A 144179-nucleotide genomic window follows, 5' to 3' on the forward strand; every position below is an offset into this window, starting at 1 on the left:
ACGAAACCCGACTTTCTCAAAAGTCGGGTCGAGTGAAATCGGCCGATCCTATAAAAAAGTCGGGGTTGGGGTCGGCCGAAACACGAAACCCAATGCAGTGCAATGGGATACTATGGTTCCCAGGGTCTGAAGGAGAGGAAACTCTCCTTCAGGCCCTGGGATCCATATTTAAGTGTAAAATAAAGAATTAAAATAAAAAATATTGATATACTCACCTCTCCGATGCAGCCTGGACATCGCCGCTGGTAACCGGCATCTTCCGTTCCTAAGAATGGCGCTTGAAAGACCTTTCAATGACGTCACGGCTTGTGATTGGTCGCGGCGGCCCACGTGACCGCTCAGCGACCAATCACAAGCCGTGACGTAATTCTCAGGTCCTAAATTCCTCATTCTAGGAATTTAGGACATGAGAATTACGTCACGGCTTGTGATTGGTCGCTGAGCGGTCACGTGGGCGGCCGCGACCAATCACAAGCCGTGACATCATCGAAAGGTCCTTCACGCGCTCATTCTTAAGAAGGAAGGCTGCCGGAAAGAAGCCGAGGGTGAGTATATTCCTATTAGGTATATACTCACCCTCGGACGCGCCCTGCTTCTTTCCGGCAGCCTTCCTTCTTAAGAATGAGCGCGTGAAGGACCTTTCGATGACGTCACGGCTTGTGATTGGTCGCGGCCGCCCACGTGACCGCTCAGCGACCAATCACAAGTCGTGATGTGATTCTCATGTTCTAAATTCATAGAATGAGGAATTTAGGACCTGAGATTTACGTCACGGCTTGTGATTGGTCGCTGAGCGGTCACGTGGGCCGCCGCGACCAATCACAAGCCGTGACATCATCGAAAGGTCTTTCAAGCGCCATTCTTAGGAACGGAAGATGCCGGTTACCAGCGGCGATTTCCAGGCTGCGTCGGAGAGGTGAGTATATCAATATTTTTTATTTTCATTCTTTATTTTACACTTAAATGTGGATTCCGATACCGATTTCCGATATCGCAAACATATCGGAACTCGGTATCGGAATTCCGATATCAGATTCAGAAGATCGCCGACCTCATGACCGACCCCACACAGGGGTCGGGTCGGGTTTCATGAAACCCGACTTTGCCAAAAGTCGGCAACTTCTGAAAATGGCCGACCCGTTTCGCTCAACCCTAGTCCTAACTTTAACCTCACATCATCTGAAGTATATACAGTACATATACATAATTTTTTTTTTTTTTTTAATCCAGACACAAACTGTCAAGAACCTGATTATGGAATACACATAGATCCACATGTGCAAGTACAGAGAGGTCTATGTGCTCATGTTCCCTGCTCATTTACTGTGCCCACAAATATAAGACTAAGTACAAATACCATTGGATCCTGGTACAGTTCACGGACAGGTCAGCTTGTGGCTGCCCAAGGAGATTCTACACATTACACAAATGGACATTTTGACCTGATTGGGAATGTAACCAGAGGAGACTGTTCGTTGTACATACAAGAACCACTGAGTACAGATGAGGGTGTGTATTTTTTCATAATTTTCATAATCGAGGATCCTGAGATAAAGTTCACCTATACAAACATCCAGCCTTATGTGCAGGTAACAGGTGAGTGAGACAATAACATAAGTGTTGACCAAAGACATCCTCTTCAACCTTTCACCATTTCTCATCTTTTCAATCCATTTAAAAAGTAAAGATGATGAATAAAACTTCTCTTTTATTTCCAATATTTTAATACACATTTATACCAATAAAGGTTTATATCAAATTAACTGAGGAAAAACCGAAAATATTGTTTACAGGTAAAGACAAGTAATGTGGTGTGGCTGGGATTGGGATTAGTGATGAGCGAGTGTGCTCGTTACTCGAGTTTTCCGAGCATGCTTGGGTTTTCTCTGAGTTTCTTAGACGTGCTCGTAGGTTATGTTTGTGTCTCCGCAGCTGCATGATTTGCGGCTGCTAGGCATGTGGGAATTCCAAAACAAACAGGCCATCCCTTCATGCATTTAGGCTGTCAAGCAGCCGCAAATCATGCAGCTGCGGCGACTCAAACAATCTACGAGCACGCCCAAAATACTCGGCAAACACCCGAGCATGCTCGGAAAACTACGAGCACACTTGCTCATCACTAATTGGGCTATGTCCAACCAGACATTTCATTACTCCTTGATTTTTTTTCAATACCATAGAGCTTGGGCCCTGGTCTATTCCTACACTAAAACTCTACTGTCAGTATAAGGCGAGTTCCCCGAGCTGATGAGGTCAACCCCGCATGTCAATGGTTTCTAATCCCTATTCTAGCGCTCTACTTGCAAACACATATATTTCTTAGTTGGCTAATCGAGGAGAGGTAGTAAAATGCTTGTGCATTAATAATGTTAGTTGTGAAGTACACGGCAGATGATCGCCCAACTTCATAATGTCTCCAGTAACTTGGAACCTTGGTCGAGTTAACTCACGAGAGTTTTTTGATTTATTTCACTTACTTATGTAGCTCCATTCATAGTGTGTTACAGATTACTGACCGTGCGATTTAAGAGTCTCGATGCCACTAGCTAAGGGGAACTCATAACCATAACTCAAGTATAAACATATTTAATATTTTTTTATTTTGTTTTTACCAAAAAGGAGTGTACTACTAGTGTTACGGTAAGTTAAAGAATCAGAATTCATTTGCATGAGTTAAATTAACTAATACATGAAATAGAAAAACTCAACATTAGTGAGTACCTCTACACAGATTGGGATTAAGTACAAAATGTGTAGAGTGCCCAACTCGTCTTCCCACAACTCAACTTTCCGGCCCATAGTCACGATTCCCTGGTTCCCATTACGCATCACTAAGTGCATGTAACATGGGAAAAATCAGACCGCTAACCAGTACGTGGAACCTTTAAGATCAATAGTGTAACCTAAGATCAAGTTATATTACATAAATTATTAAAGATGAGCAAATCTGCCCAAAAATCTAAAATGGAAGTTCACCTGAATTTTTCTCTTCAAATCCAATTAAAAAATGATCATCACCTCTAACAGAATACATGAAATGTGAATAGTTGCCAGCAGCTATCACAGCATTATAAATGAGCTAAAGAGAGCAGCAGACACTGTGTGCCCCAAGGTGTATGGAAACACTGAATATGTGCAATATAATCTGTATTACTGCCCTATAGACTTTACTTGTACGCTCCTCTACTTTAAAATTGCAACAACAAAAATTAAAAGTTGTGGAATTTTTAAAATTGTAGGATGGATAAACATGGTATTGATATGAAAATTATGGGAAAAAAAGAAACAAAATTTAAAAAAAAACTTATTCAGTATGGAGTATGAGCCACATGCAGAAATCCTCACTCATACAGCCTCGGCTGTTAACAGTAAGGTTATTAATGGACATATAAATAATGTTCTGCCCCTGGATGGACTTGAGAAAATCATCAAGATCCACTGCTGGCAGCTTCCATTAAAATTGTCAACCATTAACCAGTTCTTGCATTATTTTGCATTTTTGTAGAGCTCAAAGATAAACCTTTAATCTCTTCTACAAGCCTGGTGGATGGGAAGGAGGTGAGGTTGCATTGTATAAGTCCTGGTAAATGCCGTAATATAACAATACCACATTTTTCATGGAAAGGAGTCACGAATGATTCAACAACGAAGACCTATAAGACAACCTATAAAGTTAGTGGCTTGCAAACCTTCGGTTCTAGGATGACATTCACACCAAGGAAGTCCCACAACAATTCTACATTATTATGTAGAGTGACTTTCAATCAAGGCTTGTACACAGTGGAGAAGCAAACTCTGAATGTCGAATGTAAGTCATACTCGTCACATATCTTCATATCATCCATAATGCCAGGGCTGAAGAGATCATTTAAGTGACTTCTACATGCACTGTAGCTTTTTTTGTCTGGTCTTAAAATTGTTTCCACGAAAATAATCTGTTCAATTGAGATTCATGGTCCAGTTTATTTAATCATGTCATCATCTTAGGATGGATACATTTTTACCCAAGACCACCTCATAATTATGAAAAAGGAAACTGTTACAGCATTTAGAAGATAGTCAGGAAATTGAAAGGAGTGAATTGAATTTAGTCAGAACGTCCCAAAATTTTTCCATTCCGAAAAATCTAAATTTGGGGCAATTTGCTTTGTCTGGATTCATCAAAATTCTAAAATAAAATAATAGCAAAGCAAATAATACTCACTCATCCAGGCCCTCTTGCTGCCCAACCACTGTAAATTCTGCTCTCTGCTATAGTCTTCAACTGTCTTCTCCTTCCATGTACCGGTAGAGTTGGCCCCTCTGTGCTGACTATGCCTCAAAATATCAGGACGTCATCCCAAGACATCATGATATATTTTGCCATGACATCACAGGTGACATCATAAAATGTTGAGGTAAAGTTAGCATGGAGAAGCCAAAGATACCGGGACATGAAGGGAACTGATGACAGAAGACCTGAGCATGCAATGGAGATGAGAGAAGTTGTGTTGCTAGACACATGAGGGCCAGTGAGTATAAATTTTGTTAAAAAATGTTAGCCTACATTTATTATGTTTTGGGTCTGGAGAGTTCTAAGAGCAAAACAAGACATATTGAATACATATGTGATAAATTTGCAGCAGATTGAATATGCTGGCCAAATTCGAGTTGAGCTGCTGAATTAATTTTCAACCCATTTGCTCATCTCTTCCAGGTATATTTTTTTTACAAAGGTTAGACTGAGATGTAAGAGGGAACTCATGCCTGTCTTTCTCACCAAGCAGCAACTTGAAAGGGTTGTCCACCTCCCAAATAACCCCTTCATAAATTCTATTTTCCCAATATAAAATTAAAACACCATATATTCACTTCTTGTATAGGTGCTGTTCCAAAGATGTCTACGCCGAGACTCCCAAGATTTGTGTGACGTGATTATGCCACTAAAGCACTACAGCCAATCTGTGGCCACTAATGGACTAGTGTGCTCTCATTTCCTTTGGACATCCAAGGTTTGTCCAAAAGAAGTAAGACCTCAGCAGCCCATTAGTGGCCACTGACAAGTGGATTGGCAATGTCATATGACATTGGGAGATGCGGTGTCAACATGGCTCCAGTTCGGGAGGTAAGCATTTGGTGCTTTTATTTTACATTGATGATTTCAGAAGGGAAGACTCAATAGGCCCCATACACATCAGAAGGTTGGCCAGACCTTTCAAAATTGGTGGGTTCAGACAATTATTTTTTATCGAGGTCTTTAGGAATTATAACGGCTAAGTGAAGCTGTGGCTCAGGGTTAAGATTAAAGAAAATGCTGCTGTTTAAGAAATCCCTCCCATTGTCCTATACTATGTGGAAAGCAACATATTTTTGCAAATAATAAATTTTACTGACGTCTTTGCTAATATTTTCATGTTTATTTTTTCCTAGATTCTCCATCTATCTATCTAACCAGTGAAGGTAAATTATTATTACATGTTAACAAAAAGTTGAATTTAGAGTCATGTCCGTCTAGGAGAGCCTCAATAAGGAAACAGGGATGTATAACTTCCAATATACAATCCATAAATCAAAGTCAGTATATGGCGGTCATGTAGGAGCGCTGAGGAGGCAGCCCAAAGGATGAAAAACGTGTCGAGTACCGCCGCAGCTCCAGCCGAACACCTCCAAGGGAGGAAGGAAGCAGGATCTGGTGATGGGAATCGGTCACAAGAGCGCTGAAAGGAAACTCTGACACAAGATAGAGTTTAGCCATAACGCATTTCGACGGATGTGCCGTCTTCCTACAATCCATGAACCTTGATAATAACCCAAGTAGAAACTGTAATAGAGGACATTTTGGTTGTTAGCTTATTCTATTAAGAAATACAATAATAAGTTCACTGTATTTGCCAAAGATACCTAAGAATCTGCTATATGTGGATCCAAGCTAGACTTTAGAATTGGACCTGTGCACTGTGATGGGAATGGTAAAGTGGGTGCTCATGGATTTGGCTCCCTCCATTCATGTGTTTGGGAGTTTGGGAAATTGTAGAGGGCATCCGATAGATTTGGCCGATAGATTTGGTTATTGGATAGAGCGGTCTGTATTTACAGATCTCCCAATGAAATGAACTGAGACAACCAAACATGTGCAGCCATCTCTCTATTCCCAGAAGTAGGTACTGGAGTCCAATTTTCGAGATAGATGTGGTCTCAGCAGACAGAAAAGGTAAGAAACTTTGTAGTATATCTTATCAAAGAAATCTGCTTCTTTAACCACTTATGACTAGAGATAAGGTTCGGTTCGCTGAACGTCCCGATATTCGTCGAATAGTTTGACAAACGTACCCAAACCCCATTAAATTGAATGGAAGGCCAAACCAAATGTATATACAGCATGTTAAGGGGTGACAAAAAGATTCCCAAACAGCAAAAATTAGGGTCAGACACCATGAAAAGTGGCTTCAATTGACCCACAGAAGAAATGTGCTAGTGGCACTACAGCAGTCAGACATGGGCCATACATGAGGTATCAGGGTCTGGCCCAGCATTTACAGTTTGGAATTTAAGTTTCAATTAAGACCTGGTAGTTAAGGGAGAGATGTGAGCCTTCTTAGCTGGTTGCCCTGATACCTCATGCAACAGCTATTTTTTTCCCAGCCTCACTCAGATGGCACAAACATCAGTTTCATAGAGTACTATTGGTAGAAAAATGTAATGATAGTAACACAGGTAATTGAGTGAAAGTAAGTGCAGACCTGCTTGTCTGGGATCCCTACAGCTACAGGCAACACTCATGAAGGAGACCCAACTTGGATTTTCCACAATTCAAAAAATTATTGTCACACACTGTCACGATATGGTAAGAAATATCATATAAGTTTAGTTCTCTTGCTAGCCTGCTGTGGGCTAAGCCCCCCTTCTTGGAGTGATTCTGCGGCAGCTTGTGGCTGCAAATACCTGACTTTCAGCTCACAAGCCTGCATTCCCCGCACCAAGGTATTTACGACCGGCATTTCCTGTAGTAGAAAGTGCCCAGCTTTAACTGGATTAGAAACTTCTAGAATCTTGAAAGTCCTTTGTTCTGTTATTGTAAGATATTAGGCAAACTATTTAAGATAGGAGAATGATAAATACATATTTGGAATCTCCCTCGGTGGATCTACGCATCACTCTAAACACGGGCGTCTAACTCCATCAGGTGAAGAAGTAGGGATTGCTCTGTAAATAATAGGACATATTTGATCTCATTAGAAAGCCCACGGTAATCTGAGATGAATGCTGGGTTTGTCACAACTATGATATGTTCAGTAGCGGAATTACAAGTCTTAGAAAGATTTAGCTTATACTTAGTCAGAATGTAGAGAGAGGAGGGTCTGGATAAGCCAGCCTTTCTGTGATGTCACTAGCTGCAGGTTTTAAGTTTGTGGCAGGATCCCCAGCTCATTCTTCTTGTGATTTCCTGAGAGCCCTGAGCACGTCCAATGAGCTGGGACGTATGGTTGCCTGCAATGCAATGATCTGAGAATATGTGAGTGTTATCTTTTCTTCATTTAATCCTTTTATTTTCATAATTACCTTGTACATATTTGCAATTGTCTCATTTGTAACATCTTTGTAAAATATTTTTATAAAGCACTGCCTACATTTTGTGGGGTATATTATTTCATGCCAGTTCTTTCTCCCTGCTCTAAAAACGTATCCTAAGTCTCTTGAAGGGAAATTACGCTACTGTTCTGGGTTAGCTTCGGACCCGTTGAATCGAAGCTGGTGGCAGCTTACCGTGTGCAGGCCGTTGGGTGTTGTAGCGACTGCGGCATTGATAATTATTGTTCCTGCCTGAGTGGGAGTAGTTATCGCATCGCTGCAGCGTGCCCAATAGCCAGTACATAGCAGGCAGCCTTTCTGGCGACTAATTACCCTAGGTGCAGTACCTAGTCTGACCTGACAGAAAGGGGGGCGCCAGAGAGCTGCAAGGTTTAAGGGGAACTGTAAGCGGGATATACACAAATCCCTGCAGTTCATGGTATATTGAACAGCAGTGGGATACCTAAAATAAGCCCCTGCTGTAAACTAAGAGGTCAATAGCCTTGTGTGTATTTTGTTCATCACATTGTGGCAGTGGAGGGATAACCAAGATAAGCCCCTCTGCACATGTGATAGCCGTCTGTTGGCCTAAAGTCACCCCAATCCGTGACCTAATTGTGGCAGTGGTCAGGAATCCCCGTGGATTCCGTGACCAACTGCTGGCCGCGGCTAAGGGATCTTGACAGTCACGGTGTGAATCGTGACAATTGGTGGCAAGGCGGTGGGATATTAGAGCATTAGTAATTTGGTTTGAGCAATCATTCCTCTCACTAAAAACTTGCAGAAAGTTCTTGCGAGAACTCTGCGCAAATAAGTTTGGGATAACGAACTCAGTGCTTATTAGTTGTGAGACAATTGTGTACTGGTAATTATCCCCTCCCTTTCTCTTTGTTTTTCTATCCTATCTTTTATTTGGCAACCATGGTTGTGCTGGGAGAAGCCTTTTATAAGAAGCAGTCCAAGGACACTCTGATGGCCTTGTGCATGTCACAGCAGATTGACTGTACAAACAAAACCAGGGCTCAAATGGTCGCGGAACTGGTGCAATTTGAAGCAGACCAAGCCAGGCCACAGAGCCCAGAGGCCGCAGAAGCCGGCACAAGCGAACATGGTGCTGCAGCAGAGGTCCAACCACTGAATACGGGCCGTACTGGCAACCAAGGGGGCGCAGACCTCCTCCTGCAGCTGGCTCTGCAACAAGGCTCCGCAGATGACCTAGAGAGACGTCTGCAGCTGATCCAGCAATACCAGCGAGCCGAACGGGAGGCTGAGAGAGCCGAGCGCCAAGCCCAGCGAGAACATGAACGGGAGATGCTCCGGCAGGGGGGATGCCTTCCACCGCCCAGAGCCGTGAGCCCAGCAGCACTCAGATACCGAAGCCCCGGCCCGACCACTTTCTTGTTATGGAAAAGGATGGGGACTTGGACACTTTTCTGCGGGCCTTTGAGAAAGCCTGCAGACAGTACCGACTGCCTACAGATGAATGGGCACGATACCTGACACCAGGGCTGAGAGGCAAAGCTCTGGAGGCGTTTGCTGCACTCCCTCAAGAACAAGATGGTGACTATGAGGCCATCAAACAGGCCCTCATAGCCAAGTACCAGCTTACACCCGAGGTGTACCGTAAAAAGTTCCGGACCCTTCAACGTGGCCCACACGACAGTTACAGTGATGTGGTGCATGGACTGGGCACCCACTTTGACCAGTGGACCCAAGGACTGTCAGTGACCACCTTTGCACAGCTGCGAGACCTGATGATCAAAGACCAGTTCTTCCATCTTTGCACAGCTGAGGTGCGACAGTTCGTGATGGACAGAGAACCCAAAGACGTGACGAAAGCAGCGCAGATTGCCGATGCCTATGAGGCCAACTGTAGATCGGAAGTGCGGAAGCCAGTCACCTCCAGCTGGAGAGGGGGTAAGACTGCATCCAAGGCCAGTACCCCTGCCAGCCAACATACCAGAGGTCCTGTCCCCGTGGCCAACAGCACCAGACCTACCACCGAACTTTGCCAGTGTTACCACTGCAGGCAGCCTGGTCATATCAGTCCCCAATGTCCAGCCAAGCAGAAGAACCCCTCATCCAAGGCCCCAGGGCCTAATGCAGCAGTTCTTTTGGTGGGTGGTGTGGCTGGGAGGGGGTGTGATAACGTACAGCATGTCATTGTGGGAGGTCATGTTGCTACAGGCCTCAAGGACACCGGGGCTGAACGAACCCTCATCCGACCTGAACTGGCGGCCCCTGAAGAAATCATTCCGGGGAAAACCCTAACTGTCACTGGGATTGGGGGCATCAGCTGTCCCTTACCGATGGCCCGGGTTTATATTGATTGGGGTGCCGGGAGCGGGGTGAAGGAAGTGGGGCTGTCTGATAATTTGCCCACTGATGTGTTGTTGGGGACTGATTTGGGGAGGTTGGTGGCACACTTCGTCATTGACCCCCCTCCCCAATCTACTAATGAGGGTAAAGTTAACCCTGATGATGATGATGATGATGATGGGAGATCGCATGTGTTACCTGACCATGCTTTATCTTGTAATGTTGCATCTGATAACCATTTTTTCCCTAGGATTGATGGTGAAAATGTTGTACCTGTGCCAACTGAATCTGATAATGATGTTTCTGTGAAAGTTGATGTGTCCATAGGTACAGGAGTGCTCAGCCACGTCGCTCTGCGGAGTGAGACGGCTGAGGAACCCCTAGCAGGGGCAAGTGTCGGTGCTACAGGAAATGGGGAGATACATGGGAACCGTGAGGAAGGTGATGCCATGCAATTGACCAGTGCCACCGAGGAAGGTAACTGGCCCATAAGTAGCAATGCTCGTGAGGTAATGGGGGTGGATGGGGAGGTAGAGCCCATAGCAGCGTCAGCTGATGGGTCTGTAGAAACCCCCGGGGAGACAGCCTATGTAGCTGCTGTCACCCGCAGTCAGAGTGCCCGGAACGCAGATAACTGTCTGCCTCCCGGACCCTCCTCAGTCATCATTATGACTGAACCAGAGGTGAACCCAGAGCAGGTCCCAGAGGGCTCCCGTGGGGAAGGGACCCTGATGTCGCTTCTGGCTTCCCCTAGCCAGGAGTTTCTGGCCGCTCTGCACACAGATGCGAGCCTAGAGAGTTTGAGACAACTCGCCGGGATGCCATTCTCCGAAACTGATAAGGAGAAGGTGTTCTGGGAAGGAGGAAGGTTATACCGGGAGACAGTGCCCGGAAAATTGCAAAAGGAGTGGTTGAGGGAAAGACAGCTGGTCGTCCCGCAGCAATTCCGGGGTGAGTTGTTGCGGATTGCCCATGAGATCCCGCTAGCTGGACACTTGGGGATCAGCAAAACTAAGGCCCGGCTGTCTCAACACTTCTATTGGCCTAAGATGGGGACAGATGTGTCAAACTACTGCCGCTCCTGTGTCACCTGTCAAAGAGTGGGGAAGGCGGGGCCTGCTCTTAAGGCTCCCCTGATCCCTTTGCCAGTGATAGAGGAGCCTTTCCAGAGGATTGCGGTGGACATTGTGGGCCCGCTGGCCGTCTCCAGCAGCTCTGGAAAGCGATATATTCTAACTGTGGTAGACTACGCTACCCGGTACCCAGAGGCAGTAGCTCTGTCATCAACTAGGGCAGATAAGGTGGCGGATGCCCTGTTGGCCATCTTTTCACGTGTAGGATTTCCCAGGGAAATGCTTACTGATCAAGGGACCCAATTTATGTCTCACCTAATGGAGGCTCTCTGTAAGAAAATGCAGGTGAAGCACCTGGTATCGAGTGCGTATCACCCACAGACCAATGGCTTGTGTGAACGCTTCAATGGTACCCTCAAACAGATGCTACACATGCTGGTTGAGACACAAGGGCGCGACTGGGAGCGGTACCTCCCACACCTGCTATTCGCTTACAGAGAGGTTCCGCAGGCCTCGACGGGGTTCTCCCCCTTCGAGCTCCTGTACGGCAGGCGAGTCCAGGGACCCCTTGGGTTGGTAAGAGAATCCTGGGAAGAGGAGCTGGACCCTTCTGAAGTGTCCATAGTGGAGTATGTCATGCGATTCCGTGACAAGATGCAGACCTTGACGCAGTTGGTGCATGACAACATGACGCAGGCTCAAGCTGATCAGAAGCACTGGTACGACCAGAACGCCCGGGAGCGGACCTACCACGTGGGTCAAAAGGTGTGGGTGCTGGTTCCCGTACCAACGGATGAGCTTCAGGCAGCCTGGGAGGGTCCGTACGTCGTTCACCAACAGCTCAACCCGGTCACCTACGTGGTCACGCTTGACCACGCTCGGGGTAGGCGAAAGGCCTTTCACGTCAACATGATGAAGGCTCATCACGAACGTGAACCTTTCATCCTACCGGTCTGCAGCTTACCCGAAGACGGGGAGGAGGACACCCTCCTGGACATGCTGGCCCAAGCCAAGGCCCGTGGGTCCATTGAGGACATGGAGGTAAGCGCCTCGCTAGATGAACCACAGCGGTTGCAGTTGCAAACCACACTGGAACCCTTCCAGGTCGTGTGCTCCAACCGGCCTGGAAGCACTGAGTTAGCCGTCCACGAGGTGGACACCGGGAATCATGCCCCACTACGGCGAACACCCTATCGAATCTCTGACCAGGTGCAGCAGATTATGCGCCAGGAGATGTTACAGCTGGGGGTGATTCGATGGTCAAAGAGCGCATGGGCCTCACCTGTAGTTCTCGTGCCAAAGAAGGACCGGACCACCCGGTTCTGCGTGGACTACAGGGGGCTCAACGCCATTACAGCCTCTGACGCGCACCCAATGCCGCACATCGAGGAGCTGCTTGAGAAGTTAGCTGGCGCAAAATACCTGACAATAATGGATCTGAGTCGCGGATACTGGCAGATTCCCCAGAGCCCCGAGGCGCAGGAGAAGTCTGCCTTTATCACACCCTTTGGACTGTACGAGTCCACGGTCATGCCCTTCAGCATGAAGAATGCCCCTGCCACTTTCCAGCGGATGGTCAATCTCCTGCTTCAGGGACTGGAGAAGTACGCCGTGGCGTACTTAGATGACATTGCCATCTTCAGTCCCTCCTGGGATGAACACCTGCAGCATCTCGAGGAGGTGCTCAGTCGAATTCACCGAGCAGGACTGACTATCAAGCCGGGAAAGTGCCAGATGGGCATGAGGGAGGTCCACTACCTGGGGCACCGGGTAGGCGGAGGCACCCTGAAACCGGAGCCTGACAAAGTGGGCATGATCGTGAACTGGCCCACTCCTGGGACCAAGAAACAGGTGATGTCCTTCCTGGGCACTGCAGGGTACTATAGGCGCTTTGTGCAGCACTATAGTAGCCTGGCAAAACCTTTGATGGACCTCACCAGGAAGAAGCTACCCCACATCCTCAACTGGACAGATGGCTGTGAGGGGGCCTTCCAGGCGTTTAAAACAGCACTGTGCAATGCCCCTGTGTTGAAAGCAGTCGACAGCAGTCAACCGTTCTTGGTACAGACCGACGCCAGCGAGTTTGGCCTTGGTGCTGTGCTCAGCCAGGTTGACTCGGAGGACCAAGAGCACCCCGTGTTGTACCTGAGCCGGAAACTTTTGCAGAGGGAAGTGGCCTACTCCACCATTGAGAAGGAGTGCCTGGCCATAGTCTGGGCCCTGCAGCGCTTGCAGCCCTACTTGTACGGTCGCACCTTCACTGGGGTGACCGACCACGACCCTCTGCGCTGGCTAAGCACCATGTGTGGAACCAATGGCAGGTTGCTACGCTGGAGCCTTGCCCTTCAGCAATTTGACTTCACCATTAAACACAAAGCGGGCAAAGAGTATGGGAATGCAGATGGACTCTCCCGCCAGGGTGAACCCATGGAGGTGCGCCTGGAGGCATACCGAGAGGTTCTGCCGCCATAGCGCACGCCAAAAGGGGGAGGTGTCACGATATGGTATGAAATATCATATAAGTTTAGTTATCTTGCTAGCCTGCTGTGGGCTAAGCCCCCCTTCTTGGAGTGATTCTGCGGCAGCTTGTGGCTGCAAATACCTGACTTTCAGCTCACAAGCCCGCATTCCCCGCACCAAGGTATTTACGACTGGCATTTCCTGTAGTAGAAAGTGCCCAGCTTTAACTGGATTAGAAACTTCTAGAATCTTGAAAGTCCTTTGTTCTGTTATTGAAAGATATTAGGCAAACTATTTAAGATAGGAGAATGATAAATACATATTTGGAATCTCCCTCGGTGGATCTACGCATCACTCTAAACACGGGCGTCTAACTCCATCGGGTGAAGAAGTAGGGATTGCTCTGTAAATAATAGGACATATTTGATCTCATTAGAAAGCCCACGGTAATCTGAGATGAATGCTGGGTTTGTCCTTTTATTTTCATAATTACCTTGTACATATTTGCAATTGTCTCATTTGTAACATCTTTGTAAAATATTTTTATAAAGCACTGCCTACATTTTGTGGGGTATATTATTTCATGCCAGTTCTTTCTCCCTGCTCTAAAAACGTACCCTAAGTCTCTTGAAGGGAAATTACGCTACTGTACTGGGTTAGCTTCGGACCCATTGAATCGAAGCTGGTGGCAGCTTACCGTGTGCAGGCCATTGGGTGTTGTAGCGACTGCGGCATTGATAATTATTGTTCCTGCCTGAGTGGGAGTAGTTATCGCGTCGCTGCAGCGTGCCCAATAGCCAGTACATAGCAGGCAGCCTTTCTGGCGACTAATTACCCTAGGTGCAGTACCTAGTCTGACCTGACAGAAAGGGGGGCGCCAGAGAGCTGCAAGGTTTAAGGGGAACTGTAAGCGGGATATACACAAATCCCTGCAGTTCATGGTATATTGAACAGCAGTGGGATACCTAAAATAAGCCCCTGCTGTAAACTAAGAGGTCAATAGCCTTGTGTGTATTTTGTTCATCACATTGTGGCAGTGGAGGGATAACCAAGATAAGCCCCTCTGCACATGTGATAGCCGTCTGTTGGCCTAAAGTCACCCCAATCTGTGACCTAATTGTGGCAGTGGTCAGGAATCCCCGTGGATTCCGTGACCAACTGCTGGCCGCGGCTAAGGGATCTTGACAGTCACGGTGTGAATCGTGACACACACAACTAATGTAGCATCAATTTCCACAGAGTTGAAACAAACCTTCCACTACAGGAAGCCCACCAGATGGAGACCCAACTTTGAGTCTCCACATTTCTAAAAATTGTTTGTAACATCTGCAGCTGTAGCAACCGCAGGAGCAGAAGCCACGACAGAGGTGTCACAGACTACAATAATTCAAAATCAATGAATGACACTAAAAAGGACACCATCATCTAGTCTGCCCAGTTTGCTACTGGGGTGCAAAAGTAATTGGAAATCCATGACTTTTTCATTTTGATGAAAGTTAGGTGGTCTACCGAATGCTCTTATCCATCAGGACACCACTAGTAGCGCTGACATGCTCCGAGAGAATGCTGGCTGTCGGGAATGACAAAATCTCCAAGACATGACAGGCAATCTCAGGCCACTCTACAATTTTTTAAGAAAAAAATGGAAATTGTTCCACATTTCCCCTGATGGCATTGAAGTTGAGCTTGAGATTCTCCTGTACCATCCTCTCCAGTCATTCACAACATGTTAGACTTGTACTCTGTTCAGATGGTGTATGGGCTGTGTAGCATGGCTAAAGGGTGTGTAGTCGACGGGAGGTATATGCCACATAAGTGTCTTGTTGCTGTAATGTAGCCCGGAGTATTTCTTTGTTGCACATAACCATGTATATATATGTGTTTCAGGACCTGTGGTGATGTCAGACCACATGGCTAATCATGTGATGGGTTACTGGGTGTGGTTAGCTCTATATAAGGCAGGCTAATGCTTAACACAGGAGATATGTGTGGAGGTGCTAGCCTCCAGAGTGTGTTAAGGCACTAGGACTGAGCCTGAAGGACTGGACACTTTGTTTTTCTTTTCTAGAACTAAAGGCTATTTGTTTGCTGTTATTTTGCCATGTGGTTTATGAAGTAATAAACCCTGTGAGCTTTTAAAGGAACGTGCCTCCTGAGTGTCAGCCATCGCACCTGAGTGAGTGAAATCCCTACAACTGGTGGAGAATGCGGGCAGTGTTCCCAGCGGAGACGAAGAGTCTGTTATTGGATGTCCTGGGTCAAGTCTGTTGTAAGCCAGCAAGCATTGTCAGGGAAAATGGAGAATCTGCTGAAACACTTGCTCCAGTCGCAGCAAGAGAGCAACAGGCTGTTGATGCAGCAGATTCAACAGAACCAGCAGGAGCAATGGCAGCAGATGCAACAGAACCAGCAGGAGCAACGGCAGCAGATGCAGCTTCTGGCAACCGCCATCCAGGGCAAGATGAGTGCCCCAACCCCAGGTTTGGCTGATGACACCCACGTCCGGAAGATGGTAAGATGCGCATTGCAGAAAATGACTCCCGGGGATGATGTTGAGGCCTTCCTGACGGTGTTTGAGAGGGTCGCTGAGAGGGAAAAACTTCCGCCAGAGCAGTGGGCAGAGGTACTGGCGCCATACCTGATGGGAGAACCCCAGAAGGCGTATTATGACTTGACCTTGCAGGATGCCAAAGAGTATCACAAATTGAAAGTTGAGATTCTCGCACGTTTGGGGGTGACACTGACTGTCAGGGCACAGCGAGTTCACTGCTGGGCCTATCACCGGGACAAACCGCCTCTCTCCCAAATGTTTGACCTGTTGCACCTGGTCCAGAAATGGCTGCAGCCAGAGTCGTGTACACCTGCACAGATGGTGGAACGAGTGATGATGGATCGGTTTGTGCATTCCCTCCCGAGGTCCATACAGACTTGGGTTGCCCAGGGTGATCCCCAGAATGCCGACGAGCTGATCGGACTGGTTGAGAGATACCAAGGGTTGGAAGGCTCCTCCGGGAGGCAACCCATGCCGTACTGGGGGTCCCAGAAGGGAGCTGAGTCCCAAATAGGGGTGGCGCATCCAAGGTCACAAAGGGCGGGGGAGGTGGTGCCCAAGGTCCCTACGGGTGATATTATTTGTTGGAGGTGCCACGGGCCAGGACATATAGCTGCCCGTTGTTCCCAGACCACTGAGCAGATGGACTGCAGCATGGGACGCCGTTGTTCATACTATGCGTATCCAGCCTGAAGTGTGAACTCTCCACCCAACGAGGGACCTCAAGCGTGTCCCGTAAAGGTGAACGGTCAAGCAGTACCGGCACTGTTAGACTCGGGGAGCCTAGTGACACTGGTGAGGGCCACTTTTCCTCTCCACCTGCTCCCGGGAAAGAAGGTTGGAGTGCGGTGCATACATGGTGATGCAAAGGACTACCCTTTGGCCAGGGTGGACATTGAAACGGCATGTGGCACTGAGTCCTACATAGTCGGCGTCGTGCAGGACTTGTTGCACCCTATAATTATTGGCCGGGATTTCTGTTTGTTTTGGGATTTGTGGGGAAAAGGTTCTAAGCTCCCTAGCAAGAGTAGGGAACCAATGAACCCTGGAAGGGTGTCGCCACACCCGGAGTCAGACAGGTTTCCTTTTTGTGTTCTGGTTGGGGATGAGGAGGAAGTGTCCCCTGCATCTGACCTTCTGGAGTTAGAGGTAACCGGTGAAAATTATGGGACTGCCCAACATAGGGACCCCACTCTGAGGGAAGCCTTTAATAATGTCACAGTTATTGACGGGGTGGTACAGGAGCCGGGGGCAGACACAAGATTTCCCCATTTTCTGATGAGTGGGGAGTTGTTGTACCGGGTCACGAAAATAAGGGAGGAGTTGGTAGAGCAGTTGGTAGTGCCGGGTCCATATAGACGGAAGGTGTTGGACATGGCCCATTCACACATCTTGGGTGGACACCTAGGGGTGGAAAAAATGCAGGAACGGGTTGTGCAGAGGTTCTATTGGCCTGGGTGTCACCAGGAAATAGTGAACTATTGCAGGTCCTGCCCTACATGTCAGCTAACTGCTCCCACTCCTCATTTCCGGAACCCCCTTGTGCCACTGCCCATTATTGAGGTGCCGTTCGAGAGAATTGCCATGGACTTGGTCGGTCCCTTAGTTAAATCAGCCCGGGGCCATCAGTATATACAGTGGGGCAAAAAAGGATTTAGTCAGTCAGCAATAGTGCAAGTTCCACCACTTAAAAAGATGAGAGGTGTCTGTAATTTACATCATAGGTAGACCTCAACTATGGGAGACAAACTGAGACAAAAAAATCCAGAAAATCACATTGTCTGTTTTTTTAGCATTTTATTTGCATATTATGGTGGAAAATAAGTATTTGGTCAGAAACAAACAATCAAGATTTCTGGCTTTCACAGACCTGTAACTTCTTCTTTACGAGTATCCTCTTTCCTCCACTCATTACCTGTAGTAATGGCACCTGTTTAAACTTGTTATCAGTATAAAAAGACACCTGTGCACACCCTCAAACAGTCTGACTCCAAACTCCACTATGGTGAAGACCAAAGAGCTGTCAAAGGACACCAGAAACAAAATTGTAGCCCTGCACCAGGCTGGGAAGACTGAATCTGCAATAGCCAACCAGCTTGGAGTGAAGAAATCAACAGTGGGAGCAATAATTAGAAAATGGAAGACATTCAAGACCACTGATAATCTCCCTCGATCTGGGGCTCCACGCAAAATCCCACCCCATGGGGTCAGAATGATCACAAGAACGGTGAGCAAAAATCCCAGAACCACGCGGGGGGACCTAGTGAATGAACTGCAGAGAGCTGGGACCAATGTAACAAGGCCTACCATAAGTAACACACTACGCCACCATGGACTCAGATCCTGCAGTGCCAGACGTGTCCCACTGCTTAAGCCAGTACATGTCCGGGCCCGTCTGAAGTTTGCTAGAGAGCATTTGGATGATCCAGAGGAGTTTTGGGAGAATGTCCTATGGTCTGATGAAACCAAACTGGAACTGTTTGGTAGAAACACAACTTGTCGTGTTTGGAGGAAAAAGAATACTGAGTTGCATCCATCAAACACCATACCTACTGTAAAGCATGGTGGTGGAAACATCATGCTTTGGGGCTGTTTCTCTGCAAAGGGGCCAGGACGACTGATCCGGGTACATGAAAGAATGAATGGGGCCATGTATCGTGAGATTTTGAGTGCAAACCTCCTTCCATCAGCAAGGGCATTGAAGATGAAACGTGGCTGGGTCTTTCAACATGACAATGATCCAAAGCAAACCCCAGGGCAACGAAGGAGTGGCTTCGTAAGAAGCATTTCAAGGTCCTGGAGTGGCCTAGCCAGTCTCCAGATCTCAACCCTATAGAAAACCTTTGGAGGGAGTTGAAAGTCCATGTTGCCAAGCGAAAAGCCAAAAACATCACTGCTCTAGAGGAGATCTGCATGGAGGAATGGGCCAACATACCAACAACAGTGTGTGGCAACCTTGTGAAGACTTACAGAAAACGTTTGACCTCTGTCATTGCCAACAAAGGATCTATTACAAAGTATTGAGATGAAATTTTGTTTCTGACCAAATACTTATTTTCCACCATAATATGCAAATAAAATGCTAAAAAAACAGACAATGTGATTTTCTGGATTTTTTTGTCTCAGTTTGTCTCCCATAGTTGAGGTCTACCTATGATGTAAATTACAGACGCCTCTCATCTTTTTAAGTGGTGGAACTTGCACTATTGCTGACTGACTAAATACTTTTTTGCCCCACTGTATTAGTCATCCAGGACTATGCCACACGCTATCCTGAGGCAATTCCCCTGAGAAATTCTTCCTCGAAGAATATAGCCCGCGAGTTGGTCCATGTCTTTTCCCGGACAGGTCTGCCGAAGGAGATCCTGACTGACCAGGGGACACCTTTCATGAGCAAGGTGATGAGGGAGTTATGCACAGCCCTGAAAATCTCCCAGTTGAGGACCTCGGTGTACCATCCCCAGTCAGATGGCCTTGTTGAGAGATTTAACAAGACACTGAAGAGCATGCTGAGAAAAGCTATAGAGAAAGACGGTAGAGACTGGGATTGTCTCTTACCCTCTTACCCTCGTCGAGAAGTTATCTCCAAGGAATTAGAGCGTATGTTGAAGCTTGGAGTCATTGAGGAATCCAAGAGCGGTTGGTCGAGCCCAATTGTCCTGGTCCCAAAACCTGATGGAGAGTGGAGGTTTTGCAACGACTATCGGAAGTTGAATGAGGTCTCCAAGTTTGACGCTTATCCCATGCCCCACGTTGATGAGCTCATCGAAAGGCTTGGGCATGCCAGATATATATCCACCTTGGATTTGACAAAGGGGTATTGGCAGATCCCCATGGCACAGGAATCCAAGGAGAAGACGGCCTTTTCGACACCTGATGGATGCTTCCAGTATGTCCGGATGCCGTTTGGCCTACAGGGAGCTCAGGCGACCTTCCAGAGGGCTATGGATAGTCCTTGCACCCCATAAGGCCTACGCTGCTGCGTACCTAGATGATATCGTCATCTTTAGCCCGGACTGGGAGAGTCATCTGGAGAAAGTCCAAGCAGTGTTTGATGCTCTAAGAGAGGCGGGGTTTACAATAAACCCAAAGAAGTGTGCCTTGGGTAAGGAAGAAGCTAAATACCTAGGCTATATAGTGGGTCGTGGAGAAATAAAGCCCCAAATCAGGAAAGTGGAGGCAATCCAAACATGGCCAAAACCACTCTCCAAAAAGCAAGTTAAGGCCTTTCTGGGAATCATGGGATATTACAGGAGGTTCATCCCGAACTTCGCCACAGTGGCTGCGCCTCTGACTGATTTGCTAAAGGGGACAAAATCGGTGATGGTTAAATGGTCCGAAGAGACAGAGTCAGCCTTCCAAGAGTTGAAAGGGGCTCTATGTAAGCAGCCCGTTCTGATGGCCCCAGACTTCAAGAAAGAATTTATTCTTCAGACAGATGCCTCAGATGTTGGGGTAGGAGCAGTCCTTTCCCAAGAGCTACATGGGGAGGAGCATCATGTTCTCTATCTGAGTAGAAAGCTGTCCTCATCTGAGAAGAACTACTCAGTCGTGGAAAAAGAGTGTTTGGCCATAAAGTGGGCGGTGGACACATTACGGTACTATCTGCTGGGTCGTAAATTCAGACTAATATCTGACCATGCCCCAATTAGATGGATGAGGGAAACAAAGGGTAGAAATGCTAGGGTCACCCGTTACTTCTTAGCCCTGCAGGACTTCACTTTCCATGTGGAACATAGGGCCGGAAAGCTGCACGGTAATGCAGATGCCCTATCAAGAATCCCTTGTTTAGTGGGGGAAAGTGCCAAGCCCCACGGCTTTAGGCAGAGGGGGAGGTATGTAGCATGGCTAAAGGGTGTGTAGTCGACGGGAGGTATGTGCCACATAAGTGCCTTGTTGCTGTAATGTAGCCCGGAGTATTTCTTTGTTGCACATAACCATGTATATATATGTGTTTCAGGGCCTGTGGTGATGTCAGACCACATGGCTAATCATGTGATGGGTTACTGGGTGTGGTTAGCTCTATATAAGACAGGCTAATGCTTAACACAGGAGATATGTGTGGAGGTGCTAGCCTCCAGAGTGTGTTAAGGCACTAGGACTGAGCCTGAAGGACTGGACACTTTGCTTTTCTTTTCCTGAACTAAAGGCTATTTGTTTGCTGTTATTTTGCCATGTGGTTTATGAAGTAATAAACCCTGTGAACTTTTAAAGGAACGTGCATCCTGAGTGTCAGCCATCGCACCTGAGTGAGTGAAATCCCTACAGCTGGTATAAAAAAATGTGTGAAATGACTCACAGACATTGCTTATGTCACTTACCCTGCTGCTGCTAATGTTTTAGTGATGTTTTGATATTTCCAGGGTTGGAGGTGTTGGGGGTCGAGTTTCCGTCTCTGCACAGGGGGAATCTCGGGCCATCTCCGCTGCAGTCTCCCATTCTTCTCCTGCCACAGTGGAGCCTGCTCAGCGGAGATGTCGGTCCCAGCGTCTCGCTCAGTCTGACTCTGTACAAAGGGTTACTGCTGCTTTTCCAGCTTCTGCCATTGAAGTCAGTGCTAGGCAGCGGCGAGCAGATGCTTTTGGGACTAAGTCCTGCTTTTCTCCTTCTGAGCATGCCCAGGGTAAGATCTCTCATTTGAGATCGATGGTCACATGCTTGGATACTGCAGCAAAGCCCATTGGTTCTCCAGGAAGGTCCGGAAGGTGCTCAGGCTCTGTGGCAGCCTCTCATTGGTCCTTCTAGGAAGGTCTTGTACTTGCTGCAGCTATATAAGGTTCGCATGGCCGCACGGACATGCGCTAGTATCAATGCATGTTATGAGTTTTGCGCCAATGTGGTCACGCTTGTGTGGATTCAGGGACCCGGCTGAAATAAGCCACTTAGAATACCGGCACCTCCGGTGAGGAGATTGTGTGTATGGTTTCCGGGCCCCGGCTGAAATAAGCCACCTAGAATACCGGCTCCTCCCGTGAGTGAGGAGATTGTATGTTTGCTTCCTTGACTGCTCGACTACAAGCTGCTATCTGCTCAGCAGTTACTGTGTATTCCTGTGGAGTCTAACAGGACAGAGCCCTTTCTTTATAGCGACTCTGTGAAGCAACAGAGATCGCTTCTACCGCCATATAGTGCCGCCGTTTGCCAGCAGCAGGCTCTTTTCCTGCACGGTGGACCCCGGGCTGCGAACGCACCAAATAACATCTCTATATTTACTCGGTGCATTCCGCCAGCCCTAAAAGGAAGTCTATAACTGCGATGCACTCTCTTGGGGAAAACCAATCTGAAGATTTTCTACAAGCATGTTTCGATACTCAAGCATGCGCATGTTCCTTTCCATGGGGAAGCATCTAGCAAAATGTACTCTTGTGCCGTGGATCCAACAAAGTGGAAACCCAATAATCAGGACTAACCCCCAAAAATATGGGCATCATGTTGATGATTGTGCAGCAAAAAGGCGCTCATGTGTCTGGCTCTTCCTTGAGGTCCAAGTCCATGGTGTGTTGGTGGAAGAGTAACACTCAAGGTTGCTACCTCTATCCCCTCCTGACAACCACTGACAACAGAGAGGGGATCATTTTCCACTTCATCTCCTAACCGTTGCCCCTCCATCACTTCTTCCTCCTCCTACTCCTCAATTTGTTCCTTGGCTCCTTCACCTTCACTAACAGTTTATCTGGTACCATGAGCCTCCCTCGATCGCTGTAATCCACCCTCCCATTGAACCCGCCTCTGTGCCTACAGTCCGGTACTCAGAGATATTGTTGTCTTTTCTGCATCCTCCTCTGCTTCCACCTCTTCCTCTGGAACCACCAGGTCCTCACGCAGACTTATCAAAGTGTGGTCCAGCAAGTAGATGACTGGAATAGTAGTTCTGATGACAGCATCGTTAACCATCTTAGTAACCATTTCGAAACTGTGCAGAGGGATTCAAATGTCCTTCATCTGTGCCTACTCTGCAAGCACGATTTGCACCATGTCCGGACAGCGTTGGCCTAGGCTATGTAAAAGGACATACTTCACCAGTGCATGTTGCTGCTGACACAGACACTGCAAGATGTGCAGAGTGGAATTCTACCATGATGGAACATCGTTAATCAAATGGTTAACCGGTAGACTGAGAGACCTATGTAGCGTTGCAAGTCGATGACCTGCAGGGAGGGATCGTCGGAAGGGAGCACATAGTGACCGTGCTTTCTGCAGCTGCACATCCAGGCCGGAATAGTGGCAGAAAAATTGCTGTACCACCAGGTTGAGAAAGTGAGCCATGCAAAGCTCATGTGTGAGGTTACCCTAGTGTAGGGTTGCCACCAGGTTTGTACCGTTATCGCATACAGCGTTCCCTAGCTCCAGGTTCAGTGAAGATAACCATTGCTCTAACTCAGCCTGGACTGGCTGTCCACAACTCTTGAGCTGTGTGACTGCGATCCCCAAGGCATATTATTTTTAACACTGACTGTGGTGAGCCTTGGCTGCACAGTATTGATGTGGGGGATATTCCCCCTGCACTTTTGTAATGCATGTCTCATTAAGAAAGTGGTTGAGGACACAGGTGGAGGTCCTAGAGGAGGTGAAGGACCTAGAAGCAGTGGAGGAAGTGTTTGGGGATTTCAAGACTTGTGAAGAAGCCCTTTGACTACGTGCCCCCACAGCCACCAGAATCATCCAGTCCCCAGTGAGCAAGATGTAATGCCCCTGTCCATGTTTGCTCGTTCAGGTTTCAGTTGTGAAATGCATCCTGGCAGACATAGATTTTTTCAGGGAATGGGTGATGTTGCCTGCAGCATGCTGGTGTAGTGCAGGCACTGCTTTCTTACAGAAATAATGGCTACTTGGCAACTGGTACTGGAGGACTGCGATGGCCATGAACTTTCGGAAACTATCTGTATCCACCAGGCATAAAGGCAACATTTCTGTAGCCAACAGATTGGACATCATGGAGTTCAGGCTCTTAGCTTTGGCATGTGTAGGAGGAAACATTATTTTACTTGACCACATCTGTGGGAATGCAGGCTGGCTGTTGTGCTCAGAGATGGTGGAGTAGGGTGAACAGGACAAACTGTTGGACAGAGAGGTAGGTGCAGGCAGAGATGTTATAGTGGATTGAGAAAGATCTGTTGTCCTAGATGACACAAAAACAGCAGGCATGATCACTTCCATGACAGCTGATGGGCTCTTACTCACCCAGTCTGTAATGGGTAAATAAGTGGAGTTTCTGAGACCAGAGAACTGGGTGAGAACACTTGGCATGGTGATGGATAAAGTAAAAGCAGCAGATGTGGGTGATAGGGAGGCTGGTGGTTGGCGAGGCCCATTATCCAGCATTTTAGCACAGTGAGATTCCTATACTAATGCAACCCTTGCTGTCCCTGTGAACTGCAGACTCATGATGAGTGCTGGCCAGAGCCAGATTTGTGGCTGAGTGATACTGGTTTGATGCTGGAAGATCAATTTCACACAGGATCGGATCCTAGCTAGCTAACAAGTTCATTTTCAGCAGCAGCACTAGCGCAGGAGCAGCCTCTCTGCACTGTGACACTGAGAAAATGGCACCAACAAAACAAGATGTCCGCTTTTATATGGACAGGTGTTATGATCCTGGTGGTAGGATCTCAAACTGACCTGACACATATACCCTGAATATATAGGACAAGTTCTGGGGATGTGGAAGCTATACTGACCGCAATCCTGATCCTATCCAAACACACTAAAGGCAGCTGTGGAGCGTTACCTGAAAACCTAGACGCCTCGTCACAGCCTGAGAAACTGACTACCCCTAGAGAGAAAGCAAAGACCTCATTTGCCTCAGAGAAATATCTCCAAAGTTTTAGATAGCCCCCCACAAATAATAACGGTGAGTTAAGGGGAAAACACAAACGTAGAGATGAAACAGGTTTAGCAAATGAGGCCCGCTAATACTAGATAGGCAGATAATAGATAGGTGTCTGTGCGGTCAGTACAAAAACTATCAAAAATAAACCACGCAGAGAATACACTAACCCCCACGCCGACTCACGATGTGAGGGGCGCACTCTGCACCCCAGAACTAACCAGCAAGCGAAAAATCACATAAAAGCAAGCTGGGCTGAACTCATCATATACTGAGAAACGTTTTCAAGGAAATAATGAGAAAATGAACAAGCAAACTTAGCTTCTCATAGCAGGAGACTGGTCACAAGGAATATTCAGGAGAGCACAGAATCAGGACTGAATACACCGACAGCAGGCGACAAGTAAAGGTCCAGGTGAGTTAAATAGGCCCAGCCCAGCAGGAAATGAAACAGCTGAGCCCAGCCAAGACCAGCCATATCGCTAAAGGCCACCAGAGGGAGCCCAAGAACAAACTCACACAGTACCACTCATGACCACAGGAGGGAGCCCGAGAACGGAATTCACAACAGTACCCCCCCCTTGAGGAGGGGTCACCGAACCCTCACCAGAGCTCCCAGGCCGATCAGGACGAGCCAAATGAAAGGCACGAACCAAATCGGCCGCATGGACATCGGAGGCGACAACCCAGGAATTATCCTCCTGACCATAGCCCTTCCATTTCACTAAGTACTGAAGCCTTCGTCTCGAAATACGAGAATCCAAGATCTTCTCCACCACATACTCCAACTCCCCCTCCACCAAGACCGGAGCAGGAGGATCAACAGAAGGGACCACAGGCACCACATATCTCCGCAACAATGACCTATGGAACACATTATGAATGGCAAACGATGTTGGGAGGTCCAAACGAAAATACACAGGGTTGAGGATTTCCAAAATCTTATAAGGACCGATGAAACGAGGCTTGAACTTAGGAGAGGAAACCTTCATCGGGACATAACGAGAAGACAACCATACCAAATCCCCCACACGAAGTCGGGGACCCACACAGCGACGGCGGTTAGCAAAGCGCTGAGCCTTCTCTTGGGACAAAGTCAAATTGTCCACCACATGGTTCCAAATCTGCTGCAACCTATCCACCACAGAATCCACCCCAGGACAGTCAGAAGACTCAACCTGACCCGAGGAGAAACGAGGATGAAAACCAGAATTGCAAAAGAAAGGTGAAACCAAAGTAGCAGACATTTTTCTAATTTAATAATTTAATAATTTCTAATTTTGGTTACAGACATTACCACAATGAATTTTAAACAAAACAATTCAGATGCAGTTGAAGTTCAGACTTTCAGCTTTCATTTGAGGGTATCCACATTAAAATCGGATGAAGGGTTTAGGAGTTTCAACTCCTTAACATGTGCCACCCTGTTTTTAAAGGGACCAAAAGTAATTGGACAATTGACTCCAAGGCTATTTCATGGGCAGGTGTGGGCAATCCCTTCGTTATGTCATTGTCAATTAAGCAGATAAAGGGCCTGGAGTTGATTTGAGGTGTGGTGTTTGCATTTGGAAGGTTTTGCTGTGAAGTAAACATGCGGTCAAAGGAGCTCTCCTTGCAGGTGAATCAAGCCATCCTTAACCTGTGAAAACAGAAAAAACCCATCCGAGAAATTGCTACAATATTAGGAGTGGCAAAATCTACAGTTTGGTACATCCTGAGAAAGAAAGAAAGCACTGGTGAACTCATCAATGCAAAAAGACCTGGGCGCCCACGGAAGACAACAGTGGTGGATGATCACAGAATAATCTCCATGGTGAGGAGAAATCCATTCACAACAGCCAACCAAGTGAACAACACCCTCCAGGAGGTAGGCGTATCAATATCCAAATCTACCATAAAGAGAAGACTGCATGAAAGTAAATACAGAGGGTTCACTGCACGGTGCAAGCCACTCATAAGCATCAAGAATAAAAAGGCTAGACTGGACTTTGCTAAAAAAACATCTAAAAAAGCCAGCACAGTTCTGGAAGAACATTCTTTGGACAGATGAAACCAAGATCAACCTCTACCAGAATGATGGAAAGAGAAAAGCATGGCAAAGGCGTGGTACAGCTCATGACCCAAAGCATACCACATCATCTGTAAAACACGGCGGAGGCAGTGTGATGGCTTGGGCATGCATGGCTGCCAGTGGCACTGGGTCACTAGTGTTTATTGATGATGTGACACAGGACAGAAGCAGCCGAATGAATTCTGAGGTATTCAGAGCCATACTGTGTGCTCAGATCCAGACAAATGCAGCCAAACTGATTGGTCGTCGTTTCATACTACAGATGGACAATGACCCAAAACATAAAGCCAAAGCAACCCAGGAGTTTATTAAATCAAAGAAGTGGAATATTCTTGAATGGCCAAGTCAGTCACCTGATCTCAACCCAATTGAGCATGCATTTCACTTGTTAAAGACTAAACTTCAGACAGAAAGGCCCACAAACAAACAGCAACTGAAAACCACCGCAGTGAAGGCCTGGCAGAGCATCAAAAAGGAGGAAACACAGCGTCTGGTGATGTCCATGAGTTCAAGACTTCAGGCAGTCATTGCCAACAGAGGGTTTTCAACCAAGTACTAGAAATGAACATTTTATTTAAAATTATTGAATCTGTCCAATTACTTTTGGTCCCTTTAAAAACAGGGTGGCACATGTTAAGGAGTTGAAACTCCTAAACTCTTCATCCAATTTTAATGTGGATACCCTCAAATGAAAGCTGAAAGTCTGAACTTCAACTGCATCTGAATTGTTTTGTTTAAAATTCATTGTGGTAATGTTTATAACCAAAATTGGAAAAATGTTGTCTCTGTCCAAATATATATGGACCTAACTGTATATTGATAGATATAGAGATAATAGATAGATGATAGATAGATAATAGAAAGATAGATAATAGATAGATGATATATAGATAGATGATAGATAGATAGATAGATAGATAGATAGATAGATAGATAGATAGATAGATAAATAGATAGATAGATGAACATTAGAAGAAAACAGACTTAGTTCGTAGAAAAGGTAAGTTCATAGCATGTTAGAGTTGCAAGAGACCTCCAGGGTCATCTGTTATGGTTCTCAATGGCAAGAGAACATAGCCCAGCAAACATAGGTACTAACTCTTGGAAGGATGGAAACTAAACTGACCATGAACTAAACCTGCCGCACAACTAACAGTAGCCGGGTAGCGTTGCCTACGTTTTTATCCCTAGACGCCCAGCGCCGGCCGGAGGACTAACTAATCCTGGCAGAGGAAAATATAGTCCTGGCTCACCTCTAGAGAAATTTCCCCGATAGGCAGACAGAGGCCCCCACATATATTGGCGGTGATTTTAGATGAAATGACAAACGTAGTATGAAAATAGGTTTAGCAAAATTGAGGTCCGCTTACAAGATAGCAGGAAGACAGAAAGGGCACTTTCATGGTCAGCTGAAAACCCTATCAAAATACCATCCAGAAATTACTTTAAGACTCTAGTATTAACTCATAACATCACAGTGGCAATTTCAGATCACAAGAGCTTTCCAGACACAGAAACGAAACTACAGCTGTGAACTGGAACAAAATGCAAAAACAAACGAGGACTAAAGTCCAACTTAGCTGGGAGTTGTCTAGCAGCAGGAACATGCACAGAAAGGCTTCTGATTACAATGTTGACCGGCATGGAAGTGACAGAGGAGCAAGGTTAAATAGCGACTCCCACATCCTGATGGAAACAGGTGAACAGAGGGGATGATGCACACCAGTTCAATTCCACCAGTGGCCACCGGGGGAGCCCAAAATCTAATTTCACAACAGTACCCCCCCCTCAAGAAGGGGGCACCGAACCCTCACCAGAACCACCAGGGCGATCAGGATGAGCCCTATGAAAGGCACGGACCAGATCGGAGGCATGAACATCAGAGGCAGTCACCCAAGAATTATCCTCCTGACCGTATCCCTTCCATCTGACCAGATACTGGAGTTTCCGTCTGGAAACACGGGAGTCCAAGATTTTTTCCACAACGTACTCCAACTCGCCCTCAACCAACACCGGAGCAGGAGGCTCAACGGAAGGCACAACAGGTACCTCATACCTGCGCAACAATGACCGATGAAAAACATTATGAATAGAAAAAGATGCAGGGAGGTCCAAACGGAAGGACACAGGGTTAAGAATCTCCAATATCTTGTACGGGCCGATGAACCGAGGCTTAAACTTAGGAGAAGAAACCCTCATAGGGACAAAACGAGAAGACAACCACACCAAGTCCCCAACACAAAGCCGAGGACCAACCCGACGCCGGCGGTTGGCAAAAAGCTGAGTCTTCTCCTGGGACAACTTCAAATTGTCCACTACCTGCCCCCAAATCTGATGCAACCTCTCCACCACAGCATCCACTCCAGGACAATCCGAAGATTCCACCTGACCAGAAGAAAATCGAGGATGAAACCCCGAATTACAGAAAAAAGGAGACACCAAGGTGGCAGAGCTGGCCCGATTATTGAGGGCAAACTCCGCTAAAGGCAAAAAAGCAACCCAATCATCCTGATCTGCAGACACAAAACACCTCAAATATGTCTCCAAGGTCTGATTCGTCCGCTCGGTCTGGCCATTTGTCTGAGGATGGAAAGCAGACGAGAAAGACAAATCTATGCCCATCCTAGCACAGAATGCTCGCCAAAATCTAGACACGAATTGGGTTCCTCTGTCAGAAACGATATTCTCCGGAATACCATGCAAACGGACCACATTTTGAAAAAACAGAGGAACCAACTCGGAAGAAGAAGGCAACTTAGGCAGGGGAACCAAATGGACCATCTTAGAGAAACGGTCACACACTACCCAGATGACAGACATCTTCTGAGAAACAGGAAGATCCGAAATAAAATCCATCGAGATGTGCGTCCAGGGCCTCTTCGGGATAGGCAAGGGCAACAACAATCCACTAGCCCGAGAACAACAAGGCTTGGCCCGAGCACAAACGTCACAAGACTGCACAAAGCCTCGCACATCTCGAGACAGGGAAGGCCACCAGAAGGACCTTGCCACCAAATCCCTGGTACCAAAGATTCCAGGATGACCTGTCAACGCAGAAGAATGAACCTCAGAAATGACTTTACTGGTCCAATCATCAGGAACAAACAGTCTACCAGGTGGGCAACGATCAGGTCTATCCGCCTGAAACTCCTGCAAGGCCCGCCGCAGGTCTGGAGAAACGGCAGACAATATCACTCCATCCTTAAGGATACCTGTAGGTTCAGAGTTACCAGGGGAGTCAGGCTCAAAACTCCTAGAAAGGGCATCCGCCTTAACATTCTTAGAACCCGGCAGGTAGGACACCACAAAATTAAACCGAGAGAAAAACAATGACCAGCGCGCCTGTCTAGGATTCAGGCGTCTGGCGGACTCAAGATAAATTAGATTTTTGTGGTCAGTCAATACCACCACCTGATGTCTAGCCCCCTCAAGCCAATGACGCCACTCCTCAAAAGCCCACTTCATGGCCAAAAGCTCCCGATTCCCAACATCATAATTCCGCTCGGCGGGCGAAAATTTACGCGAGAAAAAGGCACAAGGTCTCATCACGGAACAATCGGAACTTCTCTGCGACAAAACTGCCCCAGCTCCGATTTCAGAAGCGTCGACCTCAACCTGAAAAGGAAGAGCAACATCAGGCTGACGCAACACAGGGGCGGAAGAAAAGCGGCGCTTAAGCTCCCGAAAGGCCTCCACAGCAGCAGGGGACCAATCAGCAACATCAGCACCCTTCTTAGTCAAATCAGTGAATGGTTTAACAACATCAGAAAAACCAGCAATAAATCGACGATAAAAGTTAGCAAAGCCCAAAAATTTCTGAAGACTCTTAAGAGAAGAGGGTTGCGTCCAATCACAAATAGCCTGAACCTTGACAGGATCCATCTCGATGGAAGAGGGGGAAAAAATATATCCCAAAAAGGAAATCTTTTGAACCCCAAAAACGCACTTAGAACCCTTCACACACAAGGAATTAGACCGCAAAACCTGAAAAACCCTCCTGACCTGCTGGACATGAGAGTCCCAGTCATCCGAAAAAATCAAAATATCATCCAGATACACAATCATAAATTTATCCAAATAATCACGGAAAATGTCATGCATAAAGGACTGAAAGACTGAAGGGGCATTTGAAAGACCAAAAGGCATCACCAAATACTCAAAGTGGCCCTCGGGCGTATTAAATGCGGTCTTCCACTCATCCCCCTGCTTAATTCGCACCAAATTATACGCCCCACGGAGATCTATCTTAGAGAACCACTTGGCCCCCTTTATGCGAGCAAACAAATCAGTCAGCAGTGGCAACGGATATTGATATTTAACCGTGATTTTATTCAAAAGCCGATAATCAATACACGGTCTCAAAGAGCCATCTTTCTTAGCCACAAAGAAAAAACCGGCTCCTAAGGGAGATGACGAAGGACGAATATGTCCCTTTTCCAAGGACTCCTTTATATATTCTCGCATAGCAGCATGTTCAGGCACAGACAGATTAAATAAACGACCCTTAGGGTATTTACTACCCGGAATCAAATCTATGGCACAATCGCACTCCCGGTGCGGAGGTAATGAACCAAGCTTAGGCTCTTCAAAAACGTCACGATATTCAGTCAAGAATTCAGGAATCTCAGAGGGAATAGATGATGAAATGGAAACCACAGGTACGTCCCCATGCGTCCCCTTACATCCCCAGCTTAACACAGACATAGCTTTCCAGTCAAGGACTGGGTTATGAGATTGCAGCCATGGCAATCCAAGCACCAACACATCATGTAGGTTATACAGCACAAGAAAGCGAATAATCTCCTGATGATCCGGATTAATCCGCATAGTTACTTGTGTCCAGTATTGTGGTTTATTACTAGCCAATGGGGTGGAGTCAATCCCCTTCAGGGGTATAGGAGTTTCAAGAGGCTCCAAATCATACCCACAGTGTTTGGCAAAGGACCAATCCATAAGACTCAAAGCGGCGCCAGAGTCGACATAGGCATCCGCGGTAATAGATGATAAAGAACAAATCAGGGTCACAGATAGAATAAACTTAGACTGTAAAGTGCCAATTGAAACAGACTTATCAAGCTTCTTAGTACGCTTAGAGCATGCTGATATAACATGAGTTGAATCACCGCAATAGAAGCACAACCCATTTTTTCGTCTTAAATTCTGCCGTTCACTTCTGGACAGAATTCTATCACATTGCATATTCTCTGGCGTCTTCTCAGTAGACACCGCCAAATGGTGCACAGGTTTGCGCTCCCGCAGACGCCTATCGATCTGGATAGCCATTGTCATGGACTCATTCAGACCCGCAGGCACAGGGAACCCCACCATAACATCCTTAATGGCATCAGAGAGACCCTCTCTGAAATTCGCCGCCAGGGCGCACTCATTCCACTGAGTAAGCACAGCCCATTTACGGAATTTCTGGCAGTATATTTCAGCTTCGTCTTGCCCCTGAGATAGGGACATCAAGGCCTTTTCCGCCTGAAGCTCTAACTGAGGTTCCTCATAAAGCAACCCCAAGGCCAGAAAAAACGCATCCACATTGAGCAACGCAGGATCCCCTGGAGCCAATGCAAAAGCCCAATCCTGAGGGTCGCCCCGGAGCAAGGAAATCACAATCCTGACCTGCTGAGCAGGATCTCCAGCAGAGCGAGATTTCAGGGACAAAAACAACTTGCAATTATTTTTGAAATTTTGAAAGCAAGATCTATTCCCCGAGAAAAATTCAGGCAAAGGAATTCTAGGTTCAGATATAGGAACATGAACAACAAAATCTTGTAAATTTTGAACTTTCGTGGTGAGATTATTCAAACCTGCAGCTAAACTCTGAATATCCATTTTAAACAGGTGAACACAGAGCCATTCCAGGATTAGAAGGAGAGAGAGAGAGAGAAAGGCTGCAATATAGGCAGACTTGCAAGAGATTCAATTACAAGCACACTCAGAACTGAAGGGAAGGAAAAAAAAAAAAAAAATCTTCAGCAGACTTCTCTTTTCTCTCCTTTCTCTGTCAATTAATTTAACCCTTTTTTGGGCCGGTCAAACTGTTATGGTTCTCAATGGCAAGAGAACATAGCCCAGCAAACATAGGTACTAACTCTTGGAAGGATGGAAACTAAACTGACCATGAACTAAACCTGCCGCACAACTAACAGTAGCCGGGTAGCGTTGCCTACGTTTTTATCCCTAGACGCCCAGCGCCGGCCGGAGGACTAACTAATCCTGGCAGAGGAAAATATAGTCCTGGCTCACCTCTAGAGAAATTTCCCCGATAGGCAGACAGAGGCCCCCACATATATTGGCGGTGATTTTAGATGAAATGACAAACGTAGTATGAAAATAGGTTTAGCAAAATTGAGGTCCGCTTACAAGATAGCAGGAAGACAGAAAGGGCACTTTCATGGTCAGCTGAAAACCCTATCAAAATACCATCCAGAAATTACTTTAAGACTCTAGTATTAACTCATAACATCAGAGTGGCAATTTCAGATCACAAGAGCTTTCCAGACACAGAAACGAAACTACAGCTGTGAACTGGAACAAAATGCAAAAACAAACGAGGACTAAAGTCCAACTTAGCTGGGAGTTGTCTAGCAGCAGGAACATGCACAGAAAGGCTTCTGATTACAATGTTGACCGGCATGGAAGTGACAGAGGAGCAAGGTTAAATAGCGACTCCCACATCCTGATGGAAACAGGTGAACAGAGGGGATGATGCACACCAGTTCAATTCCACCAGTGGCCACCGGGGGAGCCCAAAATCTAATTTCACAACAGTCATCGTATCCAACCCCCCGATCAATGCAGGATTCACTAAACCGTCTCAGACAGATGTCTGTCCAGCCTCTGTTTGAAGACTTCCATGGAAAGAGAACTCACCACCTCTCGTGGCAGCCTGTTCCACTCATTGATCACCCTCATTGTCAATTTTTTCAAAATATCTAATCTGTATCTTCTCCCTTTCAGTTTCATTCCATTGCTTCTCGTGTTTGCATGTGTAGATGAGAATAATGATGATCCTTCTACACTGTGACAGCCCTTCAGATATTTGTAGACAGCTATTAAGTCTCCTCTTAGCCTTCTGTTTTGCAGCTAAACATTCCCAGATCCTTTAACCGTTCCTCGAAGAACACAGTTTGCAGTTTGCTCACCATCCTGGTCGCTCTGCTCTTCTCTGAACTTCCTCCTGTTTTTCATTGTCTTTTTTAAAATGTGGAGCAAAGAACTGGACACAGTATTCCAGATGAGTCCTGACCAAGGAGGAGTAGAGGGGGAGAATTACTTCATGTGATCTAGACTCTATGCTTCTGTTAATACATACTAGAACTGTGTTTGCCTTTTTTGTTGCTGCATCACACTGTTGACTCATGTGCAGTCTGTGAAAAATGTATTTAATATCTTTCCCAGGTGTTGTTATCAATGATACAACCGCAGTGATTATGGAGGATGGAGATTCTGTAACTCTTCGGTGCATTGTAGACAGTAACCCGAATGCTTCTGTCACTTGGTATAAAGAAGACATGGTTGTTCATCGCAACATAAGTAACCAGACTGTCACCATTCAACTCATCAGCATTACCGAAAATGATGCCGGGAGATATCAGTGTTCTGCAATGAATAAACATGGGGTCACAAATAGGAGCATTCAAATCATATATCGAAGTAAGTAGGAAATATTTGCCTTACATATGATCAACTTGTAAAAGAGTCAGTTTTGGATGTGAGGCCTTTGATCCTCAAATAAGTTGTCTAATTTTATGTGTTCAGGAGTGCACCACTCCTCTGCTTGATGACTCATTATTTGCCGAGCGGTGATGCTCTTCTGAATAATTAGCAGTTCGGACCATAGGAGACATCTTTAGAGACTATTGAAGCAGGTGAAAAATAGAAAAAAAGTTTTTAAAAAAATAGAAAAAAAATAAATAAAAGTTCAAATCACCCCCACAATCCAAAATGTAAGGTTGAACCATTTATACAAAACACATAAAAGCCCATGTTTACTGCCCTTGGGTATGATTTTGGTTGTATAGTTCACATTTTTATCTGTTCTATATATATCTATTCACATGCAGATGAAGGATCTAAAGCAATTTTCATTCTACAACTAATTGGATTGATCTGCCTACTGGTGCTTGTATTGCTGCTTGCATTTACTCTTTGCAGGTAATGTTTGTTAATAATCCAAATTATTGTGCACTAGTAACCTTTCTATCTATTGTCCAGTTTTTAAAACTCATTTCCATACCCGTTATTATTATTATTATTATACATTTTTATAGGTTTACATGTGAAAGGGGCAGATATAGACAAGCACAATAAGCATGAGCAAAACAAGGCACACACAAGTAGAGAAGGAGAGAGGACCCTGCCCGCGAGGGCTCACAGTCTGCAGGGGATGGGTGAGGATACACTAGGAGAAGGTAGAGTTGGTCATGAGGCGGTTCAGCAGACAAAGGATCGCTGCAGGCTGTAGGCTTGTCAGAAGAGGTGAGTCTTCAGGTTCCTTTTGAAGGTTTCCATGGTAGGTGAGAGCCTGATGTGTTGGGTGTAGAGAGTTCTAGAGTATAGGGGAAGCACGGGAGAAGTCTTGGATGCAGTTGTGAGAGGAAGAGATGAGAGAGGAGTAGAGAAGGAGATCCTGAGAGGATCAAAGGTTGCGTGTGGGTAAGTACCGGGAGACCATGTCACAGATGTATTGAAGAGATAGGTTGTGGATGGCTTTGTATGTCATAGTTAGGGTTTTGAACTGGAACCTCTGGACAATAGGAAGCCAGTGAAGGGCTTAGCATAGGGGAGAGGCTGGGGAATAGCGGGGAGACAGGTGTATTATTTGGGCAGCAGAGTGTAGGATGGATTGGGGTGGTACCAGAGTGCTAGAGGGGAGGCCAGAGAGTAGGAGGTTGCAGTAATCGAGGCAGGAGATGATGAGGGCATGCACTAGTATTTTTGTGGTTTCATGGTCAAGGAATGCGCGGATCCAGAAAATATTTTTTTCAGTTTGAGTCAGCAGGAGGAGGCAAGGGCTTGGATATGGGGCTTATTGGGGTATTATGAGTTGGAGACCAGCTACAAAGAGCGGCACTTGTTCTGGAGGATCTGGCATCTACATACCTTGCATAAATAGCCCAATAATTTATTTATGCATACAGTGTAATACATTGTTTACCCTATGGTGGCACTGCAGGCAAAGTGAACACTTGCTGCCAGGATCCTCTCCAGAAAAGATTTTAGAAATTGTAACTACTGTATAATTGAACTTTCAGCAAAAAATCCCTTTTTTTCTTCTAAACAGCAGTAATAATTGTCACATGTTAACTGTTCTTATAGAAAGATACTGAAGAATTCAAGAAGCATCAAGGTATGTAAACTGCTAAGATAATCAAGACAGCCAACTAAAATTTGACTTGTTTGGGCATGTGAATGTTACAGTGGGTCCCCCGTGTTCATCGCTTGGGAGAAGTCAAAAGTTGTGAAGAAAGAGCAACTCTGCTCTAGCTTTTTTTCAGCCCATCCAACTATTACGTGGTCGGCCCTTTCATGCCATGGTGCAGAGGAAAAGTTGTATTGGATCAAATAGACAAAGTAAGAAAAGTGAAACGATTTTAAGATGACATTTTTAAGACAAAATGGTCAACTATTGGAGTCGTCCCATATGTTTAATTGATGAAAGAAATGGAAATCTGTTAAAATTGTAACACCATTTTAAGCCGCCTCCATGGGCAGGGTGTCTAGTAGATCTCACCTCAATTTGACAGAGTGATTCTATCCAAATCTTGCTGAGAACTGTAGAGGAATGTAAGAATGTCTTCCTCTTCTGTCAAGGGTCGACGCGGGAAACCCCTGTACACTCACAAGAGATGAGATGAAAACACTAAACAGGTTTATTTAAAGGGGGGAAATGGGGAAAGATGCAGGGGGAATAACAAAGAAGAACAAAACAATATGGTACAAGATGTGCTCTGCAGCAAGCCTTAATGTTAAGTATGACACTTCCCCTTAATTGACAGCAGACATATTCCTAACTAATTACACGTAAACCATAAATAGCTGCAACAGTGAAAGCAGCAAAGTCCGACATTAGGGCTCTGTTGGCGCAGATGGTGGCGCGCTTACAGGAACCGTTGGTGCAGGACTTCCATCCTCAATTATTCCTCTGGGTACTGTGTTCTATGGTAACCTAAGAGATGGAAGAGGAGATTCGTAAAGTCCAGTCGTTGGCTCCTTCCACTACTCAAGGATCCAAATTATTTATGCCTGTGTACCTAAGATTGCGGGTGTTACAGGAATTTCATGATTCTGTCTTGAGTGGTTATCCTGTGGTTACTGCTACATGGAAAGCCATTGCTAGATTTTTCTGTTGGCTGTCCATGCATAAGGATATTAATGATTACCTAATGCAGAGACACTGTCTAGGTTTATTTACCATATTGTAAGGTTACATGGGATCATTTTTAACATTGTGTCTGATAGGGGAGTCTAAATTCTGTAGAGATTTTTGTCGTATACTCAGGATTAACTTGTCATTTTACTCTTCTTATCACCCTGAAACCATCAATCAGACAGAGAGGACAAATCAATCTTTAGAACAAATTTTAAGGTGCTTTGTGGCAGATCGGCAGGAGGATTGGTCGTTGTTTTTACCTCTCTGAAATTTTGTTTTTCATCACCATTTTGGTGAGTTTTCTAGTATTAGTTCAAAATGTCTCCTGGGGTGGAGGTCATCATGCAGAGACTTGGGGATCTTGAAGAGAGGTTCAAAAGAATCCACTGGTTTTTTGTTTTTTTTTACAAAATAATGTTAGTAAATTTGGCTTTAACAGCTCAATATTGAAATGAATCTTGGCTCTATATAATAATCCATCTGCTAGAGTGGTTTCCAATAACCACTCATCAGATAATTTTAACATTTCTAATGGCATCAGACAAGGCTGTCCTTTATCCCCTATTCTTTTGGCTCTAATTATGGAGCCATTTGTTGAAAGAGTAAGAAATAATAGCATTAATAATGGGGTGTCTACTAAAATTAGAAACGATAAAATCAGGTTTTTTGCGAACGATGTGATTCTTTCATTGACAAATCCACTATCATCCTTGAGAGAAATTTCTAAAGAAATCGAAGGATTCGCTAAGGACTGATATTATAAGATAAATTTATCTAAATCCAAAATGTTAGACTTAAACAGAGACAATGAGCTAAAACAAATTATTCAGGACGAGTTTGAATACAAATGGGAGGAGCAAACTATCTCATATCTGGGTATCGAAATTACAAGTGATAGAGGTTAACCTAGAAATTGTAGGCTATACAAGAAGATTTATTGAAAATATCTAAACACGAACTTTTATGGTTGGAGAGAAACAAAAGTCACAAAATGTTTGTACTACCCAAATTACTGTACATCTTCAGAGTGAATCATCTGCTAATTAGTAAGGAATGTATTTCTAAGTTTCAAGCTAAATTAACGAGATTTATGTGGAAAAATAAAAATCCACGTGTTTTAAAAGAAGGAAAACAATGGAGGCATGGGAGTGCCGAATATTTCTTCCCATTATTTAAGATCCCTATGGATAATGCCTAATAATTTTTCCAGTTTTCATTATTAAAAAAATATTTTAATAAGAATATCTCATTAAAAACCCTGATCTTTGCTCACTTGTTTGACAATAATTTTCCCACCCCAAGATCTCCGACAAAGACGACAAATATTTACACTATAAAATCCCTGTATAAGTCATTGAAATTTACTACTGTAGGATTCAAAACTGAAATACCAATCGAGATTTTAGATGTAATCATATCCCATTTAAATCTGAAAAACTGGAAAAAGAAAGCCATCATATTAATTTCAGATTTATTTCTAGACAATGACAAAAATCTCTCTACCTTTTATCTCTTGCAAGAAAAAAAATTGAACTTGGTGACATTGATTTTGTACCAAATATGTGTATGTTTGATTTTTTTATTGTTTTATTCTGAATGGGGTTGTAGGGGGGTGATTTGAACTTGTATATTTTTTAATTTTTTAAATATTTTTAAAACATTATTTTTTTACTTTTAGTATGCTTCAATAGTCTACATGGGAGAGTAGAAGCTGCCATAATCCGATCAGCTCTGTCTACTGATGGAACGATATTATTTTGGTTTCAGTGAAACATAACGTTAATTTTAGGGCTAGGGACCTCTGATTTTGAAAGGGGCCCAATGCAGAACTATTCTTATCCATACGACATCTTCTCATGGCGAAAGATGGAGACTTTTTTAAACCACGTTGTGTAGAGCACTCATAAGACATGTGATTAGGTTTCACAAAAGCAAAGCTGACCATCACTCATCCACCTCAATGACTGTTGCCGTCTTTCATTGGCTGATTGAACTGTTAGTTTTATCCGCTCTATTTCCATAGCGTGGGTATTTAGAATTTGGGCAAGTTGTTCCCTTTGCTTTTCAATGATCTTCTAGAGCTATTCCTCTTAATGATTCAGCTTGGGATTTAAGGCAACAGCAGCTAGTTGCTTGATTGTCTGCTCTCTGGCTGCTAGAATAGCTTCCTTCTGTCACACCTACTTACGCAACTGATGGAAGGAACAGTAGATCTTCTCTTCATCACAGCACCTCTGTCACTGCTAAATGGCTTTGAAAGTCAAAGCTCCATGAAGCTATTGTTCCAGATGACACTGGTCAACTTGTCCAGGGTTATGTCTGCCCTCAGATACTATTCTGTGCTTTAGCTTATCCTGTTGATAAAGTAATCAGACAGTTTTTCACTAGAGTCCTGGTAGGTGTAGGAAAGTTTATATAGGAGGTCGGTGGCATCCTCTCTGGATCCAAAACTATTTTTTAAGTCAACCATGTAGTCTTGGTAGGACACCTTTGGATGGCTACACCAAGTAGCTTGTACCACTACAATAGCAAGACCTTTAAGACTCCAAAATTCTGTGTTTATTCAAAACATTGGTGCACTGCCATTCTAAAACCTGCAGAGCAGCATCCCTCCAATTGTCATACCCTTCTTCACTAGGAGGGATGGGAGTGACATCCGAAATTGTTCTCAGATAATGGTAGGCCATTTTCAGGTTCATACTTGTAACCTAAATTCGATAAACAATCTATATTCTTCAAAGTTATCTTATTTTTCTTCCAATGTCTTTTGAGTGCAAGTACTTTTTGTTCCTGCAGACTGAAGGCACATACACAGATCTAAAGATATCGGAGATTACAGAAACATACAATCAATTAAAGGTAACCATGAATGTGTTCTTGGTAACTATTATTTTTCTGGTGATTATACTTCATTTTATTTGCATCTTTTTTTATTATTATTTTTGCATATTTATATGAATTTCTGTTTCATTTTACAGTTTCATGCACACACTGATAATGAAGGATCAGATGCTGGTGTAGCTCATGTTTATGAAAATGTCATCTAGCAACATTTTTAAGAAAATGATAATAAAATCATCTGATTGATACTTTGGGTTTATTGATTTACTTTTGTATGGATAAAAATATTTGCATTGACTGGATGGGATCACCTCTGTTGATTGTCTTATTTTCTTAAATGACTTTCTTAAGGGCTGTTATAAAGCATAAAATGTGTTAAAATCCTGTACTTTCTTGTAAAGGAAGGATGATTCAAAATGCAAAAGAGTCCCTCTTACTTAGGAGAATAAGTCAAATGAAAACTATAGGCAATGGGATGGAAAGGTGGTTCCCAAAGCCAAACTCAAAACTCAAGCAGTAGTGTACTTACTGGACCTATGGTTGTTAGGTGTTGAGTTCACACCTCTGCACAGCAGGAATCTCTGTTGAGGTCTCCCATTCTTCTCCAGCCACAGTTCTCCCATTCTTCTCCAGCCACAGTGGAGCCTGCTCAGCAGAGACGTCGGTCCCAGCGTCTGACTCAGGCTGATACTGGGTGACTGGTTGCTACAGTTCTTCCAGGTTCTGCCTTTGTAGCCAGTACTGGTCAGCGGCGAGCAGACGTCTCTGGGTCTAAGTCCTGCTTTTCCCCTTCTGAGCATGCCCAGGGTAAGACCTCTCATTGGAGGTCGGGGGTCACATGCTCAGATACTGCAGCAGCTCCCTTTGGTCCTCTAGGAAGGTCCTGAAGTTGCTCAGGTATTGTAGCAGCTCCTATTGGTCTTCTAGGAAGGTCCTGAAGTTGCAGCAGCTATAAAAGGTTCGCGTGGTCGCACGGCCATGTGCTAGTATCAAACCAATGTCTATGTGCTCAGCGCCAGTGTGGTCATGTTTGGATGCGGTTAGGGTTTGGCTGAAATAAGCCCCTATAATACCGGCACCTCCGGTGAGGAATTTGTATGAGTGTATTCAGGGCCTTGGCTGAAATAAGCCGCTAGAATACCAGCACCTCAGGTGAGGAGTTGTTTGTCTGTTTTCTCTGACTGCATGACCACAGTTTGCTCTGGTTGGTAGCTGTGTACCTCTGTGAGGTTAACAGGGCACAGCATCTTGTTCCTAGCGACTCTGTGGAGATAACAGAGTTTGCTTATACTGCCATATAGCACCACCATTTGCCAGCAGCAGGTTCCTCTCCTGCACAGTGGACTCCGGGTTGCGAACGCACCTAATAATACATATGTATACTCGGAACATTCTGCCAACCCTAACAATGGTCTTCATGCTCAATGTAAAGTGAGGCACAGACCTTAACCCCTTCCCGACCTGTGACGCCACGTAGGCGTCATGAAAGTCGGTGCCAATCTGACCTGTGACGCCTATGTGGCGTCATGGAGGGATCGCGTCCCAGCAGATCGGGTGAAAGGGTTAACTCCAATTTCACCCGATCTGCAGGGACAGGGGGAGTGGTATTTCAGCCCGGGGGGGGTGGCTTCACCCCCCCGTGGCTATGATCACTCTGATTGGCTGTTGAAAGTGAAACAGCCAATCAGAGCCATTTGTAATATTTCACCTCTGAAAAGTGGTGAAATATTACAATCCAGCAATGGCCGATGCTGCAATACCATCGGCCATGGCTGGAAATTCTGATCTGCCCCCCGCCACCGCCACCGATCTCCTCCCCAGTCCTCCATCCTGTGTTCTGCTCCCCTCCGTCCGCCTGTCCGCTCCCCCATCCTCCTGTCCGCTCCCCCGTGCTCCGATCAAACCTCCCATGCTCCGATCCCCTCCCTCATACTTACCGAGCCTCCTGGTGTCCGTCCGCCATCTCCGTGGGCACCGCCATCTTCCAAAATGGTGGGTGCATGCGCAGTGCGCCTGCCGAATCTGCCGGACGGCAGATTCGTTCCAGGTACATTTTGATCACTGTGATAAATCCTATCACAGTGATCAAAATAAAAAAAATAGTAAATGACCCCCCCTTTATCACCCACATAGGTAGAGACAAAAATAAAATAAAGAAATGATCTTTACTTTTATTTTTCCACTAGGGTAAGGGTTAGAACTAGGGTTAGGGTTAGAACTAGGGTTAGGGATAGGGTTAGGGTTAGGGTTAAGGCTAGGGTAAGAATTAGGGTTAGAATCAGGCTATGTGCACATGGTGCAGATTTGGCTGCGGATCCACAGCGGATTGGCCGCTGGGGATTCGAAGCAGTTTTCCATCAAGTTTACAATACCATGTAAACCTATGGAAAACCAAATCCGCTGTGCCCATGGGGCGGAAAATACCATGCGGAAACATTGCGTTGTATTTTCCGCAGCATGTCAATTTTTTGTGCGGATTCCGCAGCGTTTTACACTTTTCCTCAATAGGAATCCGCAAATGAAATCAGCACAAAAACACTGGAAATCGGCAGGTAAAATGCAGTGCCTTTTACCTGCGGATTTTTAAAAAAATGGTGCCTAAAAATCTCACACGAATCCGCAACGCGGGCATATAGAGATAGGGTTGGAAATAGGGTTAAGATTAGGCTTGTGGTTAGGGTTATGGTTAGGGTTAGGGGTGTGTTAGGGTTAGGGTTGTGGCTAGGGTTGGGATTAGGGTTAGGATTGGGATTAGGGTTAGGATTAGGGTTAGGGTTGGGATTAGGGTTACGGGTGTGTTGGGGTTAGGGTTGTGGTTAGGGGTGTGTTGGGGTTAGGGTTGTGATTAGGGTTATGGCTACAGTTGTGATTAGGGTTAGGGGTGTGTTGGGGTTAGTGTTGGAGTTATAATTGAGGGGTTTCCACTGTTTAGGCACGTCAGGGGTCTCCAAACGCAACATGGCGCCACCATTGATTCCAGCCAATCTTGCGTTCAAAAAGTCAAATGGTGCTCCCTCCCTTCTGAGCCCCAATGTGCGCCTAAACAGTGGTTTACCCCCACATATGGGGTACCAGCATACTCAGGACAAACTGGGCAACAACTATTGGGGTCCAATTTCTCCTGTTACCCTTGCAAAAATAAAAAATTGCTTGCTAAAACATAATTTTTGAGAAAAAAAAATGATTTTTTATTTTCACGGCTCTGCGTTGTAAACTTCTGTGAAGCACTTGGGGGTTCAAAGTGCTCACCACATATCTACATAAGTTCCTTGGGGGGTCTAGTTTCCAAAATGGGGTCACTTGTGGGGAGTTTCTACTGTTTAGGCACATCAGGGCTCTGAAAACGCAACGTGATGCCCGCAGACCATTCCATCAAAGTCTGCATTTCAAAACGTCACTACTTCCCTTCCAAGCCCCGACGTGTGCGTAAACAGTGGTTTACCCCCACATATGGGGTATCAGTGAACTCAGGGCAAACTGGGAAACAAATATTGGGGTCCACTTCTCCTGATACCCTTGTGAAAATAAAAAATTGCTTACTAAAACTTAATTTTTGAGGAAAGAAAAATGATTTCTTATTTTCACGGCTCTGTGTTGTAAACTTCTGTGAAGCACTTGGGGGTTCAAAGTGCTCACCAAATATCTAGATAAGTTCCATGGGGGGTCTAGTTTCGAAAATGGGGTCACTTGTGGGGGGTTTCTACTGTTTAGGCACATCAGGGGCTCTGCAAACGCAACATGATGCCCGCAGACCGTTCTATCAAAGTCTGCATTCGAAAACATCACTACTTCCCTTCCGAGCCCCGACGTGTGCCCAAACAGTGATTCCCCCCACATATGGGGTATGAGCGTACTCAGGACAAACTGGACAACAACTTTTGGGGTCCAATTTCTCCTGTTACTCTTATGAAAATAAAAAATTGCGAGCTAAAAAATAATTTTTGAGGAAAGAAAAATTATTTTTTATATTTATGGCTCTGCATTATAAACTTCTGTGAAGCACTTGGGGGTTTAAAGTGGTCACCGCACATCTAGATTAGTTCCATGGGAGGTCTAGTTTCCAAAATGGGGTCACATGTGGGGGAGCTCCAATGTTTAGGCACACAGGGGCTCTCCAAACACAACATGGTGTCTGCTAACAATTGGAGCTAATTTTTCATTCAAAAAGTCAAATGGCGCTCCTTCCCTTCCGAGCCCTGCCGTTTACCCCCACATATGAGGTATCAGTGTACTCAAGAGAAATTACCCAATAAACTTTGGGATCCATTTTATCCTGTTGCCCATGAGGAAATGAACAAATTGAGGCTAAAATAATTTTTTTGTGAAAAAAAAGTACTTTTTCATTTTTACGGATCAATTTGTGAAGCACCTGGGGGTTCAAAGTGCTCACTATGCATCTAGATAAGTTCCTTGGGGGGTCTAGTTTCTAAACTGGCATTACTTGTGGGGGATCTCTAATATTTAGGTACACAGGGGTTCTCCAAAGGCGACATGGTGTCCGCTAACGATTGGAGCTAATTTTTCATTCAAAAGTCAAATGGCACTCCTTCCCTTCTGAGTCTTGCCGTGTGCACAGTGGTTTGTGACCAAATATGAGGTATCGGTGTACTCAGGCGATATTTCCCAACACATTTTAGGATCCATTTTATCCTGTTGCCCATGTGAAAATGAAAAAATTGAGGCTAAAAGAAATTTTATGTGAAAAAACAGTACTTTTTCATTTTTACAGATCAATTTGTGAAGCACCTGGGGGTTCAAAGTGCTCACTATGCATGCAGATAAGCTCCTTGGGGGGTCTAGTTTACAAAATGGGGTCACTTGTTGGGGAGCTCCAATGTGTAGGCACACAGGGGCTCTCCAAATGCAAAATGGTTTCCGCTAAAGATTGGAGCCAATTTTTCATTGAAAAAGTCAAATGGCGCTCTTTCCCTTCCGAGCCCTGTCGTGCGCCCAAACAGTGGATCCCCCCACATATGGGGTATCAGCGTACTCAGGACAAATTGTACAATAACTTTTGGGGTCCAGTTTCTCTTTTTACCCTTGGGAAAATACATAAATTGTTGCTAAAGTTCATTTTTGTGACTAAAAAGTTAAATGTTCATTTTTTCCTTCCATGTTGCTTCTGCTGCTGTGAAGCACCTGAAGGGTTAATAAACTAAGAAGTTCAAGAGAATGTGGTTTTGAGCACCTTGAGGGGTGTAGTTTTTAGAATGGTGTCACGTTTGGGTATTTTCAGCCATATAGACCCCTCATAGTGACTTCAAATGTGATGTGGTCCCTAAAGAAAATGGTTTTGTAAATTTCGTTGTAAAAATGAGAAATTGTTGGTCAAATTTTAACCCTTATAGCTTCCTAGCAAAAAAAAAATGTGCTTTCAATATTGTGCTGATGTAAAGTAGACATGTGGGTAATGTTATTTATTAACTATTTTTTGTCACATAACTCTCTCGTTTAACAGAATAAAAATTCAAAATTTGAAAATTGCGAAATTTTCAAAATTTTAGCCAAATTTCCATTTTTTTCACAAATAAATGCAAAAATTATTGACCTAAATTTACCAGTAACATGAAGCCCAATATGTCGTGAAAAAACAGTCTCAGAACCGCTAGGATCCTGTTGTGAATTAGACTTTTTTGGCTCCCTCTAGTGGTTACTAGTGATATGACTCTGGGATTTCCTTCCCGCTGTTTGCACCCAGCTGGGTCGTTACTTCAGGGGTGTTGCTATATAAACCTCCTGGAACCTTAGTCCAGTGCCTGGCATCGGTGTTATCAGACACATTCTGTTTGCTCCTGTTTGCTGGTCCTGGTTCGTGCTAAATTAAGCTAAGTCTTGCTTCTTTGTTTTTTGGGTTATTTGTTTGCTATCATTTTTGTCCAGCTTGTACTAAATGTGATTCCTGACCTTGCTGGAAGCTCTAGGGGGCTGGTGTTCTCCCCCCGGGCCGTTAGACGGTTCGGGGGTTCTTGAATTTCCAGTGTGGATATTTTTGATAGGATTTTTTGCTGACCATATAAGTTATCTTTCTATATTCTGCTATTAGCTAGTGGGCCTCTCTTTGCTAAATTCCTAGCTCATTCTTATGTTTGTCTTTTCCTCTTACCTCACCGTTATTATTTGTGGGGGGCTTCTATCCAACTTTTTGGGGTATTTCCTCTGGAGGCAAGAAAGGTCTTTCTTTTCCCTTCTAGGGGTAGTTAGCTCTCCGGCTGGCGCGAGACGTCTAGGATCAACGTAGGAACGTTCCCCGGCTGCTGGTATTTGTGGTGCTAGGATTAGTTATATGGTCAGCCCAGTTACCACTGCCCTATGAGCTGGTTTTCTGTATTTATTGACTTAGCATTATTCCTGAGACCCTCTGCCATTGGGGTCATAACAGTATGCCAGGCCAATATTGAATGTTTAAAGCATTGCAGAAGTGGGATAATAAGAAAGGAAATTCTGAGTTTTTTTTTTTCCTTCCTTCTCTTCCTCCCCTTTACCTTTGAGTGGCGTGTGCTTGCTGCAGACATGAATATGCAGACCTTGATTACAAGTGTTGACCAGCTGGCAGCTCGTGTGCAGGGTATACAAGATTTTGTTACCAGTAGTCCTATGTCTGAACCTAAAATACCTATTCCGGAATTGTTTTCTGGAGATCGATTTAGGTTTAGGAATTTCAAGAATAATTGTAAATTGTTTCTTTCTCTGAGACCCCGTTCATCTGGAGATTCTGCTCAGCAAGTTAAAATTGTTATTTCTTTTTTGCGGGGCGACCCTCAGGATTGGGCTTTCTCGCTAGTGCCAGGAGATCCGGCATTGGCAAATATTGATGCGTTTTTTCTGGCGCTCGGATTGCTTTACGAGGAACCCAATCTTGAAATTCAGGCAGAAAAAGCCTTGCTGGCTATTTCTCAGGGTCAGGATGAAGCTGAAGTGTATTGCCAAAAATTTCGGAAATGGTCCGTGCTTACTCAGTGGAATGAGTGTGCTCTGGCTGCAAATTTCAGAAATGGCCTTTCTGAAGCCATTAAGAATGTGATGGTGGGTTTCCCCATTCCTACAAGTCTGAATGATTCTATGGCGCTTGCTATTCAAATTGACCGGCGTTTGCGGGAGCGCAAAACCGCTAATCCTCTGGTGGTGTTGTCTGAACAAACACCTGATTTAATGCAATGTGATAGAATTCAGACTAGAAATGAACGGAAAAATCATACACGTCAGAATGGGTTGTGTTTTTACTGTGGTGATTCTACACATGTTATATCAGCATGCTCTAAACGCCTAACAAGGGTTGTTAGTCCTGTCGCCATTGGTAATTTGCAACCTAAATTTATTTTGTCTGTGACTTTAATTTGCTCTTTGTCTTCTTACCCTGTTATGGCGTTTGTGGATTCAGGTGCCGCCCTGAGTCTTATGGATATGTCATTTGCCAAGCGCTGTGGTTTTGTTCTTGAACCGTTAGTAAATCCTATTCCTCTTAGAGGTATTGATGCTACGCCATTGGCGGAAAATAAACCACAGTTTTGGACGCAGGTGACCATGTGCATGACTCCTGAACATCGGGAGGTGATTCGTTTTCTTGTTCTGCATAAAATGCATGATTTGGTCGTTTTGGGTCTGCCATGGTTACAGACCCACAATCCAGTCCTGTGGATTGGAAGGCAATGTTTGTGTCAAGTTGGGGCTGTCAGGGAATTCATGCTGATTCCCCGCCGGTGTCTATTGCTTCCTCTACTCCTTCGGAAGTTCCTGAGTATTTGTCTGATTATCAGGATGTATTCAGTGAGTCCAGATCCAGTGCTCTGCTTCCTCATAGGGACTGTGACTGCGCCATAGATTTGATTCCAGGTAGTAAATTTCCTAAGGGAAGATTATTTAATCTGTCAGTACCTGAGCATGCCGCAATGCGTTCATATATCAAGGAGTCTCTGGAGAAGGGGCATATCCGTCCATCCTCTTCCCCTCTTGGTGCGGGATTCTTTTTTGTGGCTAAGGCTGGTTTCACACTTGCGTTTTTATCTGCATGCGTTTTTTAAAAAAAACGCATGTGTGAAAAACGCATGTAAACGCGGTAAAACGCATGCGTTTTTTAGACGCATGCGTTTTTATAGAAAAACACAAGAAAACACAAGAAAACACAAGAAAAAACAAGAAAACCCTAACCCTACCCCTACCCCTAACCCTAACCCTAAACGTGACTGAAATACGTGGCACTGAAATACGTGCAACTGAAATACGTGGTACTTAAATACGTGGCACTTAAATACGTGGCACGTGGCACTTAAATACGTGGCATGTGGCACTTAAATACGTGGCACGTGGCACTTAAATACGTGGCATGTGGCACTTAAATACGTGGCACGTGGCACTTAAATACGTGGCACGTGGCACTTAAATATGTGCCACGTGGCACTTAAATACGTGGCACGTGGCACGTGGCACTTAAATACGTGGCATGTGGCACTTAAATACGTGGCATGTGGCACTTAAATATGTGGCACGTGGCACTTAAATACGTGGCACGTGGCATACGTGGCACTGAAATACGTGATACGTGGCACTTAAATACGTGGCAATATGACTGTCAGAAAATGTTCATTAAACGGTTAGGGGTGAGGTTAGGGGTAGAGTTGGGGTTAGGGTTTGGATCCCTTTATCACCTTGATGGTGGTGGGTGGCTTTTCAGTGTGTTTTCTGGTTTTTTTCTATAAAAACGCATGCGTTTTTAGCGCAAACAAACGCATGTGCTTAAAAACGCATGCGTTTACATAGACAGCAATGCATTTTTTTGCAAAAAAACGCGCAAGAAAATACTGCAGGTAGCATTTTTGAAAATGAACGCATGCAGACAAAAAACGCATGCGTTTGAAAACGCGACCAAACGCATGTGCAAAAAAACGCATGCGTTTTCAATGTTAAATATAGGGAAAAAAACGCATGCGTTTTTTGTGCAAAAAACGCTGCAGACAAAAACGCAAGTGTGAAACCAGCCTAAGAAGGACGGATCTTTGAGACCTTGTATTGACTATCGGCTACTGAATAAAATCACTGTAAAATTTCAGTATCCTTTGCCTCTCGTGTCGGACTTGTTTGCCCGGATTAAGGGTGCCAAGTGGTTCACCAAGATAGATCTTCGTGGTGCATACAACCTTGTGCGCATAAAGCAAGGTGATGAATGGAAGACTGCATTTAATACTCCCGAAGATCATTTTGAGTACTTGGTGATGCCTTTTGGGCTTTCTAATGCTCCCTCAGTATTTCAGTCCTTTATGCATGATATTTTCCGGAAGTATCTGGATAAATTTATGATTGTTTATCTGGACGATATTCTGGTTTTCTCTGAAGATTGGGACTCACATGTGGAGCAGGTCAGGATGGTGTTTCAGGTTTTGCGTGAGAATGCCTTGTTTGTTAAAGGCTCAAAGTGTCTCTTTGGAGTACAGAAAGTTCCCTTTTTGGGGTTTATTTTTTCCCCTTCTGCTGTGGAGATGGACCCAGTCAAGGTCCGAGCTATTCATGAGTGGACTCAACCCACGTCAGTTAAGAGTCTTCAGAAGTTCTTGGGTTTTGCTAACTTCTACCGTCGTTTTATCGCTAATTTTTCTAGTGTTGTTAAACCTTTGACGGATATGACCAAGAAAGGTTCTGATGTTGCTAACTGGGCTCCTGCAGCCATGGAGGCGTTCCAGGAGTTGAAGCGCCGGTTTACTTCGGCGCCTGTTTTGTGCCAGCCTGATGTCTCACTTCCCTTTCAGGTCGAGGTGGATGCTTCTGAGATTGGGGCAGGGGCCGTTTTGTCACAGAGAGGCCCTGGTTGCTCGGTAATGAGACCATGTGCTTTCTTCTCTAGGAAGTTTTCGCCTGCTGAGCGGAATTATGATGTGGGCAATCGGGAATTACTGGCCATGAAGTGGGCATTTGAGGAGTGGCGTCATTGGCTCGAGGGTGCTAAGCATCGTGTGGTGGTCTTGACTGATCACAAAAATTTGATGTATCTCGAGTCTGCTAAACGCTTGAATCCTAGACAGGCCCGCTGGTCATTGTTTTTCTCCCGTTTTGACTTTGTGGTCTCGTATTTACCAGGTTCAAAGAATGTGAAAGCTGTTGCTCTTTCAAGGAGCATTTGTGCCTGACTCTCCTGGAGTCACAGAACCTGTTGGTATTCTTAAAGAAGGAGTTATTTTGTCAGCCATTTCTCCTGATTTGCGACGTGTGTTGCAGAGATTTCAAGCTGGTAGACCTGACTCTTGTCCACCTGACAGACTGTTTGTTCCTGATAAGTGGACCAGCAGAGTCATTTCCGAGGTTCATTCCTCGGTGTTGGCAGGTCATCCGGGAATTTTTGGCTAGGTCATTTTGGTGGCCTTCCTTGTCACGGGATGTACGGTCATTTGTGCAGTCCTGTGGGACTTGTGCTCGAGCTCAGCCTTGCTGTTCCCGTGCCAGCGGGTTGCTCTTGCCCTTGCCTGTCCCAAAGAGGCCTTGGACACATATTTCCATGGATTTCATTTCTGATCTCCCGGTGTCTCGGGGTATGTCTGTCATCTGGGTGGTATGTGATCGCCTTTCAAAAATGGTCCATTTGGTGCCTTTGCCTAAGCTGCCTTCCTCTTCCGATCTGGTTCCTGTGTTCCTTCAGAATGTGGTTCGTTTACACGGCATTCCTGAGAATATTGTGTCTGACAGAGGATCCCAGTTTGTTTCCAGGTTCTGGCGATCCTTTTGTGCTAGGATGGGCATTGATTTATCGTTCTCGTCTGCCTTTCATCCTCAGACTAATGGACAAACTGAGCGAACTAATCAGACTCTGGAAGCTTACTTGAGGTGTTTTGTTTCGGCAGATCAGGATGATTGGGTGACCTTCTTGCCGTTGGCTGAGTTTGCCCTAAATAATCGGGCTAGTTCCGCTACTTTGGTTTCGCCATTTTTCTGCAACTCTGGTTTCCATCCTCGTTTTTCCTCGGGACATGTGGAGCCTTCTGACTGTCCTGGAGTGGATTCTGTGGTGGATAGGTTGCAGCAGATCTGGAATCATGTGGTGGACAACTTGAAGTTGTCACAGGAGAAGGCTCAGCGTTTTGCCAACCGCCGCCGCGGTGTGGGTCCCCGACTTCGTGTTGGGGATTTGGTGTGGCTGTCTTCTCGATTTGTTCCTATGAAGGTCTCCTCTCCTAAATTTAAGCCTCGCTTCATCGGTCCTTACAAGATATTGGAAATCCTTAATCCTGTGTCCTTTCGCTTGGATCTTCCGGTTTCGTTTGCCATTCACAACGTGTTCCATAGGTCTTTGTTACGACGCTACATTGTGCCTGTGGTTCCTTCTGCTGAGCCTCCTGCTCCGGTGTTGGTTGAGGGCGAGTTGGAGTACGTGGTGGAGAAGATCTTGGATTCTCGTCTCTCCAGGCGGAGGCTTCAGTATTTGGTCAAGTGGAAGGGTTATGGTCAGGAGGATAATTCCTGGGTGGTTGCCTCTGATGTGCATGCGGCCGATTTGGTTCGTGCCTTTCACGCTGCTCATCCTGATCGCCCTGGTGGTCTTGGTGAGGGTTCGGTGACCCCTCCTTAAGGGGGGGGTACTGTTGTGAATTAGACTTTTTTGGCTCCCTCTAGTGGTTACTAGTGATATGACTCTGGGATTTCCTTCCCTCTGTTTGCACCCAGCTGGGTCGTTACTTCAGGGGTGTTGCTATATAAACCTTCTGGAACCTTAGTCCAGTGCCTGGCATCGGTGTTATCAGACACATTCTGTTTGCTCCTGTTTGCTGGTCCTGGTTCGTGCTAAATTAAGCTAAGTCTTGCTTCTTTGTTTTTTGGGTTATTTGTTTGCTATCATTTTTGTCCAGCTTGTACTAAATGTGATTCCTGACCTTGCTGGAAGCTCTAGGGGGCTGGTGTTCTCCCCCCGGGCCGTTAGACGGTTCGGGGGTTCTTGAATTTCCAGTATGGATATTTTTGATAGGATTTTTTGCTGACCATATAAGTTATCTTTCTATATTCTGCTATTAGCTAGTGGGCCTCTCTTTGCTAAATTCCTAGCTCATTCTTATGTTTGTCTTTTCCTCTTACCTCACCGTTATTATTTGTGGGGGGCTTCTATCCAACTTTTTGGGGTATTTCCTCTGGAGGCAAGAAAGGTCTTTCTTTTCCCTTCTAGGGGTAGTTAGCTCTCCGGCTGGCGCGAGACGTCTAGGATCAACGTAGGAACGTTCCCCGGCTGCTGGTATTTGTGGTGCTAGGATTAGTTATATGGTCAGCCCAGTTACCACTGCCCTATGAGCTGGTTTTCTGTATTTATTGACTTAGCATTATTCCTGAGACCCTCTGCCATTGGGGTCATAACAGGATCCGTTGAAGCGTTCCTGAGTTATTACCTCATAAAGGGACACTGGTCAGAATTGCGAAAAACGGCCAGGTCATTAAGGTCAAAATAGGCTGGGTCATGAAGGGGTTAATATATTAGAACAAGTTACGTCAATGGGAATTTCTGGTTTAGAAGAACCCCATAATGCCAATTATTGACTGGCAAGGTTTGTAGTGGTCAGACCACCACTTATTGGACATTGGTGTCCTTCTCTAATCACAAGAGGTGAGCGAATCAATTTGATGTAGCTATGAATGTCCCGCAAACGTTTGATTCTTGCAGAATCACATTTTTTGGGGGGACTCTGTTTGCTAGAAGCTAGCAAAAGCGTGGCTAAAGGTATCCATATTGCTAGATTTGTTTGGGCTGGAAAAGGTTAAAATAAAATATAAAACAAAATATTGTAGTCACTTTTCTTGACCTAGTCTTCTCTACCTCTATGCAATTCTGTTTTTCCATCCTTCTGGGATATTATTTGGACCAAATTGAATTTGACGGATGAATTCAAGAGAATCAGCTTGAATCAAATTTTGGAAGATTCCTTCATCTCTCCAATTAGCAATAAAAACTGTCTACAAATGGGTTGATGGAAACCTCAACGGAGGTCTTATTATTTTACTTCCCGCACCATGGAGGAGATAAAATAACAACAAACTAACAGGATTCAGTGTACTGGTGTTACATTTATCCAAATTTTCCACATTTCACAAACTTTATTTAGAGCAGTCATGTGGCAATATGAACAAATAAATAGCAGAGCAACGAATCAGATTGTGACTCAACTCCGAGTGGAGCAGATACATAAAGGCAACTTCCTGTACACATCAGAAATAATGCAAAGTGTAATTTCTCTTACAGTAGGACTCTGTGCTGCTCTTATGCGTTGTCTAATTTCTTTCATACGGGTCATTATTTTTCAGTCTCCTCTTCATATTTCTCCATTTTGTTTCAAGCTTTTGACTATGCTCGTAGCACCTGCATGGTGTCCCCTTTTCCCTCCATGCAGGAATGATGGCTTACTCAGTGCCCTGGCATGTGGCACAGTCCCCTGTGTGTTCCTGCCTCCTCCCTCCTCTGTGCACGCTACACTGTGTCCTTGCGACGTGTCTAGAGCACGCAAGAGCAGGCTCCCCTGATCTTAACCCCTTACTGAAGTGGGGAAAATAGTGTGCTGATGTCGGTATCCCTCCATTTGTTTTGAACAGCTGACATGTGCCCGCAATAGCAGCAGGTGGAATTGTGATCCACCCGCAGCTATTAACTAGATAAATGCCACTGTCAAACTCTGACAGCAGCATTTAAATTGCACTTCTGGCAATTGCGCCGGAAATACGCACATCGGTGATCTGCGTCACGTGATCGTGGGTCACCGGTGTGTCGGCATGACAACCTAAGGTCTCCTGGAGACTTCTATGGTTGTCAGTGCCAGATTGCTGTGAGCGCCACCCAGTGGTCGGCGCTCACAGCAAGTCAGCAATTCTACTACATAGACGTGATCTGATCATCGCCTCTATGTAGCAGTGCCGATCGGGTTATGGCAGCTTCTAGCTTCCTATGGAGACTACGGAAGCATGCCAAAAGTGAAAAATAAGTGTTTAAAAATATAAAAAATATAAAAGTTCAAACCACCCCCATTTCGCCCCATTCAAAATAAAATCAAACATACAAATATGTGGTATTGCTGCATTGGCCAATCAATTAAAAAAAGGATTAACCTGATTGTTAAACGGCGCAGCGAGAAAAAAAGTCAAAACACTAGAATTACGTTTTTTTTGTCGCTGCGACATTGCATTAAAATGCAATAATGAGTAGAGATGAGCCACCTCCCTGGTGTTCGGGTTCGGTTCGTCGAACAGGGAGATGTTCACCGAACTGTTCGATGAACACCGTCGAACCCCATTGAAACCAATGGCAGGCAAACACAAACACATACAAACACATGGAAAACACATAGAAAACACCTTAAAAGGTGTCCAAAAGCTGACAAACTGCTCAGAAGACACAACAAACACATGGAAAAGTCACAACTACACATAGTCATGCGAAAAGAAAAGAGGTGGAGGAGTAAAAGGAGGAGGAGACACAGATATAAGCATGTCATGCCCTTCTAAAGTTAAGAAAGGCTGGAGTAAAAATCTAAACTCACTCTACCAACACCCAGACGTCTTGACAAAAAAAAAAAAAAGAAATATCTTTAGGTAGAATGGCGGCGGGTCCATTCAGAACACTTTCCTTAGAAGACGTAGTGGTACCCCCGTTGGGAGTTGTGCCAAAAAATGATCCCAATACATTCAGACTAATCCATCATTTGTCATATCCAAGGGGCAGGTCAGTAAACGACAACATCGACGCGGAACCAAGTACAGTACTATGTACTGTACCTCCTTTGACGAGGCAATCAGGTGGGTCAAGAAGTTGGGAAGGGGCACCCTAATGGCCAAAACAGACATTGAGGGGGCGTTCCGGTTACTACCTGTGCCTCCGAATAGTGTCCTCCCATTGTGCTGCTTCTGTGAAGGAGCATACTACATAGATCACTGTTTGCTCATGGGGTGCTCCATATCCTGCTCACTATTTGAGGCGTTTAGTTGCTTCCTCGAATGTGTCGTCATAGACGTTTGTAAGGCGGCACATATTATCCATTACCTCGACGACTTCTTATGCCTGGGCCCAAAAGATTCGCCACAGTGTGAAAACACGTGGTAGTCCACCTATGAGAAGGAGAGAGCTGGAGGGAGAGTGGACACCCCAGAGCCGAGGGGTTAGATTGAGAAAGAAAGAAGGCGGTGTAGCTTGCTTCATGGGTGGGGTACTCTGCTGAGTAGCAGAAATTGCTACTAGGCCCAAAAGGATTTCCTTGGCCAAATGCCATTAAAAAATAGTAGTTAGGTAATCAGGCTGTGTAGCTTGCTTCATAGGTGGGGTGGGGTACTCTGCTGAGTAGCACAAAATGCTATTAGGTACAAAATGATTTCCTGGCTAGATCAGTTAAAAATTAGTAATTAGATCAACAGGCGATGTAGCTTGCTTCATGGGTGGGGTACGCTGCTGAGTAGCACTAAATTCTACTAGGCCCAAAAGGATTTCCTGGGCTAGATGCCATTACAAAATAGTAGTTAGGTAAACAGGTGGTGTAGCTTGCTTCATGGGTGGGGTACGCTGCTGAGTTGCACCAAATTCTACTAGGCCCAAAAGGATTTCCTGGGCTAGATGCCGTTACAAAATAGTAGTTAGGTAAACAGGTGGTGTAGCTTGCTTCATGGGTGGGGTACGCTGCTGAGTAGCACTAAATTCTACTAGGCCCAAAAGGATTTCCTGGGCTAGATGCCGTTACAAAATAGTAGTTAGGTAAACAGGCGGTGTAGCTTGCTTCATGGGTGAAGTACGCTGCTGAGTAGCACCAAATTCTACTAGGCCCCAAAGGATTTCCTGGGCCAGATGCTGTTAAAAATAGTACTTAGGTAAACAGGTGGTGGGTGGCTGGGCTACTCTGCTGACTAGCAGACACTGAAGCTTTGGAGCAGACCTCTGAATCCCAGGCTACAGTATGAGTAAACAACTCTGCAGACGACCCCACCCACCTGGAATTGACGATGGCAACGTCATGTAAAACTCAGCAAGGAGACTAAATCAAAGAGTCTCCATTTTCTTTCAAAAATTCAGCCACAGACACCACTTAAGTGGCATCAATTTCGCCAGAGTTTTTTAAAACGGTTGGTGAGGTGATTTTCAAAAATCATCAAGCTTTTAGTCTCCCCAAGATGACACAGGGGAAGAAAAGTCCTTGCGGATCCAGGATTTGTTCATCTTGATGAACGTTAGTCTGTCTACATTGTCACTGGACAGCCGCGTGCGCTTATCTGTCAGCACACCACCAGCAGCGCTGAACACACATTCAGAGAGAATGCTGGCTGCGGGGCATGACATGATCTCCAAGGCGTGAGTGGCGAGCTCAGGCCATTTTTCAAGATTGGAAGCCCAAAATGAGCAAGGGTCCAGTTCCACAGTCATGGCATCGATGTTAACTTGTAGATTCTCTTGTACCATCCTCTCTAGACGTTGGCTGTGCGTCAGACTTCTTGTCTCCTGTGGCCTTGCAAAGGATGGTCAACCAAGTCCTTGTTGTCTTGGTGGTGGCGAGGTGAGAATCATGCTTCCATCGTCTGCCCTCTCCCCCCAACCTCGCACAACAGAAATTTGATCAAGGTCTCCCTCATCTGATGAGTCTTCCATGCCCAGCACCAGTTCGTCCTCCAATTCTTCCTCACCTCCTGCACCATCCTCAACAGTTTGGCTGCTACCATGCGCCCTCGGTAATCCCTCTCCCCCAGCCTCCAATGCCAGCCTCCTTGGTGCTGCCAACCTTCTTGACCTTGGAGATATGATCCCTTCCGCATACGACTCCTCCTGTTCCTCCTCCTCCTCCTCTTGTTCCACCACCTGACTCCGAACACTGTGTAAGGTGTGCTCCAGCATGTAAATCACCGGAATGGTCATGCTGATAATGGCATCGTCATCGCTAAACATCTTTGTTGCTATTTCAAAACTGTGCTGAAGGGTGCATAGGTCCCTGATCTGAGACCACTCCTGCAGCGTGATTTGCCCCACCTCTTGATCTTGTTGGCCCACGCTATACGTCATAACATATTGCACCAGGGCTCGTCGGACAGTGCAGACACTGCTCCTAGGCCAAAACTATTAACTGGATTAGATGCAGTGAAAATAGAGATACACAGGCGGTGTAGTTAGATTCACAGGCGTGCTACTCTGCTGACGTGCAGACACTGCTACTAAGCCCAAAACCCCAAAACGATTTCCTGGGATAGATGCCGTAAAAATTGAGATACACAGGCGGTGTAGCTAGCATCACAGGCGGGCTACTCTGCTGATGTGCAGACACTGCTAATAATCCCAAAACCCCAAAACTATTTACTGGGTTAGATGCAGTAAAATTTGAGATACATAGGTGGTGTAGCTAGCTTCACAGGCGGGCTACTCTGCTGACATGCAGACAATGCTACTAGGCCTAAAACTATCAACTGGATTAGATGCAGTGAAAATAGAGATACACAGGCGGTATAGTTTGTTTCACAGGCGGGCTCCTCTGCTGACGTGCAGACACTGCTACTAAGCCCAAAACCCCAAAACGATTTACTGGGTTAGATGCCGTAAAAATTGAGATACACAGGCGGTGTAGCTAGCTTCACAGGCGGGCTACTCTGCTGACGTGCAGACACTGCTACTAAGCCCAAACCCCCAAAACGATTTACTGGGTTAGATGCCGTAAAAATTGAGATACACAGGCGGTGTAGCTAGCTTCACAGGTGGGCTACTCAGATGACTATCAGACAATGCTACTAGCCCAAAAGGATTGGCTGAGCTAGATTACACCAAATGCTGTGACTAACACTTGCACAGCACTGGCTCAGACCTGCCTGGCGAACAGTGCTATGAACTGCTGTAACCTACCCTGTAAAGGGCTGATATTACAACTAGTCCCAACTCCCGACTCCCTAAACCTATCTCTCAGAAAATTTGCTGGCAAAAAAAGACTCTTTGACTGTATAGCGCCCACAGCAGCAGCGGTGCCATCTAACACTAAGCTGCAGCAGTGAGGAAGTGACGACGGGGCAAATGGCTGGTTCTCATTGAGCAAGGAGTGACATGTGACATACACAGCTAATGACACATGCCCTTGCTTGTCTGCATCACATGCACATTGCTGTGTGTGTGCGCACTGCTGATAGGCTGAGAGACTGCACCGCCCCTCTGTAAATGCGGGAAAGAAAAAAAAAATGGAGATCGGCGTTATTTCAGCACAGATCTATCCCCTGCTCCCCCCCGCCCACTGTACACTGAAACAGTCCATTAACAATGATAAACTGTTTTAATGTGCAAATCAAGCTAGGCTTTTGGTGAACGAACAGTTATCGAACAGAAACTCGAACAGCCGAATTTTAAGCAAATTGTTCGGGTTCGTCGAACGACTCGAACACCGCCCAAAACAGCTCGAATTTGAAATTGGCGAACAGTTCAACTCGAACACCGCTCATCTCTAATAACGAGCGATCAAAAGATCGTATCTGCACCAAAATGGTATCATTAAAACCATGTATTTAACCATGTATATTGCCAGTTCCCCCTTCCCTAGTCTGCTATAGCTTCCCGTATCCTGTGTCCTGTTTCTTTAATCCAGTATAGTTGGCCATGCTCCTGAAACCACTTCAGCGTTTGTCCGTATCCTGAAACTCCATAAGCGGTATATGTCTGCCACCTTGGGTGCTATTACCCAGGCCATTATCCTGGATTTGCAATGGTATTTGTACCCCATGGCTGCATTGGCGGTACCTCAACTATTTCCTGGAGCCAGTGTGTCAGTACCTGTCCCTGCGGCCGTGTCTAAACCTGTCCCAATGGCCATCCATCTGCACAGCGTAAAGGTGTTACAAGTAGCTGTCCTCCTCCATCTGAGAATCTGAAGTAACATTTCTGCCCTTTGGGGTCAGCAGCTACTGCCAGAAGCCGCCTTGGAGTGGCACCTGGCAGCTACCTGCCACACAAGTCTGACCTCACCACTGGAGGATCCAGCAACAACCAAGGTAACTGCTTTGTTATGTCCTTCCAGGGTAGCTCCAGTCTGTGGCACATTGGGTCCACGAACCACATTCGCCACCTAGGAGCGTAACAGTGTATAGGAGGCAAAAACACTACAAGCGAGTGCCGTCTGCACTGTAACCAATGAAATTATTTCCTCTTACCAAATGTCTAAGTGGAAATAAAAGATCCTCTCCTGATTGGTAGTGATATAGTCTGTAATGTAATTGATGGAAGACTTTAAATATAGGCAGAGTCCAATCCAGGGTGTTAGATTAAAAAGGATGAAGTTTATTTCCTTATCTCCATGGGAACAATGTACGAACCTTATCTCCATGGGATCAATGGCATTATGTTTTCACATAAATCAATATATCAATATCTTCAATATAGTAACCTAAGAAAAAAAGAAGAGGATACAAGGAAAGAAAGGGGAGGAACAAAAAAACAAAGGGAAGTCAAGAGGAAGCAAGGTGGAGGAAGGAGAACAAATCAATAAATAGCATATATCAAACAATATTACAACATAGAAAATATGTTGTAAAGGACATTTTCAGTCTATCTTGCCACTCCTTCATCCACGTCGCCTTCCTGCAGAAGAGACATTTTCCTATAAATATTAAAAAGAAAAAAAGAAAGATAATAATTAAAAAGAAATACTGATGAAGATCTCAAATAAAGGGGTTCAAGACAGACAGCTTTGTAAATTAATTTCAATCTTTAATCCTCTAGGTTGCAAACTCCCTAGTTCAAAAATCCATTTAATTTCCTTTCTTCTCAAAAGTGTGTCTGTCACCCCCTCTTCTTAAAATGGGGACATTATCAATTACTCTAAATTTCAGTTGGTTCACTGAATGTCTGTTCTCCAGAAAATGTTTAGAAACAAATAATTTAGTGAGACCTGTCCTAATTTTATTTTTGTGTTTGGAAATATGAGCTCGTATTGCCAAAGTGGTCTCCTCCACTTATAACAGGCCACATGGACAAGAGACCACATTCACCACAAAACTTCATCAACATTTATATCTATCTCTTAGATAATACCGCTTTCCTGTAGGGGGACTGCAGAAGGAGTCTCCATTAACCACGTTGGCACAAAAAGTACAATCCAAGCAAGGAAAATTTCTGATCCTAGGAGTGCTCAACGTAATTTATAATGACAATTTAATGGGGCCAGAATTTGCTTAAACCAATTTCTATTTAAAATTTCTGTCTCGTCTGAAAGAGAGAAGAGGCCAATAATTGAAGCCAGCAATCAAGGAGAGATCCCTATGTAATAGGGGCCAATGACTGTCTATGATGTCTGATATCCGTGGACTAGCAGGAGAAAAAAGTGATAACAAATGGAATTCTTTTGAAAGATTGATTAGGGCATGTACCCCCAAGAGGTCCTCGTGATTAAGTCTCAGTGCCTTCTGTTTAACTCCACAAACTTCATTGCTTAGGTGTTCCCGAGATATAAATTTAAGGCACATCTATTCCAATCTCTTATTAAGTCTCTCCTCACTCAAAGCTATCCACCTAACCCTAATCAATTGGCTCCACGGTAATGAGCTGACCATTCTTTCTGGATGATTACTATAAAAACGCAACAGACTATTTCTATCTAAACATTTAATGAACAAATCTTTCCTTAGTTTACCCTTCTCTTTATAAACAAGGAACTGTAGCTCAGTTGTGGAATGAGTGAATGTAAATTGTAAATCAGGAAACACATGGTTAATCTCATACGGCAAAGCAAAAAGGTCATCAAGATTACCATGCTATATAAAAAAATATTGTCAATATATCTCCACCAAGCACGAGCATGGCACCATTGTACACATATTTACTCTCGAATACCGTAGTGTAGATGTTGGCAAAAGTGGATGCCACATTGGACCCCATTTAACCAAGAAGTAATCATCCCCAAAGAGGAAATAATTCCTCCCCAGAATGAACTTGAGCAGCGCCTGAACAAGATATGCATATTCGGGCGTCATGCTCAGACCTGTTGACCCATTCAACAGTCTAGAGTCCCTTTTCATGCTCAATGAATACACAGAAAGAGACCACACCAAATGACGCTAGAATGGTTGAATTGGTTAGTTTTATATTTTTGATTTTATTTAGAAAGTCACGGGTGTCTCTAATATATGAACAAGCATTTGTAGCAAAATCACGCAAAATTTTATAAAAGAAGATATCCGTTATGCTAAATAAATATCCCCTCTCAGAGACTATGGGGCATCCTGTGTGGTTCTCAAAGTTTCTATGTACAAGTGCTTCTCACTAAATTAGAATATCATCAAAAAGATAATTTATTTCAGTTCAATACAAAAAGTGAATCTCATATTATATAGAGTCATTACAACAAAGTGATCTATTTCAACCTGAAAAGGCTTCCTAAGCATTTAAAAAGTTCCCTTAGTCTGTTTCAGCAGGCTCCACAATCATGGGGAAGACTGCTGACTTGACAGATGTCCAGAAGGCAGTCATTGACACACTCCACAAGGAGGGTAAACCACAAAAGGCCATTGCTAAAGAAGCTGGCTGCTTACAGAGTGCTGTATCCGATCATATTAATGGAAAGTTGAGTGGAAGGAAAAAGTGTGGTAGAAAAAGGTGCACAAGCAACTGGGATAACAGCAGCCTTGAAAGGATTGTTAAGAAAAGGCCATTCAAAAATTTGGGGTAGATTCACAAAGAGTGGACTGCTGCTGGAGTCATTGCTTCAAGAGCCACCACACACAGATGTATCTAGGACATGGGCTACAAGTGTCGCATTCCTTGTGTCAAGCCCCTCATGACCAATAGAAGTGTCTTACCTGGGCTAATATAATACCACCAATCAATATAAATGTGCAAGTAGCAAGGTAGGACTGTAGTTAAATTAATAAAATATAACTTTTAATTCACTCTATTAAAACGAGCCACTCAGACTCATAAAACCACATGACAAACAACGTACATATATTAACTAATGCTCCCAGTGAGCTCTACAAAAGCTCCAGCACAGCACGGTAACAGATAATGACACCTGTTCTGATAGAAACTAACACAACACGGGAAATTTCTTTTCTCACATAATCTGTATATAATGAGCTTTATAACAGATCCAATCAAAAGGAGTCATTATGATTGCTACTTATATATAGGAACAATCTCACCCGAAGTGTGGGTTGCTTCACAGCGTATTGTGGTCAGGATGTCCGTGCATATAAGGTGGCACTCTGCGTGCCCGTTCAACACCTCATTATTATGGAATTCATCCCACCAATTGTTTCTTCCTCCTTCATTCTGAGTTCTCCCAACGCGTTTCTCGTGGCTCAATCATCAGGGGAGAAGCCACTTCACAATAATCATTAGATGTGTGTCATACGTCCGGCACACATAGGAGGGTCGGCTTCCCCGCGCTCGCTTACTTCCTTTATATAGCACGCCACTTACACTACACATGTGACGTATTGAAGCCAGCGCCCGGGTTCCGGTTTTCCAGCGATCACATGATCCCTGGTTAAAAACGCCCCAGTGAAAATCATGTCCGCGTGAAGCGCACAGTGACATGCATACGTCACTTCCGGTCCAGAGGGGGAAAGAAGCTCCGCCCCCAGGAGGAGTATGTAGCGTTGCTTCATGCAGATAAGCACAAAAAGCGTCTTTAGAATTGCCGATGAATTTTAACCCCTAAGGTACCTTCGACGCAGGTTTACAGACCTTACTCGATTGGGGGAAAAGAATTTGGCAAGAATCAAATAAATAATATATACAAAATATCCTACAACCTCCATATCTCGGAAGGAGGACATTAAATGAGTCCTTGGTGGTCTCCAAAACTTACTAAGGCTAACTACACAATGCTGAATCCTCTTTCCCTTTACTGTATTGTGTAGTTAGCCTTAGTAATTGGCATAGACTTTTGGCATGGTGCTTATAGTTCCTTTTGTCTTAACGCCTAGAGGTAGATGTGTTTTGTACCCTAAGTTTTGGAGACCACCAAGGTCTCATTTAATGTCCTCCTTCCCTGGGGCGTTTTTAACCAGGGATCATGTGATCGCTGGAAAACCGGAACCCGGGCGCTGGCTTCAATACGTCACATGTGTAGTGTAAGTGGCACGCTATATAAAGGAAGTAAGCGAGCGCGGGGAAGCCGACCCTCCTATGTGTGCCGGACGTATGACACACATCTAATGATTATTGTGAAGTGGCTTCTCCCCTGATGATTGAGCCACGAGAAACACGTTGGGAGAACTCAGAATGAAGGAGGAAGAAACAATTGGTGGGATGAATTCCATAATAATGAGGTGTTGAACGGGCACGCAGAGTGCCACCTTATATGCACGGACATCCTGACCACAATACGCTGTGAAGCAACCCACACTTCGGGTGAGATTGTTCCTATATATAAGTAGCAATCATTAATGACTCCTTTTGATTGGATCTGTTATAAAGCTCATTATATACAGATTATGTGAGAAAAGAAATTTCCCATGTTGTGTTAGTTTCTATCAGAACAGGTGTCATTATCTGTTACCGTGCTGTGCTGGAGCTTTTGTAGAGCTCACTGGGAGCATTAGTTAATATATGTACGTTGTTTGTCATGTGGTTTTATGAGTCTGAGTGGCTCGTTTTAATAGAGTGAATTAAAAGTTATATTTTATTAATTTAACTACAGTCCTACCTTGCTACTTGTCTTACCTGGGCCAAGGAGAAAAAGATCTGGACTGTTGTCAGTGATCCAAGGTGTTGTTTTCAGATTATAGTAAATTTTGCATTTCATTTGGAAATCAAGGTCCCAGGGTCAGGAGGAAGAGTGGCCACAATCCAAGCTGCTGGAGGTCTAGCATGAAGTTTCCACAATCAGTGATGGTTTGGGGAGCCATGTCATCTGCTGGTGTAGGTCCACTGTGTTTTATCAAGACCAAAGTCAGTCCAGCCGTCTACCAGGAAATTTTAGAGCACTTCATGCTTCCCTCTGTCGACAAGCTTTTTGGAAAGGGAAAATGTCATTCTCCAGCAGAACTTGGCCCCTGTCCACACTGCCAAAAGTACCAATAACTGGTTTACACACAACAGTATCACTGTGCTTGATTGGCAGCAAACTCTCCTGACCTTAACCCCATAGAGAATCTATGGGGTATTGTCAAGAGGAAGATGAGAGACACCAGACCACCCAATGCAGATGAGCTGAAGGCTGCTAAAAAAGAAACCTGGGCTTCCATAACACCTCATCAGTGCCACAGGCTGATCGTCTCCATGCCACACCGCATTGATGCAGTAATTGATGCAAAAGGAGCCCCGACCAAGTATTGAGTGCATTTACTGAACATACATTTCAGTAGGCCAACATTTCTGATTTTAAAATAATTTTTCAAGCTGGTGTTATAAAGTACTCTAATTTTCTGAGATAATGACTTTTGGGTTTCATTGACTGTAAGCCATAATCATCAACATTAACAGAAATAAACACTTGAAATAGATCACTCTGTTTGTAAAGACTCAATATAATATTTGAGTTTCACCTCTATATAATATTTGAGGAACTAAAATAAATTAACTTTTTGATGATATTCTAATTTAGTGAGAATCACTTGTATCTTTGGAAAGATATATAGTACTTAGTGTTGAGCGATACCTTCCGATATTTGAAAGTATCGGTATCGGATAGTATCGGCCGATATCCGAAACATATCGGATATCGCCGATACCGATACCCGATACCAATACAAGTCAATGGGACACAAATATCGGAAGTGATCCTGGATGGTTCCCAGGGTCTGAAGGAGAGGAAACTCTCCTTCAGGCCCTGGGATCCATATTCATGTGTAAAATAAAGAATAAAATTAAAAAATAGGGATATACTCACCCTCGGACGCGCCCTGGTTGTAACCGCTGCAACCGGCAGCCTCCGTTCCTAAGAATGAGCGCGTGAAGGACCTTCGATGACGTCGTGGCTTGTGATTGGTCGCGTGACCGCTCATGTGACCCCTCACGCGACCAATCACAAGCTGCGATGTCATCGAAGGTCCTTCACGCGCTCATTCTTAGGAACGGAGGCTGCCGATTGCAACGGTTACAACCAGGGCGCATCCGAAGGTGAGTATATCCATATTTTTTATTTTTATTCTTTATTTTACACATGAATATGCATCCCGATCCCGATTCCCGACATCGCAAAAATATCGGAACTCGGTATCGGAATCCCAATACCGCAAATATCAGCTGATACCCGATACTTGCGGTATCGGAATGCTCAACACTAATAGTACTGGTACCACAGGAGAATCCATATTTATGTCCACAAAATTCAGACAGCTTTTGGTCATTGAGTAAATTGTACAAGGAGTCATTGACGAGAAGCTGTAATTGAGACTGAAAACGGGCAGTAGGGTCCCAAGATAATTTCCCGTAGACTGCTTCATCATCCAATTGACGTAAGATCTCAGCTCTATATTTACATGTATCCTTAATCATCACTGCCCCACCCTTATCTGCTGACTTGATTGTTATTTTCTTATTCTTACTGAGGTCATCAAGGACCCTCCTTTCCAAAACAGACATCTTGTGATTCGATTTCAAGTAAGATCTATTTCTTAATAAGTCAGTAACAATTTTGATCAACTGTTATATATGACTCCACCAAATGATTGTTACATGCTGGCACCACCTCTCGCAAAGTGACCATAGAAGCAGAGTTGTCAACTGAAGCATTAGTCTGAACATTAGACTTCCAAAAGACGGTAGTTAAATGTAATTTCAAAACAAAACAGTATAAGTCATTTTCAACCTGAAACTAATCAATCACATTAGAGAGGCAAAAGGAGAGGCCCTTAGCCAATTTATCTAACTGGACATCAGTCAAAGGAATTGATGACAAATTTACCACTAAGTCTCTGTGACTTAAGCGTTCTTCTGTCCCCTCTCAGTGCCTCAAATCTTCATGGGATGACGTGTTGTCCTCTGCTCTCATACCATTCCTCTGTGGCATTTCCTGGAAACGTGACCACGTCAATCCTCTTTTCTCCTAAAAAATAATTGGAGGTAGATGGCCCGTATTTGAATCATCCGTTGACTCAGAGTCAGATGTTGTAAAAACAAAGTCCTGCAAATTCTTCTCCTGAGGTTTTCTTCTCCTCCATAACTGGTTAAATGTACCCCTCCTAAATCTTGACCGATTCAAAGACTGCCATTTAATCTCACGGCCCATTCTGTAATCTTCTGCATCGCGAAACCTCAGTCAGCTGATCGAACAAATGACAGCACAGGAAGGGAGTTCTTTTAAACTAAAATTGTAACATAATTTCACGAAATCTAAAATCGATATTGAGCAAACGAAGTGTAAGAAATGGTTTTGTGAAGCAGACAATGGTTACGAGATGATGGACAACATTACTCTTTTACTATATGTGAGTTATTGCACTAGATATACTGTATGTAAACAATGCTTTAAATATTATACATGGGGAATTTTTTCATCTGGTATTTGTTATACGTTATTGATCTTAATGAATGTCTATGATTATATTGTTGATGGGTAAGATTTATGAAAGTTATGTTTTATGAATGGGAGCTTGACCTTTATGGTGATTGAAGTTTGTCTGTAAACCACAGTATATAAGCCCGCCATGTTTTTCATTGTTTGCACTTGAAAAACACCTATAATAGGTCGAAACATTATTTTGCTTATGGGGAAATAAACATTATCCTTTTTACTCTAACACTCTGGATTGGATCCTCTCTACAATTTCCTGATTACTTGATATTTCCAAGGGGAACTTTTCTCACTGGAAAAGAAGGCTTTCTAGAGTCAGTCTGTGGAGATTATGCTGTTAACAATTGTTTTGTTTTGTGTTTTATTATAAAGTGTGATGATTTTTAATTTGCTCTGTCTATATCTATAACAATTGTTTCTATCTGTTTGTAACGATGTCGATGTCAATGTTTGTTTGTTAATACTGTAAATATTGTAATTTATTTGTCTTGTTTCTACTCTGCTATGCTCTGCTACACTGGCTCTGTTTGTTCTATGTTTCTTTCCTTTTTTATTACTTTTATTCTGCTTTGTTAGCTAATTAAGTAATTATATTATTTCAGTTTATTGGTGCCTGGTCAGTTGTTAATTGATAAGTAGTACTGATAGTGCTGTGCTGACAACTAATTCTAATGTTAGATTAGTGGTCATTTCATCAGTTGGTTCACCTCCCACTACTAAGGAGGAGACATAGTGATTGGAGGTTTGATGGAAAATTCATGAGTCCCACTTCCTCCAAGTGTATGAGAAATCCAGAAAAAAACAAATAAGCTTTCTCGGACAAGTTCCTTTCAATAGTGCTGGCATGGACAGTAGAGCGATGCTGTCTCTAGAGACTGTGAACAAATAACTACAGTATAAGGCGGTATAAGATTTGCGTAATTCCTTGTGGTCACGAGCATTCGGAGAATAACCAAGGACAAAGGAAGTTTCGTAAATTCATGCAATTTACTTCTCTATTTTCGGTACATGAACCATCAGGTCCCTGAATAGATTCAGTAAAGCTCAGGCATGAGCTGGATGTGAACAAGTTCCAAATAAAAGACAACAATGAAGGTTTGGCATTAAAAATTGGACATTTTATTATGATGTACCACATGGGATAAGTCAAGGTAAGAAGAAATTTCCCAAGAACATAGGATATCGATGTACTGTTGATTAGACAGGATCTAATGAGTTGCTAAGAATTAACGAGTTCAAAGTATAGACATTTAAGACATATATTTGGGCATATCAGTAATGGGGGTTTGGTGGGGCATGTGCTGGGTTCTGGGTGTTGGAGAAAAATCTACAAAGTTCTAGGAAAGGATCTAAGATAATAAGAAAAAGGGCTAAGGTAGCAAAGTTGGAGTTTGCCTGGATTAAAGGATATCATAAGTACATTGAGAATGTTGAAAAGTTTTTGAGAATGTTTGACCCAACTGGTGCTGAGATTGGGCGTCTCTCGTCCCTCATTCCTGGAAGAGAGGTATTGTACATATTGTACTTAGTCACTCTCTAATGAAGGGGAGACTTGAAGACAGCAAAGTGAAAATGTAACTACCGAGATATGATAAGTCAATGATTGTACTAGTTTTCCCTATATTAGCTCTCAAGGAGCTGTTTGATTCCATTAATTCAGAACATTACAACTTCTTATTCAGCAAATGCTCATACTTTCATTCACAATCTTCACAAGAAAACTCCACAATGACCTCCTGATAGATGCAGTAATGATTTAGTAGTTTAGTTTGGATTCTTTGCTTGCCAAAAAAATTGTTTTACATGCTTGACATCTCATTTATTTTGTTTTTTGGGCACTGTTTGATGCGTATCTGACAAGAGCGGTGGTTTCAAGTAGAAACTAAGGGATTGTAATTTTGGGAAACTTGTTTGACTTAATACCGTGCTCCAAAAAATGTGCTAAAATAGTGCACCAAATTTGTGCAAAAAATTAAGACAACCATTAGGCAGTATAAACAGACACTAGATAGTCTGAAGATCTGCCAACTTTATCATCCTGCATAAGCAATTTGGGATAAATTTGGTAAATATTGTTAAAAAAATTTTGATCTATATTGTCTTACCTGAATGTTAGTTGTGCCGTCGGTACGCCAGGTGCCCTCCCAACCCTTTCTCTTCCAATGATGGCCCTTGCCAGCTGGTGTCTTGCTGTTTCGATGTTGGAGACATCAATGGCTTCCAACCTCCCTGGTGTTCATTCTCTGGAGGATACCCTCCTGTTTCAGTGTTTCCCTTGCAAATTATTTCTCTCCTTAGGATTTTTTCCATGAATCTTCTTTGCCTATGCCAGCTCTTTCTATGCTGCTCTTACTCCTATACCACAGACTGACTGGACACTCAGCCAGTGGGCCACCACATCAGTGAACATGCTCACTAACATACTGTAGCTATGCCACCTTCTGGTCTTCCATTCTTCGTTTCCCCCAGAATTTACCCCCATCCTTGTGCTTCTCAATCAGCGGTGACTCTATACACACCACATTTTACAAAGAAAACAGTAACACCCAACTGTTAATTTCTTCAAACATTTGTAGGTGGAATCATGCAAGAAATAACTATAATCCGTGATCAGGGCAGGAGAGATTTCATGTTCTGCCACATGGGCAGCCCAGAAGATGTGCAAAGTTTCTTAAGACTTTGTGGACATTAAATTTTGCACCAAGAATTTGATGCTTCCTTGAGGCTTTCATCTATAGATTTGGACAGAATCCCCGGTGGAGCCATTTACCACATTGAGGTAGATGGAGTTCCTTTTGTGCTTGCCTGGCTTCTGTTTTGATTCTGTCCATCTCTGTCAGGCAGGTACAAAATCGTAGTAGACCACTTAAGATGGAATCTCCAATAGAGCCAGTTAGATCTGGCCTGAGACTTGTATCTTTTAAGAAATTTGCTGTATCTTATTTCTATGGGCTCGGAGTACAAAACCAAAATATGAATAGTCAATTTTAATAAATTCTTGTGTTTTATTTAGTTTTTCTTACATAGGTTATTTATTTTGCTACTGGCCCCATAGAATGCAGATAGAGGACACAGAATATGCTGTTTACAAGAAATTGGATTTTTATGGGCTATTTGCTTCTAATTTTGATTATATCTCAGCTATGGAACAGTAAGTATGAGCTTTCATATCATCAATAATGATTTAAGTGTGATTAGATGTCTCTTTAAAGAACCTTATATTGAACTCCCACCTAATTCATCCAGCGTCAGCTAAAAGCCATTTTTAGTGCACTGGTTGGCCTGTACATTAGTACGAATCATTCTACTGCTCAAGTGCTACTGAGCATGTGCGACCACCAGGACACATGATGTGGGCGCTGTGAGAAAGAATCAACAAAACTCCTTATCATGCAAACAAGTATTTGAGAGTAATATCTAGACACAGAATATTAAACATATAATTGTTGCCTCATTAACTTGTATTACTTGACAACGTTTGGGTCTAGTGGGTGTCTCACCGGAAAATTATTATAACAGTCAAAAAATGATGCGTAAAGTTCCCTTGTGAATGTCACAGCTATAGACTCATAATGTAATTTTTGTTTTCCGGGAACCAGTACCGTGATCACACAGTTATATTTCATTAATCACTTAGTTGACTTCTAGATTTTATAAAGATGATAAAAAACTACATCTGAGTATGGAAGGAAATGTGAGCAAGCTAAGGGTTGCTTCATAAGTGTGTGAAAAAAAACATGATTGACGCTGCAAGATAATATTAAATTGCCGGTTGTGGGAGATGCTGTCATAAAGCTTGTCCAAGTCTAAAAACTATCACAAGAGTTCAGATGATGAGATGTGTGGTGCTGTTTGCAGGGTCACTACAATGTATAGTGGCTGAACCTGTACTTGACCTAGGGTGAAAGGCATCATACATGATAGTGCCAAAGTGTTAGATCACCGTCATCTAAAATAACCACCTACGGTAGACCGGTGACCTATGGTTGTGCTATCACTTGCAGCCTAGCTGAGAAATTTCTCTCTTCTTCTAGTGAATTTGAATTGAGTCAGTCCCATGGATGTAAGACTGGTGTAGGCCACAAAGTTCATCGTTGTTTTCTTCAATGATCTGAGATAGTTAGTCTCATAACCATTATTCACATAAAACCTAGCAAATTTTTGACCAGTTGTAATTAAATGTATGTGAATCAGCTCCTGGATCCCTATATGTGATATGGGGGAGAAGGAACTTTTGGACCCTCCTCACAACATTCCTGTTGACTAAAACTACCAAAGTCGTAAATTTAACTTCTCATATTCTAATAAGGAAATATTTTATTTAACACCAAGTCTATGTTTTTTTTTCATACAGATATAAACTGTCAAAAACCTGGCTATGAAATACGAACAGACCCACAAGTGCGTGTACAGAGAGGTCTATGTGCCCATGTTCCCTGCACATTTACTGTGCCCACAAATATAAGACTAAGTAGAAATACTAATGGATTCTGGTACAGATTAGTTGGAGACACAGGCCAGCTTGTGGCTTCCCAAGTAGATTCTAAATATTACACAAATGGACGCTTCCTCCTGATTGGGGATTTGACCAGAGGAGACTGTTCGTTGTACATAGAAGAACCCCTGAGTGCAGATGAGGGTGTGCATGTATTCAGATTGGAGGCTCCTCAGACACAGTTCACCTATACAAACATCCAACCTTATGTGGATGTAACAGGTGAGTGTAACGATAACATAAGTGGCCATAATTGATGTCCTCTTTACTTTTCAATCCATGTCGCACATTCTCTAAACATGTAGAAATAAAAAACATTATTTTCAATTTTTTAATAAAAATCCTTTACTGGTATAAACTTGTATCAATGTAACTGATGAAAAACAGAAAATAATATTTTCAACTAAAACCAACTGCCCACAATTCGAGACACTGCAAAAACCTTATCCAATGGAGCACTACTGGGATTGGGGTACGTCCAAGGAGACACTTTGTTATTCCTTGTGTGTTCTCCAACATTAGAGAGCGAGGGCGAGATCTGTTCCAACGCTAAACCCTGACTAAAGAAAGTTCCTTGTGCTAACGTCGAGGTCGACCTTGCACAACAGAACACCATAATCCTTATTCCAGGTCCCGACCTGCAAACACTTCTCTTCTGTCTTCTCATATGTTTTGCCCACTTACTTGGCTCATCAAGAAAAGTTCGTACAAAGTACTTGTAACTGGAATATCAGTTGTGAAATAAAAACTACAGCTGCATGTGTAGCTCCTCCATTTCAAAATGTCCTCAGTTGCTTAACCAGTACAGGTTCAGGCCATTTTATCCCATTCCGGACCAGGCACATTTCCATTTTTTGTAATATATTAAAAAATATATTTTGCTCTTTAAAGATCTGAAGCCTGTGTCTCTCCAGCTCTATTCCCCACCCAGCGCTGCCTCCTCCTGCTTGACTTACATCCACAATGCAAAATCACTGTCAGTGAAGCAGAAGGAGGAAAGGCTGGGTAGGGAATAGAGCTGAAGTGACACATCTATCATAGCCCTTAACATATTAATTAAAATACTTGCTTCTCAGTAATGGAGGAACAGACTGGACATTGAAAAGTCATGTTTTTGAAAGAGCGATATGCACATATAAATAGTTTGGGTGTAAAATCCCGCTGACAGATTCCCTTTAAAGTCAAGCACATCTGTCAAGACAGATTGGAGATGTATTTAATAGTGAATGATGAATTTGGGATATGGAGGCAAAGAAGACATCGCAGTTACGTGGAAAAATATATTTTTCTTTAATAAGATAAATTGCATTGTTTCTTATACTCCTAAGTATGACAAAGTAACAGTGAACATTCAAGCCCATGCCCTACTCCTTCTTGCATAAGTCTTTTTTTATCTGAAGCAGTACGCAAAAATTAAAATTATCTGTAAACTTGCAAACATAAAGTTATGTAAACAATCAATTTCATTTACAATAGAAATCAATTTTTAAAGCATTACTCCAGCGTTTTTTTCTTTGTGCGCCGTAGTGTCACTTTAAATGTGAACCACCTGCCCCGTTCTTATACTCACCTTTCGGCAGCTTCACCTTTTACCGGCCCCACTATGGTCACCATCTTGTGAGCGCAATTTCTGACTTGTAATGAAAAGTGACCTCCGACGTGCTTCAGCGGACACTGGAGTGCTCCAACAGGTCGCATTTAGCCGTAAACAGACCGGAGCGGCACTTTAAAAAAATGAGGGTGAGCATGAGACAGGGGCAGGGGACTTGCATTTAAAGCACCACTTCAAAAGTGCAATAGAAAAAAAAACTATGAAGTCGTGCTTTAAAAAAAGATTGAAAGTTAACCATCCGACCAGTTTTCCCATTATTTTTTATTTTTGTAGTACTCACAGATAAACCTACGATCTCTTCTACAAGGCTGGTGGATGGGAAGGAGGTGACGATGACTTGTACAAGTCCTGGGAGATGCCGGCGTATAGCACAGCCACGTATATCATGGGAAGGAGCCATGACTGCTACAAGACGGATGGACTATATTTTTACCTATGAAGATGGCACCAGGACCTTCCACTCCAACATCACATTCACACCAAGAAAGTCACAGAACAATTCTCCATTATTCTGTAGAGTGACTTTCAATCTAGGCTTGTCCACAGTGGAGAGGCAAACTCTGAATGTCGAATGTAAGTCATTCTCATCATGTTATATTTTCCTTAACCCCTTTCTGACATTGGACGTACTATCCCGTCGAGGTGGGGTGGGCTCGTATGACCACCGACGGGATAGTACGTCCAGCGCGATCGGCGGCGCTCACAGGGGGAGCGCGGCCGATCGCGGACGGGTGTCAGCTGACTATCGCAGTCAGTCACGGACCGCCCCCGGCACATTAACCCCCGGCACACCGCGATCAAACGGGCTTCCCTGAGTCCCCCGGAGCAATGCGATGTGATCACTTTGCTGCAAGGGTCTCTTACCTCCTCCTCACTGCAGGTGCCCGGATCCAAGATGGCCGCGGCATCCAGGTCCTGCAGGGAGGGAGGTGGCTTACCGAGTGCCTGCTCAGAGCAGGCGCTTGGTAAGCCTGCAGTGCTGTAAGTGAGATCGGTGATCTGACAGAGTGCTGTGAAAACTGTCAGATCAGCGATCTGTGATGTCCTTCCCCTGGGACAAAGTAAAAAAGTAAAAAAAAAAAATTTCCACAAGTGTAAAAAAAAAAATAAAAAAAAAAATTCCTAAATAAAGAAAAAAAAATATTATTCCCATAAATACATTTCTTTATCTAAATAAAAAAAAAACAATAAAAGTACACATATTTAGTATCACCGCGTCCGTAACGACCCCACCTATAAAACTATATCACTAGTTAACCCCTTCAGTGAACACCGTATGAAAAAAAAGAGGCAAAAAACAACTCTTTATTCTCATACTGCTGAACAAAAAGTGGAATATCACGTGATCAAAAAGACGGATATAAATAACCATGGTACCGCTAAAAACGTCATCTTGTCCCGCAAAAAATGAGCCACCATACAGCATCATCAAAGAAAAAATAAAAAAGTTATAGTCCTCAGAGGACAAAGCGATGCCAAAATAATTATTTATTCTATAAAATAGTTTTTATCGTATAAAAGCGCCAAAACATAAAAAAAGATAAAAATGAGGTATCGCTGTAATCAAACTGACCCGAAGAATAAAACTGCTCTATCAATTTTACCAAACGTGGAACGGTATAAACGCCTCCCCCAAAAGAAATTCATGAATAGCTGGTTTTTGGTCATTCTGCCTCACAAAAATCGAAATAAAAAGCGATCAAAAACTGTCACATGTCCGAAAATGATACCAATAAAACCGTCAACTCGTCCCGCAAAAAACAAGACCTCACATGACTCTGTGGACCAAAATATGGAAAAATTATAGGTCTCAAAATGTGGAGACGCAAAAACTTTTTTGCTATAAAAAGCGTCTTTTATTGTGTGACAGCTGCCAATCATAAAAATCCGCTATAAAAAATGCTATAAAAGTAAATCAAACCCCCCTTCATCACCCCCTTAGTTAGGAAAAAATAATAAAATTTAAAAAATGTATTTATTTCCATTTTCCCATTAGGGTTAGGTTTAGGGCTAGGGTTAGGGTTAGGGCTAGGGTTAGGGCTAGGGTTAGGGCTAGGGTTAGGGCTAGGGCTAGGGTTGGAGCTAAACTTAGGGTTGGGGCTAGGGTTAGGGTTGGGGCTAGGGTTAGGGCTAGGGTTAGGGCTAGGGTTAGGGTTGGGGCTAGGGTTGGAGCTAAAGTTAGGGTTGGGGCTAAAGTTAGGGTTAGGGTTTGGATTACATTTACGGTTGGGATTAGAGTTGGAATTAGAGTTAGGGGTGTGTCAGGGTTAGGGGTGTGGTTAGGGTTACCATTGGGATTAGGGTTAGGGGTGTGTTTGGATTAGGGTTTCAGTTAGAATTGGGGAGTTTCCACTGTTTAGGCACATCAGGGGCTCTCCAAACGCGACATGGCGTCTGATCTCAATTCCAGCCAATTCTGCATTGAAAAAGTAAAACAGTGCTCCTTCCCTTCCGAGCTTTCCCTTGTGCCCAAACAGGGGTGTACCCCAACATATGGGTCATCAGCGTACTCAAGACAAATTGGACAACAACTTTTGGGGTCCAAGTTCTCTTGTTACCCTTGGGAAAATATAAATTTGGGGGGCTAAAAATCATTTTTGTGGGAAAAAAAAGTTTTTTTATTTTCACGGCTCTGCGTTGTAAACTGTAGTGAAACACTTGGGGGTTCAAAGTTCTCACAACACATCTAGATAAGTTCCTTGGGAGGTCTAGTTTCCAATATGGGGTCACTTGTGGGGGGTTTCTACTGTTTGGGTACATCAGGGGCTCTGCAAATGCAACGTGACGCCTGCAAACCAATCCATCTAAGTCTGCATTCCAAATGGCGCTCCTTCCCTCCCGAGCTCTGCCATGAGCCCAAACAGTGGTTCCCCCCACATATGGGGTATCAGCGTACTCAGGACAAATTGGACAACAACTTTTGGGGTCCAATTTATCCTATTACCCTTGTGAAAATACAAAACTGGGGGCTAAAAATAATTTTTGTGAAAAAAAAAAGAATTTTTATTTTCACGGCTCTGCGTTATAAACTGTAGTGAAACACTTGGGGGATCAAAGCTCTCAAAACACATCTAGAAAAGTTCCTTAGGGGGTCTACTTTCCAAAATGGTGTCACTTGTGGGGGGGTTAATGTTAAAGCACATCAGGGGCTCTCCAAACGCGACATGGCGTCCCATCTTAATTCCAGTCAATTTTGCATTGAAAAGTCAAATGGCGCTCCTTCCCTTCCGAGCTCTGCCATGCGCCCAAACAGTCGTATACCCCCACACATGGGGTATCGGTGTACTCAGGACAAATTGCACAACAACTTTTGTGGTGTAATTTCTTCTCTTACCCTTGGGAAAATAAAAAATTGGGGGCGAAAATATAATTTTTGTGAAAAAATATGATTTTTTATTTTTATGGCTCTGCATTATAAACTTCTGTGAAGCACTTGTTGGTTCAAAGTGCTCACCACACATCTAGATAAGTTCCTTAAGGGGTCTACTTTCCAAAATGGTGTCACTTGTGGGGGGTTTCAATGTTTAGGCACATCAGGGGCTCTCCAAACGTAACATGGCGTCCCATCTTAATTCCAGTCAATTTTGCATTGAAAAGTCAAATGGCGCTCCTTCCCTTCCGAGCTCTGCTATGCACCCAAACAGTGGTTTATCCCCACATATGGGGTATTGGCGTATTCAGGACAAATTGCACAACAACTTTTGGGGTCCAATTTCTTCTCTTACCCTTGGAAAAATAAAAAATTGGGGGCGAAAATATAATTTTTGTGAAAAAATATGATTTTTTATTTTTACGGCTCTGCATTATAAACTTCAGTGAAACACTTGGTGGGTCAAAGTGCTCACCACACATCTAGATAAGTTCCTTAGGGGGTCTACTTTCCAAAATGGTGTCAATTGTGGGGGGTTTCAATGTTTAGGCACATCAGGGGCTCTCCAAACGCGACATGGCGTCCCATCTCAATTCCAGTCAATTTTGCATTGAGAAGTCAAATGGCGCTCCTTCCCTTCCGAGCTCTGCGGTGCGCCCAAACAGTGGTTTACCCCCACATATGGGGTATCAGCGTACTCAGGACAAATTGTACAACAACTTTTGGGGTCCATTTTCTCCTGTTACCCTTGGTAAAATAAAACAAATTGGAGCTGAAATAAATTTTGTGTAAAAAAAAATTAAATGTTAATTTTTATTTAAACATTCCAAAAATTCCTGTGAAACACCTGAAGGGTTAATAAATTTCTTGAATGTGGTTTTGAGCACCTTTAAGAGGTACAATTTTTAGAATGGTGTCACACTTGGGTATTTTCTATCATATAGACCCCTCAAAATGACTTCAAATGAGATGTGGTCCGTAAAAAAATGGTGCTGTAAAAATGAGAAATTGCTGGTCAATCTTTAACCCTTATAACTCCCTAACGAAAAAAAATTTTGGTTCCTAAATTGTGCTTATGTAAAGTAGACATGTGGGAAATGTTACCTCTTAAGTATTTTGTGTGACATATCTCTGTGATTTAAGGGCATAAAAATTCAAAGTTGGAAAATTGTGAAATTTTCTAAATTTTCACCAAATTTCTGTTTTTTTCACAAATAAATGCAAGTTATATCGAAGAAATTTTACCACTATCATGAAGTACAATATGTCACGAGAAAAAACAATGTCAGAATCGCCAAGATCCGTTGAAGCGTTCCAGCGTTATAACCTCATAATGGGACAGTGGTCAGAATTGTAAAAATTGGCCCGTCATTACGTGCAAACAACCCTTGGGGGTAAAGGGGTTAACAAACTAGCATCAAAATCTTGATGGTGCATGGATGGCCAAAGGAGTCACTCACTACAGATGATCAATTATCTGAGGCTGATCAATATTATTAATTATAGTATTTGTATATAGTAGGGATAAGAGACTCTTTCGAAATGTAAATTGGATAAGCATTGTATAATTGTGTCCATTCGTCAAACTCAATCTGACAGGTGCCCCGCCCCTATCAAGATGTATCAAAAAGGTGTAACCCCTCCCCGCCCTGTCAGCCAGCTGTCCCTCCTTGTCTGGCTGTCAGCTTTTGATACAGTTTGAATTGTTAATTGGATCCAGGGATTATTATCCCAGTATTGTTTTTATATTAGATTTTGATATTGTTAATTTGATACAGCGATTGCATTCTGTAATCAGCGCCCTGTGTTTTATTCTCCCCATGGTATGTCATGTTTCTTTTATAACAACAGCCTCATTATATGGAGCTGCAAGATTAACACAAACAGTTGTTTGTGGCTTCTGTAATCGCTGACCTGTTGTGAATTTGGTTTTTGGGCTCCCCCGGTGGTCACTGGTGGTACTGGACTTGTGTGCTTCACTTTCTCTGTTCACCTGTTTCCATCAGGATATGGGAGTATCCTATTTAGCCTTGCTGCTCAGTCATTCTAGTGCCGGCCATCAATGTAACCAGAGCCTTTCTGTTGCATGTTCCTGCTCCTAGTCTTCTGATCAGCTAAGTTGGACTCTTAGTCCTAAGTTTGTTTTGCATTTTTGTTCCAGTTCGCAGTTGTGTTATTCCAAGACCTAGTCCTTATTTATGTTTTTCTGACGTTCTCTTGCCATTGGGAACCATGACAGTATGGCTGGCCAAGTGTTAAAACTGTTGGCAGAAGAAAGGAGAGAAAAAGAAGTCTGCAGATTTTTTTTTTTTTTTCTGAGCTTGCTCTATAGTTTACTCAGTTGCATTTCTGCTCTAACTGCAGCCTTTGTCTCTCTCTCCTTCTAATCCTTGAATGGCTCTGATCCCACCTGATTAAAATGGATCCTCAGAGTTTGGCTACAGGTTTGAATAATCTTGCTACGAAGGTTCAAAATTTACAGGATTTTGTTATTCATGCTCCTATATCTGAACCTAGAATTCCTTTACCAGAGTTTTTCTCCGGGGATAGATCTCGTTTTCAGAATTTCAAATATAATTGTAAATTGTTTCTTTCTCTGAGATCTCGCTCCGCTGGAGATTCCGCACAGCAGGTTAGGATTGTAATTTCCTTGCTGCGGGGTGACCCTCAGGATTGGGCATTTGCATTGGCGCCAGGGGATCCTGCGTTGCTCGATGTGGATGCGTTTTTTCTGGCTTTGGGGTTGCTTTATGAGGAACCTAATTTAGAGATTCAGGCTGAAAAAGCCTTGATGGCCCTATCTCAAGGGCAAGATGAAGCTGAAATATACTGCCAAAAATTTCGTAAATGGTCTGTGCTTACTCAGTGGAATGAGTGCGCCCTGGCGGCAAATTTCAGAGAGGGTCTCTCTGATGCCATTAAAGATGTTATGGTGGGGTTCCCTGCGCCTACTGGTCTGAATGAGTCCATGACAATGGCTATTCAGATAGATCGGCGTTTGCGGGAGCGCAAAACTGTGCACCATTTGGCGGTGTCTTCTGAGAAGGCGCCAGAGAATATGCAATGTGATAGAATTCTGTCCAGAAGCGAACGGCAGAATTTTAGGCGAAAAAATGGGTTGTGCTTCTATTGTGGTGATTCAACTCATGTTATATCAGCATGCTCTAAACGTACAAAAAAGGTTGATAAGTCTATTTCAATTGGCACTTTACAGTCTAAGTTTATTCTATCTGTGACCTTGATTTGTTCATTATCGTCAATTACCGCGGACGCCTATGTCGACTCTGGCGCCGCTTTGAGTCTTATGGATTGGTCCTTTGCCAGGCGCTGTGGGTTTAATTTAGAGCCTCTGGAAGTTCCTATACCTCTGAAGGGTATTGACTCTACGCCATTGGCTAGTAATAAACCACAATACTGGACACAAGTGACTATGCGTATGAATCCAGACCATCAGGAGATGATTCGCTTCCTTGTGTTGTACAATCTACATGATGTTTTGGTGCTTGGATTGCCATGGTTACAATCTCATAACCCAGTCCTTGACTGGAAAGCAATGTCTGTGTTAAGCTGGGGATGTCAGGGGGCTCATGGGGACGTACCTTTGGTTTCCATTTCATCATCTATTCCCTCTGAGATTCCGGAATTTTTATCTGATTATCGTGATGTTTTTGAAGAGCCTAAGCTTGGTTCACTACCTCCTCACAGAGATTGCGATTGTACCATAGATCTGATTCCGGGCAGTAAATTTCCAAAGGGTCGTTTATTTAATGTATCTGTACCTGAACATGCTGCTATGCGAGAATATATTAAGGAGTCCCTGGAAAAGGGACATATTCGTCCTTCTTCATCTCCCTTAGGAGCCGGTTTTTTCTTTGTATCTAAAAAAGATGGCTCTTTGAGGCCGTGTATTGATTATCGACTCTTGAATAAAATTACAGTCAAATATCAGTATCCTCTGCCACTGCTGACTGATTTGTTTGCTCGAATAAAGGGGGCTAAGTGGTTCTCTAAGATTGATCTCCGTGGGGCGTATAATTTAGTGCGAATTAAGCATTGGGATGAGTGGAAAACCGCATTTAATACGCCCGAGGGCCATTTTGAGTATTTGGTAATGCCTTTTGGTCTTTCAAATGCCCCTTCAGTCTTTCAGTCCTTTATGCATAACATTTTCCGTGAATATTTGGATAAATTTATGATTGTGTATCTGGATGATATTTTGATTTTTTCGGATGACTGGGACTCTCATGTCCAACAGGTCAGGAGGGTTTTTCAGGTTTTGCGGTCTAATTCCTTGTGTGTGAAGGGTTCTAAGTGTATTTTTGGGGTTCAAAAGATTTCTTTTTTGGGGTACATTTTTTCCCCCTCTTCCATTGAGATGGATCCTGTCAAGGTTCGGGCTATTTGTGATTGGACGCAACCTACTTCTCTTAAGAGCCTTCAGAAATTTTTGGGCTTTGCTAATTTTTATCGTCGATTTATAACTGGTTTTTCTGATGTTGCTAGACCTTTGACTGATTTGACTAAAAAGGGTGCTGATGTTGCTGATTGGTCCCCTGCTGCTGTGGAGGCCTTTCGGGAGCTTAAGCGCCGCTTTTCTTCCGCCCCTGTGTTGCGTCAGCCTGATGTTACTCTTCCTTTTCAGGTTGAGGTCGACGCTTCCGAGATCGGAGCTGGGGCAGTTTTGTCGCAGAAAAGTTCCGACTGCTCCGTGATGAGACCTTGTGCGTTCTTTTCTCGAAAATTTTCGCCTGCCGAGCGAAATTATGATATTGGTAATCGGGAGCTTTTGGCTATGAAGTGGGCTTTTCAGGAGTGGCGTCATTGGCTCGAGGGGGCTAGACATCAGGTGGTGGTATTGACCGATCACAAGAATTTGATTTATCTTGAGTCTGCCAGGCGCCTGAATCCTAGACAGGCGCGCTGGTCGTTGTTCTTCTCTCGGTTTAATTTTGTGGTCTCATATCTACCAGGTTCTAAAAATGTGAAGGCGGATGCCCTTTCTAGGAGTTTTGAGCCTGATTCCCCTGGTGATTCTGAACCTACAGGTATCCTTAAGGATGGAGTGATATTATCTGCTGTTTCCCCAGACCTGCGACGGGCTTTGCAGGAGTTTCAGGCGGATAGACCTGATCGTTGCCCGCCTGGTAGACTGTTTGTTCCTGATGATTGGACCAGTAGAGTCATCTCGGAGGTTCATTCTTCTGCGTTGGCAGGTCATCCTGGAATCTTTGGTACCAGGGATTTGGTGGCTAGGTCCTTCTGGTGGCCTTCCCTGTCTCGAGATGTACGAGTTTTTTTGCAGTCTTGTGATGTTTGTGCTCGGGCCAAGCCTTGTTGTTCTCGGGCTAGTGGATTGTTGTTATCCTTGCCTATTCCGAAGAGGCCTTGGACTCACATCTCTATGGATTTTATTTCTGATCTCCCTGTTTCTCAGAAGATGTCTGTCATCTGGGTGGTGTGTGACCGTTTTTCTAAGATGGTTCATTTGGTACCCTTGCCTAAGTTGCCTTCCTCATCCGAGTTGGTTCCTCTGTTTTTTCAAAATGTGGTTCGCTTGCATGGTATTCCGGAGAATATCGTTTCTGACAGGGGGACCCAGTTCGTGTCTAGATTTTGGCAGGCGTTCTGTGCTAGGATGGGCATTGATTTGTCTTTTTCGTCTGCGTTCCATCCTCAGACTAATGGCCAGACCGAGCGAACTAATCAGACCTTGGAGACTTATTTGAGGTGTTTTGTGTCTGCGGATCAGGATGACTGGGTTGCCTTTTTGCCGTTGGCGGAGTTTGCCCTCAATAATCGGGCTAGTTCTGCCACTTTGGTTTCTCCTTTCTTTTGCAATTCGGGGTTTCATCCTCGTTTTTCTTCCGGTCAGGTGGAGTCTTCGGATTGTCCTGGAGTAGATACTGTGGTGGATAGGTTGCATCGGATTTGGGGACAGGTGGTGGACAATTTGAAGTTGTCCCAGGAGAAGACTCAGCGTTTTGCCAACCGCCATCGTCGTGTTGGTCCTCGTCTTCGTGTTGGGGACTTGGTGTGGTTGTCTTCTCGTTTTGTCCCTATGAGGGTTTCTTCTCCTAAGTTTAAGCCTCGGTTCATCGGCCCGTATAAGATTTTGGAGATTCTTAACCCTGTGTCCTTTCGATTAGACCTCCCTGCATCTTTTTCTATCCATAATGTCTTCCATCGGTCATTATTGCGCAGGTATGAGGTACCGGTTGTGCCTTCCGTTGAGCCTCCTGCTCCGGTGTTGGTTGAGGGTGAATTGGAGTACGTTGTGGAGAAGATCTTGGACTCCCGTGTTTCCAGACGGAAACTTCAGTATCTGGTCAAGTGGAAGGGCTACAGTCAGGAGGATAATTCTTGGGTGACAGCCTCTGATGTTCATGCCTCTGATTTGGTCCGTGCCTTTCATAGGGCTCATCCTGATCGCCCTGGTGGTTCTTGTGAGGGTTCGGTGCCCCCTCCTTGAGGGGGGGGTACTGTTGTGAATTTGGTTTTTGGGCTCCCCCGGTGGTCACTGGTGGTACTGGACTTGTGTGCTTCACTTTCTCTGTTCACCTGTTTCCATCAGGATATGGGAGTATCCTATTTAGCCTTGCTGCTCAGTCATTCTAGTGCCGGCCATCAATGTAACCAGAGCCTTTCTGTTGCATGTTCCTGCTCCTAGTCTTCTGATCAGCTAAGTTGGACTCTTAGTCCTAAGTTTGTTTTGCATTTTTGTTCCAGTTCGCAGTTGTGTTATTCCAAGAGCTAGTCCTTATTTATGTTTTTCTGACGTTCTCTTGCCATTGGGAACCATGACACTGACCGCTACATATTTAGAATCAACGTGTACATATAACTCGTCAAACTCAATTGGGCACATTATGTAGTAGTGTATAATAGGGTCCATTCGTCAAACTCAATCTGACAGGTGCCCCGCCCCTATCAAGATGTATCAAAAGGGTGTAACCCCTCCCTGCCCTGTCAGCCAGCTGTCCCTCCTTGTCTGGCTGTCAGCTTTTGATACAGTTTGAATTGTTAATTGGATCCTGGGATTATTATCCCAGTATTGTTTTTGTATTAGATTTTGATATTGTTAATTTGATACAGCGATTGCATTCTGTAATCAGGGGGCAGTGTGTTTTATTACCCCCATGGTATGTCATGTTTCTTTTATAACAACAGCCTCATTATATGGAGCTGCGAGATTAACACAAACAGTTGTTTGTGGCTTCTGTAATATGTATTGTATTAAGTTTGCTCTTATTTGCAAGTGCGGCGCAGGGAGCTGACCATGACATATTTAGAATGAATGAAGAAAGGAGCAGCATCCATGTCCAGGTGAAAAATTCAAAAATCTTTATTCTGCCATTACAAACATGCAACGTTTCGGCTGGTAACCAGCCTTTATCAAGCATCTTGCTTGATAAAGGCTGGTTACCAGCCGAAACGTTGCATGTTTGTAATGGCAGAATAAAGATTTTTGAATTTTTCACCTGGACATGGATGCTGCTCCTTTCTTCATTGGTTCTGTGAGTATTGGTCCAGTTGGATTCATGGACTGTGGAGCGTGCACCGTGGATATCTGAGTGCTGTTGGTTAAACCATTTTTTGTATATTTAGAATGAAAGCACCATCAGCATTTCAGCGTGTCCTGGGTTGTGTTAGGTGTGATAACGCCCCACCCTGTACAGATAACGTCCATGCAAAGCGCAGTCAGCTAACCACAACCACACGGCTTAACACTTTGCATTGTTTGCTAATTCTCATCATTGCATGATAGTATAATTCTCTTCTTATCATTGCATGATAGTATATACGGGTGTGTCAAGCTGTACAATCTGCAGATTCTGCTCTTGCAGGATCTTCCAGTGATTTTGACAATGTACTACCTCTAAAGAAACGCTCAGTGTCGCGGCGCCGCGTAAGTAAAAAACAGCCTGTTGCTGAACATTCATCTTACATGGGGAGCCCTCTGTGGAATGATGAACACATCAAAATCTTTATTGCCATGTCTGCTCAGTACGTCCATATCAAACTCGCACAGATCAAACTAAAATCTTTCTGTGATACGTATGAAAGACTGATAAATGCCTGTCCAACTCCTGACATTATCGCTGAACTATATGCTTTTAAACTAAATCATGCATGTGTACATACACTCCACCTGTGAATTTAAATAAATCTAAGTCCACATGACTAAGCTTGGTTGGCTATTGGTTGAAAAATTAACTAATAATGAAATGTCATAGATCGTTCAGACGTTTTACAGCATTTCTATCATCATCAAAGGCCGCCCCGCAATTTCAACGCGCATATACATACAGACCATTTTAGATTTGTAAATTTGAAACAAATAATTCTGCAAAAACACAGAATAAACATAATATGCTCGTAAAATGCGTGTGATGTGTTATAAAACTCATATAAAAATGAGAATGTGTTATAAATCTCGTATAAAATGAGAATTACAGTATCAAATAATGATGCAAAACACAAAATACACATAATATACCCGTGAGAATGTGTTATAAATCTCATATAAAAATGAGTGTGTTATAAATCTCATATAAAATGAGAATTACAGTATCAAATAATGATGCAAAACACAAAATATACATAATATCCCCGTGAGAATGTGTTATAAAACTCATATAAAAATGAGAATGTGTTATAAATCTCATATAAAATGAGAATTACAGTATCAAATAATGATGCAAAACACAAAATATACATAATATACCCGTGAGAATGTGCTATAAATCTCATATAAAAATGAGTGTGTTATAAATCTCATATAAAATGAGAATTACAGTATCAAATAATGATGCAAAACACAAAATATACATAATATCCCCGTGAGAATGTGTTATAAAACTCATATAAAAATGAGAATGTGTTATAAATCTCATATAAAATGAGAATTACAGTATCAAATAATGATGCAAAACACAAAATATACATAATATCCCCATGAGAATGTGTTATAAAACTCATATAAAAATGAGAATGTGTTATAAATCTCGTATAAAATGAGAATTACAGTATCAGATAATGATGCAAAACACAAAATATACATAATATACCCGTGAGAATGTGTTATAAATCTCATATAAAAATGAGAATGTGTTATAAATCTCATATAAAATGAGAATTACAGTATCAAATAATGGTGCAAAACACAAAATATACATAATATACCCGTGAGATTATCACACCTAACACAACCCTTTATCTGTACAGGGTGGGGGCGTTATCACACCTAACACAGCCCAGGACACGCTGAAAAATTATGCTGCCGGGGCTTTCATTCTAAATATGCAGCGGTCAGCGATTACAGAAGCTATGAGTTTTAAAAGCCTTTATTAAAGTATGTATCAGACTGTAATGTTAGCTGTATGATAGTGTAATTCTCATATAATGCCCAGTGTTAGAGTGATGTGGCAATGAGATATTACAGAAGCCACAAACAACTGTTTGTGTTAATCTCACAGCTCTTGCAGGGCTACAGCTGTTTGTAGTTAAGTAAGGAATAGATAAGGGCTCTGTGTAAATGAGATAATGTGCCCATATAGTGAGGCTGTTGTTATAAAAGAAACACGACATACCACTGGAAAATAAACACAGTGCCCCTGATTACAGAATGCAATCGCTGTATCAAATTAACAATATCAAAATCTAATATAAAAACAATACTGGGATAACAATCCCTGGATCCAATTAACAATTCAAACTGTATCAAAAGCTGATAGCCAGACAAGGAGGGACAGCTGGCTGACAGGGCGGGGAGGGGTTACACCCTTTTGATACATCTTGATAGGGGCGGGGCACCTGTCAGATTGAGTTTGACGAATGGACCCGATTATACACTTCTTGGATAACTTCATCAAATTTACCCAGGAATTTCAGTTTATCACAAATCTAAAGTACTCCAAAGCCTCCAATTGCCCCTAAAAAAGCGTGTAACACCCTGAGGTCTTCTAAGACTTTAATTAATCCCTTTCAAGTTTTTTAACATAAACACTGCCTTTGTATTATCCAGCTGACCTCAACATATATGCCCGGGGGTTACTAGGCTGCCAGTGGAGAGAAACAGCTTGTTTAATAAATTACACACTGCGCTAAAGACTTTTTATGCAATAATATAAATAAGGTCCAAAAATTATCCAATGTTTTGTCTTCAAGGAAATTGTGCTATTGATGCCTCTAAGTCAAGGATAACAAATGAAATGTATTATGTAGGGGTCTACCTGAATAGTTTAAAGCCTGTACTCCACCCCAAACTTGGTTGAATCATGCATATTGTAAATGATGAATTTAAAGCAGGTGCTTTAACTACCTACCATTCAGGTGTCACTGTCTGCCCTATCAACATTATATGTTGCTTTCTGTGACTACTGTGGTGATTAAATAACAGGAATTTTAGACGTATTAACAGGAAATAACTATATATATAGGCTCTGCATAATATTATCAGTCACTGGTTTATGTTGCTCAAACAGATGCTCAAACATATAGAGTGTTGAATTTCACTATGTTGCAATGTCGCAAATTAGGCAGTTCTCAATCACACTGCTCTATGTCTGTAATCTTTGAGCATGTTCTTTGCCAGATATCAACAGCTTAACTGCCCACATTCTCCTTGTCATGATAACCACCTTTGTAAAACAGTTATATTTGTTAATTTTTTCTTGTATTTTTAAGCTGAGGATGTGCACTACGTAGAGAGAATGTGTTTTTTTGCCCAAACTCAGTACTGCCATGATTTATCTGGCATTGTCGCTTAGTAAGTATACCAATTGTGCTTGATGGGAAGCCATTCATCTTTACATTTACTGCTCAATGTAGAAAAGCAACTCCTCTTCCATATAGCTTTTGTCACTCCTGTTCATAAGCTGTAAAGACAGCTTGGCAGTGCTGTAGTTTACAAGAATGACTGAAGGTAGGAAATAAGTGCTGCATGGGGTTGGAACCAGACCTATTGCCCAACCTTAGAGGTGCCAGCCTGATTTTTTGCTTGCGCTGGTCCATCATCACCATTCAAATCATTAAGTCAGTGCACCATGAAAGATGTACACTGTCTCTAGCTGTAGTTGCTGCTGTCAGTTAAAACATGTTGATGGTTAAGAGCACCTTGCCACACAAATTAAATTCCAACTAGCGGCACTTGGTATCCACCATATGAAAGTGTAAAGTGGGGAAATAACAGCAGCTAGTTATCCTCCATTGAGACAACACACAGGCTATTTTTTTGCAAACGGAAGTAAAATCTACCTGTTATGGGAATGGCTGTGGAGCACTTGGGATTTGAGTTTCCACACAAATGCACTAATGGACTCATATTGGCTTATTGATGTTTCCCAGTCACACATTTGGATAAATGATGATGCAATGGAGGGAGAGTATGGAAAGTAGTAGATGATAATTATGGTGGACATGACTACAACTAGGTAGTACTTGATGATTGCAAGGAGAATGAAGAGGACAGTTTGAGCCTATATCGTATTGCTGGCAAGTTTGCTTTTTCTATATGAGTAGGTGATGCTGCCATAGTTCTCCTAGTGTCCTCACCCATCCCCTGTAGACTGTGAGCCCTCTCAGGCAGGGTCCTCTCCCTCCTTCTGTACCTGATAGTGCCTTATTTTTACTCATGTTTATTGTATTTGTCTATATTTGCCCCCTTTTCACATGTGAACCCATGGAATAAATGGCGCTATTAAAATATATAATAATAATAAAGTAATAATAATAATTAGTGCCGGGTACTCCATGGCTTAAATTTTGGCTGCTAAACCCACTTATTAGTTTCTTTTGAAAACATAGAAAATAATTCTCACACCTGAGATGCCTGCGTATAGTTAACATCACCATTACATCCATGACCAGAGCTTTCAGAAACTTTTAAGGCTAACCCACCAACAGCAGCTACAGATTCACATGCTCCTGAGCTGATTATAGTAGAGGCAGAACTTTGTCAGAGGACGTTTAGTATGAATGTTGGCTCTGCTCTTTATCGCCAATACCACCACCATTATCCTCTGATTGCATCACTTTGTCAACCCAATCTGGTTCTAGGCTCATGTCCACCTTACAATCAATATCATTATCATCATCCCCAGCTTACAATTCCCCCAAAGAGGAAAATAGTTTGAGCACTTTGCCCTTCTCCTGATTCCCAACTTTAGATTTTTTTCAGACTCTACGTGCAACTACTACCACTTCCAAACTTGTAGGTGCCCCTTCCACAATGGCTGCCAGTTTCACAGCTACTAAAACCAACAAAGCAACTAGGTATTTAATTCATGGCCTCCACCCCATCTCCTCCACTGACTGTTCTAATTCAACACAACTGGAACAAGTTGTAAAATATCTTCATTAGCACCAAAAATATTGTGACTTAGAGGACTAGGGGCAAATAATACAGACATGCCATTGACAAAATTAAAAGTTTGTAATGTAAAAAATTAGCTTTTATACCAGGGAAGGAGGAAGAATATGCAGAACACTGACTCAAACTGATTGCATCATAGTTAGTGATGGGCGAACCCGAACAGTAAAGTCCATGGTCCATACCAAACACCTAGTGACCATAGTACTCTCATCAGTCAATGCCTGTGACCGGCGGTAACTTTTTTACCGCTGGTCAGAGCTGCTGACTCACACGTTGTCTTCTGACATCGTGAGAACCACTGTGCTCTGACTGGTGTTAACGATTTTACCTCCCACCAGAGCCGGTGTTTCCTGCACTATCACGCAGAGGGAAACGATGGATGTTTGGACCCTCTAGTCACCTGAATGGGATCCGGGTTCGGGTTTACGTTTTGGTACCATTTTGGTGTTCAAACTGAACTTTTTAAAAGTGTTCAGCTGAACCCTCTGGACCCAAACATCTATGGCTTCACTCATCTCTAATCACAGTCAATGGTAACATCACCCTGCTGTGACCTAGACTACTGAAGTGCCGTAAGTCCATATTGTTCTCCAATTCCTCTCTATTAAAATGCTTACAGGCAAAGAAGGACAATCGTGACCTGTAAGTGGTAGTCCAACTTGTCTACTTAATGACTTGTGTCAGTGGCCTCACCCTGCTGCTGCTACTTGAAGTTCCCGCATTCTTATTGCCAGATATGTTTTTTTGTATTTTTTTACCTTCCCCTGTCCATTGTTACTGCCACATTCTCATTCATCATATTATTTTCTTCTATACTTCTTTTTCTTTCTTCTTTCAATCACAATTCCTCCTTCCAAAAAGAGGGACCAAAAAATTCTAAGTAAACATAAAAAAAATGGCGCCAAGGCCAAAACAACCATGGAAGTGTCGTCGAGACATGGAGAGACCGGTGGCACCTCTCGGAGAGCGATGCACTCTTGAACGACATGACTTCAGAATGCGTATCAAAGTCTAGGCAACAAAGAGTGAAGTTGAGACCAGTGCAGCAGCAGAGCGGGCAGAACTGGAGCCAGAGAAGGGATAGTGGGGAGCTGTAAGGGGGTTAGTGAGGGGCTATGATAGTATTTTTTTTACTGCATCTTAGTCCCTTGCAGGCCCATCCATTTACCGTATATACTCGAGTATAAGCCGACCCGAGTATAAGCCGACCCCCCTAATTTTGCCACAAAAAACTGGGAAAACTTATTGACTCGAGTATAAGCCTAGGGTGGAAAATGCAGCAGCTACCGGTGAATTTAAAAAATAAAAATAGATGCTCCATACTGTTCATTATGGCCCCATAGCTGTGCCATATAGTGCTCTGCACCGTTCATTATTGCCCCATAGCTGTGCCATATAGTGCTCTGCACCGTTCATTATTGCCCCATAGCTGTACCATAGAAAGCTGTGCCATATAGTGCTCTGCACCGTTCATTATTGCCCAATAGATGTACCATAGAAAGCTGTGCCATTGCTGCTGCTGCAATAAAAAAAAAAAGACATACTCACCTCTCTTGCTTGCAGCTCCTCAGCGTCCAGTCCCGGCGTCTCTCCGCACTGACTGATCAGGCAGAGGGCGGCGCGCACACTATATGCGTCATCGCGCCCTCTGACCTGCACAGTCAGTGCGGAGAGATGCCGGGAAGATGGAGCGGCGCAAAGCGTGTGGAACGCGGATAGGTGAATATGTAATACTTACATGCTCCCGGCGTCCCGCTCCTTCCCCCGGACAGCTGGTCTTCGGTGCCGCAGCCTCTTCCTCTATCAGCGGTCATCGTTACCGCTCATTAGAGAAATGAATATGCGGCTCCACCCCTATGGGAGTGGAGTCCATATTCATTTCTCTAATGAGCGGTCCCACAGAGGCGCCAGGAGCCCCGGAAGCAGGTGAGTATGCCTCAGCACCCACTTCCCCTCACCCGCCGACCCTGCCGCCGACCGTGACTCGAGTATAAGCCGAGAGGGGCACTTTCAGCCCAAAAATTTGGGCTGAAAATCTCGGCTTATACTCGAGTATATACGGTAATATGCTTTCTGATGAAGACTTCAAAAAATAACAAAAAGCATTTTTCTGTGCCAATCCGGTCTCATTCTTTTTAAGCCAGGTAAATAATAAAAAAATATAAGAGTAGCGACAGGCTGCAAGAAGCCATATTGGTACGGTGTATATGTACAAAAAATGAAGCAAATAAAACAGCTGTAAAATCAGTACTGCATGGGACATGCACGCTTTCCATTATTATATTGTAACACGCAGTTAATAAAGTTTATAAACATCTTTGTTAAATACTTTTTGTTTATTTCTTTCAGATTCTCCATCTATAATTATTACTACTGAAGGTAAATGAATGTTGACATAGCCTATAAAGTCTACCATTATCTGTCTAGATAAGTAGGTATTTATAGAGATAGATAATATATAGATAGATAGATAATAGATAGATAGATAGATAGATAGATAGATAGATAGATTAGATAGATAGATATTAGATAGATATATAATAGATGCATAATAGATAGATATATAGATAATAGATAGATATATGGATAATATATAGATAGATAATAGATAGATACATATGAGATAGATAGATAGATAGATAGATAGATAGATAGATAGATAGATAGATAGATAGATAGATAGATAGATAGATACAGTAGAAACAGTTGTGTGAAAAAGTGTTTGGCCACTTCCTGATTTCCTATTCCTTTGCATGTTTGTCGCACTTAAAAGTTTCAGATCAAGAAACAAATGTAATTATTAGGCAAAGATCACAAAAGTAATCACAAAATGCAGCTTTTAAATGAAGATCTTTATTATTCTCCTTCAGGATATTTTTATAGACAACAGAATTCATGGTTCCATTTACCACAACAAGTCTTCCAGGTCCTGAAGCAGCAAAACAACCCCAGACCATCACACTACCACCACCATATTTTACTGTTGGTATGATTTTCCTTTTCTGAAATGTTGTGTTACTTCTACGCTAGATCTAATGGGACATACACCTTCCAAAAAGATCAACTTTTGTCTCATCAGTCCACAGAATATTCTCCCAAAAGCCTTGGGGATCACCAATATGTTTGCTGGCAAAACTGAGACGAGCCTTTATGTTCTTATTGCTCAGTAGTGGTTTTCATCTTGGCACTCTGCCATGTAGGCCAGTTTTGCCCAGTCTCTATCTTATGGTGAAGTCATGAACACTGACCTTAACTTGAGCAAGAGAGGCCTACAGTTTTTTGAATATTGGTATTGGGTCTTTTGTGACCTCTGTGATGAGTCATCAATGCGCTCTTGAGATAATTTTAGTCAGTTGGCTACCCCTGGGAAGGTTCACCACTGTTCCATGCCATCCATTTATGGATAATGGCTCTCACTGTGTTTCACTGGAACCCCAAAGCTTTAGAAATGGCTTTATAACCTTTATAACCTTTTCCAGACTGATAGATCTCAATTACCTGTACTTTGTTTCTAATTTGTTCCAGAATTCCTTTGGACTGCAGCATGATGTCTAGCTTTTGAGGATCTTTTAGTCTACTTCACTTTGACAGGCAGGTCCTATTTAAGAGATTTCTTGATTGGAAACAGATGTGGCAGTAATCAGGCCTGCGTGTAGCTGGCAACTTCGAACTCAGCTTCCTAAAGATATGATTAGCCACAGTTTATTTATGTTTTAGGGCAGGGGGGTCAATCACTTTTTCACAGAGAACAGTGTAGTTTGGGTTTCTTTTTTCCTTAATAATAAAGACTTTCATTTCAAAATTGCATTTTGTATTTATTTGTCTCAGTCTAATATCTTAATTTGTTTTGTGCTGTGAAACATTTAAGTGTTACTAACATGCAAAAGAATCAGGAAGAGGCAAACAATTTTTCACACAGGACCCTGTTGGTTTGGATTTCTTTTTCCCTTAATAATAAAGACCTTCATTTATAAACTGCATTTTGTGATTACTTGTGTTTTCTTTCTCTAATATTTAAATGTGTTTGGTGATTGAAACATTTAAGTATGACAAACATGCAAAAGAATAGGAAATCAGGAAGGGGCAAACACTTTTTCACGCAACTGTAGATCGGTAATAGAAAATAGATAGACTTTATACAACTCATCCTTTCATGTCCCTCTCTTAGGTGTTGATATCAATGATACAACCTCATTGATTGTGGAGGACGGAGATTCTGTAACTCTTCGGTGCATTGCAGACAGTAACCCGAATGCTTCCGTCACTTGGTATAAAGAAGACATGGTTGTTCATCGCAACATAAGTAATCAGACTATCACCATTCAACTCATCAACATTATCGAAAGTGATTCTGGCAGATATCAATGTTCCGCAATGAATGAACATGGGGTCACAAATAGAAGCATTCAAATCATATATCGAAGTAAGTAGAAAACATTCTTCCTGTGTTATGAGCGGTCTTCTTGTTTAACAGATATAGGAAAAGAAAAGATGACTAATGAATTGAACTTTTCACCTTTTCATTATGTGCAGTGCAATAAACCTCAGGGGTGCTTGAAAGTTTGACAAAAAGTCAGAATTTTTCATATTTCGACATAAATTTGTACAAAATAAAATCAGATTTTTAGACAAGCACTAAAAATAAAAAGAAGCGAATCAAACAAATGATTCAAAAATATTAAATTGTGTAATTTTTTAAAATTAGGAACATAGATACAATATCACATGTCTATGAGTAGCAAAAGGAGGTGAAGTTTTGATCCTAGTGTCTGGGGTGGCCTTGTGTAGCAACAACTTCATCTAAAAGTTTCCAGTGATTGTTGATTAGTTCTGCACATCGGCTTGTAGGAGTTCTAGCCAATTAATTCTTATGAAGAAAGCTGTGATATTGTTTGGTTTCTTTCATTAACTGTTTGCTTCAGGTCTTTCCAAAATATTTGTATAGGATTAAAATCCATTTTATCCTTTTGTATGTAACTTTCCTTTTGCAGAATGACTTGTGGATTTTGGTTGTTGTCTTGCCGTATGAGCCGCGTTCTCTTGAGATTCAGGTCTTGAACAGATGTCCTGACATCTTCTTTTAGAATTCATTGTTCCATCGCTGATTTCAGCCATGATGCTACCAATGCCATGTGTTACAGATTTAGGAGGTGTTTATGCTGTAATGCCATGTTTTTCTTTCTCAATATTGTTTCTCATTTAAACCAAAAAGCTTTATTTTGGTCTCATTTGTTCTAGTAGCCTTCTGGCTTGTCCAGGTGAACTTTAGCAAACTGCAGATAACCAGCAATGCTCTTGTTGAAGAACAGTAGCTTTCTCCTTGCACACCATTGTTTTTCAGTGTCCTCCTGATGGTGGACTCATGTACCTTAGCTAACATGAGAGAGGCCTTTAGTTTCTTAGAGGTTTCCATGGGCTTCTTTGTGTCCTCAAAGACTATTATAGGCCTAAGTATTGGAGTGATCCTCATGGGTCAACCACTCCTGCGGAAGATAATATTGGTTTTGATGTTCCTCCATTTGTACACAATCTGCCTGACTATTATTGAGTAAATTGTGAGTTACAAATTTTTGAGATAATTTTGTAATCTGAAGAGAATCAACAGTTGCATCAACGAAAGTTCTCAGAAATCCACTTTGTTTGTTAATGCCATGGTTCACTTCCCAAAACATGTGTTGTGAAATTCAGGCTTTGATAGACTCATATTCTTTAAATAAAACAAGTCACCCACTTACATCTGATTGTCATCACATTAATCAAAATCTCCACCCTCTAATTTCATCTTCAAATTATGGGGTTATCCAGACAAAATCGATAAGTCTGCTATTACTCTGTGTGACAGCAGACTTATGAAATCCACCTGAGTGCACGGTTTTGTGCAGATATTCCCTGTTTTTCAGACCCGGAACCCGAGGGTATGTACGAGTTATACGTACTTCCGGCCAGTGGGTGTTGCCTCGCTCCACGCACTTGTATAAAGCCGAGGCCGGGCCCCAACTAGTGGAAGGCCAGTGGGCATGTCCAACTAAAGGGTGCAGCCATGCTCCATACAAGTGTATGGTGAGCAAGGCCTCGCCCATTGGCCAGGAGTATGTATAACTCATACATACCCTCCGGACCCGGGTCTGAAACTGGCGAATCCCCACAGCTCACAGTGCGTGTGCTGGGGGGATCTTTAAGCCTGCAGTCATACAAAATGACTGCAGACTTATTGTTTTTAACTGGATAACCCCTTTAACTCTGACTCATAAAACCTCACATACTTTTCTTATTCACAGATACGTGATAATGGATCATCTTCCTTATTTAGAAATTACAAAGTCTAATGTTTTTAACTCATTCTTTTGATTTTGTTCTCTTTATCGACTTTTGTGAAAATCTAATGTAACTTTAGGTCAAAATTATGCAGAACTATGGAAATTTCTGGAAAGCAGAGCTCAATTGAAATTGAGTTAACTTTTTTTAAGGAATTAGCTGAAACCAACAAATTCAAACACTATGTGATTCTTTTATGCAAAAGGCCAAAAATGGCTAATGCCATTTTTACATAGTAACATAGTTATTAAGGTTGAAGGAAGACTTTAAGTCCATCTAGTTCAACCCATAGACTAACCTAACATGCCCTAACATGTTGATGCAGAGGAAGGCAAAAAAAACCCGTGTGGCAAAGAGTAAGCTCCACATTGGGGAAAAAAATTCCTTCCCGACTCCACATACGGCAGGCAGACTAGTTCCCTGGATCAACGCCCTATCAAGGAATCTAGTGTATATACCCTGTAACATTATACTTTTCAAGAAAGGCATCCAGTCCCCTCTTAAATTTAAGTAATGAATCACTCATTACAACATCATACGGCAGAGAGTTCCATAGTCTCACTGCTCTTACAGTAAAGAACCCGCATCTGTTATTATGCTTAAACCTTCTTTCCTCCAGATGTAGAGGATGCCCCCTTGTCCCTGTCTCAGGTCTATGATTAAAAAGATAATCAGAAAGGTCTTTGTACTGTCCCCTCATATACTTATACATTAACATAAGATCACCCCTTAGCCTTTGTTTTTCCAAACTAAATAGCCCCAAGTGTAATAATCTATCGTGGTATTGCAGACCCCCCAGTCCTCTAATAACCTTGGTCGCTCTTCTCTGCACCCGCTTCAGTTCAGCTACGTCTTTCTTATACACCGGAGACCAGAACTGTACACAGTATTCTAAGTGTGGTCGAACTAGTGACTTGTATAGAGGTAAAATTATGTTCTCCTCATGAGCATCTATGCCTCTTTTAATGCATCCCATTATTTTATTTGCCTTTGTAGCAGCTGCCTGACACTGGCCACTAAATGTGAGTTTGTCATCCACCCATACTCCCAGGTCTTTTTCATTGACTGTTTTTCCCAGAGTTTTAGAATTAAGCACATAGTTATATAGTTATACATCTTATTACTTCTACCCAAGTACATGACCTTACATTTATCCCCATTAAAGCTCATTTGCCATTTATCAGCCCAAGCTTCTAGTTTACATAAATCATCCTGTAATATAAAATTGTCCTCCTCTGTATTGATTACCCTGCAGAGTTTAGTGTCATCTGCAAATATTGAAATTCTGCTCTGTATGCCCCCTACAAGGTCGTTAATAAATATGTTAAAAAGAAGAGGGCCTAATACTGACCCCTGTGGTACCCCACTGCTAACCGTGGCCCAGTCCGAGTGTGCTCCATTAATAACCACCCTTTTTTTCCTATCCCTGAGCCAGTTCTTAGCCCACTTACACATATTTTCCCCTATCCCATTATTCTCATTTTATGTATCAACCTTTTGTGTGGCACCGTATCAAAAGCTTTTGAAAAGTCCATATACACTACATCCACTGGGCTCCCTTGGTCCAGTCCGAAACTTTCCTCTTCATAGAAATTGATCAGATTAGTCTGACAGGAACGGTCCCTAGTAAACCTGTGCTGATACTGGGTCACGAGGTTATTCCTCTTCAGATACTCCAGTATAGCATCCCTTAGAAAGCCCTCCAGGATTTTACCCACAGTAGAGGTTAAGCTTACTTGCCTATAATTACCGAGTTCAGCTTTTGTCCCTTTTTTGAATATTGGCACCAAATTTGCTATACACCAGTCCTGTGGTACAGACCCTGCTACTATGGAGTCTTTAAATATTAAAATAATGGTCTATCAGTGACTGTACTTAATTCCTGCAGTACTCGGGGGTGGATCCCATTTGGGCCCGAGGATTTGTCAATTTTAGTGATTTTTAGACGCCGCCGTACTTCCTGCAGAAGATTGTAACAGACAGAGAAGAATCACATGAATTTGGGTGGGATTCCCCAAAATAATTTGCATCAATTGGATTACTCATTAATCAGGAGGATCTATCATAGCCTGTATAAAAGCTGAGGAAGGGAATGCAGCAGCCATTTAGTGGTTTAACTGGGTATTAAAAAAAAGTATTTATTTTTTATATATATATTTTGGATATTGATAAAAAGTTAAAATTTCTAAATAAAAAAATGATTTGATAAAATGTAATGTAAGATATAATGAATGTTACATGAGTCTTCTCTGTTATAGATAGCTGATCAAATAAAAACTAAACAAGAAAAAGAGTAATATTTAGTTTTTTCTTTTCAGGTGCAAAATCGCAAAATAGCCCTGCGATTGCGGGTGCAGTAAGCGGAGTAATTTTGCTTTTGCTGATAATATTAATAGGAGTTTTACTATATATGTCATTCAGAAAGTAAGTGACTAATGCTTGCATCCAAACCCATAATAAAATGTATATATTAGGTGGTGAAGCTTTTTCTGCTAAGAAAAGATATTGGTGGGTCATTTTGAAAAAAAAATGTGATGTCTCAGCCATTATTTTTACAAATTTTTTGATCTATGGCAAAAGTCAATGAAAAACACCAAGTTTAAGCAATAACGCATCATCAAAAGTGCAAATTAATGTAACAATGTTTACCTTTTTATTACAAATTATTTTTTCTGTATTTGTTTTCCATCTTTCAGGTATATATAATTACTCATATACAGTATTTCCCTTCCAGGAAAAGAAAACAAAATGCTGACGAGAACCGGAAAAACACAAGTGCAAATCATGCAAATGATACATACAGCTATGCAGAATTTACTAAACCAGTAAGTAACTGACAAAACAAGTGCTGCACCTTATGCACTGCTCCGTATGTACAAGAATATAACTACTATATACTGTCCCTATGTACAAGAATATAACTACTATAATACTGCTCCTATATACAAGAATATAACTACCATAATACTGCCCCTATGTACAAGAATATAACTACTATAATAATGCTCCTATATACAATGAAAAAAATACTATAATACTGCCCCTATGTGCAAGAATATAACTATTATAATACTGCCCCTATGTACAAGAATATAACAGCTATAATACTGCCCCTATGTACAAGAATATAACTACTATAACACTGCCCCCTATGTACAAGAATATAACTACTATAATACTGCCTCTATGTACAAGAATATAATTACTATAATACTGTCCCTATGTGCAAGAATATAGCTACTATAATACTGCTCCTATATACAAGAACATAACTACTATAATACTGCCCCTATGCAAGAATATAACTAATATAATACTGCCTCCTATGTACAAGAATATAGCTACTATAATACTGCCCCTATGTACAAGAATATAACTGCTATAATACTGCTCCTTTGTACAAGAATATAACTACTATAATACTGCTCCCTATATACAAGAATATAACTACAATAATACTGCTCTTATGTACAGCAATATAACTACTATAATACTGCTCCTATGTACAGGAATATAACTGCTATAATACTGCCCCTATGTACAAGAATATAACTACTATAATACTGCCTCCTATGTATACGAATATAACTACTATAATACTGCCCCCATATACAAGAATATAACTACTATAATACTGCCCCTATACAAGAATATAACTACTATAATACTGCCCCCATATACAGGAATATAACTACTATAATACTGCTCCTATGTACAGGAATATAACTGCTATAATACTGCCCCTATGTACAAGAATATAACCACTATAATACTGTCCCCTATGTACAAGAATATAACTACTATAATACTGCTCCCATGTACAAGAATATAACTGCTATAATACTGCCCCTATGTACAAGAATATAACTACTATAACACTGCCCCTATGTACAAGAATATAACTACTATAATACTGCCCCTATGTACAAGAATATAGCTACTATAATACTGCCCTTATGTACAAGAATATAACTGCTATAATACTGCCTCCTACATACAAGAATATAACTACTATAGTACTGCCCCTATGTACAAGAATATAACTACTATAATACTGCCCCATGCAAGAATATAACTACTATAATACTGCCTCCTATGTACAAGAATATAGCTACTATAATGCTGCCCCTATGTACAAGAATATAACTACTATAATACTGCTCCTTTGTACAAGAGTATAACTACTGTAATACTGTCCCCTATGTACAAGAATATAACTACTATAATACTGCTCCTATGTACAAGAATATAACTACTATAATACTGATCCCTATATACAAGAATATAACTAATATAATACTGCTCCTATGTACAAGAATATAACTACTATAATACTGCTCTTATGTACAAAAATATAACTGCTATAATACTGCCTCCTACATACAAGAATATAACTACTATAGTACTGCCACTATGTACAAGAATATTGCTACTATATTACTGCCCCTATGTACAAGAATATAACTACTATAATACTGCTCCTATGTACAAGAATATAACTGCTATAATACTGCCCCTATGTACAAGAATATAACTACTATAATACTGCCCCATGTACAAGAATATAACTACTATAACACTGCCCCTATGTGCAAGAATATAACTACTATAATACTGCCCCTATGTACAAGAATATAGCTACTATAATACTGCCCTTATGTACAAGAATATAACTGCTATAATACTGCCTCCTACATACAAGAATATAACTACTATAGTACTGCCCCTATGTACAAGAATATAACTACTATAATACTGCCCCTATGCAAGAATATAACTAATATAATACTGCCTCCTATGTACAAGAATATTGCTACTATATTACTGCCCCTATGTACAAGAATATAACTACTATAATACTGCTCCTTTGTACAAGAACATAACTACTATAATACTGCTCCCTCTATATAAGAATATAACTACTATAATACTGGTCCTATGTACAAGAATATAACTACTATAATACTGCTTCCTATGTACAAGAATATAACTACTATTATACTGCTCCTATGTACAGGAATATAACTGCTATAATACTGCCCCTATGTACAAGAATATAACTACTATAATACTGTCCCCTATGTACAAAAATATAACTACTATAATACTGCTCCTATGTACAAGAATATAACTGCTATAATACTGCCCCTATGTACAAGAATATAACTACTATAATACTGCCCCTATGTACAAGAATATAACTACTATAGCACTGCCCCTGTGTACAAGAATATAACTACTATAATACTGCCCCTATGTACAAGAATATAGCTACTATAATACTGCCCTTATGTACAAGAATATAACTGCTATAATAATGCCTCCTACATACAAGAATATAACTACTATAGTACTGCCCCTATGTACAAGAATATAACTACTATAATACTGCCCCTATGCAAGAATATAACTAATATAATGCTGCCTCCTATGTACAAGAATATAGCTACTATAATGCTGCCCCTATGTACAAGAATATAACTACTATAATACTGCTCCTTTGTACAAGAGTATAACTACTATAATACTGTCCCCTATGTACAAGAATATAACTACTATAATACTGCTCCTATGTACAAGAATATAACTACTATAATACTGCTCCCTATATACAAGAATATAACTACTATAATACTGCTCCTGTGTACAAGAATATAACTACTATAATACTGATCCCTATATACAAGAATATAACTGCTATAATACTGCTCCTATGTACAAGAATATAACTACTATAATACTGCCCTTATGTACAAAAATATAACTGCTATAATACTGCCTCCTACATACAAGAATTTAACTACTATAATACTGCCCCTATGCACAAGAATATAACTACTATAATACTGCCCCTATGCAAGAATATAACTAATATAATACTGCCTCCTATGTACAAGAATATTGCTACTATATTACTGCCCCTATGTACAAGAATATAACTACTATAATACTGCTCCTTTGTACAAGAATATAACTACTATAATACTGTCCCCTATGTACAAGTATATAACTACTATAATACTGCTCCTATGTACAAGAATATAACTACTATAATACTGCTTCCTATGTACAAGAATATAACTACTATAATACTGCTTCTATGTACAAGAATATAACTACTATAATACTGCCCCATGTACAAGAATATACAGTAACTACTATAATACTGTCCCCTATGTACAAGAATATAACTACTATAATACTGCTCCCTATGTACAAGAATATAACTACTATAATACTGCTCCTATGTACAAGAATATAACTACTATAATACTGCCCCTATGTAAAAGAATATAACTACTATAGTACTGCTCCTTTGTACAAGACTAAAACTACTATAATACTGCCCCATGTACAAGAATATAAACACTATAATACTGCCCCTATGTACAAGAATATAACTACTATTATACTGCTCCCTATGTACAAGAATATAACTACTATAATACTGCTCCTATGTACAAGAATATAACTACTATAATACTGCTCCTATGTACAAGAATATAACTACTATAATACTGCCCCTATGTAAAAGAATATAACTACTATAATACTGCTCCTTTGTACAAGACTAAAACTACTATAATACTGCCCCTATGTACAAGAATATAACTACTATAATACTGCTCCTTTGTACAAGACTAAAACTACTATAAGGCCTCACTCACACAAACACGCCAAGTGTTATCTGAAGTTTTTTGGCATAACACTCTGCCCAATGTTATTCTATGGGGCAGTTTAGGTCAGTAATTATTTTCTCATGCAGTTTCAGTCTGAGATAACAATGTCAGTATGCTACGAGTAATGTTGTGAAATTGGATTTTGGGCTCCCCCGGTGGCCACTGGTGGAATTGAACTGGTGTGCATCATCCTCTCTGTTCACCTGTTTCCATCAGGATATGGGAGTCGCTATTTAGCCTTGCTCCTCTGTCACTTCCATGCCGGTCAACATTGTAATCAGAAGCCTTTCTGTGCATGTTCCTGCTGCTAGACAACTCCCAGCTAAGTTGGACTTTAGTCCTTGTTTGTTTTTGCATTTTGTTCCAGTTCACAGCTGTAGTTTCGTTTCTGTGTCTGGAAAGCTCTTGTGATCTGAAATTGCCACTCTGATGTTATGAGTTAATACTAGAGTCTTAAAGTAATTTCAGGATGGTGTTTTGATAGTGTTTTCAGCTGACCATGAAAGTGCCCTTTCTGTCTTCCTGCTATCTAGTAAGCGGACCTCAATTTTGCTAAACCTATTTTCATACTACGTTTGTCATTTCATCTAAAATCACCGCCAATATTTGTGGGGGCCTCTGTCTGCCTTTCGGGGAAATTTCTCTAGAGGTGAGCCAGGACTATATTTTCCTCTGCCAGGATTAGTTAGTCCTCCGGCCGGCGCTGGGCGTCTAGGGATAAAACGCAGGCTACGCTACCCGGCTACTGTTAGTTGTGCGGCAGGTTTAGTTCATGGTCAGTTTAGTTTCCATCCTTCCAAGAGCTAGTTCTTATGTTTGCTGGGCTATGTTCTCTTGCCATTGAGAACCATAACAGTTTGACCGGCCACCAAAGGGTTAAATTAATTGACAGAGAAAGGAGAGAAAAGAGAAGTCTGCTGAAGATTTTTTTTTTTTTTTTTTTTTTCCTTCAGTTCTGAGTGTGCTTGTAATTGAATCTCTTGCAAGTCTGCCTATATTGCAGCCTTTCTCTCTCTCTCTCCTTCTAATCCTGGAATGGCTCTGTGTTCACCTGTTTAAAATGGATATTCAGAGTTTAGCTGCAGGTTTGAATAATCTCACCACGAAAGTTCAAAATTTACAAGATTTTGTTGTTCATGTTCCTATATCTGAACCTAGAATTCCTTTGCCTGAATTTTTCTCGGGGAATAGATCTTGCTTTCAAAATTTCAAAAATAATTGCAAGTTGTTTTTGTCCCTGAAATCTCGCTCTGCAGGAGATCCTGCTCAGCAGGTCAGGATTGTGATTTCCTTGCTCCGGGGCGACCCTCAGGATTGGGCTTTTGCATTGGCTCCAGGGGATCCTGCGTTGCTCAATCTGGATGCGTTTTTTCTGGCCTTGGGGTTGCTTTATGAGGAACCTCAGTTAGAACTTCAGGCGGAAAAGGCCTTGATGTCCCTATCTCAGGGGCAAGACGAAGCTGAAATATACTGCCAGAAATTCCGTAAATGGGCTGTGCTTACTCAGTGGAATGAGTGCGCCCTGGCGGCGAATTTCAGAGAGGGTCTCTCTGATGCCATTAAGGATGTTATGGTGGGGTTCCCTGTGCCTGCGGGTCTGAATGAGTCCATGACAATGGCTATCCAGATCGATAGGCGTCTGCGGGAGCGCAAACCTGTGCACCATTTGGCGGTGTCTACTGAGAAGACGCCAGAGAATATGCAATGTGATAGAATTCTGTCCAGAAGTGAACGGCAGAATTTTAGACGAAAAAATGGGTTGTGCTTCTATTGCGGTGATTCAACTCATGTTATATCAGCATGCTCTAAGCGTACTAAGAAGCTTGATAAGTCTGTTTCAATTGGCACTTTACAGTCTAAGTTTATTCTATCTGTGACCCTGATTTGTTCTTTATCATCTATTACCGCGGATGCCTATGTCGACTCTGGCGCCGCTTTGAGTCTTATGGATTGGTCCTTGGCCAAACGCTGTGGGTATGATTTGGAGCCTCTTGAAACTCCTATACCCCTGAAGGGGATTGACTCCACCCCATTGGCTAGCAATAAACCACAATACTGGACACAAGTAACTATGCGGATTAATCCGGATCACCAGGAGATTATTCGCTTTCTTGTGCTGTATAACCTACATGATGTGTTGGTGCTTGGATTGCCATGGCTGCAATCTCATAACCCAGTCCTTGACTGGAAAGCTATGTCTGTGTTAAGCTGGGGATGTAAGGGGACGCATGGGGACGTACCTGTGGTTTCCATTTCATCATCTATTCCCTCTGAGATTCCTGAATTCTTGACTGAATATCGTGACGTTTTTGAAGAACCTAAGCTTGGTTCATTACCTCCGCACCGGGAGTGCGATTGTGCCATAGATTTGATTCCGGGTAGTAAATACCCTAAGGGTCGTTTATTTAATCTGTCTGTGCCTGAACATGCTGCTATGCGAGAATATATAAAGGAGTCCTTGGAAAAGGGACATATTCGTCCTTCGTCATCTCCCTTAGGAGCCGGTTTTTTCTTTGTGGCTAAGAAAGATGGCTCTTTGAGGCCGTGCATTGATTATCGGCTTTTGAATAAGATCACGGTTAAATATCAATATCCGTTGCCACTGCTGACTGATTTGTTTGCTCGCATAAAGGGGGCCAAGTGGTTCTCTAAGATAGATCTCCGTGGGGCGTATAATTTGGTGGGAATTAAGCAGGGGGATGAGTGGAAAACCGCATTTAATACGCCCGAGGGCCACTTTGAGTATTTGGTGATGCCTTTTGGTCTTTCAAATGCCCCTTCAGTCTTTCAGTCCTTTATGCATGACATTTTCCGTGATTATTTGGATAAATTTATGATTGTGTATCTGGGACTCTCATGTCCAGCAGGTCAGGAGGGTTTTTCAGGTTTTGCGGTCTAATTCCTTGTGTGTGAAGGGTTCTAAGTGCGTTTTTGGGGTTCAAAAGATTTCCTTTTTGGGATATATTTTTTCCCCCTCTTCCATCGAGATGGATCCTGTCAAGGTTCAGGCTATTTGTGATTGGACACAACCCTCTTCTCTTAAGAGTCTTCAGAAATTTTTGGGCTTTGCTAACTTTTATCGTCGATTTATTGCTGGTTTTTCTGATGTTGTTAAACCATTGACTGATTTGACTAAGAAGGGTGCTGATGTTGCTGATTGGTCCCCTGCTGCTGTGGAGGCCTTTCGGGAGCTTAAGCGCCGCTTTTCTTCCGCCCCTGTGCTGCGTCAGCCTGATGTTGCTCTTCCTTTTCAGGTTGAGGTCGACGCTTCTGAAATCGGAGCTGGGGCGGTTTTGTCGCAGAGAAGTTCCGATTGCTCCGTGATGAGACCTTGTGCTTTTTTCTCACGTAAATTTTCGCCCGCCGAGCGGAATTATGATGTTGGGAATCGGGAGCTTTTGGCCATGAAGTGGGCTTTTGAGGAGTGGCGTCATCGGCTTGAGGGGGCTAGACATCAGGTGGTGGTATTGACTGACCACAAAAATCTAATTTATCTTGAGTCCGCCAGACGCCTGAATCCTAGACAGGCGCGCTGGTCGTTGTTTTTCTCTCGGTTTAATTTTGTGGTGTCCTACCTGCCGGGTTTTAAGAATGTTAAGGCGGATGCCCTTTCTAGGAGTTTTGAGCCTGACTCCCCTGGTAATTCTGAACCTACAGGTATCCTTAAGGATGGAGTGATATTGTCTGCCGTTTCTCCAGACCTGCGGCGGGCCTTGCAGGAGTTTCAGGCGGATAGACCTGATCGTTGCCCACCTGGTAGACTGTTTGTTCCTGATGATTGGACCAGTAAAGTCATTTCTGAGGTTCATTCTTCTGCGTTGGCAGGTCATCCTGGAATCTTTGGTACCAGGGATTTGGTGGCAAGGTCCTTCTGGTGGCCTTCCCTGTCTCGAGATGTGCGAGGCTTCGTGCAGTCTTGTGACGTTTGTGCTCGGGCCAAGCCTTGTTGTTCTCGGGCTAGTGGATTGTTGTTGCCCTTGCCTATCCCGAAGAGGCCCTGGACGCACATCTCGATGGATTTTATTTCGGATCTTCCTGTTTCTCAGAAGATGTCTGTCATCTGGGTGGTGTGTGATCGTTTCTCTAAGATGGTCCATTTGGTTCCCCTGCCTAAGTTGCCTTCTTCTTCCGAGTTGGTTCCTCTGTTTTTTCAAAATGTGGTCCGTTTGCATGGTATTCCGGAGAATATCGTTTCTGACAGAGGTACCCAATTCGTGTCTAGATTTTGGCGAGCATTCTGTGCTAGGATGGGCATAGATTTGTCTTTCTCATCTGCTTTCCATCCTCAGACTAATGGCCAGACCGAGCGGACTAATCAGACCTTGGAGACATATTTGAGGTGTTTTGTGTCTGCAGATCAGGATGATTGGGTTGCTTTTTTGCCTTTAGCGGAGTTTGCCCTCAATAATCGGGCCAGCTCTGCCACCTTGGTGTCTCCCTTTTTCTGTAATTCGGGGTTTCATCCTCGATTTTCTTCTGGTCAGGTGGAATCTTCGGATTGTCCTGGAGTGGATGCTGTGGTGGAGAGGTTGCATCAGATTTGGGGGCAGGTAGTGGACAATTTGAAGTTGTCCCAGGAGAAGACTCAGCGTTTTGCCAACCGCCGGCGTCGGGTTGGTCCTCGGCTTTGTGTTGGGGACTTGGTGTGGTTGTCTTCTCGTTTTGTCCCTATGAGGGTTTCTTCTCCCAAGTTTAAGCCTCGGTTCATCGGCCCGTACAAGATATTGGAGATTCTTAACCCTGTGTCCTTCCGTTTGGACCTCCCTGCATCTTTTTCTATTCATAATGTTTTTCATCGGTCATTATTGCGCAGGTATGAGGTACCGGTTGTGCCTTCCGTTGAGCCTCCTGCTCCGGTGTTGGTTGAGGGCGAGTTGGAGTACGTTGTGGAAAAAATCTTGGACTCCCGTGTTTCCAGACGGAAACTCCAGTATCTGGTCAAATGGAAGGGATACGGTCAGGAGGATAATTCTTGGGTGACTGCCTCTGATGTTCATGCCTCCGATTTGGTCCGTGCCTTTCATAGGGCTCATCCTGATCGCCCTGGTGGTTCTGGTGAGGGTTCGGTGCCCCCTCCTTGAGGGGGGGGTACTGTTGTGAAATTGGATTTTGGGCTCCCCCGGTGGCCACTGGTGGAATTGAACTGGTGTGCATCATCCTCTCTGTTCACCTGTTTCCATCAGGATGTGGGAGTCGCTATTTAGCCTTGCTCCTCTGTCACTTCCATGCCGGTCAACATTGTAATCAGAAGCCTTTCTGTGCATGTTCCTGCTGCTAGACAACTCCCAGCTAAGTTGGACTTTAGTCCTTGTTTGTTTTTGCATTTTGTTCCAGTTCACAGCTGTAGTTTCGTTTCTGTGTCTGGAAAGCTCTTGTGATCTGAAATTGCCACTCTGATGTTATGAGTTAATACTAGAGTCTTAAAGTAATTTCAGGATGGTGTTTTGATAGTGTTTTCAGCTGACCATGAAAGTGCCCTTTCTGTCTTCCTGCTATCTAGTAAGCGGACCTCAATTTTGCTAAACCTATTTTCATACTACGTTTGTCATTTCATCTAAAATCACCGCCAATATTTGTGGGGGCCTCTGTCTGCCTTTCGGGGAAATTTCTCTAGAGGTGAGCCAGGACTATATTTTCCTCTGCCAGGATTAGTTAGTCCTCCGGCCGGCGCTGGGCGTCTAGGGATAAAACGCAGGCTACGCTACCCGGCTACTGTTAGTTGTGCGGCAGGTTTAGTTCATGGTCAGTTTAGTTTCCATCCTTCCAAGAGCTAGTTCTTATGTTTGCTGGGCTATGTTCTCTTGCCATTGAGAACCATAACAGTTTGACCGGCCACCAAAGGGTTAAATTAATTGACAGAGAAAGGAGAGAAAAGAGAAGTCTGCTGAAGATTTTTTTTTTTTTTTTTTCCTTCAGTTCTGAGTGTGCTTGTAATTGAATCTCTTGCAAGTCTGCCTATATTGCAGCCTTTCTCTCTCTCTCTCCTTCTAATCCTGGAATGGCTCTGTGTTCACCTGTTTAAAATGGATATTCAGAGTTTAGCTGCAGGTTTGAATAATCTCACCACGAAAGTTCAAAATTTACAAGATTTTGTTGTTCATGTTCCTATATCTGAACCTAGAATTCCTTTGCCTGAATTTTTCTCGGGGAATAGATCTTGCTTTCAAAATTTCAAAAATAATTGCAAGTTGTTTTTGTCCCTGAAATCTCGCTCTGCAGGAGATCCTGCTCAGCAGGTCAGGATTGTGATTTCCTTGCTCTGGGGCGACCCTCAGGATTGGGCTTTTGCATTGGCTCCAGGGGATCCTGCGTTGCTCAATGTGGATGCGTTTTTTCTGGCCTTGGGGTTGCTTTATGAGGAACCTCAGTTAGAACTTCAGGCGGAAAAGGCCTTGATGTCCCTATCTCAGGGGCAAGACGAAGCTGAAATATACTGCCAGAAATTCCGTAAATGGGCTGTGCTTACTCAGTGGAATGAGTGCGCCCTGGTGGCGAATTTCAGAGAGGGTCTCTCTGATGCCATTAAGGATGTTATGGTGGGGTTCCCTGTGCCTGCGGGTCTGAATGAGTCCATGACAATGGCTATCCAGATCGATAGGCGTCTGCGGGAGCGCAAACCTGTGCACCATTTGGCGGTGTCTACTGAGAAGACGCCAGAGAATATGCAATGTGATAGAATTCTGTCCAGAAGTGAACGGCAGAATTTTAGACGAAAAAATGGGTTGTGCTTCTATTGCGGTGATTCAACTCATGTTATATCAGCATGCTCTAAGCGTACTAAGAAGCTTGATAAGTCTGTTTCAATTGGCACTTTACAGTCTAAGTTTATTCTATCTGTGACCCTGATTTGTTCTTTATCATCTATTACCGCGGATGCCTATGTCGACTCTGGCTCCGCTTTGAGTCTTATGGATTGGTCCTTGGCCAAACGCTGTGGGTATGATTTGGAGCCTCTTGAAACTCCTATACCCCTGAAGGGGATTGACTCCACCCCATTGGCTAGCAATAAACCACAATACTGGACACAAGTAACTATGCGGATTAATCCGGATCACCAGGAGATTATTCGCTTTCTTGTGCTGTATAACCTACATGATGTGTTGGTGCTTGGATTGCCATGGCTGCAATCTCATAACCCAGTCCTTGACTGGAAAGCTATGTCTGTGTTAAGCTGGGGATGTAAGGGGACGCATGGGGACGTACCTGTGGTTTCCATTTCATCATCTATTCCCTCTGAGATTCCTGAATTCTTGACTGAATATCGTGACGTTTTTGAAGAACCTAAGCTTGGTTCATTACCTCCGCACCGGGAGTGCGATTGTGCCATAGATTTGATTCCGGGTAGTAAATACCCTAAGGGTCGTTTATTTAATCTGTCTGTGCCTGAACATGCTGCTATGCGAGAATATATAAAGGAGTCCTTGGAAAAGGGACATATTCGTCCTTCGTCATCTCCCTTAGGAGCCGGTTTTTTCTTTGTGGCTAAGAAAGATGGCTCTTTGAGGCCGTGCATTGATTATCGGCTTTTGAATAAGATCACGGTTAAATATCAATATCCGTTGCCACTGCTGACTGATTTGTTTGCTCGCATAAAGGGGGCCAAGTGGTTCTCTAAGATAGATCTCCGTGGGGCGTATAATTTGGTGCGAATTAAGCAGGGGGATGAGTGGAAAACCGCATTTAATATGCCCGAGGGCCACTTTGAGTATTTGGTGATGCCTTTTGGTCTTTCAAATGCCCCTTCAGTTTTTCAGTCCTTTATGCATGACATTTTCCGTGATTATTTGGATAAATTTATGATTGTGTATCTGGATGATATTTTGATTTTTTCGGATGACTGGGACTCTCATGTCCAGCAGGTCAGGAGGGTTTTTCAGGTTTTGCGGTCTAATTCCTTGTGTGTGAAGGGTTCTAAGTGCGTTTTTGGGGTTCAAAAGATTTCCTTTTTGGGATATATTTTTTCCCCCTCTTCCATCGAGATGGATCCTGTCAAGGTTCAGGCTATTTGTGATTGGACGCAACCCTCTTCTCTTAAGAGTCTTCAGAAATTTTTGGGCTTTGCTAACTTTTATCGTCGATTTATTGCTGGTTTTTCTGATGTTGTTAAACCATTGACTGATTTGACTAAGAAGGGTGCTGATGTTGCTGATTGGTCCCCTGCTGCTGTGGAGGCCTTTCGGGAGCTTAAGCGCCGCTTTTCTTCCGCCCCTGTGCTGCGTCAGCCTGATGTTGCTCTTCCTTTTCAGGTTGAGGTCGACGCTTCTGAAATCGGAGCTGGGGCGGTTTTGTCGCAGAGAAGTTCCGATTGCTCCGTGATGAGACCTTGTGCTTTTTTCTCACGTAAATTTTCGCCCGCCGAGCGGAATTATGATGTTGGGAATCGGGAGCTTTTGGCCATGAAGTGGGCTTTTGAGGAGTGGCGTCATCGGCTTGAGGGGGCTAGACATCAGGTGGTGGTATTGACTGACCACAAAAATCTAATTTATCTTGAGTCCGCCAGATGCCTGAATCCTAGACAGGCGCGCTGGTCGTTGTTTTTCTCTCGGTTTAATTTTGTGGTGTCTTACCTGCCGGGTTCTAAGAATGTTAAGGCGGATGCCCTTTCTAGGAGTTTTGAGCCTGACTCCCCTGGTAATTCTGAACCTACAGGTATCCTTAAGGATGGAGTGATATTGTCTGCCGTTTCTCCAGACCTGCGGCGGGCCTTGCAGGAGTTTCAGGCGGATAGACCTGATCGTTGCCCACCTGGTAGACTGTTTGTTCCTGATGATTGGACCAGTAAAGTCATTTCTGAGATTCATTCTTCTGCGTTGGCAGGTCATCCTGGAATCTTTGGTACCAGGGATTTGGTGGCAAGGTCCTTCTGGTGGCCTTCCCTGTCTCGAGATGTGCGAGGCTTCGTGCAGTCTTGTGACGTTTGTGCTCGGGCCAAGCCTTGTTGTTCTCGGGCTAGTGGATTGTTGTTGCCCTTGCCTATCCCGAAGAGGCCCTGGACGCACATCTCGATGGATTTTATTTCGGATCTTCCTGTTTCTCAGAAGATGTCTGTCATCTGGGTGGTGTGTGATCGTTTCTCTAAGATGGTCCATTTGGTTCCCCTGCCTAAGTTGCCTTCTTCTTCCGAGTTGGTTCCTCTGTTTTTTCAAAATGTGGTCCGTTTGCATGGTATTCCGGAGAATATCGTTTCTGACAGAGGTACCCAATTCGTGTCTAGATTTTGGTGAGCATTCTGTGCTAGGATGGGCATAGATTTGTCTTTCTCGTCTGCTTTCCATCCTCAGACTAATGGCCAGACCGAGCGGACTAATCAGACCTTGGAGACATATTTGAGGTGTTTTGTGTCTGCAGATCAGGATGATTGGGTTGCTTTTTTGCCTTTAGCGGAGTTTGCCCTCAATAATCGGGCCAGCTCTGCCACCTTGGTGTCTCCCTTTTTCTGTAATTCGGGGTTTCATCCTCGATTTTCTTCTGGTCAGGTGGAATCTTCGGATTGTCCTGGAGTGGATGCTGTGGTGGAGAGGTTGCATCAGATTTGGGGGCAGGTAGTGGACAATTTGAAGTTGTCCCAGGAGAAGACTCAGCGTTTTGCCAACCGCCGGCGTCGGGTTGGTCCTCGGCTTTGTGTTGGGGACTTGGTGTGGTTGTCTTCTCGTTTTGTCCCTATGAGGGTTTCTTCTCCCAAGTTTAAGCCTCGGTTCATCGGCCCGTACAAGATATTGGAGATTCTTAACCCTGTGTCCTTCCGTTTGGACCTCCCTGCATCTTTTTCTATTCATAATGTTTTTCATCGGTCATTATTGCGCAGGTATGAGGTACCGGTTGTGCCTTCCGTTGAGCCTCCTGCTCCGGTGTTGGTTGAGGGCGAGTTGGAGTACGTTGTGGAAAAAATCTTGGACTCCCGTGTTTCCAGACGGAAACTCCAGTATCTGGTCAAATGGAAGGGATACGGTCAGGAGGATAATTCTTGGGTGACTGCCTCTGATGTTCATGCCTCCGATTTGGTCCGTGCCTTTCATAGGGCTCATCCTGATCGCCCTGGTGGTTCTGGTGAGGGTTCGGTGCCCCCTCCTTGAGGGGGGGGTACTGTTGTGAAATTGGATTTTGGGCTCCCCCGGTGGCCACTGGTGGAATTGAACTGGTGTGCATCATCCTCTCTGTTCACCTGTTTCCATCAGGATGTGGGAGTCGCTATTTAGCCTTGCTCCTCTGTCACTTCCATGCCGGTCAACATTGTAATCAGAAGCCTTTCTGTGCATGTTCCTGCTGCTAGACAACTCCCAGCTAAGTTGGACTTTAGTCCTTGTTTGTTTTTGCATTTTGTTCCAGTTCACAGCTGTAGTTTCGTTTCTGTGTCTGGAAAGCTCTTGTGATCTGAAATTGCCACTCTGATGTTATGAGTTAATACTAGAGTCTTAAAGTAATTTCAGGATGGTGTTTTGATAGTGTTTTCAGCTGACCATGAAAGTGCCCTTTCTGTCTTCCTGCTATCTAGTAAGCGGACCTCAATTTTGCTAAACCTATTTTCATACTACGTTTGTCATTTCATCTAAAATCACCGCCAATATTTGTGGGGGCCTCTGTCTGCCTTTCGGGGAAATTTCTCTAGAGGTGAGCCAGGACTATATTTTCCTCTGCCAGGATTAGTTAGTCCTCCGGCCGGCGCTGGGCGTCTAGGGATAAAACGCAGGCTACGCTACCCGGCTACTGTTAGTTGTGCGGCAGGTTTAGTTCATGGTCAGTTTAGTTTCCATCCTTCCAAGAGCTAGTTCTTATGTTTGCTGGGCTATGTTCTCTTGCCATTGAGAACCATAACAGAGTAAATTGGAGAATCATATTGCATGCTCTCATGCAAGTCTACGGGTTGATGTAAAACCTTCGATATCAATTACCGCGGACACTGGCAACGGATAATCGGGCCGTATCTCTTGCATGGGATAATCAACTGACGTGTGAGTGAGCCTAATACTGAGAAAAATGTTAACAGTTTCATCTTTTGACTTCATCTAGGATGTTTCTCCGACAGAAAAGACTTTACAAAAAGGAGGGAGTGAAGTAGATGACTCTATCTATGTGAATTCTGGTGACGTTCAGTATTCAAGCGTTAAATTCTCCAAATCGAAACATAAGTTTCCTCAAAACCAAGAAGATACTGAGATGGAATATGCAGAAATAAAGAAAGCTCCACCTAAATAAAATAAACAGCCTTATTTTACCTGCTGTGTGCCCCAAAATGTATCCTGCCTTGCCATGTATCCAACTTCTGTGATTGACATCTATGATGAAATCTTTTGGCACTAGATCTTATCTTCATAATCTCGAGCTTCTGAATATTCCTATGTAAGTCATGACAATTGGACAGCGACATTTTTTTCTTATTTAAATGCAAAAAAGAGAAAGGACACTGGATTGCAAACCCAATTCTTCTTACCTACAATACTCGTTAGGCACAAAACCTTTGTCACAGGACTTCTAAGAGACTAAGGAACCACCTCTTGCATGTTTTCTACAACATCAAGCGTAAAGTTCAAGGGCAATTTGAAACTCTGAGGAAAACACTTACAGAAAACGCAGAGCAAAAATTACAGCAATACTACAACAAACTACGGACCCTTCTGATTCATAACAAGGTAAAGAAACTACATAGATTGCGCCTCAATTCAGGAGTTAGGAAAGAAAGCCAAAACCTGACAACTTGGATAACCACTCCTTTCGAGACACAAAAGCATCTGAGTCATCAATCTCTCAGATTATTAACCCAACAAAGTGGAGCTGGCTGTGCTTTCTGGAGGACTCTCATCTTGTCCTACTAAGGCCCTGGATAAAACTGAACTCTGCAGTAATGTGGAAAATTATTTCAGAAGACTGCGCCTGAGGGAATATTTCAATTATATGGAAGATTCAGAACCCACTTGGACTGAAGAAACAGGGATCTTGACAACCAAGAAGAGTTCAGACTGGACACCTCCACCTGGATGCAACCCTCGTTTGGATAACTATATAGACTCCTTCAGACATTCAATAAAATCCACCGTCATAGATACAAACAGTAGACAAGCATCCAACATCAGTGCCCAGGAGAGAAAGGCCATACGGTCTCTGAAAACTAGTGTTGAGCATTCCGATACCGCAAGTATCGGGTATCGGCCGATACTTGCGGGTATCGGAATTTCGATACCGAGATCCGATACTTTTGTGGTATCGGGTATCGGTATCGAAACAACATTAATGTGTAAAATAAAGAATTAAAATAAAAAATATTGCTATACTCACCTCTCTGACGCAGCCTGGACCTCACCGAGGGAACCGGCAGCGTTCTTTGCTTAAAATGCGCGCGTTTACTTCCTTCCGTGACGTCACGGCTTGTGATTGGTCGCGTGCCGCCCATGTGGCCGCGACGCGACCAATCACAGCAAGCCGTGACGTAATTTTCAGGTCCTCAATGCCTAATTCTAGGCATTCAGGATTTTAAAATTACGTTCCGGCTTGTGATTGGTCGCGTCGCGGTCACATGGGCGGCACGCGACCAATCACAAGCCGTGACGTCACGGAAGGAAGTAAACGCGCGCATTTTAAGCAAAGAACGCTGCCGGTTCCCTCGGTGAGGTCCAGGCTGCGTCGGAGAGGTGAGTATAGCAATTTTTTTTATTTTAATTCTTTATTTTACACATTAATATGGATCCCAGGGCCTGAAGGAGAGTTTCCTCTCCTTCAGACCCTGGGAACCATCAGGGATACCGTCCAATACTTGAGTCCCATTGACTTGTATTGGTATCGGGTATCGGTATCGGATTAGATCCGATACTTTGCCGGTATCGGCCGATACTTTCCGATACCGATACTTTCAAGTATCGGACAGTATCGCTCAACACTACTGAAAACCAACAAAGAAATCATCATCAAACCTGCTGACAAGGGAGATGCGACAGTCATGATGAGCACATCAGACTACATGCAGGAAGCAAACATGTGTTATATTCAGGCAACAGTTTTGAATGCTCATTTTATTTCATTATAGTCTACATTTTTAATATGTTTTTTGGTTTTTAAGCAATAAAATAATTTGCCCTCAGTTAAAAAAAATATCAAGAGGAGAGAAAAAGTGTTATTTTACCTATCGCTTTCATCACCATGACTTACATAGAAACATATTAAGATTTGAGAGTCCTTGATACCTTTTAATGGTTAACTGAAAAGATGGTAACAAATCGCAAGCTTTCGAGTGTACTAAGGTCTTTTCATCAGGCATAGAATATCACAAACTCTGAAGAGTCACATATTTATGTGCAATGGGACACAGGACTAATGCAATAGATAAGTGATGTGAAGCAGAACTATCAGTATGGCAGAGGGAAAAACAGTAGTGGGTGTAAATATTGGAACAGTTTTTAGATAAGAAATGTGAATGTTTTATAGTGCTGTGATTGAGGTCTGGTCCATGAATGTGATGCCCCCACAAGGTCTGAGGAGCACATTCCTTAGTTGATGTAGAAACATATAAATCCATGCAACACATTCATTCCTGCACTGAGTGTGTCAAAGATTGTCTTACGTTTATACTCCCAGACTCTTCTGTCTCTCTGAGATTTGAAGTTACCTTATAATATTAGTAATTTCATCTCAATGGTTCTACGATCAAGGATACAATAATGTTTGGCCACAAAACATTGGTAGATCTATTCATTTTTCTGTTATTGTGTGCCAATGAGAATTCATCCTTGTTCTAACTTTTTGTCCTGTCTCCTCTACATACAGACCCCCTGTTGGAAATTTGGTACATATCGTTAAGTACACTACTCAAACTTAATTTCAGTGGTAGTTGAGTGTTGAGCTGATGGAGGGATGACATTGATTAAACTATTCATGGAACATCTTTAGCTGTGGCTCAGACTGCATCCAAATGATTAAAAACATTTAAATGTAGCTGTAGTAGGCCAGAGACCTGATGGGACAACATGAGGACAAAAAGTCACTTTCAAGCTTGGCCATGAAAAGATTTGCATACTGTGGAGCCAGTTTAGTTTCAATTGCTGTACTAGTCTCCTGTTGATATATCTTATCAAATTCAAAGTAATTGTGGGTGAGGATGAATTTTGAAAGTTTCGCCACAGAATAAGCATCAATTCCTGTAATTTCCATGAAGACTTTGCAGCCATTTAATCCATCCTGGTGTGGTATATTAGAGAACAAATATTCCACATCCATGGTGGTCAGGATGGTTCCTTCTGGTAGAGGACATATTGCTGCTAATTTATTCAATAGGTCAGTTGTGTGTTATGATCCCAGTGGCTTAGGATCACAAATCTAACCAGCTAAGTCAGAGACAATAGGACGAGCTCTGGGGATGTGGTAACTGGACTGACCGCAAAGCTGATCCTAACCAAACACACTAAAGGTAGCCGTGGAACGTTTCCTGAAATCCTAGACGTCTCTTCACGGCCTGAGAAACTGACTACCCCTAAAGAGAAAGTAAAGACCTCACTTGCCTCAGAGAAATAACCCCAAAGAAATAGAACAGCCCCCCACAAATAATAACGGTGAGTTAAGAGGAAAAGACAAACGCAGAGATGAAACAGGTTAAGTAAATGAGGCCCACTAACACTAGATAGCAGAAAATAGCAAGGGATCTGTGCGGTCAGTAAAAAACCCTATACAAAAATATCCACGCAGAGAATGCGAGAACCCCCACACCAACTAACGATGTGGGGGGAGCAACTCAGCACCCCAGAGCTACCAGCAAGCAGAGAAATCACATATTAGCAAGCTGGACAATACTCATAATAGTCTAGGAACATATTGAACACAGATGAGCAAGAAAAAGCAAACAGAACTTAGCTTCTCTTGGAGAGACTGGTAACGGATGTAGACAGGAGCAAACAGAATAGCACTGAATACAATGACAGCAGGCAACAACTGATAGTCCAGGTGAGCTAAATAGGAACCAGCTAACGAGACAGCTGATCCCACCTCAGACCTGCAGAATGACACAAAGAGCCACCAGAGGGAGCCCAAAGACAACACTCACACAGTACCACTTGTGACCACAAGAGGGAGCCCAAAAACAGAGTTCACAACAGTACCCCCCCCTTGAGGAGGGGTCACCAAACCCTCATCAAAACCCCCAGGGCGATCAGGATGAGCCACATGGAAGGCACGAACCAAATCGGCCGCATGAACATCAGAGGCGACAACCCAGGAATTATCCTCCTGACCATAGCCCTTCCACTTAACCAAATACTGAAGCCTCCGACTAGAAATACGAGAATCCAAGATCTTCTCCACCACGTACTCCAATTTGCCCTCCACCAGCACCGGAGCAGGGGGCTCAACAGAAGGAACCACAGGCACCACATACCTCCGCAACAAAGACCTATGGAACACGTTATGAATGGCAAACGACGCTGGGAGGTCCAAACGAAATGACACCGGGTTAAGGATTTCCAAAATCTTATAAGGACCGATGAAGCGAGGCTTGAATTTAGGAGAGGAAACCTTCATAGGAACATACCGAGAAGACAGCCATACCAAATCCCCAACACGAAGTCGGGGACCCACACCGCGACGGCGGTTGGCAAAGCGCTGAGCCTTCTCCTGTGACAACTTCAAATTGTCCACCACATGGTTCCAAATCTGCTGCAACCTATCCACCACAGAATCCACCCCAGGACAGTCAGAAGGTTCAACCTGACCCGAGGAAAAACGAGGATGAAAACCAGAATTGCAGAAAAAAGGCAAAACCAAAGTAGCAGAACTAGCCCGATTATTAAGGGCAAACTCGGCCAATGGCAAAAAAGTCACCCAATCATCCTGATCAGCACAATACCTGAGCAATTTTCCTGCAATCACCTATAAGAAGGCTCGTTCGCTTAATGACAGACTAGTCCACAGCCACTTCACCAGTCCCGTTAATAATACCTGGCTAAAAAGCAACGTAACGGGCTGCTATAAGTGTGGACACTGCGTTATCTGCCAATATATTGACACTGGGAGTAATTTTGTAAGCAGTTCTACAGGAAGAAGCTATACCATCAAACAATTTATCAATTGCAGTACCAGGGGAGTGATTTACAGGGCCCTGTGCTCCTGTGGTATGGAATATATTGGTAAAACTATAAGAGAATTCAAAAGACGCGTCGGTGAACATATCGGGGATGTTGAACACAGGAGAGACACCCCTATTTCTCGACATATCAATCAGTGTCATAATGGTCAAACTAAACATTTAAGATTTATGGCCATCGAGAAGGTAACTAAACCGCTGCGAGGGTGTGACTGGGATCAGTTGCTTCTGCAGCGAGAAGCTAAGTGGATTTTTTATTTAAATACCATGAGTCCATATGGTCTGAATGACCAAATAAATTACAGTTGTTTTATCTGAGTTCATTTTCTTCATGCCTCTTTTCCTTGGTCATTTTTTGATATCACACAGTCGTGTAAATTATTGTCTAAGCCTAAGTCCTTTATTAATATCACCCCCCTTTTTTGGTCACGGGATTCGCTAGACCAATAACTATCTATTTCTATTGCATATTCATGCTATTTGGTGTAATCTTATTACATCATGCATACCATTCTAATCATGACACATATATGGGAGCATTTTACACTTAGGTACCCACGTATTACTAATAATTGCTGGTTATGCTAGGTCATAATAGTGTTTTGGGTTACATCTATTTCCGGCTGATATCTATATCTTAAACTAACTGCAATATCATGTGGTACCCTCTTTATGTATAGTCTGTATTTCGACATGCAGCAGGTGGAGCACATTGGATATTATTGTTGATGGTGCCCTCTATACTTATTTGGTCTGTACCCTCTTTATGTGGCACAATTGTGAAGATGGTTTTATCTTCCGTTGATTTTCATAGCCACTGATGGCTTTAGTTACTATAAACGCGGCATTGTTTCTAATTATGCTCCTCCTATCCCGGTTGCCTAGCTACAGCGTCTTCCGGTCACAGCAGTGTGTGTCTCCGGCGTAATCATATGCCGCCGTTGTTTTGGATTGTAGCATGGGGGATTAATCGGCATTCTGTTAAATCCTACGCTCACACCAGAGCGATCGGTATTTTATGCCCTCTTTTTTTCTTTTCTTTTTTCCCCTGCTATCGGCGCTACTTAGTAGCAATGACTTCCGGTTCGAGTGCGCAAGACAGGAAGTTACCGAGCCGGCATAGCAATCACAGGGAGTTCGGCGTGTGACATCACTAACATGGTAAGCGCTTCTAATCTCATGCATTTTGCCAACATCATGGCGCTATTTAATTCCATATTATACACTATGCAGAGCACAGCCATAGTGTTCATATGTGTGCACATGGTAAGCGCTTCCAATCTCATGTATTTTGTTAACATCATGGCGCTATTTTATTCGATATTATACACTATGCAGAGCACAGCCATAGTGTTCATATTAGTGCTCCCACACTACCAGTCTAAATTACAGCTGGTATGCTCATTAAGTTTGATCCATAGGAAACCGGATGTTATCACATTCCGGTTCCTATTTAACCATAGCCCTATTTCCCTACCACTCTCTGCAGGACAGCATAGAGGGTGGCAGGACTCTATGTCCTTCTTCTTTAGCATATAGGCATCTCTTCCCTACACACAAGCATGTCCCCTGAAGATTATGCTTGAATGAAACGCGTTGGGACGAATACTTTAGGGAGAGTGCAGGGCATGTCTATATACAGGGATAGCTGTGAACTGTCCTTGTAAGGGCAGGAGCAACGGGGTTAGTCTATCGATAGCCCCATAGGGAATGATATAGGGATTGTCTTCCCTGCACTGTCTGGATATCGACCTAAACAAGGGATTATCCGGTGCTCCACTGCCCTCTTCTTTTCTACGGAACTGGTAAGACCGTTCCTTTTTCTATGCTTAGAGGAATCAGCAGGCATTCCTCATAATGTTTGCCGTTACTGATTTTCTATTTGTTCTACTAGGCGACTGAGGGTATGGTGCTGTACTTGTCGTAATTGTTTAAACAGGTTCTCAGCTTTTGTATTTAATCATACCCCAGTTATGTATTTCTCGCCAGCAATTTTGCTGTCGGGATTTTTTTAATAATCCTGTGAAAGGCGTATTAGTCTCCAGGGATCATCATATCCCATGGTGGAGATTTTGCCTTGATTTATGTGTTATTGATCACATGGGTGACTTGTTTTTTTATGGTCTTTTATAACATTAATAGTTACGTTTTAAATTTATCCCATTTTTTGCTATATTTTCAGTTTTTCGTTATTGGGATTTTCTGTATGGTTTACACCCAAACACAGATATTGCTTTGTTGATCAGCAGAAACAAAACATCTTAAATAAGTTTCCAAGGTCTGATTAGTTCGCTCGGTTTGGCCATTCGTCTGAGGATGGAAGGCCGACGAAAAAGACAAATCAATGCCCATCTTAGCACAAAAGATCCGCCAAAATCTGGACACAAACTGAGATCCTCTGTCAGACACAATATTTTCAGGGATGCCGTGCAAGCGAACCACATTCTGAAAAAATAGAGGAACCAAATCGGAGGAGGAAGGCAACTTAGGCAAGGGCACCAAATGGACCATTTTGGAAAAACGATCACACACCACCCAGATGACAGACATTCTCTGAGAGACTGGAAGATCCGAAATAAAATCCATGGAAATGTGCGTCCAAGGCCTCTTCGGGACAGGCAAAGGCAAAAGCAAACCGCTGGCACGAGAACAGCAAGGCTTAGCCCGAGCACAAATCCCACAGGACTGCACAAAGGAACGCACATCCCGCGACAAGGAATGCCACCAGAAGGACCTAGCCACCAAATCCCTGGTACCAAAAATCCCAGGATGGCCTGCCAACACCGAAGAATGAACCTCGGAAATAACTCTGCTGGTCCATCTATCTGGGACAAACAGTCTCTCTGGTGGGCAACGGTCAGGTTTATCCGCCTGAAATTTCTGCAGCACTCGTCGCAAATCTGGGGAAATGGCAGACAAAATCACTCCCTCTCTGAGGATACCAGCCGGCTCTGAAACTCCCGGAGAGTCAGGCACAAAACTCCTAGAAAGAGCATCAGCCTTCACGTTCTTCGAACCAGGCAGGTACAAGACCACGAAATCGAAACGGGAGAAAAACAACGACCAACGAGCCTGTCTAGGATTCAGCCGCTTGGCAGACTCGAGATAAATCAGATTTTTGTGATCAGTCAAGACCACCACACAATGCTTAGCTCCCTCGAGCCAATGTCACCACTCCTCAAATGCCCACTTCATAGCCAACAACTCCCGATTACCAACATCATAATTCCGCTCGGCAGGCGAAAACTTTCTTGAAAAGAAAGCGCAAGGCTTCATCACAGAGCCATCAGAGCTTCTCTGCGACAAAACAGCCCCTGCTCCAATCTCAGAAGCATGAACCTCGACCTGAAAAGGAAGAGAGACATCAGGCTGACACAAAACTGGAGCCGAAGAAAACCGGCGCTTCAGCTCCCGAAAGGCTTCCACGGCCGCAGGAGACCAATTAGTCACATCAGAACCCTTCTTGGTCAAATCCGTCAAGGGTTTAACCACGCCAGAAAAATTAGCAATGAAGCGACGGTAAAAATTAGCAAAACCCAAGAACTTCTGAAGACTCTTAACAGATGTAGGCTGAGTCCAGTCATGAATAGCCTGGACCTTGACTGGGTCCATTTCAATAGTAGAAGGAGAAAAAATAAAACCCAAAAAGGAAACCTTCTGTACTCCGAAGAGACATTTTGAGCCCTTCACAAATAAGGCATTAGCACGCAGGACCTGAAATACCATCCTGACCTGCTTCACATGGGACTCCCAGTCCTCAGAAAAGACCAAAATGTCATCCAGATACACAATCATAAATGTATCCAGATATTCTCGGAAGATGTCATGCATGAAGGACTGGAACACAGAAGGAGCATTAGAGAGTCCAAAAGGCATCACCAAGTACTCAAAATGGCCCTCGGGCGTATTAAATGCTGTTTTCCATTCATCCCCCTGCTTAATACGCACAAGGTTATACGCACCACGAAGATCTATCTTGGTGAACCAACTGGACCCCTTAATCCGAGCAAACAGATCAGATAATAATGGCAAAGGATACTGAAATTTGACCGTGATTTTATTTAGAAGACGATAATCTATACAAGGTCTCAGAGAACCATCCTTCTTGGCCACAAAAAAGAATCCTGCACCAAGAGGGGAGGAGGATGGGCGAATATGTCCCTTCTCTAAAGACTCCTTTATATAACTCCGCATTGCGGCATGTTCTGGTACAGACAAATTAAAAAGTCATCCCTTGGGGAACTTACTACCAGGAATCAAATTTATAGCACAATCACAATCCCTGTGAGGAGGCAGGGCACCGGATCTTGGCTCATCAAATACATCCTGGTAGTCCGACAAAAACTCAGGGACCTCAGAAGGAGTGGAAGAAGCAATTGACACCAAAGGAGCATCGCCATGAATCCCCTGGCAACCCCAACTTGAAACAGACATAGCTTTCCAATCCAGAACTGGATTATGGGCCTGCAGCCATGGCAGACCCAAAACGACAACATCATGCAGATTATGCAGCACAAGAAAGCGAATCACCTCCTGATGTACAGGAGTCATGCACATGGTCACTTGAGTCCAATACTGAGGCTTATTCTCAGCCAATGGTGTAGCATCAATACCCCTCAGTGGAATAAGGAATTCCAAAGGCTCCAGGACAAAACCCCAGCGCCTGGCAAACGACACATCCATCAGGTTCAGGGCAGCACCCGAATCCACAAAAGCCATAACCGAGTAGGATGACAAAGAACAAATTAAAGTAACAGACAAAATGAATTTAGGCTGTATAGTACCAACGGTGACAGATTTAGCGATTTTTTTTTTACGTGCTTAGAGCATGCTGAGATAACATGAGTTGAATCACCACAGTAAAAGCACAACCCATTTTGACGTCTATGATTTTGCCGCTCAATTCTGGTCAGAATTCGGTCACATTGCACAGACTCAGGTCTCTGTTCAGAAAACACCCCCAGATGGTGCGTAGATTTGCGCTCCCGCAAACGCCGATCAATCTGAATGGCCAAAGCCATTGAGTCATTCAGACTTGCAGGCGTAGGGAACCCCACCTTAACATTCTTAATGGCTTCAGAAAGACCTTCTCTGAAATTTGCAGCCAGGGCACACTCATTCCATTGAGTAAGCACCGACCATTTCCGAAATTTTTGACAATACACCTCAGCTTCATCCTGGCCCTGAGAGAGAGAGCCAGCAAGGCCTTTTCTGCCTGGTTCTCAAGATTAGGTTCCTCATAAAGCAGTCCAAGCGCCAGAAAAAACGCATCCACATTCAGCAATGCAGGATCTCCCGGTGCCAGGGAGAAAGCCCAATCTTGAGGGTCGCCACGTAACAAGGAGATAACAATTTTAACTTGCTGAGCGGAATCACCAGAGGAACAAGGTCTCAAAGAAAGAAATAATTTACAATTATTCTTAAAATTCAGAAACCCAGATCTATCTCCAGAAAACAACTCAGGAATAGGCACTTTTGGCTCAGACATAGGACTGTGAACAACAAAATCCTGAATGCTTTGCACCCTTGCAGCAAGATGATCCACACTAGAAGTCAGACTCTGAATATCCATGTCTACAGCTGAACTCAAAGCCACCCAGAGATTAAGGGGATGAGAGAAGCTGGACAGACTGCAGCAAAGGGAGAGGAAAAAAAAAATTGTACTCAGGACTTCTCTTATCCCACTTCTGCGATGCATTAAACACTTTTCTGGCCTGCTGTACTGTTATGATCCCAGTGGCTTAGGATCACAAATCTAACCAGCTATGTCAGAGACAATAGGACGAGCTCTGGGGATGTGGTAACTGGACTGACCGCAAAGCTGATCCTAACCAAACACACTAAAGGTAGCCGTGGAACGTTTCCTGAAATCCTAGACGTCTCTTCACGGCCTGAGAAACTGACTACCCCTAAAGAGAAAGTAAAGACCTCACTTGCCTCAGAGAAATAACCCCAAAGAAATAGAACAGCCCCCCACAAATAATAACGGTGAGTTAAGAGGAAAAGACAAACGCAGAGATGAAACAGGTTAAGCAAATGAGGCCCACTAACACTAGATAGCAGAAAATAGCAAGGGATCTGTGCAGTCAGTAAAAAACCCTATACAAAAATATCCACGCAGAGAATGCGAGAACCCCCACACCAACTAACGATGTGGGGGGAGCAACTCAGCACCCCAGAGCTACCAGCAAGCAGAGAAATCACATATTAGCAAGCTGGACAATACTCATAATATTCTAGGAACATATTGAACACAGATGAGCAAGAAAAGGCAAACAGAACTTAGCTTCTCTTGGAGAGACTGGTAACGGATGTAGACAGGAGCAAACAGAATAGCACTGAATACAACGACAGCAGGCAACAACTGAATATCCAGGTGAGCTAAATAGGAACCAGCTAACGAGACAGCTGATCCCACCTCAGACCTGCAGAATGACACAAAGAGCCACCAGAGGGAGCCCAAAGACAACACTCACACAGTACCACTTGTGACCACAAGAGGGAGCCCAAAAACAGAGTTCACAACAGTTGTGTCCTGAATAGTGTTGAGTGAATTTTTCTAAATTTCAACATTTTTCAAAATTCGATCATTGTCCAATATTGTTTTTGCATTATTCACCAAACATCATTGGAGTCAATGGGAGAAGAAATTACCAAATATGTTCGGAAACGATCATCAAACATAAATTCGGCACAAATAGGGTACCAATATAGCACAAATATGGCAAAATCAGATTCTGCGACCGATTCCGCACATATTCGCTCAACTCTAGTCCTGAATGTAGTTGGGTGTATACTTTAACAGTGATTTAAGAACATCCTCTACCCATCCAGATACCTGCTCAGTAAAGGTGCCAACACATGAAATAATTGGTGTTCCTGGATTTCCTGATTTGTGAATTTTGGGAAGCATGTAGATTGTCCCTATTCTTGAACTCTCTTGTATCGGGTCATCAACTCTCATGGATTTGTCAGGCAGACAAGACTCCAACTTGTTTAGTAATATTCCTGTGTAGGGTTAGACTCAATTCTTTTGTAGTAGAGTGTGTCCATCAGACACAATCTGTCTATATATTTATTGGGATCAATATTTATAATTAGTTTCAATAAAAAATATTTTATGTTTTTAGCATTACAGTATCAATTTTTTGCAAAGTTTAAGAAAGGGGTATTTTTTCATTTAAATAAATAATTTTCCTAATTGTTAAATTAATTTTAGTTTATTAAAAAGAGATACAAGTGTATGAGAACTGTTTGTATAAAAACTCTTACAATGTAAAGTCAAGGACATGTATATTTTATGCTGTTATAGAGGCACTCGAGATGACTGCTATAAGAGCCATGAACACAAAGGTGCCCGATCAGATTGCCCTATAATTTGCTTATTTTTAAAGAGAGGGCACTAGTGCATGTCAGACAATCAGTAGTCTTCACCTTCTTCAAAAGTCATCAGTAACCAACTGATCCTACAGAACGGGATAAGCAACGCTTATTATCCAATTACCAAGGTATATAAATGAACATGCATTTTTTTTTAGAAATTAAAAAAAATTCAACAAATAGAAATTGAATTTACAGCCATAAATTTAAACAATATCTGTATTTTCCTATAATTTTATGTAATTTGATAAATAGCAAATAGACAATTGGCAAGTTAAAATTATGTTATTTTCCTTCTGTGATACCAACAGAGAGGAAACAGAGAGTGGGCTGGATATTTATCTCCCTAGAGGAAGTTGGGATCGATCTTTATCTCTCTACAGGAAGTAAGGATGGATCTGTATCTCTCAACAGGAAGTGGGGATGCATCTTTATCTCTCTACAGGAAGAGGGGATGGATCTCTATCTCATTAGATGAAGTGGGGATGCATCTTTATCTCTCTACAGGAAGTGGGAATGGATATTTATCTCTCTACAGGAAGTGGGGACAGATCTTTATCTCTACAGGAAGTGGGAACGGATATTTATCTCTATGCAGGAAGTGGGGATGCATCTTTATCTCTCTACAGGAAGTGAGGACAGATCTTTACCTCTCTACAGGAAGTATGGATGGATCTGTATATCTCTACAGGTAGTAGGGATGCATCTTTATCTCTCTACAGGAAGTGTTGACAGATCTTTACCTCTCTACAGGAAGTGGGAACGGATCTTTATCTCCCTACAGGATGTGGGGATGCATCTTTATCTGTCAACAGGAAGTGGGGACAGATCTATTTCTCTCTATAGGAAGTAGGGATGGATCTTTAGCTCTCTACAGGAAGTGGGACAGGTGTTTCTCTTCCCATAGGATGGGGGCAGACCTTTTTATCTTTACAAGAAAGTGGGGGTATACTTTTATCTCTCTGCAGAAATTAGGGGCTGATCTTTGTGTTACTACCAGAGGGGGTGGATATTTTTTTCTTTACAAGGAAGTGGGACTGTATACCTCTCTACAGGAAGTGGAGGCTGATCTTTATCTTACTACACAAAGGGGGGCAAATCTTTCTTTCTCTACCAGAAAGATGGGCAGTCTCTAATTTTTTACAGGCAATAAGGGTTGATCTATATCTTTCTACAGTAAGTTGGGGCAGGTCTTTGTCTGTCTACAAACATGGGGTCTGCCTTTACAAACAACGGGGTGGGTTATTATCTCTCCTCAAGCAGTTAGATGGGTTTTCATCTCTGCAGAAAATGAGGCTTGTCTTTCTCTCTTTATAGTAAATTGGCGGGTCTTTATCTCTACAATAAATTGGGGTGGGTCTATGTCTCTTTACAGGAAGTGGGTGTAGTTTTTTCTCTCTGTAGGAAATGGGGGTAGGTCTTTATTTCTGTAGAAGAGTAGGGTTTAGTATTTTATCTACAGGAAGCTTTGTCTGCCTGCAAGGATGGATCTGTGTATCTCTACCTTTGCTCTCCTATCTATCAAATTGCATGCAGGAATAAAAGAGCAGAAGGTTTTCAGTTCAGTTCAGGGTAGGCAAACTATTTGATAATGACAATGATCTGTGCAATGCATGCTGGGTAACAATTAAAGGGAAGTTCCAACACTCTTAGTGCTGTCAGAATGCTGTGTGAGATAGCACTCACTAGCGTGTTGGGGAACACTCGCTTGGCAGCGATATAAGTGCACATGGGTACGGTTCTTAACACACAGCTAGACCGTATTTTCTTCAAAGAGTTCAACTGGGTTTTATTACTCCATAAACTCCAGTAGCACCAAGCACAAAGTAATATTGTTCATAGCATGGCTCTGCTCCATCAGGTTTGTGATCATACACACTTGGTAGAGACCAATATTCAGGCTCGCTCTGGAGTCAAACATACACAGTATGGATTACCTGCTTGTCAGTGTTGCAGGATTCACATCAATAGTTTACACATAGTCACACCTGTATCTCTCCAGTCAAAGGGTGACTGCACAGTTCAGTAACTGTCCTTTATCAAGGCACATAGTCCTTTCCCCATACCCGGGGTTACCTCTCAGGAGCTCCTGCTCTACAGACTGAGTCCTCGTCAGTCCAAGGTCCTCACCACAGGTGACCTGTCCGGGTGCTGTTCAGGACGTCCGTCCCCGACTGGGACCGTCCAACACCCCAGGCCACCAGTACCAGAGTCCCACCACATGCTCTACAGGGAGACAACACTCCCAACACATAGGCTTCCAGGACCTTCCAGCACAGAACCATTCAGGTCCACACTCAGAGAGCATATAGGAACCAAACACTCTCCTCCTGTAACCAAACCCTGGTCACATTATGTACCTTGTAACCACAACCACAGATGAGGTATGGATCCAGGGCTTCCACTAGAAATTTCAGGGCCCCATACTGGCAAATTTTTCGGGGCCCCCTTGAGACTCTGCCCAGGCTCCACCCCAGCCCCGCCTCCACGCTCCACCCCTCAAAATGTCCACAGTCTCACCTCTCTCTCTTGAAAAACTCCACTTCTCACCTATCGCACATTAACAGTTCCCATCACCAGATCACACATATAGCCGGCAGCTTTTGATTTGGCCAAAAGATTTTTTAAGCCACCACCATAACACGGTAGACACTTTTGGCCGGGCCTTACTCTGCTGTAACCTATAAAATATTTGTTAAAATATGCAATACAATGTAGGTATATTTTTATTAATTTTTCAATTTTTAAAATGACCAATAATCTCACATACAAGGAACAAATACAACACCATGACCAGACCACATATTACCACCAGTGACCAAATAATATCACATACAAAGAACAAATACCACCGCACCATGACCAGACCACATATTACAACATAGTGATCAAATAATATCACATACAAGGAACAAATACCGCTACACCATGTCCAGACCACATATTACCACCACATAGTGACTGAATACTGCAAGGTAATACAGTGATCACTGGTGACATTATACACAGGACCTCTGTATATAGTACACAGTGTACAGTGTCAGTGTACAGGTAACACACTGACTCACCAGTGATGTCTCTAGGTGAAGTCCTTCATCTTTCAAATTTCATCCAGCACAGACCACCATCACTTCTTCCAGCCAGGACTTGTCTCTGCAGGAAATAAGACAGTTATCTCGAACTCCGCTTGCAGAACACATTACTTAATTTTTCCCAACTTCTACATTACACCACATGAAGAAAAAAAGGCAACATAGTATCACTTTACACAGTAACAGGACTGCCCTCATTTAAAACAGTCTCCTCAAAAAATAAAATAAATACGTCCCTGCAGTAATAATATCCCTTTAATTAGCCCCTATGGTAACAATATTCCCCATCCTGACCCCCGTGTTTCTCATTTCTGGCTCCAGCCATATGTTCTCGCATCCTGCCCTCACGAGTAACCATTCTGCCCCATATGATCTCCCCATCCTGCCCCATCTGTCTCCATCGTATCCATCCTGCACGATGTGTCTCCAATCCTGCCCCCAGTGTCTTTCATCCTGCCCCAAATCTCCACTCTGCCTTGCATCTCCAATCATGCCCGTATCTCCATTCTGCCCCAGTGTCTCAGCATTCTGCCCCTGTGTCCAGCATCTCTGCCCCTGTGTTCAGCATTCTGCCCCTGTGTCCAGCATTCTGCCCCTGTGTCTAACATCTCTGCCCCTGTGTCCAGCATCTCGATTCTGCCCCAGTGTCCAGCATCTCTGCCCCTGTGTCCAGCATTCTGCCCCTGTGTCCAGCATCTCTGCCCCTTCTGTGTACAGCATCTCTGTCCCTTCTGTGTCCAGCATCTCTGCCCCTTCTGTGTCCAGCATCTCTGCCCCTTCTGTGTCCAGCATCTCTGCCCCTGTGTCCAGCATCTCTGCCCCTGTGTCCAGCATTCTGCCCCTGTGTCCAGCATCTCTGCCCCTTCTGTGTCCAGCATTCTGCCCCTGTGTCTAGCATCTCTGCCCCTGTGTCTAGCATCTCTGCCCCTGTGTCCAGCATCTCTGCCCCTGTGTCCAGCATCTCTGCCCCTGTGTCTAGCATCTCTGCCCCTGTGTCCAGCATCACTGCCCCTGTGTCCAGCATCTCTGCCCCTGTGTCGAGCATCTCTGCCCCTGTGTCGAGCATCTCTGCCCCTGTGTCCAGCATCTCTGCCCTTTCTGTGTTCAGCATCTCTGCCCCTTCTGTGTCCAGCATCTCTGCCCCTTCTGTGTCCAGCATCTCTGCCCCTGTGTCTAGCATCTCTGCCCCTGTGTCCAGCATTCTGCCCCTGTTTCCAGCATCTCTGCCCCCAGTGTCCAGCATCTCTGCCCCTTCTGTGTCCAGCATCTCTGCCCCTGTGTCCAGCATCTCTGCCCCAGTGTGTCCAGCATCTCTGCCCCGGGGCCCCCTGGATCGCCACTCTCAAAAAAAAAACATGATTTCTTACCTGGCCGCGCTTCTGGCGAAGCTCACTCCCTCCATACAGGTGAAGCACGCACTTGCCGGCAGCTGACAATGACGTCAGATGCCGGCGACATGCGCACTTCGGCTCAAGTCAGCTGCCAGCCTCCGACTGGCTGGCAGCTGTTAACTATTGACGTGCGGGCGCGGGCCCGCACGTCAATAGCGTGCCGCAGCGCCTGTAGGGGGGGCCCGGTGAGCAGATGAGACGAGGCCCGATGCGGGCCCCCTCTGCCCACCGGGCCCCATACGCCAGTCATGGCTGTATTGCCCTGATGGCGGCCCTGTATGGATCACATGGGCTGGTCACGTGATCCTGACATTACTGCAGGTCCTCAAACACCCGCACTTCCCACAGGAAAAAAGGGTACAGTGAGCACCTCACCCAGTGGTGAGGTATGTGGGTAGCCAGACCCTCCCATCTCTCATAGCTACCCGCAACCGGGACCCAGATGCACTAAACAACATCTTAGTGCACCAAAAACAAAATACTCCGGGTTGCATTGCAGAAAGCAGCTCCCTATATCCAGGGAGGCTTACAGCACAGAAGACCTCCTCCTCTGAGACACATACCGGCCATTCACCACAATGCCGGACACTGTCTCACTATCGCCATTACGCCTCCATGCGTGTCCTGGGGAGCACATACAGCGCCCCCTAGCTGAAACAGGGGTCACTGCATCACAGCTGATAAAGAGAAACTGTTCGCTCAAGAATTGTAGATGGCAAGTTAAAGAGCAAGTGGATTGGATCTGTAACTGAAAATATTAGACTTGTATGTGAACCAAATGCAAATTTACATTATGGAGTGATGAGAGCAGCAAGTATATGCTTTAATAAACTGGAAGTACCGTGCTTTTTAAACAAAAAAAAGTAAACTTCTGTCTCTACATTACGTTTAATATTATCTGGCACCAAGGATGTACAGTACTTATCATAGAAGCAGGATATGTGAACCAGGTTAGCCCCATCCCTGATTGCTATCAGGTGGTGTGAACCTCAGATGGGGCACAGGAACTGTAAGGGATGTGGATGGGGGGAAGCAAACACCACGTTCTTCTGTCCTGGGCTCTGTTATTGGGGGCAGCTTAATCTTGTCTTTGAGTCATCTTATCTTCTATGTATCATCACCGTCCAGCACTAAAGATTCCTGAGAACTTCACACAAATCTTCTTGTATCACAGGCTTGTTCTTCGGCCATAACACCTTCATACTCTTTGGTGTGACTGTAACACTTAGCGTATCTCACATGCTATGTTTTAACTCTGCTAGCTTCCTGTGCCATTTCCTATATACATTGCATTGGTTCCTCTCTTTAAATGAATGTAGTTAACAAGTATATCAAAAGACGGAAAGGAAACTGTCAAGTGGTCACAAGGGGATAGTTGTCCTTCCTACCAATATTAGTAAACGGGGTGAGGTCAGAGAAGGAACTGTGCAATGGTCACCCCTATACATTAATCAGTCTCATGTAGGCTGGACAACAGTATTACTAGGTGTTGGTTTTAGGGTGGAGGAGCGTGGCTGTAGGAGGTCATGGTGGTGACATGATTTTGCACTAGAAGGTTGAAATGGCATATGAATTGTGACACAAGAACTTGGACTTGGTAGAAGACCATTTTGTCTTGTCTGTCTGAATTTTGCTTGCTAGAGGTCAGGACTGAAGGTAAGTGTCTGAAACTGTCATGGAACTGATTGAGTTCCACAATCTTGACACTTTTTGCACAGGGATCTTACATTGTCAGTGTCACCCTCACCGAAAAAGACATCCAACTGACCAGGAGTCTTGAAACAAGAGAGGAATTGGAACAGAAAGTCTGTGATAAGTTAGATAGATAGGAGTCTGGCTTGGCTAATGTCTCTTGTTATTTGGCAAGACTCATTAAAGAGTTTGATGATGACACAGTATAATAACTAGTGTCCGGTGGGGATGTACACTGATGGTTCTCGAGAGAATATGGGACATTGTCCGATCATTGTAAGTGAATTGATTACAATCACCTGAGAAAAGTTCATCTCTCTAGAATTGGAAACAAATCTCTGAGTTTGTGAGTTAGTTGCTATACTACATTGTTGTACCCCACCACTTATTAGGACCTCCCATTTAGACATCGACTTATACGGTGTCAACCTCCAGGATCTGGCTCTAGTGAGATGGTTTTATTTCCTTCTGACTAATTTCCAATATACAAACTCAAAGACTATTTTTCTGATATCATAAAGATCAATTTTACATGGATGTGAAATCCCATACTATCACGGGATTGTGATAATGTGAGCTTAGGAGTACGTCCTGTGCCATCAGCATAAAACAATATACAGTTGACATGCTACTGCAAATGGCATTTACCTGATTAGATATGATAGTCAATACTGTGATTTCTGCAATCCACCATATTTTCCTGAAAATAAGACTTTCCTTGAAAATAGGCCCTCTCCAGATTTTACAGGATTTTTGGAGTATGCTTGAAATGTAAACCCTACTCCAAAAATAAGCCCTAGTTACAAACAGACCCAGTATTGCTTTTTGTAGGAGGAGTTGGGCAGAATAGTCAATTGTCCAGGACCCCCACTTTCTTAGGGGCCCCCAGCATTTCTATTTAGAGGTTAAGACTGCTTAAAGAAGTTGTCCAATACTTAGATAACTTCTTCTCATACTCCTCGCTTGGCCCTGATAACGTAATAAAGCCTATACTCACCTTCGGTGCCGTTCCAGTGGTGTCGGCACTCGCTCTCCAATGGTGCTGTTGTGCAGAGTTGACACATTACGCCGACACCCAATCAGTACTGGTTTCAATGTCTCGGTCTTCAGATGTTAGGAGCATGACATTGAAGTCAGAGATCAGCTGCAGCACTGACTTCCTTTTTCATGTTCAAAATGTCTATAGGTGATGACAGCGACGCTAGCTCTGATTGGGCGCAGTGTCACAACACCGCATGAGAGCCCTGGTGAGAGCAAGTGCCGACACTGTGGGAACAGAGCCAGGAATAGGCTTTATTATTTTATGGGGGGCCAAACAATTAGATCAAGAAGGGGTTGTCCTAGTAGAGGACAACCCCTTTAAGGACATTTTGGTGACATCAAAGTCAGGTATCATGACTGCAAAAGTCTAAAGGAACTGAATAAGAGACAGGCTGGTATGTACCAGATGTGCTGTGTGTATATACATGTGTACGTGAAGTGTGTGTACAGTGGGGGAAATAAGTATTTGATCCCTTGCTGACTTTGTAAGTTTGCCCACTGACAAAAACATGAACAGTCTATAGTTTTAAGGGAAGGTTAATTTTAACATTGAGAGATAGAATATCAAATATGAAATCCAGAAAATCCGATTGTATAAATGCACTTAATAAACCAGAAAATAATAAATTGACGGTCTTCATGTAAAAATAAATCAGCATGTTTTCTGGATCAGACTCAAGAATTTAAATGGGATGTCCCACAAACAAAATACATTTTATTTAATAGGTCTTGGAATAAAAGAAAGTACCATAATTGGGTGAGTTCAAAAAAATATTCCCGTGCTAAGATGATCCTGTAAATGTATCCCTGCTGTGTACTGTGTAATGGCTGTGTCTCACCATGCAGTGCTGCTCCAGTTCACGGTCTAAACATACTACAGCTCCTGAGCAGGGGAGGAAGCAAATGAGATTATACAATCAGGACAGCACAGGATCGCAGCTAATTCTCTCTTAAAAGATGTTTTTAAACAGGCAGGAAATGTATTTTTCCTTTCAGAAAACAGATTCTGTGATCCCATTCTGTCTCGTCTCTAAACTCTGTTTTGTGTCCAGTTTTAGAATATATTATTATTCCAAGATATATTAATTAAAATGTATTTTGTTTGTGGGGCAAACCCTTAAAACTTTATAGGTGCATATAAAATACAGATACCCTATGGACACCATTTGATTTTTGTGGATTCATTGCAGTGAATAGGAAACTGTATTTGGCCTTTTACTATTTTTTCAATTGTAGGTGTATAAAGCATATATCAAAAATTGAATTTATTAGTGAACTAGCTGAAGGGCCCTGCGTTGCCTGGGCATAGTAAATATCTGTGGTTAGTTATAGCACCTCACTTCTCTCATTTTCCCATCACGCTTCTCATTTTCCCCCTCACATCTCTCATTTTCCCCCTCACTCCTCTTATTTTCCCTCTCACTCCTCTCATTCCCCCCTAACACTTGTCATTTCGACCTCACATCTGTCATTTTCCAATCACTCCACTATTTTCCCTCACCCTCTCATTTTGCACTCACACCTTTTCATTTTCACCTCACACCTCTCATTTTCCCCTCAGTATATACATGTTTGTCATCTCCCTTATATATAGTATACACCTGTATGTCATCTCCTGTATATAATATATACCTGTATGTCATCTCCTCCTGTATATAGCATATACCTGTATGTCATCTCCCCTGTATATAGTATATACCTGTATGTCATCTCCTCCTATATATGGTATATACCTGTGTGTCATCTCCTCCTGTATATAGTATATACCTGTATGTCATCTCCCCTGTATATAGTATATACCTGTATGTCATCTCCCCTGTATATAGTATATACCTGTATGTCATCTCCCCTGTATATAGTATATACCTGCTGTATGTCATCTCCTTCTGTATATTGTATATACCTGTGTGTCATCTCCTCCTGTATATAGTATATACCTGTGTGTCATCTCCTCCTGTATATAGAATATACCTGTGTGTCATCTCCTCCTGTATATAGTATATACCTGTGTGTCATCTCCTCCTGTATATAGTATATACCTGTATGTCATCTGCTCCTGTATATAACATATACCTGTGTGTCATCTCCTCCTGTATATAGTATATATCTGTATGTCATCTCCTCCTGTATATAGTATATACCTGTATGTCATCTCCTCCTGTATATAGTATATACCTGTGTGTCATCTCCCCTGTATATAGTATGTACCTGTATGTCATCTGTTATGGTTCTCAATGGCAAGAGAACATAGCCCAGCAAACATAAGAACTAGCTCTTGGAAGGATGGAAACTAAACTGACCATGAACTAAACCTGCCGCACAACTAACAGTAGCCGGGTAGCGTAGCCTGCGTTTTATCCCTAGAGGCCCCCACAAATATTGGCGGTGATTTTAGATGAAATGACAAACGTAGTATGAAAATAGGTTTAGCAAAATTGAGGTCCGCTTACTAGATAGCAGGAAGACAGAAAGGACACTTTCATGGTCAGCTGAAAACCCTATCAAAACACCATCCTGAAATTACTTTAAGACTCTAGTATTAACTCATAACATCAGAGTGGCAATTTCAGATCACAAGAGCTTTCCAGACACAGAAACGAAACTACAGCTGTGAACTGGAACAAAATGCAAAAACAAACAAGGACTAAAGTCCAACTTAGCTGGGAGTTGTCTAGCAGCAGGAACATGCACAGAAAGGCTTCTGATTACAATGTTGACCGGCATGGAAGTGACAGAGGAGCAAGGCTAAATAGCGACTCCCACATCCTGATGGAAACAGGTGAACAGAGAGGATGATGCACACCAGTTCAATTCCACCAGTGGCCACCGGGGGAGCCCAAAATCCAATTTCACAACAGTACCCCCCCCCTCAAGGAGGGGGCACCGAACCCTCACCAGAACCACCAGGGCGATCAGGATGAGCCCTATGAAAGGCAAGGACCAAATCGGAGGCATGAACATCAGAGGCAGTCACCCAAGAATTATCCTCCTGACCGTATCCCTTCCATTTGACCAGATACTGGAGTTTCCGTCTGGAAACACGGGAGTCCAAGATTTTTTCCACAACGTACTCCAACTCGCCCTCAACCAACACCGGAGCAGGAGGCTCAACGGAAGGCACAACCGGTACCTCATACCTGCGCAATAATGACCGATGAAAAACATTATGAATAGAAAAAGATGCAGGGAGGTCCAAACGGAAGGACACAGGGTTAAGAATCTCCAATATCTTGTACGGGCCGATGAACCGAGGCTTAAACTTGGGAGAAGAAACCCTCATAGGGACAAAACGAGAAGACAACCACACCAAGTCCCCAACACAAAGCCGAGGACCAACCCGACGCCGGCGGTTGGCAAAAAGCTGAGTCTTCTCCTGGGACAACTTCAAATTGTCCACTACCTGCCCCCAAATCTGATGCAACCTCTCCACCACAGCATCCACTCCAGGACAATCTGAAGATTCCACCTGACCAGAAGAAAATCGAGGATGAAACCTTGAATTACAGAAAAAGGGAGACACCAAGGTGGCAGAGCTGGCCCGATTATTGAGGGCAAACTCCGCTAAAGGCAAAAAAGCAACCCAATCATCCTGATCTGCAGACACAAAACACCTCAAATATGTCTCCAAGGTCTGATTCGTCCGCTCGGTCTGGCCATTAGTCTGAGGATGGAAAGCAGACGAGAAAGACAAATCTATGCCCATCCTAGCACAGAATGCTCGCCAAAATCTAGACACGAATTGGGTACCTCTGTCAGAAACGATATTCTCCGGAATACCATGCAAACGGACCACATTTTGAAAAAACAGAGGAACCAACTCGGAAGAAGAAGGCAACTTAGGCAGGGGAACCAAATGGACCATCTTAGAGAAACGATCACACACCACCCAGATGACAGACATCTTCTGAGAAACAGGAAGATCCGAAATAAAATCCATCGAGATGTGCGTCCAGGGCCTCTTCGGGATAGGCAAGGGCAACAACAATCCACTAGCCCGAGAACAACAAGGCTTGGCCCGAGCACAAACGTCACAAGACTGCACGAAGCCTCGCACATCTCGAGACAGGGAAGGCCACCAGAAGGACCTTGCCACCAAATCCCTGGTACCAAAGATTCCAGGATGACCTGCCAACGCAGAAGAATGAACCTCAGAAATGACTTTACTGGTCCAATCATCAGGAACAAACAGTCTACCAGGTGGGCAACGATCAGGTCTATCCACCTGAAACTCCTGCAAGGCCCGCCGCAGGTCTGGAGAAACGGCAGACAATATCACTCCATCCTTAAGGATACCTGTAGGTTCAGAATTACCAGGGGAGTCAGGCTCAAAACTCCTAGAAAGGGCATCCGCCTTAACATTCTTAGAACCCGGCAGGTAGGACACCACAAAATTAAACCGAGAGAAAAACAACGACCAGCGCGCCTGTCTAGGATTCAGGCGTCTGGCGGACTCAAGATAAATTAGATTTTTGTGGTCAGTCAATACCACCACCTGATGTCTAGCCCCCTCAAGCCAATGACGCCACTCCTCAAAAGCCCACTTCATGGCCAAAAGCTCCCGATTCCCAACATCATAATTCCGCTCGGCGGGCGACAATTTACGCGAGAAAAAAGCACAAGGTCTCATCACGGAGCAATCGGAACTTCTCTGCGACAAAACCGCCCCAGCTCCGATTTCAGAAGCGTCGACCTCAACCTGAAAAGGAAGAGCAACATCAGGCTGACGCAACACAGGGGCGGAAGAAAAGCGGCGCTTAAGCTCCCGAAAGGCCTCCACAGCAGCAGGGGACCAATCAGCAACATCAGCACCCTTCTTAGTCAAATCAGTCAATGGTTTAACAACATCAGAAAAACCAGCAATAAATCGACGATAAAAGTTAGCAAAGCCCAAAAATTTCTGAAGACTCTTAAGAGAAGAGGGTTGCGTCCAATTATTATTATTATTATTATTATTATTATTATTTATTGTTATAGCGCCATTTATTCCATGGCGCTTTACAAGTGAGGAGGGGTATACATAATAACAAGTACAATAATCTTGAACAATACAAGTCATAACTGGTACAGTAGGAGAGAGGACCCTGCCCGCGAAGGCTCACAATCTACAAGGGATGGGTGAGAATACAGTAGGTGAGGGTAGAGCTGGTCATGCAGCGGTTTGGTCGATCGGTGGTTACTGCAGGTTGTAGGCTTGTCGGAAGAGGTGGGTCTTCAGATTCTTTTTGAAGGTTTCGATGGTGGGCGAGAGTCTGATGTGTTGTGGTAGAGGGTTCCAGAGTAGGGGTGATACGCGAGAGAAATCTTGTATGCGATTGTGGGAAGAGGAGATAAGAGGGGAGTAGAGAAGGAGATCTTGTGAGGATCGGAGGTTGCGTGTAGGAAAGTACCGGGAGATGAGGTCGCAGATGTAAGGAGGAGACAGGTTGTGGATGGCTTTGTACGTCATGGTTAGGGTTTTGTACTGGAGTCTCTGGGTAATGGGTAGCCAGTGAAGGGATTGACAGAGGGGAGAGGCCGGAGAATAGCGGGGGGACAGGTGGATTAGTCGGGCAGCAGAGTTTAGAATAGATTGGAGGGGTGCGAGAGTGTTTGAGGGGAGGCCAAAGAGCAGAAGGTTGCAGTAGTCAAGGCGAGAGATGATGAGGGCATGGACTAGGGTTTTTGCAGATTCTTGGTTGAGGAATGAACGGATTCGTGCAATATTTTTGAGTTGAAGTCGGCAGGAAGTGGAAAGGGCTTGGATATGTGGTTTGAAGGAGATATCAGCGTCAAGGATAACCCCAAGGCAGCGAGCTTGTGGGACTGGGGAGAGTGGGCAGCCGTGTACTGTAATGGACAGGTTCGGTGGGGGGGTCACGTGAGATGGGGGAAAGATGATGAATTCTGTTTTGTCCATGTTAAGTTTCAGAAATCTAGCGGAGAAGAAGGATGAAATAGTGGACAGACATTGAGGGATTCTGGTTAGTAGGGAGGTGATATCTGGTCCAGAGATGTAGATCTGTGTGTCATCAGCATAGAGGTGATACTGAAAGCCATGAGATTCTATGAGCTGTCCCAGGCCAAAGGTGTAAATGGAGAAGAGCAGGGGCCCAAGGACTGAACCTTGTGGGACTCCGACAGATAGGGGGCGAGGTGAGGAGGTGGTGTGTGAGTGGGAGACGCTGAATGTCCGGTCTGTTAGGTATGATGAGATCCAGGATAGGGCCAAGTCTGTGATGCCAAGGGATGAGAGGGTCTGTAATAATAGGGAATGGTCCACTGTGTCAAAGGCAGCCGACAGGTCGAGGAGGAGGAGGACAGAGTAGTGTCGCTTGCTCTTGGCGGTTAAGAGGTCATTGGTGACCTTAGTTAGGGCAGTTTCAGTGGAATGGTGTGACCGGAAGCCAGATTGTAAGCGGTCAAAGAGGGAGCAAGAAGAGAGATGGGAGGACAGTTCAAGGTAGACGTGTTGTTCCAGTAGTTTTGAGGCATAGCGGAGAAGTGATATAGGGCGATAGCTAGATACAGAGGATGGGTCAAGAGAGGGCTTTTTGAGGATAGGTGTGATGGAGGCATGTTTAAAGCTTGAGGGGAAAACACCAGTTGTTAGTGATAGGTTGAAGAGATGGGTTAGGGTTGGGATGAAGATTGTGGTGAGGTTTGGGATGAGGTGGGATGGGAGCGGGTCAAGTGCACAGGTGGTGAGATGCGATCTTGAGAGTAGAGTGGCGAGTTGATCTTCTGTAATGGTGGAGTAGTTGGTTTTGGAGGTGGAGGGTAGGGAAGTTGGGAGGAAGGGCTCTGGGGCTTGTTGACCAAAACTGTCTCTGATGTTATCAATCTTCTGCTTGAAGAATGAGGCAAAGTCTTCAGCAGAGATAAGTGGGGAGAGAGGAGGTGCTGGGGGACGGAGGAGAGAATTGAAGGTGTTGAATAACTGTTTAGGGTTGTGAGACAGGGAGGATATGAGAGATGAGAAGTAGGTTTGTTTAGCTGTGGCGAGTGCGGTCTTGAAAGTAGTGAGGGACTGTTTGAATGCGATTAAGTGGTCGTTGGAGTGGGATCTTTTCCATCTGCGCTCAGCAGCCCTGGAAGCTCGCCTCAGTTCCTTGGTCAGGCTGGTGTGCCAGGGCTGTCTGTTGATTTTGCGAGCTTTGGTATGTGTAAGTGGGGCAGCAGATTCCAAAGCTACAGCTATTGTGGTGTTATATAGAGCGGCAGCGTCATCCGCATTGTGTATGGAACTTATGTCTGTGAGAGGGAGGAGGGATTCAGAGAATGAATGTAGGTCAAGATGTTTAAGATTTCTGCGAGGGTGTGAAAGTTTGTGGGGTGGGGACTCTAGACATGGAGTGGAGAGAGATGAGAATGTGAGAAGGTTGTGGTCAGAGAGAGGAAGAGGTGAGTTAGAGAGGTTAGATAGGGAGCAGAGGCGGGTGAAGATGAGGTCCAGTGTGTGACCATCTTTGTGAGTGGCTGCAGAAGACCATTGAGTGAGGCCGAAGGAGGAAGAGAGAGATAGAAGTTTAGTGGCAGCTGAGAGGGAAGTGTCAATGGAGATGTTAAAATCGCCCATGATGATAGTGGGGATGTCTGCAGAAAGGAAATGAAGTAGCCAGGTGGTGAAGTGGTCAAAGAAGATGGTGGCTGGCCCTGGGGGGCGGTAAATGACAGCCAGTTGGAGGTTGGAGGGGGAGTAGATGCGCACAGAGTGCACCTCAAAGGAAGGGAGGGTAACAGAGGGTGGCAGTGGGATTGGGGTGAAGGAGCAGTTATCTGACAGGAGAAAACCAACTCCTCCGCCATGCTTGCTGCTGGGGCGGGGTGTGTGAGAAAGGTGGAAGCCACCGTAAGAGAGTGCAGCAGGAGAGGCTGTGTCAGAAGGGGTGAGCCAGGTTTCGGTGATGGCGAGGAAGGAAAGTTTGGTAGTAACAAAGAGATCATGGATGTAGGAAAGCTTGTTACAGACAGAGCGAGCCCAATCACAAATAGCCTGAACCTTGACAGGATCCATCTCGATGGAAGAGGGGGAAAAAATATATCCCAAAAAGGAAATCTTTTGAACCCCAAAAACGCACTTAGAACCCTTCACACACAAGGAATTAGACCGCAAAACCTGAAAAACCCTCCTGACCTGCTGGACATGAGAGTCCCAGTCATCCGAAAAAATCAAAATATCATCCAGATACACAATCATAAATTTATCCAAATAATCACGGAAAATGTCATGCATAAAGGACTGAAAGACTGAAGGGGCATTTGAAAGACCAAAAGGCATCACCAAATACTCAAAGTGGCCCTGGGGCGTATTAAATGCGGTTTTCCACTCATCCCCCTGCTTAATTCGCACCAAATTATACGCCCCACGGAGATCTATCTTAGAGAACCACTTGGCCCCCTTTATGCGAGCAAACAAATCAGTCAGCAGTGGCAACGGATATTGATATTTAACCGTGATTTTATTCAAAAGCCGATAATCAATGCACGGCCTCAAAGAGCCATCTTTCTTAGCCACAAAGAAAAAACCGGCTCCTAAGGGAGATGACGAAGGACGAATATGTCCCTTTTCCAAGGACTCCTTTATATATTCTCGCATAGCCGCATGTTCAGGCACAGACAGATTAAATAAACGACCCTTAGGGTATTTACTACCCGGAATCAAATCTATGGCACAATCACACTCCCGGTGCGGAGGTAATGAACCAAGCTTAGGTTCTTCAAAAACGTCACGATATTCAGTCAAGAATTCAGGAATCTCAGAGGGAATAGATGATGAAATGGAAACCACAGGTACGTCCCCATGCGTCCCCTTACATCCCCAGCTTAACACAGACATAGCTTTCCAGTCAAGGACTGGGTTATGAGATTGCAGCCATGGCAATCCAAGCACCAACACATCATGTAGGTTATACAGCACAAGAAAGCGAATAATCTCCTGGTGATCCGGATTAATCCGCATAGTTACTTGTGTCCAGTATTGTGGTTTATTGCTAGCCAATGGGGTGGAGTCAATCCCCTTCAGGGGTATAGGAGTTTCAAGAGGCTCCAAATCATACCCACAGCGTTTGGCAAAGGACCAATCCATAAGACTCAAAGCGGCGCCAGAGTCGACATAGGCATCCGCAGTAATAGATGATAAAGAACAAATCAGGGTCACAGATAGAATAAACTTAGACTGTAAAGTGCCAATTGAAACAGACTTATCAAGCTTCTTAGTACGCTTAGAGCATGCTGATATAACATGAGTTGAATCACCGCAATAGAAGCACAACCCATTTTTTCGTCTAAAATTCTGCCGTTCACTTCTGGACAGAATTCTATCACATTGCATATTCTCTGGCGTCTTCTCAGTAGACACCGCCAAATGGTGCACAGGTTTGCGCTCCCGCAGACGCCTATCGATCTGGATAGCCATTGTCATGGACTCATTCAGACCCGCAGGCACAGGGAACCCCACCATAACATCCTTAATGGCATCAGAGAGACCCTCTCTGAAATTCGCCGCCAGGGCGCACTCATTCCACTGAGTAAGCACAGCCCATTTACGGAATTTCTGGCAGTATACTTCAGCTTCGTCTTGCCCCTGAGATAGGGACATCAAGGCCTTTTCCGCCTGAAGTTCTAACTGAGGTTCCTCATAAAGCAACCCCAAGGCCAGAAAAAACGCATCCACATTGAGCAACGCAGGATCCCCTGGAGCCAATGCAAAAGCCCAATCCTGAGGGTCGCCCCGGAGCAAGGAAATCACAATCCTGACCTGCTGAGCAGGATCTCCAGCAGAGCGAGATTTCAGGGACAAAAACAACTTGCAATTATTTTTGAAATTTTGAAAGCAAGATCTATTCCCCGAGAAAAATTCAGGCAAAGGAATTCTAGGTTCAGATATAGGAACATGAACAACAAAATCTTGTAAATTTTGAACTTTCGTGGTGAGATTATTCAAACCTGCAGCTAAACTCTGAATATCCATTTTAAACAGGTGAACACAGAGCCATTCCAGGATTAGAAGGAGAGAGAGAGAGAAAGGCTGCAATATAGGCAGACTTGCAAGAGATTCAATTACAAGCACACTCAGAACTGAAGGAAAAAAAAAAAAAAAAAAAAAAAAAACTTCAGCAGACTTCTCTTTTCTCTCCTTTCTCTGTAAATTAATTTAACCCTTTGTGGCCGGTCAAACTGTTATGGTTCTCAATGGCAAGAGAACATAGCCCAGCAAACATAAGAACTAGCTCTTGGAAGGATGGAAACTAAACTGACCATGAACTAAACCTGCCGCACAACTAACAGTAGCCGGGTAGCGTAGCCTGCGTTTTATCCCTAGACGCCCAGCGCCGGCCGGAGGACTAACTAATCCTGGCAGAGGAAAATATAGTCCTGGCTCACCTCTAGAGAAATTTCCCCGAAAGGCAGACAGAGGCCCCCACAAATATTGGCGGTGATTTTAGATGAAATGACAAACGTAGTATGAAAATAGGTTTAGCAAAATTGAGGTCCGCTTACTAGATAGCAGGAAGACAGAAAGGACACTTTCATGGTCAGCTGAAAACCCTATCAAAACACCATCCTGAAATTACTTTAAGACTCTAGTATTAACTCATAACATCAGAGTGGCAATTTCAGATCACAAGAGCTTTCCAGACACAGAAACGAAACTACAGCTGTGAACTGGAACAAAATGCAAAAACAAACAAGGACTAAAGTCCAACTTAGCTGGGAGTTGTCTAGCAGCAGGAACATGCACAGAAAGGCTTCTGATTACAATGTTGACCGGCATGGAAGTGACAGAGGAGCAAGGCTAAATAGCGACTCCCACATCCTGATGGAAACAGGTGAACAGAGAGGATGATGCACACCAGTTCAATTCCACCAGTGGCCACCGGGGGAGCCCAAAATCCAATTTCACAACAGTCATCTCATCCTGTATTAGACCTCATTCACAGGTTATTTGGTCAGTATTTTTACCTCAGTATTTGTAAGCTAAATTGGCAGCCTAATAAATCCTCAGCCAACAGGAAGCCCTCCCCTATATATTAGCTCACACATACACATAATAGACAGGTCATGTGACTGACAGGTGACGTATTTTCTATATGGTACATTTGTTGCTCTTGTAGTTTGTCTGCTTGTTAATCAGATTTTTATTTTTGAAGGATAATACCAGACTTGTGTGTGTTTTAGGGCGAGTTTCATGTATCAAGTTGTGTGTGTTGAGTTGCGTGTGGCGACATGCATGTAGCGACTTTTGTGAGATGAGTTTTGTGTGGCGACATGCGTGTAGCAACTTTTTGTGTGTCGAGTTGCATGTGACAGGTTAGTGTAGTAAGTTGTGTGCAGCAAGTTTTGCGCATGGCGAGTTTTATGTGTGGTGCGTTTTGAGTATTTGCAAGTTTTGTGTGAGGCAACTTTTGCATGTGTTGCAACTTTTGTGCATGTGGCAATTTTTCCACGTGTGCAAGTTTTGCACGTGTGTCGAGTTTTGCCTGAGCCTGGTTTTGCATGTGGTGAGTTTTCCATGTGGCGAATTTTGCGCATGGCGAGTTTTGAGTGGTGACTTTTGTGTTTCAACTTTTATGTGGCGAGGTTGGTGTATGTGTGGTGAAATGTGTGCTGAGGGTGATATGTGTTCAAGCACGTGGTAGTGTGTGGCGCATTTTGTGTGTGTGTTCATATCCTCATGTGTGGTGAGTATCTCATGTCGGGGCCCCACCTTAGCAACTGTACGGTATATACTCTTTGGCGCAATCGCACTCACTCTTTAAGTCCCCCTTGTTCACATCTGGCAGGTGTCAATTTGCCTCCAACACTTTTCCTTTCACTTTTTCCCCATTATGTAGATAGGGGCAAATTTTTTTTGGTGAATTGGAACTCGCGGGGTTAAAATTTTGCCTCACAACATAGCCTATGACGCTCTCGGGGTCCAGACGTGTGACTGTGCAAAATTTTGTGGCTGTAGCTGCGACGGTGCAGATGCCAATCCCGGACATACACACATACATACACACAAACACACACACACGCTGCAACGGTGCAGATGCCAATCCCGGACATACACACATATATACACACACATCAGCTTTATATACTGTATTCGATGACTTACGGATGTGAAAATATAGAAATATGGAAAACCTTATCAATTTTTTTACTTGTTTGTTTTAACATTGTATAAAGTGCAGAAAAACTAAGTTTGAAAATTACTAATTTTTCAAAAAAAAAATTCTGA

General features: G+C 43.5%; 1 protein-coding gene across 1 annotated transcript; it reads left to right on the forward strand.

Moving 5' to 3' along the window:
* The first annotated feature begins 3313 nt into the window (after positions 1-3313).
* LOC143767799 (sialic acid-binding Ig-like lectin 8) lies at positions 3314-112517 on the forward strand. Its single transcript, XM_077256319.1, has 10 exons — positions 3314-3368; positions 3506-3808; positions 34257-34511; positions 70834-71196; positions 72860-73159; positions 90679-90708; positions 92498-92752; positions 93414-93490; positions 97341-97469; positions 112332-112517. Exons 1-10 carry the CDS (start codon positions 3314-3316, stop codon positions 112515-112517), a joined length of 1953 nt encoding a protein of 650 aa, XP_077112434.1.
* Positions 112518-144179: the final 31662 nt, after the last annotated feature.

This window comes from Ranitomeya variabilis, chromosome 4 (assembly GCF_051348905.1).
Source record: "Ranitomeya variabilis isolate aRanVar5 chromosome 4, aRanVar5.hap1, whole genome shotgun sequence".
Taxonomy (NCBI): Eukaryota; Metazoa; Chordata; class Amphibia; order Anura; family Dendrobatidae; genus Ranitomeya; species Ranitomeya variabilis.

Excerpts from the sequence above, each read along its gene's own strand:
- LOC143767799 (XM_077256319.1), top strand. The coding sequence starts at position 3,314 with ATGGAGTATGAGCCACATGCAGAAATCCTCACTCATACAGCCTCGGCT. Across the intron at positions 3,369-3,505 it reads TACAGCCTCGGCTGTTAACA|AGCTCAAAGATAAACCTTTA; the intron begins GTAAGGTTATTA and ends GCATTTTTGTAG. Across the intron at positions 71,197-72,859 it reads ACCTTATGTGGATGTAACAG|TACTCACAGATAAACCTACG; the intron begins GTGAGTGTAACG and ends TTATTTTTGTAG.